Below are 121,896 nucleotides of genomic sequence, written 5' to 3'. Positions count from 1 at the left end.
CCCTCAACAGTGGGACATCAAAAATGACAATCCGATGTAGCAATTGATGAAGAGAAGCAGGAAATAGCGGGGAAATGAAGTAAAGGCAGGTACAACAGAGGCAGTCCAAAGGAATGAAGGCAAGCTTTGACCATAAGACTAAAGACAAGGGGGTGTTTGGGAAGGGGATGATGTCATCAGAACAACAATAGAGGAAGACAGTTTTGGCAGCAGCTTTTGAATAGACTTTGAAGAAAAAAAATTAGAGAGAGGGGAAAAAGGAAACGGGAAAGGGAAGTCTGCTCAGAACTCAGCATGACATTCAGAGTGGGTGGGGAGCTTCCTGTCACAGCTTGATGTTTAGAACATCTGGTCACCTCTTATGAAAACTGGGCCTTAGAAAACTTTAGCTTTCTTAAGCTGACCAGGTTAGAAAGCGTACGAATTCCATGGCCTAAGGGTCATCGCCAGTAGACAGGCGTATCTGAAGATGGGAAATAAATTCTTCTCTTACCCTGAGAACACTCCCACTAGTTTTCCAAGGTAAGTGTTCTTATTTGTAAATGTATATGCTTTACGTGTTTTGGGAATTTATTGGTTTTGTATTAATATTAAAGGATTGCAAATTCACTTTTAATTCAGTGATCTCAAATGGTGAAATGTAGTTAAAAGACTTATAAAGAAAACAATTGTTTCCAAAGCTAATGATTTTCACCGCCCATTTTTCTGTTGCGTTGTTTAATTTTCCTAAGATTCCATACCTTGCTTCCTTTACAATCATGGCCCAAAATTTCCACAACTCAATTGTGCCCTCTAGTGTTTCTTAGTATTTAATGCAGGGTACTTTGGATTTTTTTTTTTTTTTTTGAGAGACAGACTGAGTGAGTGGGAAAGGGGAGAGGTGGGGGGGGGGGTGGGAGAAAGAGAGAACCCCAACCCAAGCAGTCTCCGCACTATCAGCACAGAGCCCCATACGGGGCTTGAACACAACAGAAATGTGAGATCATGACCTGAGCTGAAACCAAGAATCAGCCGCTTAACCAACGGAGCCACCCAGATGCCCCTACTTTGGAGATTTTTAAAGTGGCCACAGGTAAAACTAATCTTGCAATGAGTAGGGAAGCTGAAAATGGTTCCCACTTTATCAGCTGTAGGCTACCCCCTGTATTAGCCAGTATAAGGTAGTTATGTTATGTAACAAACTCCCAAATCTCAGTGACGCAAAAAACAAAAGTTTATTTCTCACAGAAGGTCCAGTGCAAGCTGGCCAGGCCTGTCTGCATGCCTCACCTTGGAGATGCAAAATTCCTTCATCTTGTAATTCTGTTATCTTACCTGCTAAAGTCACCAGAGCAGGAAAATAGAGATATGCAGATGGCACACTGGCTTTTAACTGGTCCAGCCTGGAAGTGACACATGTTACCCGGCTACTTTCTACTGGCCAGAAGTAGCAACCTGCCCCAGCCCACAGGCAAGGGGGCCTGGAGGACACGGATGTTCTGGGACCTCTGTCTCTACTAAAGTTTCTATAAGAGCAGCTGGGGATGAACACGTTAGACATTCTAGCTTCATTATTTTGGGACATATTTTTGATTTGAAGTTTTCCAGTAGGAGAGAATTCAATCAAAAAGAGAAAACAATATTTTAATATTTATAATTCTTCATTTTCAATATGACACTCAAAATTAAATATTTCATTTGTATAATGGCCAAAGTGTAGGGGACTGATTTTTATATTATAATTTCTGTTCTAATTGACTATTGTATAAAATAAAATGTCCCTATTTCCTTATTCTTTGAAAGAACTATCATCTTCCTCCTGCATCTATTCCTTCAACATAAGTTACAATTTTGTTTTTAATTATTTCTTTCCAACTTTAATTGGGTATATTTGAAAGCTGTTCTCTAACCTGTTCTTTTTACTGATATTCCATCTTAAATTACATTTATTAATGGCATTTTGGAAGTTTTGCCTATTATTGGGGAAAATGTATTTAAGGAAACTATAATTATCTATTAAACATTGAGCTTAATGGCTCTTTTAAAATTTTCTTTATTGTGGTAAAATATACATAACATAAAATTTACCATTTTAACTATTTAAAAATGTACAGTTTGGAGGCATAAAGACCAGTCACAATGTTGTGCAGCTATCATCACCATCCATCTCTGGAATGTTTTCATCTTCCTGAACTAAAACTCTGTACCTTTTATTTATTTTTAAAATTTTTTTTAAAGTTTATTTTTTTTGAGAGAGAAAGTGAGGAGGGGAGGGCAGAGAGAGATGGGGAGAGAGAGAATCCCAAGTAGGCTCCACGCTGTTAGAGCAGAGCCCAATGCAGGGCTCAAACTTAGGAAGCCTGAGATCATGAACTGAGCCAAAACCAAAGGTCAGAGGCTTAACTGACTGAGCCACCCAGGTGCCCCAGATTCTGCACCCTTTATTTTTTTTAATTTTTTAAAATTTTTTTTAACGTTTATTTATTTTTGAGACAGAGACAGAGCATGAACGGGGGAGGGGCAGAGAGAGAGGGAGACACAGAATCAGAAGCAGGCTCTAGGCTCTGAGCCATCAGCCCAGAGCCTGACGCAGGGCTCCAACCCACGGACCGTGAGATGGTGACCTGAGCTGAAGTCGGATGCTTAACCCACTGAGCCACCCAGGTGCCCCTGATTCTGTACCCTTTAAACACTAACCCTCATTTCCTGCTCTCTCCTATCTCTGGAAACCACCATTCTACTTCTTGTCTGTATGAATTTCACTAATTTAGTACTTCATGTAAGTGTAATTAGGCAATATGTGTCCTTCTGTGTCTGACTTATTTAGCATAGTGTTTTCAAGCTTCATCCATGTTATAGCATGTGTCAGAATTTCATTTTTTTAAGGTTGAATAATATTCTATTGCATGTTTGTACCACATTTTGTTTATCCATTCATAAGGGCTCATCTATGACAGTGTCACATTAATTTTGTTTAGTTAGTAAATCCTCAATACATATTTTAATAGTCTTTGATAATCTATAGCACATCTTGCTTAGAGAGACATAAAATTGCTCAATCTTTGGTTGCCCTATTACTCTATACATCTTATATATCTTGCCATTTCCACCTTTCATTAGGTCTTCTGGCAAATTTCCACTTTTCGAAGGAGGTTTTCTACACTGTAACTAACGGTGCTCTGGGGATAATCAACCGTAGTACTTGGCCTCCAGTACAAGCATGTTGCATCGTTAAACTTTTCCTTTTCTGCCTTGATATTTCAGAGACTGATTTTTTAAAGTTATCTTATATAGAGAGATTCTATAGAGTGGTAGGCACTTCACCATCAGCTTCACCATGTTTTTAAAGTCTTTGTCATAATTCTATTGCTAATGATGATAGTGTTAACTCTCATTTTTTTAAATTTTCTTTTTTATTTTGAGAGACAGAGACAAGAGACAGAGGGAGAGGGAGAGAGAGGCAGAGAGAAGGGGAGAGAAACCTAAGCAGGTTCCAAGCTGTCAGCACAGAGCCCAATGTAGGGCTCAAACTCACAAACCACGAGATCATGCCCTGAGGCGAAATCAAGAGTCGGACGCTTAACCAACTGAGCCACCCAGGTGCCCCAACCCAATCCTCACATAATAATAACAGCCACTGAGCTCAGTTCCAAGTATTTGATAGCACAGTACATACTGCTGCTAGTTTTCGAAAAAGAAAACACAGGAGAAAAAGCAGGGTAGAAAGGAGGAAAATGATAACTTGAGTTTTGGACAGGTAGGGTTTGAGGTGCCTGAGGGAAGCAGACAAGCTAGTGGGAAATGTGAATGTGCATCAGAACTCAGGAGCACTGCCAGGGCTGGAGGTAGATTTGGGAATGAATAATATGTAGGTAAGAGCTAGAGCTGCAGAACAAAAGACATTTCCAAGGGAGGGAGAGAATGCAGTTTCCACCTAGCCCAGCACCAGCCCTGAGCTGAGCCTGAGGCATGAGTAGGAATTAGCCAGGCAGGAAGCCAGGAAGGGATGTGAGCCTGCATGGTCCCTGGTAACTCCTGTTCTACTTTTCACTTCCATGGATTTGATTATCTGGGTACCTTTTACAAGTGGAATCATTGCATATTTACCTGTTGTGTCTGGCCATTGGGAGCAGTGGTGTTTACCCCAGCTGTTTAGCCAAACTATCTGAAGAGCTTTGAAAAACCACAAATGCCTGCCCCAGAGCCAGGGATTCGTAGTCATGTGGTCTGAGGTAGGAGTCTGACATCTGCATTGAAAAAAAAAAAAAAAAGTGAGAACATCTGCTGTAGAAGTAGAAGACCAAGGGAGGATATTCTCATGTAAACTAAAGGAGGCAAGGCTGCAGGTGAGGGCAAGTGGTGACAGTGAAAAAGTACCTCCTGGAGGTTGAGAAGGGAGAGGACTCTGGAGCAGCCAGGGTGTTTGGCAAACAAGGTTTTATCTGCAGCTTGCATGGAGCAGTTTCAGTAGTGGGATAAGGGGAAAAACAATTGTCATAGCAAGTCTTCTGGGACACTGAGAGAAATTCGAATCAAAATTATGGGTAGAAAGGGAAAGATTCAAGGACAGGTGGAGATGCAGGTAAGTGATGAGACGGGGGTGCATAAATGGAGGGACTCATGCGTGATAGCTTCTGTTTTCTAAGCAGAGGCCACACCATAAGTGGTAAGAACACAGACTCAAATTCTGGCTCTGCCATTTCCCTCGTCTGTGATCTCTGTGCCTCAGATTTCTCATCTGTAAAATGGGGATATCTATATCTATAATCTGTAAAATGGGGAAATATATATTTTTGACAGACAGAATGGGGGGCGCAGAGGGGGGGAGGGAGAGAGACAGAGAGAGAGAGAGAGAGAGAGGGAGAGAACTTAAGCAGACTCCATGCTCAGTCACCCAGACGCCCCCAAAATGGGGAAAATATTATTTCCTGCCCAATAGAACTCCTGGCATACAGTGAGGACACAGGTTCATTAACAGACATGGAGGTGAAGGTTGGGCTCGATGGCCGCTGCCTCTCTGAAGGGACTCGAAAAGGAACCAACTTGAGTTGCAAAGGGGGTTGTGGGATAGTGTTGGTGGTTCAGCCGAAGCCGCAAACTACTGCTTGTAGCGGAATAGATCAGCTTTTTGTTTGATTTCCTTGGTGGAATTCAGCAGCAGGAAGCAGCGAAGGCAGGGCATTAACAGGGGAGGGGGCAGTAGGCAGGGCCAACAGTCGTCGGCGCCACCACGGAGGGTCGGAGTGTCGCGGGGGTTCGCCCCCAGCCCAGGCATGACTGCGGCTTGGGTCACGAGGACTTCGGTGCCAGCACGCGGCGGAGGTCCCAGAGGAAGCTTCTGGCTTGGGAAGTAAGTGGAGATGCAGAAGTGGGGAGAGTTAGGGTTTGAGAGAGAAATGCCCCACGGGAAACATGTTTTAGGACTCCTGATTCAGTTTATCCCACACCATCAGTACTTTTCAAACTCCTCTGGAGATAGGGAAACTGAAGGGATCCTGTAAAGGATTGCTTTTTCTTTTTTCTTTTTTCTTTTTTGATCCTTTTCCTGGTTCTATTCTTGCTAGGACCTGTACCCCTGCTTTACACAGGCCGCATACACAAATAATGTATGTCCTCCTTGTAAGAGAAAAGGATTAAGGATTTCTTTGGAGTCTTCCAGCACGATAGATAACATCTAAGCCCACCAGGTGGGGTTGTTATGTATGTTTTCCAAGACCACTGACTCCAGACACCTTGACGCCAAAACCCCTGGATCCCTGGCATGAGTGAATTATGAAGGACACCTGAGCACTTGTCCTTGTTCCAACCAGTTTCTAGATGCCTGAGAGGACCCGCACACCAGACCACAATCGCCCATAAAAACCCCAGACCCCAGCAAAGATGAGACTCTCTTTTACCTGAGTTTCCTAGATTCTGTTTGTATTTGTGCTCTCACCATCTTCAGTAAATTCTGCTCTCACTTCCTCTCTGCTTGCATTTGATTTCCAGCCTGCAAAACCCTCTTGGCTGGTCCTGAGGGCCCCCTCTGGGTCCTCCCACCTGGCCAGCCTACATCACTCTTAGGTTGGTAGTTCTTCAGATGCCTAAGGGAACAACTCTTTCAGTCCGAGTGACTCCATTTTCTTTTGTCTAGATAAGTAAGGGGGAAGGGTGTGGAGGGCTAGAAGCAATAATATTCTTTATAAAATTTCGTTAGAAAAAAAGGTGTTTTTGTTGTTGTTTGCTTGTTTGTTTTGGTTTGAAAACCATGGTCCTTTGGTGGAATGAATTTGGGATCGACAGTGTAGAGACATAGGCCTTGATTGTGCCCTCGCAAAAGCAGGCGTGTAGTTTGGATTGGGTCAATGACCTTGCTTGGATCTCAGTTTTGTTATTTATACAATGAATGGGCTGCGCTAGGTGACCCTTTCTGCTCTCACATACCCTCATTCTGGCTGATGAAAGCTGGGATTCAGCCCCTCAGCCGCACCGCGCCTGTGGAGGTTGCGGGCGCCACCTGGTGGTAGAAACGGATAGTGCTGTCCACAGGCTGGGACCAGACTCAAGACCCAGGGACCCATGCCACTTTCTCCACGGGAGAAGTATCTCTCCAGGGACAGGATGCCCTATCCAGGGTAAGAGTGATCTTTTGCTAGAATAAATTGAGGATTAGCGGGACATGGCACAGTGGCCAGAAACTCATCACGGCGACCAGAATAAGTCATCAACACATGTGAATAATTTATGGCACGCTCATCACATTGGAAAGAGAAGGCCAATAACGTTAGCCAAAACTTACTTGGAATTTGCTTACTTTGATTAAATGTTTCTTTATTGGAACAGTGACCTTGAAAATAACTCCATCATCATATTCAGGCCTATCTCACGGGTTTCCTGGTTGAATTGTGAAATTGCTGTGTGTATTTGCTGTTTATGTCACTGCATTTGTTGAGCTCAGATGAAGTCAGGGTCACTCTGCCATGAGCCATAACAGCCTCTTTTGTCTCTAAAGGATTTTTAAAATGACTGAGGGGTAATATTGGAGAGCCAGGTATTGATTCAGAAGGATTGTTGGGACAAAAGCTTCTGGGAGTAGACTTGGATTATGAATTTCCTACCCACGGGCAGAAAGGGTGCCTGTCATGAAGGTTGTCAGGAAACAAACACAATAAAAATGATAATAGAGCAGAAGTCGGAAGGAATTTTTCTGTCATTGTGCTCATCCTTGAACCCTCAAGAAATGAGATCCACGCCTCTGGTTTTGGATTGCACATAGTCTGGGTTTAACCTCACTTTTTTTTTTTAAATAGCAAAGCTAAAGTTTTACTCTCCAAAGAACTGGTTTCAAAAATGTGTTGGAAAAGCTCCTGTTCCTTTATATTTAGGGTAATTTTATTTCCTCTATGAAGAATTTTGTGGATTAAAAATCATAGTATCCAAAATTTATTATAGGCCAAGATCAAAGCAATCACCCACTTTTATAATTCTGCAGGTCAATCCTGTAATCCTACCCTTCAACTCCTTCCCCCTCAGTCTCAGATCTAACTTATAGTACACTGTGAAAAATTGAAACTCTTGACTCCCATCCCCAAAAGTCTACGACATTTATACTTCCTTCCCATTTCACAACAAAAGGTGAGCACCCTCCACTCGTGTTCTGGATCCTAGGACCTCTCACCTCCTACCTATACGTCAACTGTCATTGTCTTCTGTATGTCCATCTTCTCCTCCTGAACATATCATTGTGCATAAGTGATTCACATCTTTAGACAAAGAATCAAACTTGATCTTGTTTTCCACTTTGGTTACTATCTTGGGTCTCCTCTTCTGGTCTAAACCAACCCTCTTGACAGAGCAGGGTATGTTCTCTATCTCCAGTCCCTCCCCTAGTTCATAATCCTTCCTCAAATGATAGTAATAAGGCTTCCAACTCAACCATGCTGTTGAAACTACTCTGCCAGAGTTACCACAGCCAGATTCAGTGCGTGCTTTTCTGGCCCCTCTTGATCTCTCGGGGGGCATTTAACACCTCTGACCACCTTCATTTTTTAACAGTCTCCTCAATTGGCTTTGGTGAACCCCTCTCCCTCTCCCAGACTCTCCTTCCTCTTCAGAAATTCCTTCTCAGTTTCCTTTTTTAGGCTTATGCTGTGTGTGTGTGTGTGTGTGTGTGTGTGTGTGTGTGTGTGTGTGTGTGTAGAGAAAGAGAGAGAGAGAGATGCTTGTCATTTACTGAGCCCCTCCTAAGTGCCAGGTCCTGTAATAGCTCGCATACATTATTTCATTGAACTCTCAGAATAACCTTATGAGGTGGTGTTGTCGTTGTTGTTGTTTTTAATTTTATAGGGAGGGAGGTAAAGGGAGAGAGTAGGAGAGAGAGAGAGAGGGAGGGAGGGGGAGAACGAGAGGGACAGCAAGAGCGAGAGTGAGAGAGAGAGAGAGAGAGAGAGAGAGACAGAGAGAATCTCAAGCAGGCTCCATGCTCAACGTGAAGCCTGAGGCAGGGCTTGATCTCACAACGCTGTGATCTTGACCAGAGCCGAAATTAAGAGTTGGTCGCTCAAGCAACTGAGCCACCCAGGTGCCCCTGAGTTAGGTGTTGTTTTTTTTTTTTTTAATTTTTTTTTAATGTTTATTTATTTTTGAGGGAGAGAGAGACAGAGCATGAGTAGGGGAGGGGCAGAGAGAGAGAGGGAGACACAGAATCCGAAGCAGGCTCCAGGCTCCGAGCTGTCAGCACAAAGCCCGATGTGGGGCTCCAACTCACAAGTTGTGAGATCATGACCTGAGCTGAAGTCAGATGCTTAACTGACTGAGCCACCCAGGTGCCCCGAGTTAGGTGTTTTAAATCCCCATTTTATATGGGGACCTCAAGACTCAGAAAAAGTTTAATAATTCCTCGAGTAACAGACTGAAGCCCAGTGTCATCTGCCTTCTGAGGCTAAGCTCTTACCCTCTGATGCCTCTTCTTCATTGGGCCTCTTAAAGTCTGACCTGCCTGAAGGCTATGCCCACAGTTCCCTTGTCTCCCTCAGGGAGTATCATTCCCACCCTGAGGTTTGATGACCATTTCCCTGTTGATACATGAGAAGTCACTGCATGCACTGTCACTCCCTGTAAATAAAACTCCATGTCCCACAAGCCTCTCAGTCTTTTCAAAGTCTTTGTTTTTTAATTGTGGAAAGAACACTTAATATGAGATTTAGCCTCTTAACATTTTCAATGTACAATATGTTATCGTTGACTGTTGTCAAATCTAATCAAAGCTCTGAGTCCTATAGATGGGGACCTTACCACTTGCAACTTCATTTCTTCCTGTTCTGCTCCTCCCTCTCGTGGTGCTTCAGCCACACCCACCTACTTGCTGAAGTCCTACTCAGTTCCGCCTCGAGGCCATTGTCCATGTTGTTCTCTTTTACTGTTGTGTTCTTACTGCAGCTTATTTCATAGTTAGGTCTTTCTTATACTTGATGGCTTGGCTTAATTACTATATTGTCAGAGAAAGTCTCCTGACCATCCTATCTATAGAAATCTTTCTTTAGTTTTTCTTGGTCACATCATCCTCTATGGTTATCTTGTGTTTACTTAGTCACCGTCTGTCTGCTCCTACTATCACAGAAGTCCTTTGACTTGTCGAGGGCCACCATGAACATTTGCACATGTTGTACACTGTATGAAGGTGCCTAGCTGAGGTGGGTGAATGTGCTAATATCTAGTCTGCCTCTACTTATGTGCCAGAAGAGCTGTCTTTAAAAAAAAAAATTGTTCAGAGATATCATCCAGGCTGGTGGTAGACATGGTTTTGTCTGTCTTGTTCAGTTTCTCGAGCCTAGAACAGTGACAGATACATATTGGACTTTCATAAAATACTTATTGAGTGAATGGAAGGGAGTAATGTAGCTGCAGGACAGGTTTATACCAGAAAAGAACCATTCCTTAACATTTAAAATCTTCTGATAGGTTCCATTACACATAGAGTAAGATAAGAATCCTTTACGTGGCCCATGGAGTTGGGCTTGCCCTGCCCCCAGCCTGTGTTTGCAGCCTCATTTCATACGCCCTCCCCATGAGTTGTTTGATAAATGGCTATCATTCTGACCTGCTTCACAAAAGACACCCCCCCCCCGCCATATCTTTTGCTAATCAAACTCTGATTACAAGTCCAGAGCCCACCAAACATAGGAAATGCTGTTTCTTGCTAAGTTTCAACTTGCATGAAGGGATGGTTTGTATTCCAGGGCGTAGCTGACGATGTCTTGAATGCTTGTATTTTCTCCCTATCATAGGAACATTTTTGATGAGAATCTTCACCAAAAAACTGCCTGGTAACTTCAGTTCCCTCAGGTCTTGAGAGCCCACACAAATTTACTCATGAATGTTTCCTTATTAAGTTTTACTTAAAATCCCAAGTAAGTGGGAATTCTGTATCAATTCTGGAAGTTCTTTGACACTGTCTTTAATAGCTATCTCTAATCACTTGGTTCCTTAAAGTAATTCCTCCTTTGATTACTGCTGTTTGACTAGATTCTCATCTTCACCTAATTCCATTACACCCACCATATAACCATCTACTTCAGGCTGGCTTTTTTTTTTTTTTTTAAATTTTTTTTTCAACGTTTATTTATTTTTGGGACAGAGAGAGACAGAGCATGAACGGGGGAGGGGCAGAGAGAGAGGGGGACACAGAATCAGAAACAGGCTCCAGGCTCTGAGCCATCAGCCCAGAGCCTGATGCGGGGCTCGAACTCACGGACCGCGAGATCGTGACCTGGCTGAAGTCAGACGCTTAACCGACTGCACCACCCAGGCGCCCCCAGGCTGGCTTTTTATAGTGTCCTTTCTCCTCTCCCTTTTGCAAGCTTTGCCCAACCAATTAGGGGAGACCTCCTATCCTGGTGGTGATAATAATAGAGCAGTTGTGGAATCATTCCCTTCAAGTTACCCCAGCAAATGATGAGTTGTTGTGGTGTTTTGTTTTGTTTTGTTTTGTTTTGTTGCTAGTCCTGAAGGGACTGGAAATTCATTTCCTAATGACTAACTTCCTTTTTTCGTATGTGACAGGAAAGGAAGAAAGGCAAAGACCCCAACCTCTAAACTCCCTCTTAGGCTTTTGTAAGATGTGTTTACAAAGGAACAATTAAAAATTTTTTTTTTAACATTTATTTATTTTTGAGAGATAGAGATAGACAGAGCATGAGTGGGGACCGACAGAGAAAAAGGGAGTCACAGAATCCAAAGCAGGCTCCGGGCTCTGAGCTGTCAGCACAGCTCGAACTCATGGACTGTGAGATCATGACCTGAGATGAAGTGGGCTGCTCAACCAACTGAGCCACCCGGGTGACCCACAAAGGAACAATTTTAGGACACCAAACCAAGCCAGACAAAGTCCCAGGGCCAAAGTTTTAGATTTTTCCTTATTTACTCATGGGGCAAAGTGGTGGTGGTGGTGGTGGGGATGGCCAGGATAACCTTAATCACATTAGGCACATGTGATTTCTCTTAGTACCTATTTCTGCTGAGTCCTACTTTAACATATACATGCCTCTTATTGCTATGCATTTAGAACTCTCAGATCTTTGGAACAAATGTGACAGCCTCTAAGCTCTTATTTGCTGCTTAATAGATTTAGGAAATTTAGGCACTGGAATGCTCCAAGATCCAACCACAGGAAGCCTGGTGTGGAGAGATTGCTTTCCAGGGGCCATTTCTCTGGGAATACTTGCCTGAACCAAATGGAAACCATCTGGCTGAGTGAATTTATTTTCATGAGCTAATAACACTGTATTTTCATATCTTTTTAAAGGGCTAGGTTTTTGGAAAAAAAATTGGCACTTTAGTAGTCAGCCATTCTTATTTCAGTTTGAGGTAGAATTTTTTAAACTTTTTTTTTTTTTTTTTGAGTTTATGTGTTTATTTGGAAAGACAGAGAGTAGAGGAGGGGCAGAGAGAGACAGAGAGAGAGAATCCCAAGCAGCCTCCACACCACCAGTGCAAAGCCTGATGTGGGGTTCGAACCTAAGAACCATGAGATCATGACCTGAACTGAAGTTGGATGCTGAAATGACTGAGCCACTCAGGCACCCCTAGGGTATATATTTTAAAATTTAAATTAAAATTTAATTAGTGATCAGGGACACCGGGCTGGCTCCGTCGGTGGACCATGAGACTCTTGATCTGGAAGTTGTGAGTTCAAGCTCTACGTCAGGTATAGAGATTACTTAAAAATAAAATCTTACAAAAAATAAATTTAATGATCAAATTGAAAGCGATTATTTTCATTTTAAAATATATTCTCCCCATCCATATTGTTGCTTTTCCAAAGTACAATCCTTAAATGATAAGATAATGATACAAATGTGAAGAAAAAGTAGGCATTTTTCCAATCCCATGAGAAACTTTCCACCAAGAGTGTTTTTGACAGAGGATTCCATTGTATATAATAGCACAGTTTAGATAATCTGGAAGCAGCCTAGATTACTTGATGTGATAATAATAATAGCTATCAGCATAGAATACATGCCCTGCTAAATATATGTGCTAAGTATTTTACATGAACTATATCTCATTTTTTAATGTTTATTTATTTATTTTGAGGGAGAGAGATAGTGAGCAGGGGAGGGAGAGGGAGAGAGGGAGACAGGGAATCCCAAGCAGGCTCCATGCTGTCAGCACAGAGCCCGATGACTCAGGGGCTCGAACTCACGAACTCTGAGATCATGAACTGAGCCAAAATCAATGGACTGAGCCACCAAGTTTCCCCAAGCTATATCTCATTTAATCTCTACATCATAAATACAGTGTACTTACCAATCTGTACGTACAGATAAAGAAAATACAGCTCAGAGGAACTAAGTAACTTTGCCCCAGGCATGACAGGTGGTAGGCAGCCAAGTGGGATATGAACTAGGGTCTGTCTGATGCCAAACACATATTCTGCATGCTATGTATAGACGGTGGAGAGACTGGGCTCATTTTTTCTTGACTTAAAACTGTCACAGTGTTAAATCCTAAACTTGTGAACTCATTCCTCAAATGTAATTTAAGGTTAAAAACGTTTATTAGGGGCACCTGAGTGGCTCAGTCGGTTGAGCATCTGATTTCAGCTCCAGTCGTGATCTCATGTTTCATGGGTTTCAGCCCTGCATTGGGCTCTGTGCCGACAGTTCGGAGCCTGGAGCTTACTTCAGATTCTGTGTCTCCCTCTCTCTCTGTCCCTCCCCTGCTCGCACTCTCTCTCTTTCAAAAATGAATAAACATTAAAAAAAAAAAAAAGAACAAATTTGTTAAGTTCTAGTCCTTTTAAAAACAACTTATAATTCTGGAAAAGTTGGCTCATAGTGAGATGATTAGGGCTTATTTGTCAGGGCTACTACTATTTATATATTTAGATGACTGTTACTCATGCCAGGCCTACCCAGGAGGAATTATAGAAATAGAAGTCTTTCTGTTCACGTTGTAGTCCTTCTATTTCTTTGGCTATCTCTCTGTCTTTGGTGGATGTTAGGATTCCTTTCAGCTAGAATTCAGAACCCATCAACTTAAAAATACCACTAATTAAAATAAAATACAAAATCCACCAACAGAGTTCTCTTACAGCCAGAATTGTTTCAGTTAGTTTATATTCATCTGGCTTATCATGACAGATACCCAACTCAAATCAGCTTAAGGAAAAACAGTAATTTCAAGGCTCATGCAGCTGAGAGGGATTCTGGGCTGGCTCCCAAAGAGAAAGGTAGAGCTATAGGAACCAGGGCTTAGAGTCCTGGCATGACGTCTCTCCTAATGGCTGTCTGTCTTCCATCTCTGCTGTCCCTTCTAGACGTCCCCCTGCAGACACGCTGTCTCCACAGGATGAGAAAGGGGCTAGCCTCAGCCACACTCTCATCTTAGTGACCCCAGGGAAAGAGGCTGACCTGCTTTGTGGGATGCTTCCCCATCACTGTGTGCAGGTAGTAATGATGGGGCTTTGGAGTGAAGGTCTGGAGCTGGGCAAAGCAAGGCCAGGCAAGATTTCTAGAGGCATCTTTGGTGCAAAAAAGGTGATTTTATTAAAGCACAGGGACAGGACCCGTGGGCAGAAAGAGCTGAACTGGGGTTGTGAAAAGTGACTGCTTATATACTGCAGAGTTGGGGGTAGGGATAAAGTCAAGAGGAAATTTCTTTTTTTTTTTTTTGTAAATTTATTTATTTTTGACAGAGAGTGAGAGCATGAGCTGGGGAGGGAGAGAGAGAGAGAGAGAGAGAGAGAGGGAGACACAGAATCCGAAGTAGGCTCCAGGCTCCAAGCTGTCAGCACAGAGCCTGGTGTGGGGCTTGAACTCATGAACTGTGAGATCATGACCTGGGCCAAAGTGGGATGCTTAACCAACTGAGCCACCCAGAGGCTCCAAGAGGAAGTTTCTTAAATGGATTTCCATATGCTAAAGAAGACTCACAGATTACTGGAGGCCTTGCTATTGACAAGCTAAGGTGGTTTTTCCCTCTCAAAAAGCATTATCATTAAGACAACAGGGAGTTTCTGGAGATTAGGTTATTGATAAGATTGTCTTTTTCTTGTAATTTACTAAGATATTTGTAAACTGATGGAGACTCAGGTCCTGTGATCTATCAGTTAACCATGTGTCTTCCCCTTTCCTTTGTTCATGGGCAGCCAGGAGTGCCTGAGGAATATCACACATATCCCACCTGTAGAGCGGGGGTGCTGGTTTGCAGCCTCATTTTGCCTTATGCTCCCTCATCAGTAAGATTGGCCAGGCTTGTGGAACACGCCCACCCCTGGATCTAGGGATGGGGCCACAGTTACCTGACAAGGGGGAATGGGGTGAAATGTGCTGGGCAGTCAACAGCGAGAGCCACCACAGCGCATTGTATGCCCTGTGCAGTATACCACATTCCTCACCAGACTAACCAGTTTAGTTAATGAGACATAATTCCTTCAGAATGGAATCTAAGTACTGTCTACCTTTGTACCAGTCAGATTAGATTATACCGAGTTCCAAAATAAACAACTCCAAGATCTCAGTTGGCTCACCAAATTGGAGGTTTGTTTCTCCCTCATGGTGTATGTTGGTGAAGTTCAGCTGGGTGTCTCCTATTCTGGTTTGCTCCCAACTGGGTGTCCTGCCATACATTTCTGATATGCACCACTTGGAGGTAGGGTCACGCCTCACAAGTTAAGGGCCAGTTCTCCACAAGACTGTCCTTATTTCAGACACTGGACACACTTCAGGGGTTCCCAGGCCACCCATAATTCTGACTGGCTATAAAATCAGGAGTTTCTACAACTCTCTTGGGTTTGATAATTTGCTAGAATGATCCACAGAACTCAAGAAAGTGTGATACTTATGACTGCAGTTGTATTATAAAGGATCCTCATAGGGCAAAGTCTGGGAGGGAATACAGAAATGCTGTGCCCTCTCCTGGGCAGGGGTGGGGGTGGGGGTGGTGTCAGCATGCATCATACTCTCAGCTGTTTACCGTGTTCACCAACCAGGAAGCCCCACTGGGCTTCGGTGTCCAGAGTTTCACATGATTCAACTCAATCTCCAGATCTACTTTGCTTCCCAGAGTCAGGATGACCCAAAATTCCAACCCTGTAGTCAACATGGTTGATCTTTCTGGTATCCTGAAAGCTATCTAGGTGCCCACCATAGTTACATCATTAGATAACAAAGACACTCCTGTCATTCAGGAAATTCCAAGTGTTTTAAGAAGCTCTGTGCCAGGAACCCTGGGGAAAAAACCACACAAATTATTATTGCCACATCTTTAGGATTGAGGCTGAAGGAGCAGCTCCTTTCTTACAGACAAAAAAAAAAAATTTTTTTAATGCTTATTTATTTTTGAGACAGAGCATGAGCAGGGGAAGGGCACAGGAAGAGACACAGAATTTGAAGCAGGCTCCAGGCTCTAACCTGTCCTCACAGAGCCCAGTGTGGAACTCAAACTCACAAACTGTGAAATCATGACCTGAGCTGAAGTCAGACGCTTAACTGACTGAGCCACCCAGGCACCCCAGAGCAGCTCCTTTCTGGGACAGTGACAGTGACAGTGACAGTGGAACCTTGTGTTAGCTCTTCAACTAACTTGAAACTTCAGCTTGCAGATGGAGTAATTTACTTCTATTTCTGTCACCTTAGCTTATAGAAGTCATGTGGCTCTGAGTCTGACATCACTGAAATTAGGGTATACAATCCTCCCCCAGCGAGGGCAGCAAATATTTTGAACAGACCTCACAGTGTACCAAAATCCCCTTTACAGAAAGGTAAAGCTGTATCACTGAAATGAAATTTGTTAGTTAGAAAACCCTTTTCAAAACTCTCTACAAGTTTTCTTCTGGGTAGGAAAGTAGAATTTATACTAAGTGCCTATAATGTGGCAATTGCTTTATGTATGCTATATTATATAAATAGCATGCTGATTATATAAGGTGTATATTATTATTTTATTATATGATTATATTACATTATATTATTATTATACAGTATGTGTATCCATTTTACAGATATGGAAACTGAGTCTCAAAGATAACTTATCACAGAATTATGGGTTGAGTCAGATGCAAATCAGATCTGTCTGGCTCTAAAGCTTCTCCTTGGAAGTTTGTTAGATGCAGAATCTCAGAGTGCCCCTCTTCCTACCCTCACCTGCTAAATCAGAATCTGCATTTTCACAAGATTCCCAGGTGATTAGAATGCACTTTGATGTTTGGAACTGGATAACACAGAGATTTCAGAAGCTGAGGTTTCTTTTACTGCCTCTTGCCTGTTTTCTGCCCCCAACCTGTTAATGTAACATGGGGGGCGGGGAGAAAGCTGCCTAGTTGCTATCATTTACCAATACTTCACACAGTCTCATTTAAGCCTCATAAAAACCTCACAATGTCAATACCATCACCCCCACTTTAGAGGTAAGGAAATTGAGTTTTGGAGAGATCAGAGTGCTAATGTTGATTGGAAAACAAAAATAATTCCTCTCAGGTGAAATTTAAGTTTAAAATGGTATAAAGTATTATTGCTTTTGACTTTCCTTTTAACAAATATTTAATAATCCAATAAAGATGATAATGGTACTAATAAAATTGTAGCTATTTGTTGAGTACTATACTAAGTGCATTATTTTAAATATGTAAAATTTTGGGGGGGCCTGGGTGGCTCAGTCAGTTAAGCGTCTGACTCTTGATTTCGACTCAGGTCATGATCTTATGGTTTGTGGTTTGCAGCCTAGTATTGGCTCTGCGCTGACAGTGCAGAGCCTGCTTGGGATTCTCTGTCTCCCTTTCTCTCTCTGCCCCTCCCCTGGTCGTGTTCTCTCTCTCTCTCTCTCTCTCAAAATAAGCAAATGACCTTTATTTTTTATTTTTTAAATAAACGTTAAATAAATAAATATGTAAAATTATTATGTAAATGGAATTTATTCTCTCTGACCATAATAAGTAGAAAGACAAATATGAAAGCATTTGGCTTGTTTATCAAGAATTAATGGCTTAAAAGAAGGCATGAAAATCGTTTATTAACTATTGTCAGCAAGACCATCTGATATTCAGTCAGTGATTCTCAGTCAGGTGTGGGGCACCTTCCAAGGAACATTTGGAACCACATAGGGACCCTTTTGGTTGTCACAGTGAGTGGGAGGTACAATTGGTATTTAATGTCTTGGGACCAGGGATGCTAAATGTTCTGCAAAGCATGGGATCCCAGCCCAACCAAACATTGTCTCCACGTGCTACTGGCACTCTCCTTGAGGAATGGAGAAATTTGTCACAATGTTTGTATTTACAAAACAAATTTCACCTTTGAGGAGAACCATACTAATTATTCCCACCTCAAAGAGTTAACACATTCAGCTACTAACTCTTTGTGATAAACCCACTAGCATATAGCTGTACTGAAAACCCAGGGGCTTTGAAGCAATGAGAGATCCTTAAAGGTCAAAGGGACAAAGCCCTTCTCCCCATACCTAGAATTCCCCTGCAGCTCACAAATGGGGAAACTTCTGTCTCCTGACCTCCCTGGCCAGTGTTTCTTGGGAAGAGGAGTGGCTAATTAGATTGTGAGGCAGGTTTTACTAGTGTGTGGGGTTACTGTGGTTAAATTCACCCTTCCTTAGTCACTTCCTGCTGAAGGGGTTCCTAGCAAAGCCACAGGCTAAAGGTCAAGGAGTGGGCCTATGCCAGCTGAAAGTCATGGGCTCTTATTCTCTATTTTGCCCTTTGCTGTAGTACTGGGAATGCTCTTTGGTCTGGCCATTCTCCACCTGCCCTTGGATTTGCAGGTGAAACAAGTGGATAAGGAAGGGAAGTAGTCTGAAGCTCCTCTTTACCCTCAGGCCTGACCCTTTCTCCAGTTCCTTAGCAGAATTCCTGTGGAGGGCTTGCTCAGCTATTAACAAAGAGTCACTGTCTTTTCTTCTGTGTTCCTTCCCACTGCGCAGGCTCAGTCAGTAAGCCTGAAGGAAGGAGCTGGAGGGGGCATGAGGGAAGGGGGCCTAGGGAGGTCTGGGGACAGGGGGGCTGGAGGGAGGAGATGGGGGGTGTCTGGAGGGAAGAGAGCTGGAGAGAGGGGAATTGGAGGGAGGGGGTGAGCCGGAGGGGGTCTGGAGGGAGGGGGGCTGGAGTGGGGGAGCTGGAGAGTGGGGTGGCTGGAGTGGGGGAGTTGAACCCTGAACATATTCAGCAGCAGTAGTCGCTGCCATCTAGGAAGCACTTACACAGTGCTGAGCATTTGATTTACAGTATTTTCTTCACTCAAAACAACTCTGAGAAATAGGTATTATCCCTGACATGGAAGCAGAAACTTTGAGACATTAGTAACTTGCCCAAGGCTACTTAATTAGCAGGTAGTAGAGTTGTAATTAAAATATTTTCTGGACTTTAAAGACTAGGAGTATTTGAAAAGACAAAGCAATTTCTCCCATGTTTTATTATACAGATTTATCAACAAAGCACTTTTTTTTTTTTTTTTTTTTTTTTTGAGTTTGTAAGTAGATCTGAAGCTGTTTTTTGAGAAAAAAATATTGTGGTCCTGGTAGCTTCTCTGAGGAAGCAGGTTGCTCTGTCTCTGGCAAGAATATAAATCAGGTTTCTAAATTTCCCCAACACTTTTAGCCATGCCATCTGCATGTCTAGGATCAAAAACATATGTATTTTCCTCCACTTTGCAACACAGAAGACTGGCATTCTAGTCATTTGTCACAATTTTATTGCAGTTTAGCACTTGCCAGCAGTTTGCTTGTGACATCTGATGAGACAGAGAGAATGAGAGACAGAGAAAGGAAGAACGTGAAAAAAGATTTGTTGAAATTGTGTTTATCTGTTTTTCCAGGGTCTTTAAGTTATTTTATTGTGTTATAGGAGACAATCAGAAAATAATGTTCTTGGGGCACCTGGGTGGCTCAGTTGGTTAAGCATCTGACTTTGGCTCCGGTCATGATCTCATGGTTCGTGAGTTTGAGCCCTGCATTGGGCTTTGTGCTGACAGCTCAGAGCCTGGAGCCTGCTTCAGATTCTGTTTCTCTCTGCCACTCTGCCTCCCCACCTTCAAATATAAACAAACATTAAAAAAAAAAAGAAAAGAAAACATTCTTGACTGTGTGTGTGTGTGTGTGTGTGTGTGTGTGTGTGTGTATAATCATAGATCCCTTAGAAATATCTTTGTAAGAATAACTAAATAGTGTTAGGCTAATCTGTGTTTTACTGATTTCTAGGGCTGCTTTAATTGATCTGGCAGGTGTCCCTTTTCTCACCGTTCAGTGTCTATAAAATTGATGTTTGATGGAGGAAAACTTTCTTTTCAGATGCGGAAGGCTGATACTTCAGTCAAAGTATACAAATGTCCAGGCTCTCATACTTATTAAAATAATTATCCACTACATTATTCAATGTGTCTATATAAGCATCACTGTGAGATGCTAGAGTCCAATTCACTTTATGGAAGAATTTATGTGCCTTATTCTATTTGGAAGTGAGACCTCATACTATATGTCTTTGCTTTATTGTTTCGGTTACCAGAAAACTCAAGGCCAAATGCAGACTCAACTATACCACTTAATTCTTTCCAGATGATAAGTATACATATTGTCCTTAAAATATTACGTTTTAAATTTTAATCATCACCTTGTGTTTTAATATTTTGTAAACTCCCTAAAACACCCCCTCCCACTTAATTTTTTTGGCAATGGGCATAAAATTTCTCCACAGATTACTTGGTAACTGTCCAGGGTCAGAAACACCTTAAAGTTGGTGGTATCTGGCTTTTACCACCCCAATATAGTGATCGATTTTACAATTACTAATAGTAGGACAATCAGACATTATGTGCTTCCTGATATATGCAATATGATGTGCTTATCACCACTTATCAAAAACGTTAGCTTGAATGTAATCAAGTCTTTATGTCTTCCGGTTCCTGAAAATAGAAGGAATAGAGAAATAGGTTAAGAAACAAAGTCAGATGTAGGATGTGGGAGATTGTACAATACAATTGGCCAGGTCTCTTAAAAAACTAAGTTTCATGAAAATAGGAGGTAGAGTGTCTTCTAAATTAAAAGAGATGGGAACAGGCACAGAAACTAGATCAACAGTCATTATGGATGGGCTTGTAAAATAGTACAGCCACTTTGGAAAACAGTTTACAAGCTAAATGTACATTTACTATGTGATCCCCCGCAGTTCTTCACCTAGGTATTCACCCAAGAGAAAATATATATTCACACAAGGACTTGTATATGAATGTTTGTTGCAGCATTATTTGTGAATGTCCCAAACTGGAAACAATCCAGATGTTCATCAAATGGCAAAAGGATAAACAAGATGTGATATATGCATACAATGGGATATTCCTCAGCCATAAAAAAGGAAGAAACTATTGCTATATGTTATAACACAGATGAACATCAAAAACATTATGCTAAATAAAAGAAGCCAGATGCAAAAGACTGCGCATTGTACTATTCCATAGATATGAAATGTTTAGAAAAAGCAAATACATAAAGATAGTAAGTAGGTTAGTGGTTGTCAGGAGCCGAGGGTAGAAACAGACATTATAATGGTCATCAGGGATCTTTTTGGCGTAAAAAAAAGTGTTCTAAAACTGGATTGTGGTGATGGGTGCCCAACTCCGTACATTTACTAAAAATCATTGTATTGTACACTTAAAATGAAAATTTAAGTATAGAAATTACACCTCAATAAAACTGATTTTAAAAAGGATATGGCTGAAGTGATGTTGTGTGGTCCTAGGCCCCCAGAGACCTTGCAGATTTCACCTTCCCCTACTGAAACCTTCCCTGAGACTGTCACGGAAGAGAACTGAGGTGCCCAGCCAACAGCCAGCACCAGCCACTGTACCTGGGAATGAGGCCACCTTGAATTTTTCAGCCCAGCCGAGGAGCAAGTGTAAGGGGGACCAGCAGAGGAAAAACCCAGCTGATCCGTGAATCATAAGACATAATAGTTTTATGGTAGTAACATATAGAGATACAATTAAATAAAAATATATGGGTCAAGCAATATGGCAAAGTGTTAACAATTGTATTTACATGGTGGCTATATGATGATTTATTGTGCTATTTCTACTATGTGTTTGAAAAATTTTAAACAAAAAGTTAAAATTGGCACATAGGAGAAAGCACACCCAAATAAGAAGATAGGCATTTTGGGTGGTTATAGGTGTCTCCCTCAGTTGATGTCTGCACTTCCACCCATGCAATTCTTGGAATTTGAGATACGTCCCGAATGAGTAGCCACTGAGTGGGGAGCACAAGGGATTCTAATCAGAGGAAAAAGCAGATGCAGAGAGATAGAAACAGGACAGGGCATGGTTCAGTTGGGGCTTACTCATTTATTCAACAAAAATTACTAGCAGTGTACTTGGCACTGATAAGGGTACTGGGGATTCATTCAGTAGTGAACAAATTGGCTAAAATTCCTGCCTAATCAGAGCTTACATTCTAGCGAAGGAAGACAAATAATAATTAACAAACAATTGGATGGTATATATGGAATATTCAGTTAATCAGGAGTGGATCCAGGTTTTGTGAGGTTATACACACTTGGAACATGCATCACCAAAATAAAAAAAAGAAAGGATCTTTTGTGGGAAATTTTACAAAGATATGACCATGTGACTACACTTCTGGAAGCCTTCCAGTGAGGGGTTATGGTCCTGATGCTTCATCAGCTTGTAATGTAAATCTGCCCCAGAGTTCTTTGGATTTCCCCAGAAGAACCGGGATGAAGATTTGAATGTTAATGGTGGATATGGGAATATCCAGGCAATACCGGTAATGGATGGGAATGTGAGAGAGAGAAGAAAAATAAGTCAATGAATGTGCTCACTCCTACCCAGGGAACTAGGAAAAAGGTCACTTACTTGCTCCCAATCTCCTTGCTCACTTGAAGGGCAAGGAGACTGGAGTGTAGTTGTGTACACTATCTCCTGTCGGGCACTGGTTGACACATGTTCCTGGGGGCATTATTTCTGGGGCACTTCTGGCCTATAGGGAGCAGAATGGGTGCCAGCAGTTAGAAATGGGACTGCGAGCACGACCGGAGTACGAATATTAAGAGGGAGATGTGGGTTTTGCCTTGAGGGCAATACCATTGTTCACACTTAACACCACTCTGATCCATTTATGCCCTGCATTAGGTTCATGGCAACCTGTCACCAATTCTGCGTTGGCCAGTCACATTTTCTAAAAAATACTATTGTAACAAGATTGTTGGAAATTCATGCTTTCTCTGCTCTAGTTGGTCCCCAAACTGCAACTAATATTCACTATCTCCCTCATCTGCCATCAGTCTAGACTTCCCCTATCCTTGGCTCATCTTTCTACTGGTCTAGGTTGCTTGCCCAGTGGGAAACCCAAATCCTTCCTTGGGGAGGTCTGAGCCTTTAATTCTTGTGTCCTTGCCAAGTGCAGTTGCTGTGTATGGAAATGACAAGTGGTGGCCTGGTGGATCCCTAAGTTCCAGACATATTCTTCCCTGCCTCAATTATGCAGCAGCAATCTTAGTTCCTCACAATATCTGGGTCACTAACCTCCGCCAGTGTAGTAGCTCTGCCCTGCTTTCCAATCTACACCATGAGAAACCAAAAATGGCAGTCAGAGCTTTCGCTTCAGTAGAACCGTTGCTTAACCTCTTGGTGAAGTGGACCTTGGTCAAAGAGAGCCTAAAATTGCAGGGACAGGAACTGCTTCCACTGTTTGTTTTCAAGACCTGTGTGCTTTACCTAACAGAGACCTAATACCACATCTTGGCCAGTTCAAAGTGATTTTATCCTTTCAATGTGGATAGAGAGGAAATACTGCAAAGGCCCAGGCAGAGAAAAACAGATGTTTTAAAAGGAACAAAGCATGGGCTTAGACTTTTTTGAATCCCAGAAGAAAATAGATAGATATCAACAATACTTGAGAAAAGTGTACAGTTGGGGAATTTAGGCTGGCCAGATTTTTGGTTTTTTGGGAAAATTAAAGGAAGGTGTTATCATGTGCGCTAAAGCCCTGACAAAATACTTGTATGGAAACGAAAATTGTTTGGACATATAACCAAGGTCATCAACAGTTAACCAATATTTAAAATTTAAGAATTTGAGAGATCATGGGGGGGCCTGGGTGGCTCAGTCAGTTAAGCATCCAACCCTTGATTTTGGCTCATGTCATGATCTCACCGTTTGTGGGATCAAGCCTCATGTCAGGGTCAGTGCTGAGTGTGGAGCCTGCTTAGGATTCTCTCCCTCTCTCTGTCCCTCCCCCACGTGCATGCTCTCTCTCTCTTTCTATCTCTCTCAAAAATAAACTTTAAAAAAAAAAATTGAGAGATCATGCCGTAAAGGACTGGTAATAAACATTAAAACCACTTAAACTTAAACTACAAAACCAAATGCAAACTTTATTGGAAACATTGAGGAAGACCTAAATTAATGGAGAAATAGATAACATTGAGAGAGGAAAGCCTGTGTATTTATCCCACTTACTTATTGACTCTTCTGATGATGGCCACTGAATTCATTTTCCTATCACAAATAAGATCAAAATGAATATTCTTGTATTCTTCTTCCTAGGCACAAAGGCTAGAGTTTCTCTTTAATATGTACTCTAAAGTGGAACTCCTGATTAGAAAGATGGTCTTTATATTAAAAAAAATTTTAAACATTTATTCACTTTTTGAGAGACAGAGAGAGACAGTGCAAGCGGGGGAAAGACAGAGAGAGAGGGAGACACAGAATCCAAAGCAGGCTCTAGGCTCCGAGTTGTCAGCGCAGAGCCTGACGTGGGGCTTGAACTCACAAGTTGTGAGATCATGACCTGAGCAGAAGTCAGACACTTAACCAACTGAGCCACCCAGCCACCCCTTGAAAGATGTTCTTGTTTTCAATTTAATGAGATGTTTCTAAATCATTTTTCAAAGGGGTTGTACAAATTATCCTTCCACCAGCAGGACATGAAAGTCCTTATTGCTTCACATTCTTGCCAATACTTAAGACTTTATTGTTGTTGAAATTTATAAGAGTACTAGTGAGACTGAGCACTCTTTCATATGTTTACTGGCTATTTGACTTTCCCTGTCTGCTAACTGCCTGTTCACATCTTCTGTTCATTTTTCTGTTGGGTTATTTGTCTTTGCTTTTGTTTTTGATAACAGGGTTTCTGAATACATTCTAGATACTAACCATTGGTAATTTATATGGATTGCAGACTTCTGCCTGTCTATGGTGTGTCATTTGATTTTATTTATGCTATCCTTTTGGGCATTTGTTTTGTAGTGTTTGAGCCTTGGGGCATCCACTGGAGGTGTCTGGGTAGTAAAGATCTGGGGATTTTTAGCAGGATGCTGAATGATGTACATGAATGTGGTTCGACTCTTATGCATTTAAATCCTTTGGGTAAGTCATTACTCCTTCTGTCTCATTTTTCTTATTTGTAAAGTGGGCATATTGATAGCACATGTCTCATAGGGTTGTTGTAAAGATTGAATGAGTGTATTTTTTCTATTTCTGCATAAATTATCATAAATTTAGCAGCTCAAAACAACACAAACTTATTATCTTACAGTTTCTGTGGGTGAGGAACTGAGTCTGTTTTACTCTCACACGACCACCACACTCAAAGCACTTCTGACACCAGATATATGGGGCTTTTCCCCCACCAAGCAATTTTCTGTGACACTAGCTCTGTGTCCTACAATTTAACTCAAATCTGACACCATGTACCTAGAGACAACATCAGATCCCACAGGTTAAGGGCTCAGTCCTACGAGACTGCCCCCAACCTCACTTCAGATGCCAATTGCAAAAGTCTATGTTGCCACCTGTGCTTCTGACCCATAAGCTACAAATTTAAGGTTCCCATGACCCCCCCTCTTTGAATCTGATTAATTTAATAGAGTGGTGCACAGAACTCAGGAAAACAGTTTACTTAATGTTGACCAGCTTATTATAAAAGGATATGATAAAGGATACAGATGAAAATCCAGATGGAAAAGATGCATAGAGCAGGGTATGTAGGAAGGGCACAGAATTTCCGTACTTTCTGAGGGCACCACTCTGAGGGCACCACCCCCATTCTTTATATATTCACCAACCTAAAAGCTCGCAGAACCCTGTATTTTGGGATTTTTATGGAGGTTCCATCATGTAGGCATAAATCATTACCTTCGTTTCTAGCCCCACTCCCCTCTCTAGAGTGGGGCTGAAAATTCTAAGCTGCTAATCATGGTTTGTCCTTCTCGTGACCAGCCCTCAGCCAGGATCCCCAAAACAGTCACCTCATTAGAACAGAAGACACTTCTATTACCTAGAAGACACTTCTATTACCTAGACACTTCTATTACAAGGGATTTAGGAACTCTGTTCCTGAGGTCAAAGACCAAATATTAGAACAAAAGATGTTCCTAGTGCTGTCATCACTTACAAAGTCACAAAGGATTTAGGAGCTCTGTGTGAGGAACCAGAGACAGACATCAATATATACGTTTTCTATTATCTCACAGGGTTCCAAGCACGTTTTTGCTGGGTCCTATGCTCTCATAAAGCTGAAATCAGGATTTTTGCCAGCGTTTTGATCTCCCCTGGATTTGGGGTCTTCTAAGCTCATTGGTTGTTGGCAGAATTCAGTTTCTTAAGGTTGTAGGACACTTTCTTGCTGTTGACCACTGGGCAGCCTTCTCATATCCTAGAAGCTGCCTGCCTTCCCTGCCATAGTCCTCTCCCCAGCATGGCAGTTTGCCCCTCTGTGAGGCTCTCATCTTCCAAATTTCTTCCTTCAGGAAGGGCCCAGTGACTTAAAAAAATTTTTTTAAATGTTTTTTCTTGAGGGAGGGAGGGAGGGAGGGAGAGAGAGAGAGAGAGAGAGGGAGCAGGGAAGGGGCAGAGAAAGAATCCAAAGCAGGCTCCTCACTGTCAGCCTGACATGGGGTCGAACCCACAAATCATGAGATCATGACCTGAGCTGAAGTCAGACACTCACTCAACCAACTGAGCCACCAAGGCACCCCAGGAACCAGTGACTTTTAAGACCTCATAGGATTAGGCTAGACCCACCCAGGATGATTTCCCTTTTGATTAACTCAAAGTACACTGATGAGGGGCTTTTATTACATCTGCAAAATCCCTTCTGCCATGTGATGTAATATAATCACCAGTTACAAGTCACACTCATACTCAGTGGGGAAGAGATTGTAGAGTGTGTACAATAGGGGGCAGGAACCTTGGGGTCATCTTAGAATTCCACCTAGCATAACATTCCTACTCACTGTTCAACCTGCAACAGATTTTTGGTCAATTCCATAAATATTTGTATTATAGAACTTGAGGAATTTCATATTGGAGTTTTTTAAAAGTAAGCTCTACATCCAACATGGCACTTGAACTCATGACCCCCAGATCAAGGGTTGCATGCCAGCCAGTCGTCCCTTGTATTAGACTCTCTTATCTGTTACCCCCTGTGCCCTTTGGGAAAAGGCAGTCTTGAACAGAATGGAGGGCAGGAGTAAAAGTATTTGGAAAGGCCCCCTGCCTGAAGTCACAGAGGATAAGGACAAAGCCAAGAAGCTCTGTGTTTTCTTTTCAGGTTAGAACCAATAGCTAGAGCCAAAGACATGTTTGTGTCTGACATTTGATTGCCCTATTCATTGCACAGTTGAATAACTTTTCATTAGGTTTCCTCAAAAATGAATATGCCTTCATTCTCTTTAGGGTCTTTAGCAAATTAGATTTCTGAGTTATTTTATAAAAATTTAACTCTGTTATTTTTAATGATGACTGGAAGAAGGAAGAGAAATCATCATTCATAGAATTTTTAGTGGGGAAAATAATAACTTTAGTATTCTTTAGGGGGAGCATTTTTGGGTGAAAGTTACCCATATGGTCCCCATGATTATTATTACTTCAAATATGAACCTGAGTGAAACGAAAAATTTGCTGATTTTTGTGTTTGAGATTCATGTACCCAAGGCACAGGGAGTGTTCAATTTATTTGTAATACAATAAATTATGCATTAGATTAACATTTTTGGTGATTCATTTTCTCACTTATTAATTTAATGAATATAATTTTTCAAAGTGAGGCTTAATATTGTGAGTAATACAGGCCTATCCTCCTGGGTTAAGTGAGAATACCTTCATTTTCATAACTTACAGCATTATCCCTTGTATAGAGAGGTTGAACCAAATGCCATGCTTGCTGCATTTGCCTGTATGAGGATGGTTTGTTTAAGAGGAAACATTTTGTGTTTGGCTGAAACTAACCATTTGGAAAAAAATCTCAGGAAACTTTGCGGACTGAATTGTTTTCATGGTTCTAAGAATTTATAAATAAACTAACAGTGACAATGAAAAGAAATGGTTATAAAGATTATTACTTAATATAAAAGAATATGAACTTGGGGCGCCTGGGTGGCGCAGTTGGTTAAGCGTCCGACTTCAGCCAGGTCACGATCTCGCGGTCCGTGAGTTCGAGCCCCGCGTCGGGCTCTGGGCTGATGGCTCAGAGCCTGGAGCCTGTTTCCGATTCTGTGTCTCCCTCTCTCTCTGCCCCTCCCCTGTTCATGCTGTGTCTCTCTCTGTCCCAAAAATAAATAAACGTTGAAAAAAAAAAAAAAGAATATGAACTAGTGTCATCAAGAACTTAGAAACCAGTTTTGAGGGGCGCCTGGGTGGCGCAGTCGGTTGGGCGTCCGACTTCAGCCAGGTCACGATCTCGCGGTCCGTGGGTTCGTGCCCCGCGTCGGGCTCTGGGCTGATGGCTCGGAGCCTGGAGCCTGTTTCCGATTCTGTGTCTCCCTCTCTCTCTGCCCCTCCCCCGTTCATGCTCTGTCTCTCTCTGTCCCAAAAAAATGAATAAACGTTAAGAAAAAAAACCTCCCTTGGACTAAAAAAAAAAAAAAGAAACCAGTTTTGATGATACATATGGTGTATATTAGGTAATAAAACTATGTTCTATCTTTCATGTCAGTATCTATGAGGATCAAGCTAACTGAGCAGCAATGAGTATGGAGCACACCTAGCTCACAGTGAATCTGTGATCACTGGCATTTATGCAAAATAAAATTCATCAATAAGCTTTAAAAGAAAGAAAACATAATCAACATTGGATGCTATCGTATAATAAGATACTCTATGTACATGTTGGAAATGCAGTTATTTAGTAGAGTTCCATTGTAAAAATCATACAGAATTCATTTCTGGGGGGTGGGTTAAACATAATTTAAGTAGGTTTCCCTTCAGTGTATCAATCATATGTGGATATTTCCAGGTGGAATGAATTTTTTGGAAATTTTGGAAAACAAAGTTGGTTTGTTCTAGTTCTGGGTAGTCCTACCTCTATCAGGTTGCTCTTCACTGCTACCAGATCTTGGCACCTGGCTGGCTCATTTGGTAGAGCATGCAACTCTTACTCTTGGCGCTGTGAGTTTGAGCCCCATGTTGGGCATAGAGATTAAAAAATAAGGGCAACTGCAGCCAGAGCTTCTCATTTTTAAAGATGTTTTGATATGTGTATATGCTGAGAAATGATAACTTTGGTTAATACCAATCACTTCACATAGTAAAAAATTTTTTTTCCAGTGATGAAACTTTTAACATTTACTCTCTTAACAACTTTCAAATATGCAATACAGGATTGTTAACTATATTCACCATGCTGTATGTTACTTCCCCAGAACTTATTTATCTTATAACTTAAAGGTTGTACCTTTTGACTACCTTCACCCATTTCATTCGTCCCTCACGCCCTGCTTTTGGCAACCATCAATCTGTTCTTTGAATCTTTCTGTTTTGTTTTTTTTTTAATTCCATATATAAGTGAGATCATATGGTATTTGTCTTTTTCTGATCTATTTCACTTAGCGCAGTGCTCTCAATATTGTTGCAAGTAGCAGGAATTCCTTCTTTTTATGCCTAAATAATATTCCATTTTCTTTGTCCATTCATCTGTTGATGGACACTTAGGTTTCTTCCATGTCTTGTCTATTAAAAATAATGCTACAATGAACATGGGGGTGCAGATATCTTTTCAAGCTAGTGATTTTGTTCCTTTGGATATATACCCAGATGTGTAATTGCTGGATCATATGGTAGTTCTATTTTTAATTTTTTGGGGAACCTCCATATTTTTTTTCACAGTGGCTGCACTAACTTACATTCCCACCAATAGTGCACAAGTGTTCCCTTTTCTCCACATCTTTGCCAATATTTGTTTCTTGTGTTTTTGATAATAGCCACTCAACAGATGTGAGGTGTTTTCTCATTGTGGTTTTGATTTGCATTTCTCAGATGATTAGAGAAAATTACATTTTCATGTACCTGTGGGCCACTTGGATGTCTTCTCAGATCTCTCTCTCTCTTAAAAATGAATAGCCTTTTAAAAAGAGAGAAAAAAAGAGAAAGGGAGACACAGAATCCAAAGCAGGTTCCAGGTTCTGAGCTGTCAGCGCAGAGCCTGATGCAGGGCTCAAACTCATGAATTTGAAGATCATGATTTGAGCTGAAGTTGGACACTTAACTGACTGAGCCACTCAGGCACCCTCAGATCTCATTTTTAAAAGAAGCAGGAATTGAGCTCTGTTTTGTATGAGATCTTCTAATTTTTAAATGTTGGCTCAATTTTTGTGAAGGTACCTTTTGGCCCAAAGGAGGAAACCTGTGTGTGGCCCATAGGAGAGAGAGATCTGTGTGGGGCATTGATATTGATGTGAGACAGAAAGAGGACAGGTTCAGGACCATTGTGCTCATCACTTGCCTGGCCTTTTAGGGAAACCTCTCCATCTTCTGGACCTTAGCTTCCATTTATGCAAGAAAGGATTGGCACATTCCTGGTACTGGGACAGGCATGTGGTGGGGGTGGGGTGGTCAAAAGGTACAGACTTCCAGGTGTAAGCTAGATAAGTATTAGAGGGGCACCTGGGTGGCTCAGTTGGTTAAGCATCTGACTCTTGGTTTCCACTCAGGTCATGACCTCCTGGTTCGTGAGTTTGAGCCCCACATCAGGCTTTGTGCTGACAGTGTGGAGCCTGCTTGGGATTCTCTCTCTCCCTCTCTCTCTGCCCCTCCCCTACTCACTCTCTTGCTCTCCCTCAAAATAAATAAATTAATTAAAAAAAATTTTTTTTTTCTTTTTTTTTTTTTTTTAATTTTTTTTTTTTTTCAACGTTTATTTATTTTTGGGACAGAGAGAGAGCATGAACGGGGGAGGGGCAGAGAGAGAGGGAGACACAGAATCGGAAACAGGCTCCAGGCTCTGAGCCATCAGCCCAGAGCCCGACGCGGGGCTCGAACCCACGGACCGCGAGATCGTGACCTGGCTGAAGTCGGACGCTTAACCGACTGCGCCACCCAGGCGCCCCAAAAAAATTTTTTTAAAGATAAATAAGTACTAGGGATGTAATGCACAACATGATGTGTGTAGTTAACACTACTGTATGGTATATTTGAAAGTTGTTGAGAGTAGATCTAAAGACTTCATCCCAAAATCAAAACTATTTTTCTTCTTCTTTTTTTGTATCTATATGACATGGTGAATGTTAACTGAATTTCTTATGGTAATCATTTCACAGTTTATACAAGTCATTATGCTATAAGCCTTAAACTTATATAGTGCTATATGCCAATTATATCTCAATAAAACTGGGGGGAAAGGAGGTGATCAGATGATATGTTCTCTAAAGATCCCTCCTCTGAAACTCTTAACATACTTTTTCTATTTTGTACCAGCAACATACTGTGTTTCTTTGAAGAATCGTCCATTACAACATGAAATTCATACATTACTTGATTTCTCATTTATTTTTCATATACTCATTAGGTTCCCATAGATATTCTCAGAGAAGTAGCATGCTCCAGGTCAGCAGTAACTTGTTACTCTTTTGTTTTGACATTATAGGCTTTTTAGGGATTAACTTCTTAATTTATAGCCCAAGAAATAAAGTCCATCTACTATATACAAAGGGAATTGGCATCATAATTATTTTCTCTCTTCTTTTCATTCTGTGTGGCATTACTTTTGGGGCCATGATAGGAAGCAGAAAATGAAATAAAAGGTAGACGTATTTAGTGAATCTTAGCTTTTCAGGCAGTCAGTCTAGTTTATCCTGTTCCAGTTTCTACTTCACTTTTAACAGTGTAGAAATTCTAAAAATTCTAGCACTAGATGTAGTAATTCCAGTTTTGTAGGCTAGGCTGCAGAATTGGGTTTTTATTAAGATTGGTCTCCTAGATTCCTGGAATTATTTTTTAACAATCTGGGCTTGTTATGCCATCTCAAAGTGTTGTACCATTTTTAAAAACAACACTCATGTATAAGAAAAACAATAAGAAACAGGCAACCTCATTGTAAAATCCTATTCACCATCCCTAACCATTTGTCAAGGTCTCTCTACATATTTGTTGTGAAAAGGTATCCTTAGCAACCAAGATGGTTGGCTTTTCATATAAAAGAGACCCCAGACCATTCTTCTAACATCTAAAGATTCAACTTCCCCACAATAACAAGCACACAGATGGCGAGACGTGACAGCAAAGCACGTGGGCCAGAGCACTTGAATAAAAAGTGGATGTGCTCTAGGCCACACACACGGTGATTTCCCTTCTCAGCACTCTTTTTATCTTTCATCAAGTCTCTCTGAGCAAGGCTGCCCTACAAAAAGAAATCCGGCATTTCATTATGGCACTTGGGAAAACTAAGAGAATATAAAAATCCTCCTGGAGCATTTTTAAAATGAAGAATGAAAGAGAGTCATCTGAAGTTCCACTTGGAAGTGAAATGTATATTCTTACAAATTGTCCTTATTGAAAAAAGAATGATAACAAAAAGAATGATTAGTCCCTAAGATGGTCATATTAGGGCATACAGTAAAACCTTGGTTTGCAAGCATAATATGTTGCTGAAACATGCTTGTGATCCAAAGTACTCATATATCAAAGCCAATTTCAAGAACCATCGGCTCTGGGCACCTGGATGGCTCAGTTGATTGAGCATCCAACTTCGGCTCAGGTCATGATCTCATGGTTCGCAGTTCATGAGTTTGAGTCCTATATTGGGTTCTGTTGCTGACAGCTTAGAGCCTGGAGCCTGCTTGGGATTCTGTATCTCTGTCTCTCACTGCCCATCCCTTGCTCATGCTCTCTCAAATAACAAAAATAAAAACAAACAAACAAAAAAAACACCCCAAAACAAAACAAAAAAACACCCATTGGCTCAGTTATGGTCATGTGACATTTGGTGTCACATACTACTCATATGGTGAGACATTGCTCGTTTATCAACTTAAAATTTATTAGAAATGTTTGCTTGTCTTGGGGAGTACTTGCAGAATAAGTTACTTGCAATCCAACGTTTTACTGTACTTGAGAAATAATAACATGGAGGTTGTTTTCTCATTTTTACCCTGAAATTGGTGAATTGTTCAATTAAAGGGAGTTCCTCTGCTTCTAAAATGGTCCTTCTAGGGGAGCCTGGGTGGCGCAGTCGGTTAAGCGTCCGACTTCAGCCAGGTCACGATCTCGCGGTCCGTGAGTTCGAGCCCCGCGTCGGGCTCTGGGCTGATGGCTCAGAGCCTGGAGCCTGTTTCCGATTCTGTGTCTCCCTCTCTCTCTGCCCCTCCCCCGTTCATGCTCTGTCTCTCTCTGTCCCAAAAATAAATAAAAAACGTTGAATAAAATTAAAAAAAAAAAATGGTCCTTCTTTTCATAAACTAGGTTGGGGAGATTTTCAGAAAGAAGCTTTCATTTTCAAATTTTTTTGGAGATACTAAATGCCCTTTTCCTTTTCTTCTGCAGGAAATTGCAGTGCATGTCTCAATTCAAAACCATGAAAGAAGAATGGGCTTCCTGAGTACAGGTGGTCAGAGCTATCTGCTAACGTGAATAAGAAAAATGGGAGGGGGACATCAACGATAAAAATCAAGCCCTTCCTTTTTTGGCTCTCATGTTTTGGGTAGTCATTTCCTGCTTCTAACTTGATTCTCTTCACTTCTGTTTAACTGCAGAAATGTTTCCTAGAATTGGTTGTTCACACTTAGAAATCTCTGTACTGACAACTTATAGATTTTTTTTTTCACCTTCTTGTGTGTGGCTGACGGACTATTAAGTGACATTTACAATTCAGGCAATCCTTTGTGTTTCTGACCTGCCAGTTTCTACGCGAAATAAGGACGAGCAGCTTGGAGAGTCTCAGTCTGAACAAGGCTATTTGAGCTCAGAGGGAACAATGTTCCCTCATGAGATGTAGGAATAAAGAATTAGCTCAGGGTGTGCAAGGGAACATTTCAGACTTTCTCCTCTTGTAGAATTCAGATCTGGTTTTATAGTTGTCCAGTTTCTAAAAACCCAAGGTCACTTTTGACATGAGTCATCTGGACATAATCAAATAATTGTGGGCAGTTGTGTGAAGGGGTCACACACACAGGGAAAGGGGGAGAGCCTCCTATTGCTGTAGGGTTGCTTGTACCCATGGTTTCTGTTTTTTAAACCCAGACAGGACTTGGTGGGTTTCTTTCTTATTAATGAGTCCCCCTTAAGATACTCACTCAAGAAGTTCTATTATTTTATGGTCTGAAATGATCACATTCACTCTTACATAAATTAAGTAAAAGCTTGTTACAAGCTACCTTATGGTCTTCCTTGGGGGGAAATCACCCCTTAAGAGAATGGCAGACTTCTTTCATGTGGACTAGAATGCACGCACTACCCAGCAGATAAAGCATTAAAGCACAGAAGTTTGGCTGTCAACATGGGATCTACCATTTTGTCTTCCATCAAAAGAACATGAGCCCAAGTAAACACGCAACCCAAGAACACATGCTCTCAAGTTCAAAGTCAGCATGCTATTAATAGTCAAATAAACCTAGAAAAAAAAATCGAATTTTTTTTCTCCTTCCTGACTGTATCCAAAGATAATCACATGCCTCCTTGGCTCAAGATGCCAATTTTGGTAAATACATAAATGTAATATGTTTCTATTTCATTTTTGTGCTCTTTTTTTCTGTCATATTGAGGGTTTCTGTGAAATGGTGCACTTCAAATTGCTTCTGTCAGTTCCAGTTTGCCTCCGTCCAGCTAAGGAGAGGCTGGGGGAAAAACAGTGCAATTTAAATAATAGAGTTATTGGGGCGCCTGGGTGGCGCAGTCGGTTAAGCGTCCGACTTTAGCCAGGTCACGATCTCGCGGTCCGTGAGTTCGAGCCCCGCGTCGGGCTCTGGGCTGATGGCTCAGAGCCTGGAGCCTGTTTCAGATTCTGTGTCTCCCTCTCTCTCTGCCCCTCCCCCGTTCATGCTCTGTCTCTCTCTGTCTCAAAAATAAATAAACGTTAAAAAAAAAAAATTAAAAAAAATAAATAAATAATAGAGTTATTTAAAGTGACAGATAGCAAGGCTGTAGTTCTTGCTCACCAGTATAAATTGTTTCTGGTTTCAACTGGCTTTATAATCCATGGTTCCTATTTTCTGGATAGATTTTACTCTGTGAATCAGAGGATTTCCTGTAATAAGGCAGAAGTAGTTTCATTCAGGACCATATCTTGGTCCAGATGTTCTTTTGAAAAGATTGCCAATCTACAAAGGCAGAGGGCTGCAGTGTTGGCAGGGAGAAAGTCCTTCAAATGGGCCACTAGATGGTGGTGCTGCACTGTCAGTGCTAAATGCTGCCCACCCTCTACATTTCAGGGCTGGGAGTATTCCTGAGGAGAGAACTCTGATCACTGAAGTCTGTGCCCAGGAGCAATAAGGTTGGCCCAAGCAAAGGTGGTCTTTATATGTCATATATCTGGGAACTGGGTATTCTGTTAAGCTTTTATTGAGGCTGTGATTTGTTGACTCAACAAACTGTTGTTTGTCTGTCTAAAGGTCATTATGTTTTTTGTTTTTTGTTTTTTTAATTGGAAAGGACCTGAAAGGGCAAAGTGCAAAATTTGTTGAGATTATATGTAACATTTTTTTACAGTAATTCATGCTTTTCATTGGATGATTAAAATTTCCCAGAGACTGAGGACTTTGATACCTGAATGGAAAAGTAAAGAACTGTTGGCCAGGGTAGCATCAGGTGGCAGGAGCTCTGCCCTACATCCTGAATAAGGAGCTGGAAGGTTGCTGGGCCTTTTCTCAGCTACATTATGTGAGATTTGGACTGGACCCTGATAAGGTTCCTTCTAACAGTCTATGGTTGTCTGATCTTAAGCAGTTGCCAAGTGCAGAAGCCCCTGAAAGCCATTTAATTTTACTCCAATTTACTGTGAAGGCATATGGATGTTTATAGTGTAGTATATATGTGAATAATGCTCTTGTTTAATGTCAGAAATGGTGTTCATTCCTGGAATTCCAAGGTATGGAATGAAACTTTGGAGTTTTAGTTAAAGAGATAATGAAACTGTTTATTACAATATCATCTTAGGCTTCATCTTTGCTGTAAATGTTTTAGAAACCACTGGCCATCTCTTTGCTACATTTAAAATCACGTCAGAAAGTCAGACAGAGAGACAAATACTGTACATACGTTCTCACTTATATGTGGGATCTAAAAACGTTAAACTAAAAGAAATAGAGTAGAATGGTGGTTGTCAGGGTTGGGGGGGTGGAGAAAATGGGGAGATGGTCAAAGGGTACAAATTTCCCTTATAAGATGAGTAAGTTCTGGGGATCTAATGTACAGCATGCTGATTATAATTTAAAATATTGTATTATACGCTGGAAAGGTGTTAAGGGAGTAGATCTTAAAAGTTATCACCACACACACACACACACACACACACACACACACACACAGAGGTAATTATATGAGGGAATGGAGGTGTTAACTAACCTCATTGTGGTAATCATTTTGGAATGTATACACGTCTCAAACCATCACATTGTTCACCTTAAATTTACATGTATTATATATCAATAAAATCTCAATAAAGCTGAAAGAATTAAATTCACATTAGAACTTTTGGATCATAAGTCTGACAATAAAGAATTATGTAATCTTCTTGTAAGGACATGATATATTTTACACAGTTGTGTATATATTCCCTTTGAATTAACTTATTCATTAATTTTCTTTTAAGTGATGTATTCATATATTGAGGGAACCAGTAATGTGCTCTGCCTTCAAGGAGATTACATTTTTCTAGTGAGACAATTAATTGGACAAGCAATTACAAGAATGTGTGGGTATGTGATCTAAGTGGAGAAATACAAGATTTTCTGAGAGAACATAGTAATAGAGATGAAAATTTCTCTCTGAACAACTTCACATGGAAAAACTGCAAGTTAGATTTGATTTTACAGGGATGTTTACACAAAAAACAATCCTTTAACAGAGGAAAAAAAACCCCATAGTGTGTCTGTGTTAAATGCCTCTTTCCTTTATGAAACCTGGAAACATATGCAAAATTCTATCAACCTTTTGATTATAGATGTTATAGAAAAGCTACAGAAATAAATACTAAGGGAATATTTTTTCTTTTAGTTTTCAAGTCACATCAACAGTTGTATCTGGAAAAAAACTTAACATTTTTTATTCAAATTTATTTTTAATGTTTTTATTTATTTTTGAGAGAGAGAGACAGAGCGTGAACATGGGAGGGGCAGAGAGAGAGAGGGAGACACAGAATCTGAAGCAGGCTCGCTTATCAGACTGAGCCACCCAGGTGCCCCTAAAAAAATTTTTTTTAATGTTTATTTTTGAGAGAGAGAGACACACACACACACACACACATACACACACACAGAGTGTAAGCAGGGGAGGGGCAGAGAGAGAGGGGGAGACACGAATCCAAAGCAGGCTCCAGGTTTTGACTGAGCCACTCAGGCACTCCATGGACAAAAACTTTATCAGTAGGCTTTCCATTCATTGTGAAACTTTCTGTGCCCCCTCCCCCACCATTACTTATATCCTTCCTTTAGGAAAATTATGAACTCCTAATTAGGACTTAATAGTTACCCAAAATTTGAAAATAAGAAGCAACAGTTTGCGTTTGCAATAAAGACCATTTCAGGTTAATGGCAACTTTTGCTTGTATGCAAGAAATAAATATACTGAAATCTGTCATTCATACTGTGAACAAAACAAGGGAGAAAATATTCCTAGAACCAGTGATTCATAGTTATTTTTGTTGGGGTGAAAAACCATCTCTTGAAAAGTACAATGGTTCAATGAACAAATGTCACAGTGCATGGGATGACATAAGCCATACTCGTAGCTGAATGGAGGAAGAAAAAGAGTTTTTTTTTTTACAAGGCCAGTTTTGATGCAATTGAAATATTACATTTAAAAAACCTACTCATTGTTGATGAGTAATCTGATTTTGATGATTGTCCTTTGTTTGAGATACATATATTCTGACAACTTTCCACCCCCAAATAGAATGTTTGAAGCTTTCTATTATCCTTTATTAATGTTTTCTGTATTATTCCCACACCTTGGGCAACTTCTAAGTGCCACATCCAATTTTAGCAACCAGAATGTCTTGTGAGCCCTTCTCCCAGGGGCAGTTTTTGGGGTGTGTATATTGAATCAGAGAATGTTAGGGGTGGACATGGCTTTAAAGACCACCTAATCCCTAATTTTACAGATGGAAGATTCAATCTTGAGAAATTTGGTCACATCTGATAGGTCATGGAGCTCCAACTAAAACTCAGAGAAGAGAAGGTATGAGAGAATTTGTTTTTATGAAGAATTTACTGGGATGGCCACGGAACACACCTTATTTGATTTTAGTCCCCAAGTAACCCTTTGTCATGGGCACATCTTTATTTTTAGATGAAGAGATTAAGGGTAGAGAAGTAAAGAATAGCAGTCCAGATCTGAGTTTGCTGGCTTTTCAGTCACTCACTTACTCACTCATATCTGTTGAGAGGCCATCTGTGTCACACACTGTGCTAGGGATACGGAGGTGTGCAAACATAGGTGGATTCCAGGCTCAATTTGTTTATGGTTTAGCTGCAGAGATATATATCATCTAAATAATCATACAAAAAGATGTAAAATTACCCATGAAGTCTCTGAAGGATAGGACAAGTCTTTTGCTCCATATTGTGATACAAAAGCAGGGGCGCCTGGGTGGCTCAGTTGCTTAAGAGTCCAGCTTCAGCTTAGGTCATGATCTCGTGGTTTGTGAGTTTGAGCCCTGCATTGGGCTCTGTGCAGACAGCTCAGAGCCTGGAGCCTGCTTCAGATTCTTTGTATCCCTCCCTCTCTGCCCTTTCCCCACTTGTGGTCTCTCTCTCAAAAATAAATAAACATTGGAAAAAAAATGTGATACAAAAGGCTTTTGTATCAGAGCAGAGCCTTTTCCCATGAATGTGGTCCTGGCAGCGGCTTGGCTAACCAAGTGCCAACCTCTTAGACAGCCAGGTTGGGGAAGAAGCTGGATCAGTTGGTAGGATGACAACACATGGCCTAGGTGCTACCCTTTGATTAACTTCTCTGGGGCCTCATGGTCTTGCTTTCACGTGGCTTCCTCTAGTGATTTTTCTGTCATAGTTTTAGCAATAGCTGTGTCAATTTTTTTCAACTGTAAAAAAGATTTGCTTTGTGAAGTTGTGCTCAGAAAGTACAGCTTGCATTGCTTTCTCCCAACCACACTTTCTGAATCTTGGTAAAACTACATGGAAATTGACTGTGACATTGGTGGTGACTTTCCCTTACTATGAACTGTGATCTTAAAGAAATAAGTCACCTCGCCTATTTATGAGTGAATAATCCATCCGTTCATCCATCCATCCATCCATCCATCCATCCATCCATCCCCTCTTCTATCTATTTCTCTTTAGTGGTTTTTCCTCGTTTCTGATGCAGAATTCTAAGGAAGGTTTTGTCAGTGGTTATGACGACTTTGTAAAATTTTGCTTTCTTATAAGACAGAAACCAAAAGGAAATATGGAAAAGGAAATGATTTTGTTTTGACAGAATAGAACCTTAAATGAATGTTGTCTTTTTGACATCCACTGGTGTCATTATAAAGTTTGTATAACACACTTTTGTTTTTTCTCTTTTGATCTTTCCAGATATATTTTCTTGCAAATATGTGCATACATATACTTACTCATTTTTATGAAAATGAAATCATACTCTGTAAACATTTTTGTGGCCCTTTTTGCTTTTAGAAATATAAAATAAGCATTTTAAGTTAATAAAGCTCTTCATAATAGTTTTAATGGCTGCACAGTATCCCATTGTAAGAACGTGCCATAATTTACTCCATTTAATTAATTCAATTAATCTCCTTTTTTTGGGTATACTTTAGAATTTCTCCATTCTTAGAAACTTTGATGCAGTGAACATTCTTGCATGGTTACTTTGTGCACCTGGTCATTAATTTCCTTACAATAGATTTCTAGAAGTGGAATTTGCTATATGAAAGGCTTTTGATATAGTTGGCCAAACAGTTCTTTTTCAAAAGTTGAACCAATTTATCCTCCCATCAGTAGAGCGTGAGGATATCTATCTCTCCACTGATTTTCTGTCATAAGTCACTAAGCAATGTCAGTGAACATTTTTTACCATTGAAAACTTTTCCATTATTGACTGGATGCTTTTCTTGTTTTGTCAATTGCCTGTCTGTATACTTTGGCTGATATTCAACTGAAGTGTCTGTCTTTTTTTTTTTTTTAATTTTTTAAAATTAAAAAAAATTTTTTTAATGTTTATTTATTATTGAGAGAGAGACAGAGCATGAGTGGGGGAGGAGCAGAGAGAGAAAGGGAGACACAGAATCTGAAGCAGGCTCCAGGCTCTGAGCTGTCAGCACAGAGCCCGATGCGGGGCTCGAACCCATGAACCGTGAGATCATGACCTGAGCTGAAGTCAGACGCTCAACTGACTGAGCCACCCAGGCGCCCCTCTGTCTTATTTTTTTTTTAAAGTCCCTTTGCATAGAAAGGACATTTTCCCAGTTTATCATTTATATTTTAACTATGATAATGATGTCTTTTGGTTACAAAATTATAACACTTTGGTATAATCAACTTTATTTACTTCTTCCTTTGTAGTTGTTGTTATGCCCCAAGTTCATATAATTATTCCACATTTTTGTTCTAGTGCTTTATTTTAAAAGATTTATATCTGCTTGGAAACTATTTTGGAATATGGTGTGTATTAGAAATATGATCTTTGTTCTAAAGTAATTAAAATAAATACTTAGATCTATTTCTTGGGCTTTTAATATTGGTCATTGATCTGTCTGCAGGGGAAGGCACCAATATTACATTGTTTAGATTAGTATGTTTTTACTATTTTTTAATTGTTACACTATACAAAATGTACATAACATAAAATTTATCATTTTAACCATTTTAAATGTGCAACTAAATGGTGTCAGCTATGTTAACAATGTTGTGCAACTATATCATTATCCATTTCCACAACTTCTCCACCATCTCAAATAGAAGGTCTGTACTCATTAAACAATAATTTCTTGTTCCCCTCCCTTTAGCCCCTGGTAACCTCTATTCTACTTTCTGTCTCTATGAATTTGCCTATTCTAGGTGCCTAAAACTGGAATCGTACAATGTTAGTCCTTCTGTGTCTGGCTTATTTCACTTAGCAGAATGTTTTCAAGGTTCATCTGTATGTAGCATGTATCAAAATCTCATTCCTGGGGTGCCTGGGTGGCTCAGTCGGTTAAGTGTCCCACTTGGGATAATGATCCCCCTGTTTAGGGGGTTTGAGCTCTGTGTCAGGCTCTGCTGACAGCTCAGAACCTGGAGCCTGATTTGGATTCTGTCTTCCTCTCTCTCTGCCCCTCTCCTGCTTGTGCTCTCTCTCTCAAGAATAAATAAACATTAAAAAAAAATTCACTCCTGGGGAGCCTGGGTGGCTCAAGTCAGTTAAGTGTCCGACTTTGGCTCAGGTCATGATCTCGTGGTTCATGGGTTCAGCCCCGCATCAGGCTCTGTGCTGACAGCTCAGAGCCTGGAGCCTGCTTTATGGATTCTGTCTCCCTCTCTCTCTCTGCCCTTCCCCTGCTCATACTCTGTCTCTCTCTCAAAAAAAATAAAACATTTTAAAAAATTAAAAAAAAATTTCATTCCTTTTACAATTGAATAATATTCTGTTATATGTATATACTACATGTTTTTAATTCATTCATCTGCTGATATTTGGGTTGTTTCTCCCTTAGGCTATTGTGAATAATTCTGTGATGAACACTGTTATAAAAGTATCTATAATGTAGTTTTATAATTCCCTTTAATATATTATAGTGTGTATTTCCACTCATTATTCTTCTCCTTAAAATTTTTCCTTAGATATCCTGCATGTTTACTTTTGCTGCTAAATGTGAAGATAATCTGATTTGCTTTTAAACCTCTAATCTCAAATGCTTTTGGAATTTTATTTTGGATCATATTGAATTTATACATTAATTTTGACAAAGTTGATATTGTGATATTTAGAGTTCTCAATCAAATATTATGGCTTGCCTCTCTTAAATAATGATGCCCCCGGTAGAGTTTTGAACATACTAGGATAGCTCTTCTGCATTTTTTGTTAAGACTATTCTTAGGTATTTTACAATTTCTGTAGTTATTTTTATGGAATAGTTTGCATTTTATTTTCTACTGCTTATTGCTGGTACACAGAAATTCTTCTACATTAACTTTTGTTACCAGGTGCGTACTTGAATAACATGTATATTATAAACGTTAAACTGTTAGTTAATGTTTTAAATTGATAGTGTGCTTGGCTTCCTCTCTGCGTGGATTGTTTTTATGTTTACCAGATACATATTTAACAGGAAAAAAATTTGTTTTCAAAGATTGAATTGTTGCTGTGTATCCATATTATAGGGAACAGTGGCCTTTATCTTAAAGGCAGACAGCTCTTTTCTTTAGGAAAACTCTTAGTAGATCTTTTGGTTATAGAAATCCTAGATAAGTGAAGGATTAAAAACTTTTCTGCCCAATAAAATAACAGAAACATTCATGAATTCTTCTGCCATTTGAATAGAAGGGAGTGGGGTACTGAAGGATGAAAAGAGAAGAAACCACAGGGAGTAATAATAGCCTCAGTGGGGAGAGGCGTCCCATGACAATATCGCTGCTAAGAAATTCTCCGTAGAGATGGCTGAGGAACAGTGATATCTAGTAATTAATTGTAGGTTGACTCCTGTTCTGTGCCTTATTGTGATTTGTTCAAGAATTTAGTGTAGTAATAAAAAATTTATGGGAAAGCCAAAGGATCACAAAATGATTGCCATTGAAAGATACTTTACTAACAATTCCCAAGAGGAGTGGGCATGCCATACCATGGGGTGTGCCACACGAGGAGGCACAAGGGTTGTCATGAGGCAGAGGGAGGGGGAAGAAATGTGGGCCAAAGTTTATTGTGGTTTCTTCAGAAAGGAACTATCAAGGCAGAATAAGCAGGTTTTGGATTGGCTAGTTGGAGTAATTTCACCAGGCTCCAGGGCATAAGGGCTGTTCATGTTGTCTGGGGTGATTAGGGCAGGTGGATAGTGGCCAGAGTAAGGAGGTGATTGGGGGTGTGGACTCTGGATTGTTTGGTTAGTATTTGAAAAGGAGCCCCCAAGAGAAGGACTCCTCTCAAGGAGACAGGGGTGGTGAAGCAGTGGAGGCTAAGTCAAGGTGACTCAAACATATTAGTAGGTTGTTCAGAACAAGGCAGGTCCAACATATGCATGGAGGGCAGATATTAAAGGCATCAAGTTTATGGGGTGCCTGGGTGGCTCAGTCCATTAAGTGTCCAACTTAGGCTCAGGTCATGATCTCACGGTTTGTGAGTTCAAGCCCTGCATTGGGCTCTGTGCTGACAGCTCAGAGCCTGGAGCCTGCTTGGGATTCTGTCTCTCCCTCTCTCTCTGCCCCTCCCCTGCTCACACTGTCATCTCTCTGTCTCTGAATAACAAATAAATGTTTAAAAAATTAAGCATCAAGTTTATAGAACCTAGAAACATGGTTAATACATGGTCCTCAGTTTTTCAAAGCCTTCAGTAAAGTTCTATCTTATGATAATGGTACTTTGAGGAATCAAGGAAACAAGAGCTGTTTTCTATGTTGAAGATGTTGCTATAGGAGGTGAATAGAGTAGAAAATCAGAATGAGAGGTACCAGGAGAAACATGAGCAATCCCACCAAGAATTCTCAGAAACACTGAGGAGGGCTGTAGACATCATGTTGGATGGAGGCTCAAGTCAACTTTTAGAAGATAAATACTTTAAAGAGGCTGGAGGAGTTGAAAACACTAATGGCAAGCCCTTGGGTTATGTAGTAGACATTTTAAGTTTTAGAGGTTAGGGAATGGCTTGAGGGCCATTGGAGGAACCATTGGAGGAAACAATGGTTTGTTTCCAGAAAAGGGCTCCCTTATATAGGGGAGCAAAATATGCTACCGCAAAATATGTTTCATTGGCATATAGATTATTTTATGCTGGTTATTTTTAAGAAACAAAAGACCCATAAAGAACCTTTGACCTTCCACTTAGCTGCATGAAAGTATCTAGATAGAAGTCCTGGAAGTCCTGCTCCAGGAAAGGAGCTGTCACAATAGATGAGTACCTTATAATTATGAACTAGGTATGGCAGACAGGGAACATTGAGTGAAGTATCTCCCAAAATTAAAGACAGAAGTCATAGTAAAAGAAATGAATACTATGTGTTCTCCTTAAATTGGCCACAGCACATCTGGTCCAATTATGCATCTTTAATACTACCACATGTTCATTGAGAGAACTACTTTTTCTTTAACCAACTCTACTGGTTGCGTTCTTATCTATCATGTAGTGTAAAGTCAGGTCAACTTAGAATGATAGAAGTAGTGCTTTTATAATAAATGTCAGGGCAGTTTTCTAGTATTTATTGTTAAAACATGTTTTTCATATATATATTTCATGTATATTTTATATTTTCATATTTTCACACATATTTATATATCTATTCATGTATTTCATATATCATATTTTTCACATATATATTTTTTAAATCCAGTTAGTTAGCATATAGTGTAATAATGATGTCAGGAATAGAATTTAGTGATTTATCACTTACATACAACATCCAGTGCTCATCCCAACAAGTGCCCTCCTTAATGCCCATCATCCACTTAGCCCATTCCCCCCACCCAACACCCCTCCAGCAGCCCTCACTTTGTTCTCTGTATTCAAGAGGCTCTTATGGTTTGTCTCCCTCTCTGTTTTTATCTTATTTTTGCTTCCTTTACCCTATGTTCATCTGTTTTGTTTCTTAAATTCCACATATGAGTGATATCATATGATATTTGTCTTTCTCTGACTGACTTATTCCACTTAGTATAATACACTCTAGTTCCATAAACTTACAATTTTTCTTTACATCCAAATGAAGTTAAGGACTCATTTAAAAAAATTTTTTTTAACGTTTATTTATTATTGAGAGACAGAGAAACACAGAGTATGAGTAGGGTAGGGGTAGAGAGAGGGGGAGACACAGAATCTGAAGTAGGCTCCAGGCTCTGACCTGTCAGCACAGAGCCCGATGTGGGGCTCGAATTCACAAACTGCGAGATCATAACCTGAGCGGAAGTTGGTCGCCTAAACAACTGAACCACCCAGGTGCCCCACCTTTAAAAAAAATTTTTTTTTTAACGTTAAGGACTCATTTTTTACTCTTGTTTCTATCTAAGAGTGTGGATGACATCAGAAAATCTTATTCTTTTCTGTTCTGAGTGGAAGTGAGGAAATATGATTACCAAAAAAGATTTTTATCTTCAAGTTATTGAGAAGTTTTCTGAAGAGTTTAAAGGAGAAATAAAAATCACATAATGATAAAATGAAAGCTTGCTTGACATTTTTCTTAAAATTTTAACAAGAGGTAATTTGATAACTTATTGCTGGCTAACGTCTGCCCAGGGACCATGAATTACAAATAATTTCACTGGTAAAATGGTATCTACAGGGAATAAAACAAAGCTGTCTATAAGGGTTTCATAAGACACATTTCAGGAGCCTTCATTTATCTGCTTATTTATCTTAAGTTGTAGGAAAAGGTGTTGTATAATAATTTGTCTGGTCTCTGCCCAGCTTCCTGGATGGAGATCTTAAATCCTTGGAATTTTCCCAGGGACAGAAGTGTCTGTTATTCATGGTGACCCCCTCAGACTCTCAGACCATGCCTGAGTTTATACCAATGAGATGACTCATGGTAGGCCCATAGATGGTTTCTGGGTGGGGGCTGGTCATAATGGAAAGACTAACCATGTGACTAGAGGATTAGAGGGTTGCAGTTTTTTTTTTTGTTTTTTTTTTGTTTTTTTTTTTTGTTAAGAGGGTTGGAGCTTTGAATCAGGTGATATTAGCTCAACCACTGGGGAGGGAAGAAGGGCTGGAGATTGAATTCAATTACATGTCCAGTGACTCTATAAATCATGTCTGAATAATGAAACCCCAATAAAAACTCTAGATGCCAAGGTTAAATAAACTTCTCAGTTGGTGAGCACATCAGTGTGAAAATAGAAGGTGATGTGTCCTCATTCTGCAGGGAGAATCATGGAAGTTCTATGTCTGGAATCTTACCAGGCCTCACCCTACAGGTATCTTCCTTCATCTGGTCTTGATTTTCATCCTTTGTAATAAAACAATAATCATAAATACAGTGCTTTCTTGAGTCCTGTGAGTCTTTCTATCAAATTATTAAATGTGAGGGAGTAGTGGGAACCTCTGAATTTTTAGTCAGATGGACAGGAGTTTGAATGGCCTGGGAACTCCAGAGTTTGTAGCTCGTGTCTGAAGTGAAGAGACTCTTTTTTTTTTTTTTTTTTTTTTTAACATGTATCTATTATTGGAGAGTCAGAGCTTGAGCAGGGGAAGAGCAGAGGGAGACACAGAATCTGAAGCAGGCTCCAGGCTCTGAGCTGTTAGCACAGAGCCCGACGCAGGGCTCAAACTCACTAACTGCGAGATCATGACCTGAGCTGAAGTTGGACGCTTAACCCACTGAACCACCCAGGCGCCCCTCTGAGGTGAAGAGACTCTTGAGAAGGACTGTGATCTCTACCTGTGAAGTCTGTGTTAACTCTAGGCTGTTGGGTAGTTAGTATCAAAATTGCATTGCAGAAGCAGTTCAGGTGGATGTAAGATGTAAGAAGAGTGTCCTTGCCTGGTAAGGTAATTAGACACTGGAATTGGCTACCCACTGAATAGACGAGCATCTGTCTTGTTTGAAGTGTTGTCTTGGCTAGATCTAAGAGATATGGGCTAATTATAGTTTATCATGAATTTTTACCCAGCTGTGTGGTTCTGATATCTTACAGCCAGCTTTTTTTTTAGGGGGGGGGCTAGCACAGTTAAAAATTTTACCATTTTTTTGCTGTTAAATAAGGATTTTAATAAAGATTCAGTATCTAAGATTGGTAATACATTTATGAAATTATGTTGAATAAACATTTGAATATCTCTATAACAGAAAGAGGTCTCTCCAATAATTTTGAAAGGATCATAAAGGTTGATAAAGCACTTATTAAAAAACACCATGTGGTAGAGTAGAAATCTGGTTTGTGATCTTAAACATGACAAAGTTGTCTCAGAGCTGCTATTTACATATAAATTTCCCTGATATTTGCCAGTAGTTCTTATAATGGAAAATGTTGTCCTTCAAACATATAGACCTTCTAACAAAAAATTTAAAGAAATCTCATGATTTGAGTATTTGGACATTCAAATAGAAAACAATCACACAGTTATTTTGGACCCAAAATAAAGAACCAAAGAGCATCTGTATTAATTGTATTAATCTGTATTCATTGTTAGGTAATAAGGAAATTACCACAAATATTTTCCAAGTCCTAAAACCCTAATGTTGGGCTACAAATCATCACGGAAATTGCAACATGAAATATTTGTTTAGTATGCTTAAGTAATGGATAAATACAAAGCACTGAAGAACTGCAGGAACCATGGAAAACACAGAATCTCTAGAGATTGCCATGAGTGCTAAACCAGGTCTACACAAATATATGAAGTAAGTGAAGTTGGTCTTCTGTTCCATTTCAGGATCCTGTCTTCTCTGAAAGTATCTTCCCCCCTCTTTGGTTTCCCAATGCTATTATGCCAGGCAGACCAGAACCTCCTAATCAGCCTTTATTCTCAACTCCAGAACAAGTCTCCTCCCTTTCCCCATCAAGAATAGCTCCCAGTTATCACATTATGAAGTTCTGATAAACTTACTCTGCCTCAGCAGTTACTGATAAGTGTAAAACATTGTTCCTCCCTCAGTCTCATATAGTGTGAGTTGAACTGTGGCAGGAAAATTTTCCTTTTTCTCTACCTGATGTATTTCCTCAATCCCACCATTAACCTAGTTCTTAGGGTTTTGAAGTTTTTTGATCTTTGATAGAACTCTCTTAAAATATAGTTTAAAATGCTACCAGCCAAAGTCAGCTAGTAGAAGAGGTGGAGATAGAGTGAGGGGTAAAGGCTGGAGGTTGGGGTTTTTGGGGGCTTATAAGAAAGTTTAACCATAGGGTCTTAGAAGAGCTCTGGAAGAAGATGCAGAAGGCTGCCTTGTAGGGTGGAATTAATTTATAAAACTTTAATTTTACAGTTTAGACATAGCTATTAAAGGAGATCTGGAGAAAAATATACACACAACTTTGTGACTGCTTCATCCACCTTGAGGAAGGGGATCTTGGTCAGAGACCTAGAAATGGAAAAGTGGATCAAGTCAGTGTGTGATTCAGGAGGCAATGAAACACAAGGGGAAAAGTACAGACTGGTTCTAGTCTTACATTTGTAATGGGGCAGCCATTACAAGATGAACTTGGTTCAATCATTAACCTTCCTCAGTAAGTATCTTCCAGGGTGACATATGAGAGTCAGACTGGATGACTGATTTCTGAGGCATAATCTGGCTCACATTCTCATCCAGACACCCACTTTCTGATAATCTTGAATATATTGAATGTGATTCACATCTTCTTTGTAAGAAGAAAGACTAATACAACAATAGGCTGTAATCCCTCATTTCTTAAAAAAATCCCTTATCTCTGCCTTCTGTTGTTAGTCACCATCCTCTCCAAGGGCCACCATACTTAGTGCATATCATCTTCTACTTGGATGATGACTTTTTTCTTAAACCTTTCAAATTCCAGTTGTTATTTTTGGTTTTAAATTCAGGAGTGTAGCTTCCGTGGGACTTTGGTCGTAGGTAGGGAGATTGTAGGCAGCAGGGGATCCTGGCAATAAGGTCGGAAGCAAGACTTAAATAGTAGAGATGAGTTTGGGGTTGATCTTGAGACTAGATCATGTGATAATCTTGCCTTAGAAGTAATCAGCAAGTACCGGCGCTCCTGGGTGGCTCAGTCAGTTCAGCATCAGGCTTCAGCCTAGGTTATGATCTCGTGATTCAAGCCCCTTGTGGGGCTCTGTGCTGATAGTTCAGAGCCTGGAGCCTGCTTTGGATTCTGTGTCTCCCTCTCTCTGTCTGCCCCTCCTCTGCTCACACTTTGTCTCTCTCTCTCTCAAAAAATAAACATTAAAAAAAAAGTAAACGGCAAGTACCAATTTAGGAGCAAGCATTGAGTCAGAAGAGCAGAAGCAAAAACAATATCCATAGATCAAGGTACCTCTAAACCACAGAAAACATAATCCCAGGTGCAACAGGACCCAGAGTTTTGGCTTTTCATGACATGGCCAAGATGATGTTTAAAGGCTGCTGCTGTGTAAAAACTCATCACTCTGGGTAGATTTTGTTCACCGGACTTGAAGTAGAATTATAGACCAGATATAATGGATATGTGTTTGTGTGGGAAGGAGCAGTGAGTGGTCAGTGATTGATATAAGAGGTCAACCACTGCTGAATACTTAGATGTTAAAATATCTTCAAAATAATCTTGGATAGGTGATTATTTTATCATAACTATCTTACATTATTTAATCTGGTAAGATTATGTCAACTGAGACTTTCAAATTTTGCCTAATTTGATTAGGGAATTTACATTATCCCTTGTTATCTCATTAACTCTCACAATAATCCCATGAGATAGGTATGGGGAATGAGACAAACGAGTTTCAAAAAGGTTAAGTAACTTGTGTAAGACCAATTACAGAGAACATAATGGGCCTAGAATTCAAATATAAACCTGTCAGATAACATAAAACCCAAGCAAGCCTTACTACTGTATGTACCATTGTCAACATGGAACAATAAAGCGTTCTCTGTTAGAATATTCTAACTATAGTGGCATGAATGCCAGAACCAAGGTTCCTCTACCTTCACTTTTTTGCCCAAACTCTCAACATTATATTGGTGAAACTTTGTTACTTTTGGCAAAGAGTGATAACGACAAAATAAAAATAATCTGTATATAAAAATATCCTTAGAGTTGCCTTTATAGAGACTGTAGATTAGCAAGAAAAGTCTCTGAATACTGTGCATATATTATTCCCACATTCAAGTGGATGAGCTAGTGGGAAAAATAAATTTTCCAGTGATAGCCAAGCATAGAGTTAATTACTGGTTTAAAAAAAAAAAAAAAAAAAAGGTCCCAGTGTCCTGCCTCCCCTCCCTGGGCTGCATGTGTGTGTGTGTGTGCATGAGCATGTGCATGTAATGACATTATACTCCAGGTAGGCTAGGAGTGAGTGAGTCCATCCCTTCCCAAATAAGGCCTGGAGAGAAATCCAAGCTCCATAGAGAAGTGCCTCCCAAAGTGTGGTGTGGCAGTGACAAATGCCCATGGGGAAGGTCTGGGCAGAGAGTGCCTGAGGCTGCCCCCAGAGTCACCTGTGGACCAGAGGAGTGTAGAAGAGCATTAGAAAGTTTCCCATGCTCTCAAGAGAGGGTTAGGATTGGCTGAGAAAAGGCTGGTGGATCAGAAGTGGTCTCTAGACATGAATGAGGAAAAGTCATGATGAATGGAAGCAGTCAGCAGATGTTGCATAGAGCATTTGAATGAGAAACCACAGCTGGAATAGATGTTCACCACTGAAGACACAGCAAGAGTTATATCTCTGTGGATACCTGAGGAAGATGGATAAGAACCAAATACCTCATGTTCTAAAGAACAAGTACTTCCAGAAGTTCTCTGGCACTTATGCCCTTGGGTAAAAGTGGAACGGGGTCACTGGATTTTACTGGAAAAAAATTCCTGAATTGATTGGCTAAAAACATGGAATGAGTGCATGATCATTCATTTGATTGAGTTTACCTAGAAATCATTCTATTTAACTTTCTGCTATTAGGCAGTATGGAAGCTAGGGCAGAAATTTACTTCAATTATAGGAAAATAAAATACAATTTTGCATATTTGAGTTTATGACTAAAACTCCATTTCTTTCTATGTCATAATGCAAAACAAATCAGAGTATTTCCCACCTACTTCTATGTTTTTCCACAGTTTCTCATTGATTTCTCTGTTATTTCCTCCCACACAGTCTAAGTCGCTAGGCTATCCCTGTCAGCTTTCTCGGATTTAGAGGCCAGGAGCTCCAGGGAACTTGGAAGATGTCAGGTTGTTAGTTATTATTGTAATAACTATTCAGTTAAATAAGAGCTCCATGAATTTGTGTGTTGAAAAATTTCAGATAGTTTCTATTTCTTTTAGCTTTGTTCCTTTTGCAATAAAAGCTTTGTATTTAATTATTAATTTGGCTGTTATTTCTGGCAATTCTTGGTTATAAATAAATGTCTTCAAAACATTATCCACAAACCACTAAGGGTTTTTCCCCTGGTGGTAGAGCTGTTATATATGAAATTGTTGACTCTGTAAGTAGTGTTTAACCATGAATAAATACTATTAATGTAAATTAAATTTAAGTGATAATTTCTTCATGATTTTGGAAGAACTGGAGGCAAAAAATATAGTTTAGACAAAATTTGCTATGTAGTAATTGTGATTGGATGACCAAAGAGATTGTGTAATTTGCTAGTTATAATGGAAACAGAAGTCACTCTTACAGATTGTGATGGTTAGTTTTATGTGTCAACTTGACTAGGCTATGGTAACCAGTTATTCAATCAACACTAAGACTTTACTATAAAGATATTTTGTAAATATGGTTAACGACTACAATTAGTTCACTTTAAGTAAAGGAGCTTATCTTTGGTAATGTGGGTGGGCCTTATTCAATCAGTTAAAGACTTTAAGAACAAAACTAAAGTTTCCCTGAGGAAGAAGAAATTCTGCCTTAAGACTGAAGCATCAGCTCTTGCCAGAGAGTTTTCAGCCTAGCAGACTGCCCTACGGATTTCAGATTTGCCAGTCCCCACAATCCTGCAAAATCCTGTAAGCCCATTCCTTGAAATCTCTGTCTCTCGATCTCTAGATCTCTATTATATGTACATAAAATTATATCTGTTTTCCTTGACTGATACAGATATAGTACCCAGAGTAGTTCTAGAGGAACAGAATCTTAAGGATGAGTTTTCTGAATTGGTTTTGGGTCTTCTGGAATTAGTTCTGTAATATGATTGGATTTAAAGGCATGAATAACTCCATTTCCAGTAGCAAAGAGGCCACTGATAGATATTCCACGGTATGATGCGGCAATAAAGATATGCAAACTATTACCACCGGATACACTTAATCAAATAGTTATGAGGCAAGGTTCTAGGTGACCATAAACTTGAAATCTTAGAACATTGTTGTCAAACTAACAAATATAATGAGATTGGCTAATTTCACTGGAGAAAGTGAGGAAAAAGATGAGTTCAGGGTTTCAAGTTCCCAAATAAATGCCCTGAAAATTTCTGTGTCTTCCCTGAAAGGAATCCTTACCTTCTATAGTTTCAGAGCTGAGATTTCCAAAAACCAAGCTTGGAGTATCGTGCAGGTGGCCTAATTATTCAGGCTGTAGAGAAATTTTTCCTTATTAATTTCTAGGTTCTTTGGCTCATCTAATAATTCAGTTGACATAAGATAGATTAACAGAAAAACAAATTTAATTTCATGCAAATAAGAGCTCATAGAAATATTAGACTCAGAGAAGTGACCAAAGCAAACAGTTTTTACAGCTTTTAGACAAAGAACCAATAAAATTTTGAAGAATTGACAAGATAAAGAAGTTTGGGCTTGGGGTAGTAAATTAGTGAAGAAGTAACAAGGTATGTTTTCACAGCCTTCTCAACCCTAAATTCCCTATCTCTGGTGACAAGGAGGTCTCTCTTTCTCCTGGTATAGGGAGGGTACCTTCCACACGGGAGATTTTCTCACTGTTTTCAGGGGGACAAAGGATGGTCAGTGTGTCCTTTTGGCACCAGCTGTTTTTTTTTTTTTTCCTTAAAGTAAGTTTAATTCAAAATAATCAATATGCCAAAGTGGCTTAACTTGGGGTAGTCTGCCCTGAACCCCATCAGGACCTTGAACAGGACTGAGAAGCTGCAATCAGTTTTCAGCAGCTGCAGCATAACATCTGTGGGTCTCAGGGACCTGAGGTCAGTTACAGGTAACTTTAGAGGTGAAAGAACTCTGGTGTTCAAGGGGTGGCTTTGGTCTACCTGTGTTCATTGTATTTATGTAACTGAAAAAAGTTAGGTTTTAGGAGACTTTTTTTTTTTCACCCTCTTGGTCTTTCAGATTCAACTGCTGCCAACAAATAATTAGCCTTGGTTTTATGGATAATTCATATTCATAGCCATGTTGTGTATATTTAATAATTATATACATGTATCGGGGGATTTCATGACTTTAAAAATGCAATAATTTTATTGGTTTTTATTAATTTATTCATCTATAAATTATTATTTATTACATTATTGCTTTACCTAATTTTGAACAGGATATGACTTTACCTAACAGGTAGAAATAAAACAGGTTATTGTGATGTAACTTGTGAAGTACGCAAGTCTTAAGTTCACAGTTTGATAATTTTCACCTAAGTATAGATCAAGGTAACCATCACCCAGATTAAGGTACAGGACATTTCCAGAAGACTCCTTCCTGCTCCCACCTGGTCAATATCTTCTTCTAAAGGTAACTACTACATCTCTGTCATGATAGGTCATCAGCAGGCAAAATTTTAGTGACTTTAAGGTACACAGATTTCTCTGTATCTAGCTACTTGCATGTTTTTATGTCAGAGTGATGTGGCTTTGATAAAAGCCATTGAAAGCAAAGGAGTAACCGTCATAAAATTTTTCTTTAATATATGTGCTGATGCCCTACAAGACCTTGGGGCAAATCTAAAAGAAATCAAGTTGTAAGTATGATGACATTTATTTCTGCCTCTTCTACGTATTTTATTTATTTATTTATTTTGAGAGAGAGAGAGAATGCAAGTGGGAAGGGACAGATAGACAGAATCCCAAGCAGGCTCCACGCTATCAGTGCAGAACCCAACTTGCGGCTTGATCTCACGGACCGAACCGTGAGATCATGACCTGAGGTGAAACCAAGAGTCGGACACTTGATGGACTGAGCCACCCAGGCACCCCTCTTCTATGTATTCTAATTTAATTGTCCATCTACTGGGAGAATCTGCTATGTGCTCTGAGAGCAAAGTAAATGAGGAGTATGTGTGTATGCACGTATCTGTATGTGTGTTGTATGGTATTTGTAACGGGTATATTTGTTTTGTTGTCTCTGTTGTGGGATAGGAAGAGAGAATAGTCTAGGTAAAGTCTGTCTTAGGGGAGTGTAAATTTTGTAGGTCAAGTAGTCTTTGTAAACATACTGATTTTTTTTTTCAAACACAAATGCCATTTAATTAGAATAGTGGAAGCTTGAAAGTGCAAAAATCATTCTTGAACAGTAACAGATAACTTTAACATTTTATTTATTTATTTAAAAATTTTTTTTTCAACGTTTATTTATTTTTGGGACAGAGAGAGACAGAGCATGAACGGGGGAGGGGCAGAGAGAGAGAGAGAGAGAGAGAGAGAGAGAGACACAGAATCGGAAACAGGCTCCAGGCTCTGGGCCATCAGCCCAGAGCCCGACGCGGGGCTCGAACTCAGGGACCGCGAGATCGTGACCTGGCTGAAGTCGGACGCTTAACCGACTGCGCCACCCAGGCGCCCCTAACTTTAACATTTTAAAAGAACATATGAACACTCTAAAACTGCATTAGTTCAGACCACATGGGGACACTCCCTTTGGCTGGCTGTGGTGAACATGACCTGAATTAGAGTCCCACAGGCTAAGATCTTCAGGCTCAGGGTGTTGTGGACTAAATACCTATACCCACTTCACATCCATTCAGACATGCTCATTTTCTAGAACTTAAAAACCATCAGCTAAAAACAACTCCTCATTCAACTGAGTTTGGAATGGAGGTTACACATATTATGACTTAAAATAAATGGAGTTTAAACTCTCCTTACACATTTCTCTACACTTTATCAGGTCTAACCGAAATGAAACCAAAATACTAGACCACTATATTTATTCTCTTCCCACTTTTTTATTTTTAATTAAAAAATTTTTTTTCAGAACAGGTAAGCACAGTGATTTTTTTTTAAATATGAAATTTATTGTCAAATTGGTTTCCATACAACACCCAGAGCTCATCCCAACAGGTGCCCTCCTCCATACCCATCACCCATCCTCCCCTCCCTCCCACCCCCGTCAACCCTCAGATTGTTCTCAGTTTTTAAGAGTCTCTTATGGTTTGGCTCCCTCCCTCTCTAACTTTTACTTTTCTCTTTCCCCTCCCCCATGGTCTTCTGTTAAGTTTCTCAGGATCCACATAAGAGTGAAAACGTATGGTATCTGTCTTTCTCTGTATGACTTATTTCACTTAGCATAACACTCACATAATGATTTTCAAAAACGATTTGCAAAGTTGCTGTACCTCACATTCATTCCTGCTATCTCAGGTAGCAGTACAGCAGTTATTCTTGTGAGTGGCAGTGTCTTACCTGATGAACCCTCTTCTTTAACTGAGGTATTTGCTGGAAATTTCAAACAAATCGTATTTGTGGCAGTCGTGGCATCTGCAGATATTTTCTGACTGGGAGCAGTAGTTCAGGCTGCTATAACAGAGCACTGTAAACTGTGTGGCTTAAACAATAGATGTTTATTTCTCACAATTCTGAAGACTGGGGAGTTCAAGATCAAGGCACTGGCAGATTCAGTGTCTGGTGAGGGCTTTCTTCTTGGAGTTTTGCAGATGGCTGCCTTCTTGCTGTGTCCTCACATGGCAGAGTGAGAGATTATCTCTCTTGTGCCTCTTCTTATAATGGCATGAATTCCACTCATGAGGGCTCCATTTTCATGACCTAGTGACTTCTTTAAAGGCTTCACCTCCAAATTGGGGATTTGGACTTCAGCATAAGAATTTTGAGGGGACACATTTGGTCCATACCAGGAACTCCATAGACAACTTACAAAAAAGCATTTTGATTGTAAACTTCTCAATGGCAGAGAGTTCACATGTCTTATGGTTCTCTAGCCCCTTCCATACATGACATTAATTGACAAATACTTGTTGATATTTTTATTTTGATTTGGCTTCAGTAGATATTATAGAGGTATCCTGACTGTGGTTGCACATATAGTGCTAAACTATGGACCTGAAAGCTCCTGTTGCTTTACGTGCAGCTCTCTATAGTACTATATGTTTAGAGTTCTATATAATTCTGAGTTCCTTCAGCTCAGGAGTTGGGACATTTGCATCACATTTTGGGAGGGCTTGCTTCTACATATAAAAGCACCACATTAGGCAACAGTAAAAGAGAACAGGCCAAAATCTTTCCCACTCTAAAATATGTGTATATCCCTATAGCAGAGGCATTTGGATAGGAAAGATGAAGGGTCTTGCCCTCAGAGTGAGGCTGACTTTATAGAGGAGTGTCTTTCACTAAAATGAGAACCTATGTATCTCAGAGTTCTCTAGTGGTCCATTTGAAAGGTGCTGGGGCCTCCTTCTTCTTTAAAAAAAAAAAAAATTTTTTTTAACATTTATTTATTTTTGAGAGAGAGAGGCAGAGTATAAACATGGGAGGGGCAGAGAGAGAGGGAGACACAGAATTCGAAGCAGGCTGCAGACTCCGAGCTGTCAGCACAGACCCCGATGCAGGGCCCGAACTCACAAACCACGAGATCGTGACCTGAGCCGAAGTCGGACGCTCAACCGTCTGAGCCACCCAGGCGCCCCCAGGGGCCTCCTTCTTTTGTCCTCTGCCTATTGCTCTGAGTCATGCAGTTTTCCTAAAGAGGTTGCATTTATATAGCAAAACATTTGCCTTCTTGGCACAGTCTAATTTATGAAGTGTCTGTTGTGTGGACTGTTAGGGAATGACCATCACACCCTATTGCCCTAGTGTATGTAAACCACACAGACATCTCTACACAGATTACCCTATCTGCACACCATGCATTAAGCTGGCACAGTAGCTTGCTGTTTTAACAAATTAGGAAGTATCATAAAATTGCAAGATTTAAAAAGCACTAGATGGAGTTAACAATTGTCTTAATCTATTAGGCTCTGTAGCCACTTCTGTTCAGCACATTTATTATGGTTGTCACTTTACCTGTTTCTGTCATATTGATGTACTCCCTTTCTTTTCAAAGTGCTTCCCAATATGCTTTAATATATGAATTCTGTTGCAGTAATCCTGTGAGGGAGACCAGAATTTTATCCCAATTTATTAAAGATGAAAAATGATTGCAAAATGGAAGTTGAAGGTGAGGGTATATGCAGAGAACAGGCAGAGGTTTTTGCCTGCAGATGCAGACAGGACTAGATCCTCAATTCTTGGTGATTAAGTTTATGGCAGTTCATTATCTATACACAGGACATGGCCGCTGTTAATGACTGCATTGCTTGACTCTCTCCTCAGCTATGTTTCTTTTCCTACCTGCCTTTGTTTCACTTGCTTCCTTAATGTGCTGCTTTGGTTCTATTCTTCCTTTTGTCCAGATTTGCCTTTAACTTTCTAGTGCAGGGGTGCCTGGGTGACTCTTTCTCTCCCTGACCCTCCCCCATTCTCATACACGTGCATATTCTCTCAACTTAAATAAATGGACATAAAAAAAAAAACATTTTATGCCACTGAGGCACCCCCTAGATATATTTTTAATGTTCCAACAAAACTTTATTATAGACAGTGAAATTTATTTTCATATAATTTTCACGCCACAAAAGTATTCTTCCATTGATTATTTTTTTCCTCAACCATTTAAAAATGTAAAAATCATTTTAGCATATAGGGCATACAAAAACAGAGTGGGTTTGATTTGGCACAGGGATTCTTTTTTTTTTAAATTTTTTTTTTTCAACGTTTATTTATTTTTGGGACAGAGAGAGACAGAGCATGAACGGGGGAGGGACAGAGAGAGAGGGAGACACAGAATCGGAAACAGGCTCCAGGCTCTGAGCCATCAGCCCAGAGCCCGACGCGGGGCTCGAACTCACGGACCGCGAGATCGTGACCTGGCTGAAGTCGGACGCTTAACCGACTGCGCCACCCAGGCGCCCCTGGCACAGGGATTCTAATTTGCTGATCCATGAATTATTGGAAGGAATAAAGAAGCCAGAGATAATAACTATGTATAGAAATAAATGGCTATACATATTTCCTTTCCTTCTCTTAATTTCTTTAAAAAAAAAGATATATAACTTTAAAGTAAACATTATAGGGGCGCCTGGATGGTTCAGTCAGTTAAACATCTGTCTGACTCTTGATTTCAGTTCAGGTCATGATCTCACAGTCGTGAGATTGAGCCCTGCATCCAGCTCCACGCTGAGCATGGATCCTGTTTGGGATTCTCTCTCTCTACCTCTTTCTCTGTCCCTCCCCTGGTCATGCTGTCCTTTCTCCCTCTCAAGATAAATAAATCACCATTAAAAAAAATAAACAAAACTAAAGTAAAAATTATGACATTGTTTTGGTGTTTTAAAATATGTCTACAAATACTTTGATACTCCTACTTTCAAAAGGCCTGTGCTGTACTTAATGGTTTACTTCTTTTTTTTAAGTTGGGATTTTTTTGTGTGTGTAAATGTAACTTTATTTATTATTTTTTAGCAGTGTAATATTAGTTTCAGGTGTATAAACTCAACACCCAAAAAAACAAATAATGCAATTTAAAAAATGGGCAGAAGACATGAACAGACATTTCTCCAAAGATGTGTCTCCAATAAACATGAAAAGATGTTCATCATCACTTACCGTTAGGGAAATGCAAATCAAAAATCAAAACCACAATAAGATATCACCTCACACCTGTCAGAATGGCACCACAATGAGATATCACCTCACACCTGTCAGAATGGCTAAAATCAACAACACAAGAAACAGGTATTGAGGAGGATGGGTAGAAAAAAGAACCCCCCTGCACTGCATTCCTCATGCAGGAATGCAAACTGGTGCAGTCACTGTGGAAAACAGTATAGAGGTCTCTCAAGAAGTTAAAAATAGAACTACCCTATGATTCAGCAATCATACTACTGGGTATTTACTCAAAGAATACAAAAGCACTAATTCAAAGGGATACATGTACCCCAATGTTTACAGCAGCATTATTTACAATAGCCAAGATAGGGAAACAGCCCAAGTGTCCATCGATAGCTGAATGGATAGAGAAGAAGTGGTATGTATATATACAATGAAATATTATTCAGCCATAAAAAAGTATGAAATCTTGTCATTTGCAATGATGTGGATGGAGCTAGAGAATATAATGCTAAGTGAAATAAATCAGAGAAAGACAAATATCATATGATTTCACTCATGTAGAATTTAAGAAACAAAACAAATGTGCAAAGAGAAAGAGAGAGAGACAAACCAAGAGACAGACTCTTAACTATAGACAACAAACTGATGGTCACCAGAGGAGAGGGGGTTTGCGGGGATGGGTTAAATAGGTGATGGGGATTAAGGAGTGCACTTGTTGGGATGAGCACCTGGTGATGTAAGGTAAGTTCCTTATATTTTGAAAATTTGAATTCCTTCTTTTTCTCTTTTTTTTTTTCAAAAAATTTTCTAAATGTTTATTTTTGAGACAGAGAGAAAGATAGAGTGTGAGTTGGGGAGGGGCAGAGAGGGAGACACAAAATCCGAAACAGGCTCCAGGCTCTGAGCCATCAGCACAGCGCCCTATGTGGGGCTTGAACCCACAAATGGCAAGATCATGACCTGAGCTGAAGCCGGATGCTTAACTGACTGAGCCATGCAGGCGCTCCTGAATTCCTTATTTTTCACAAACAATGGCAACATTTTCTCCAAGTTGTCATGTGCCATTTAACTTTATTTGTATTTCTTTCAACAGAGAAAATTAAACAATATTTAAGTCAATTTATCAATCTCTTCCTTTTTGGATTTCTTTCAAATTGTCAGTCTCTCCTTTCTAATCCTAAAATTATTTATATATTTTCTTAGTATTTTTATGATTTACATTAAAAAAGTTAGTCCATATCAATATGCTTCATATTGTTGTAGGATAGGAAATAGTGATCTAATTTTTCTTTTTTGTCCAAGTGGGTAGTCAGTTGTCGCAGTATTCTATTCTTTCTATTGGGAATTACACAATAGTGTTTATTTCTTTACACGTTTATACTTTGACCTATTTGTTTTTATTTAGTTATTCCTTTGATCTATTATTTCACCTGTACTACACTGTTGTAATTGCTACAACTTTATCACATTTTTAATACTTGGGATGCAACCTTATTCATTACTTATTTCTTTAAAATGTTTTTTTAAATGTTTATCTTTGAGAGAGAGAGAGAGCGAGAGAGGGAGAGCACTAACAGGGGAGGCGCAGAGAGTACAAGATCTGAGGCCGGCTCTGTGCTGACAGCAGAAAGTCCAATGTGGGCTCGGACTCATGAACCCTGAGATCATAACCTGAGCCCAAGTCATATGCTTACCCAACAGAGTTGCTCAGGTGCCCCTAAAGTATTCTTAAAAATGATACTTACACATAACCTCTTCCTTTATTTGAAAATGTCAAGAAAAAGCCAGAAAAATTGTTCAAACTACTGCCTTAAAACTTATGTTTTTTATGAAAGCTGACACTTCTTTCCCCTTTAATAATAATGGTAATTATACAGTAATAACAGGCAGGCCAATGGTAGTAGACAGCACAGTAACTTTGCAAACAGCTAGCCCTGGGCTGGAAACCCAGGACTTTGTCCTTTGTTGGCAAGTTAATTCACTTTTAAGAGTCTCAATTTATCCATTAGTAAAGATAGGAATAATAGTATCTTATCTATTGACAAGAGCAATAAAAGGATTAAATGGAGCATTGCTAACACAAGGCTTGTCCTGCTGTTAAAGAAGGAGGATCTATTGTTTGTAAAACATTTTTATATATATCATCTCATTTGACTCACAAAACACTTGACTCACTGGCAATCATAAGGTTTCTGTGGTATTGAATTACATGATGATTTAATAAGATATGATGATATAATGGCTACTAAATGGTGATCTTACAAAATAATAAGTTCTTTTTTTAACTTAAACACATCACTGAAACTTTTGCTACCTTCTTAGGTATGAAATCATTTTAAATAATGACTTAGGATGGCAAGATTTTTTACCTTTTCTACAATTTGATATATATAAATAAGAATACATGCACTATTAATGCACATATTTTTAGAAGCATATCTATTCTATAAAGCAAAGTTTGTTGTCTAACTTAACCAGTTTTATTGTGTTAATAGCATTTGGTTCCTATTACATGAAACATAATTTTTAATTTGAAAATTAATAAGAAATCCATTTTCTCCTTAGTTGAGTCAAGCCAGAGATTAAAGCTCCTATTAAATGAGTATTGGTATTCATAACAACTCTAGAGAAAATAAATACATAAACCAGTATAATAACTAAGGCCATTAAAACTGTTTGGAATTATTGAGAAGTGAATTTGAATTTCTGATTATAGAGATTCAAGCTGTGTGACTTTGGGTAAGTTACCTAGCCGCTTGACCCTCAGCTTCTCATCTGTAAATTGGAATAATTGTATGTCTAGAAAAAAAGATTGTTTAAAGGTAAACAAAATAACTGTAATCAACATTTTAGCCCAGTACATGTTCACTAAATAGTTATTATTGCTGCTATTAACTGGTGAGTAGCAAAAATCATGCAGCCCCACTGGAAGGAAGAATTGAAAAGAACATAAAGAAATAATAATTGAAGTTTTAAAATAGTAAATGTGCAGTAAATATAGTTGTATTCCAAGCAGATGATAACTTAAAAAAAATCATGCCTGTGTATACTTGGCTGGAGAGAAAGATTAGTTAAAAAGTCTTTTCAGTGTTATAATCATTACCACAAAGTGCTAAGTAATGAGGATAATGAAAAACAAAGGCTCCAAAATTATTACAAACAGATATATTCACAGATAGATAAGGCTGAGTCTAAACCAAAAGGACAGAGGTTTGGGATGCTATGAACTCAGAGAGCAATATCCTTTTTTGATTTACACATAAAAACCTTGTTTTATTTTGCACACAGATCTTCCTTACAACATTTGCAAAAGCGGTCACAAAAACTTGTTTAGGATATTGGGTTTCCTGGATCCTCTCCATGCTTTTCTTCCTGCAATTAAGCCTTATATGATCTGAGGATTTAGACTGAAGTAGAGAGAAGACTTTCTTCCTTTTGGCTTTTAAGAGGACATGTTCTGGAAATCTTGGAGAATCTGGCAGATGCTACACAGTGAAGTCTGGGGTATGTATTTTTGGTACCCAAGAAACAAACATTCAGTGAATAAGGGTCTTAGAAGAACCAAAGATGTCAGATAGTTGAAATCATCCAAACCTGCAGCAAAGGTTAGATCCTAGTTTTTGTTTCTAGAGGGTCTGCTTTGTCTTAAAACAACTGACAAAATTTTTTGGCCCTGTGAACATGCAATTCTGTTCCTGAATTAGAGAGAGATGCTTTTGTTCATACAGTTTGGAAAGGCTTCCTGGTTCCTTTCAGAGTGTGTGAAGCACTAAATTCTGAAGGTCAGAGAAGTTGTGACACATTGTGGGTAAGCTCATCAGCGTCTTACTTCATAGTGAGTTCAGAAGGGCATGATGCAGGCAGTCCAGTAAGTGGTACTCATGATGCCCTGCTACAGAACATTTGGGTTTCCCTACAGGTGTAATCGTTATGAAGTGAGTCATTAGTCATCACATTTTCTGGAAGAGTCAGAAGAGAAAAAGTTTGGAGTGAAATTGAATACAGTTTGTAATTTACTTTTGTCACTAATATGGGGGAAGGATGTTTGCATCAAGCTTGTTCACTGAAAAAGCCTACTGTAGTCTGGTTCTTATGCTAAGTAGTGGCTAGAAATGAATACAATGAGAATATAAGACTTTTTCAATCTGATTTACTATTATTTATAGTAGGAATTTATGAAGATGCTTTATGCAAACATGTCCTTTTATGTGGTTAAAAAAAGTCAGTGAGGGTAGGGGATGGGGATGGTGGAGGTACAGGGCAATGGGGACGTCTACATAACCATGGAAGAAAAAGTGAAAACACGGGATGTGTAGGATGGGTAGCTAGGCCAGAAGGAAAGTAATAGAAATATCCTTACCCTAGGGAACTGAGTCTTGTCTATGCCAGGTATTTGCTAATGTTGTGAAGCCATCTGCAAATTCAAATTCTCAGGAAGTATACAAGACATATTCTTCCTGTTTAAATATAAAAACTCAACTTTTCAAGGGCTAAAACAATCTTTATTTATTTGTTTTTAATATATGAAATTTATTGTCAAATTGGTTTCCATACAACACCCAGTGCTCATCCCAAAAGATGCCCTCTTCAGTACCCATCACCTACCCTCCCCTCCCTTCCACCCCCCATCAACCCTCAGTTTGTAAAACAATCTTTAAATCGACTGTTGACTGAGGTTTCAAGGCTGGAAGCTTCAACAAAGACTGATGTGTCCAGTGAACAGGAAAAACAATTCAGGCAAGTATTAGTTTGACTTGTAGCTAGCATTCACCATTTCAGACCAAAAGTTATGTTTTCATGTCTTAAGGACAAATAGGATAAAAATCAGTTAATACATCAGGGGTTGACATTCAAGGTCTTTGATCATTTTCAACAAATATTTCCAACCAGCCTCTGCTGGGTAGGTTGAGGCATAGCCCCAGAGTGATGCCTTCTGTCCCTCTGGCTCTCAGAGGACATAGGTGAAACCTACCACTGGAAAGATTTCCGTGGTTCCACTAGCTTTTTGAACTAGACATGATTCCAGTCTAGTCCAGTCTATGCCAGTCTAAGCTTCCATAACCTGGGAAGAAACGTTGTTGCCTGGGAATTCTTCTACTTTGTCCGGACGGACGAAGGTTGTGTGGACAGGGTGGAGCTGTCCGAAAGAGTAAAATTCCTTTGTGTTACTGGTTAATTGGAAGTTCTAACTTTTGGGTCCCTTCTTCATCCCCTCCCTCTTCTCCCTTGTCGTTTGCAATTATATATAGGAGATCTGAAGGGTTCTCTCTCGTTCTTAACCTCAGTTGCCTTAGGAGAATGTAAAAATCTCTTTGGGAGAGAAACGGTGAGAGCAGGATAAAATTGGAAGGGTCCCCTCCCTTGACCTGCCTTGCCCCAGTTCCCTCACTCTCCCTGCTCTTCCCCTTCTCCTCCCAGCAATGCTGGGTTAGTTGTGAGTCCATCCGATCTGCGGTGCAGGCCCCACGCCTCCTTTTAAGCCAGACTGACGCCTGCATTTGCTAAGAACTAGTATGTACTAGCTGCAGTTTAATACGGCCTCCTCAGCCAGGGCACCTCAGTACTTGTCCGGTGGCTATGGGCCTGTCTAGCCCAGCAGTGCTACCTGATGCACTCCTCCTCCTTGCCGCTCCGCAGATACAAAGGCTCCGTGGAAGCAGCGTTAACACTCTGAGTTAGGATGCTCCTCGATGGTAACAGCAAATTACTACTCTCAGGGGGCACTTGGGGGCAGTTTTGGTCTTTGAGACATCAGTTGCTCCGTATTTGTCTCCACCCAATAGAAAGCAGAAAGAGCCTGTGCGCAGGAGGATTTGGCAAGGTTGGGGTGCAACTGCAGGGCTGAGCAGTTTGAGAGCCCAATCCTCAGCTTCTAGTTACTCCCCTTCCTCAGTGTTCCTGGAATCCCTTGGTTCAAGGGCCTAGGGCCAAAACTTTCGAGAATAGGAAAGCTTCTTTGCTCAAAGGACGCCAAACTGGCTTAATCAGAGATGGACAGTGGCAGCAGAAAGATCCGTGGAACCATCCTGTCCCGGGCTTGATTTCCCCCAGGCATCTGTGGGTTGGGCTGGGCAGTTCTTTAGATTTTGATGAGCAACAGTTGGATTTTGGAAGCTTGATTTTCCTGAGGTCAGTGACCAAGAATCTTAAAATGAATTCTCTGCTTAATTTTTCACTTTCTTGAATGGGTTCAGGTCTCAAGGCCGTTAATTTTGGAGTGCTGAGCCTGAGTTCCGTGCTGAGTTAGGTCCTGAGTGCCTAAGCTGAGCAGAGTGAAAGCGGCCAAGCCCTTGTAAACCAGGGCACAGTTCAGATTCTTGCGGACCACAGAGCCAGTACTTCCATCACCCTCCCCACAAAGTTAATGGTGTTTGTGGTTTTCCCTTTGATAGGCCATGAAGTCAACAATCTCCCCACATGGTGGCTCCCTTTACTAAAGTTGAGTAGTGAATTTGTACAAGGAGTCTTGGAAATTTTCAAATATTTCTACAGATTGAACTCATTTCAGAATTCGTGTGGGAGGGAAGAGTAAGGATTTTAATCAGATTCACCTTTGACGCGAAGCAAGACGGAAGACAGGGAAGTCACAGTCGGTAATAGCTTTGGGCGCTTTGGTAAAAAAGACGTCTCTGCTTCATTATCTGGTTGTGTTCCCCGCGGACTCTTTGTGTGCGAATTTACTCCAGAGGCAGAGCTGAACATGGAACACATGCATGTAAACACTCCAGCATAAATAGGCGAACATATGCAGTGGAGACAAAGAGATACATCCCCACGTTCATAGCTTTTTTGCAGGCAGGCAATCTGGAACATCCCCAGAAATAAACTAAGAAGAAGCAGTAGCTTCTGGCTATTCATGGCCAAGAATAAGTAAAACTTAGTCTTCTTGAAGGAAATATTAAATCTTAAATAAGTAGGAAAGGCATTCAAAATGAGAAGTATTATAATTTTGTCTTTGAAAAATCATGCAGAGCTAATATAGCTTATTTTAATGTTAGCTCCAAATTATAATAGGAAATATTCCCACTAAATTGCCATTTCCTCTAAATTTTGTTTAAGATCCAAATAATTAAAATGCACACTAATGGTTATTGATGAGTCTATTTCCTTTGAGCCATAAAAAGAAATAGACCTGATTTTCTCTTACTGGAGTAGAAATTTAGGAATCTTCTTAAATTGCTCAAGGGCTTGAAAGCCTCCATGTGGCTCTAGTCTTCCCTTATTGCTTTCCTCTTTCCACGTCATTTTCAGCTAAAAAAAATTTAACGGTTCCCAGTGGAGGGATTCCCGTTAGAAACCCTCAGCTAGTGAACTTGTACTGGGAATCCTCGTACTTTCCCAGTCTGTCTGTATTTCTCCAAACAGAACTTAAGTTGTAAATAAGAAGAGAAAATATTTCTCACTCCCAAATTCTTAAAATTTCAATTTTTGTGGAAAATACAATTTCTCAATTCTAATGTTTAAAATAAGTAAGTCACAGAAAGTGTGAAGGTGTCCAAGTAGGCTGTCTAGAGATCTAAAAGCCAGGACTAACAGGAAACAGAATGCTCTTTACTCAAATGTAGTCAGGGTCTGACTATTCTCAGCATTAAGAGCAATCATGGACACTGATGGAAGGGGGCATATCTGAACAGCGGGGAGACTTGGAAAATGAATTGCCACATTAATAGTATCAGTGCCAAATCTTCAGATTTAGAGGCTCTGGTGAAAAATTAAACCAATGGCAATTTTCAACGTTTCAATGACCAGAGTTCAGCACTCAGAGCTTGGACAGCTCCGCAGGCCGCGCTCCGGACACCGCTTTGACTCTAATCAATTTACTCCAAGCCAGACTGTTAACGACAGCCAGACTCATTAGCGATTTACTGAAAATCCTCCAAGACTTCCCTTTAAAAACAAAACGACTTCCACATTTAATTGTCTATCTAAAAGAACATACGCAAGAAATTAGGAGATCTAAATTAAATTTATTAATAGGAGAGCTTGAGGGTGCTTAATTCTAGACGCCAGATTGCTGATTGCTGAGGTTTGATGAAAAGTAAAGAGAAATCATAGAGACATAATTAAAAACATGACTTTTACCATCCTCGAAATTGTATGAATTCTTTACCCATCCTTGAGAAATGGGCAAAATTGAACAACATCAAAATAATTGCACTTCTTAAAAACTGGATTGTATCAGTGAAAGGTGTTTATGAGAAGTCGATGACTCCGGATCTTATCATCCAAGAGGACAGCACAAAATTGTTAATATGTTCCTTGAGGGACTAGGATGCTGACGTCTTTTTCTGATACCCGATCATTACGTGACTGGAAAAAAAAAAAAAAAAGGAAGTCATTCCATGAATAAAAATCGGAGCGCAACAGTGCAACAAAATATTCTGTACTTAAAGGCCATAGGCAGACAGATGTTGACAAGGAAGCCTCTTCTAAAACCACATTCAGATAGATTTCTGCTAACTGCACATATAAATAGGAGCAGAGGGCTGGTCACCTCAGTAACCACCGGCAGCAGCAGCAGAAGCCGCAGCTTCAGACGCAGCCAGAGGGACCTCAGAGTAGAGAAGGCGCTGCCGACTTGCACAACTGCCTGACCAGGCGGTTCCGACGGACGCCGGCTGAGACGCGGCTCTCCCTCTTCCTTCCTCCCCTTCGATTTTCCCTCTTTTCCTTAATCACTTACTTCTTTCTCCTGGTGGACTTAGGCCACTTTGTCCCCCACCCCCCACCTTAGCTCCTCGCCTCCTCTTTCTCCCTTCTACATCTCTCTCCTCGCCCCCTTCTCTCCCTGTCACGCTTCCTCCTAGTTCCGTGCGTCTGCAAACTTTTGAACAGAATACTGGCCTCAGCAAACAAGTCCTCCAGCTCCTCCTGCTGCTGCTGCTCATTCCTGCGGCTCCTCAGACACTAACGCCAGACGGTGATGCCTCTTGGGTTGTGACTCCAGCGCAGAAACTTGGAGGAGCCCTTTGCCCGCCGTCCTACTTGGCAACAAAGCCTCTCCTAGCAGCGGTAAGAGTTGAATGGTGAGGGGAAAATATCTTCCCTAATCAAATGACTCCTTTGCTGATTCTTTGACCAGCATCAGGGTATGAGTTAGCTTTCCTTCGCACCAGGTCTGGCGAGTTATTGGGCCCCGGGAATATACATACATATTTTTTCTAACTATAGAGAGAGGGAAGTGGCAGGGCGCGCGCGGGCTGTCATTAAGCGGTATTCAACCCTGGGAGCCGACCCCTCCCCCAGCTCGGGGAGTTTCTTGGGGCTGGAGGGCGAAAAGACCAGGGGCTGTTTTGACAGCTGTGTGTCCTCTTTCCCCTCCTGAGCAGAATGACCATGTGTAGCGGAGCGAGGCTGGCCCTCCTGGTCTACGGGATAATAATGCACAGCAGCGTCTACTGCTCACCTGCCACCGCAGGACTCCGGTTCCCTGGAATCAGGTAGGTGCTTGCTGCCCGGGCTGAGCTGAGGCTTGGCTTCCCCCAACACTTCCTCGTGGTCTCCCTCCTGCAGTTCCGCGGTCCCAGCTACAATCATCTTCCCACCGGCTCCCAGTGCGCCGCCGCTGTCAGCCCGGGTCGGACCGCAGGTCCCTGGCCGTGGCCCTGGCTCGGCGCGAGGGCCGGGCAGGCTCCAGTGCGGCTCCGCGCCCCTCCCCCAGACCGCCGCAGCCAAGGGGCCCGGGTTGAGCAAGGGAGCATCAGCCGGCTGGAGAAATCTCCCCTCCCCCAGCCCCGCCTGCGGGAGGGGGCAGGGCCGGGCCCCGAGCTTGACTTCTATTCCCTATTCTTAGCTTGAGTTAGGAGAAGTTCTGCTTTGGTGCCTGCAGCCAGGTTGCAGGGTAGAGCGTGAAGCTCCCGTGGACTTTGCTTTGTTACAGCGTGTTCTGGACTATCGGGGCGGGGTCTCCCTCTCTCTCCTCTGATATCCCTTTCACTTCAATTCGAGTTCTTTCCCCTGGAACAGCTTTCTCTTAAGTGATACGTTTTCCAGCTGCAATATGAGTCTCAGACTATCTTGGGGAGGGAGAGTGTTGGCCGGGTATGGTTGAGGAAAAGCGATTTGAGAGAAGAAAGAACAAGAATGAGTCTGAAAGGAAGGGGGGAGAAACGGATGAAACGGATGCAAGGAAAGAGGAAGAGAAAGCCGGCAGGCAGGCAGGACCTGGACAACTTTGCCCGCCAGAGGCTGGAGTAACCGTGGCTTTCTTCTTAACCCCTGATTTCTAATCGGTTGACACTGATGAGTTCCTTACGCAGCCCCAAAGTCCCGGGGCGGTCAGCGGACCGTAGTAGCTCCCAGCGTCCTCGCCGCGCGGTGTACGCGGCTCCTTGCAGCCAGGAGCGCGCCTTCTGCCTGCAAAGCTGCTTCTCCGAGCCGCGCCCAAGAACGGTCGCCTTAGGGGCCACTGACCACTGATTTGGCCGGAGAAATGGGTTCTGGCTTCAATATAAGGATTCCAGCATTTGGGCACGGGATGGAAGTGGCCAGAAAGACCCGGGGACCCTGGGAAGCTGGGCCATATAGAGGAGGCACGTCGCCGAGGAAGGGCTGGGTGCGGGGCGGACGGAGACTTGTGCTTGCCTTGTCTTCACCAATCCGGGGACGGAGGAAAAGCGAGCAGATTAACGAAGTACGACTCTTACCCCTACTAGAGAGCGCTACTTGCTCTGGCCGCGTTCCGGGTCTTTGCAGCGGCTCAAAGGGAGGGGGTTATATATTTTAGCCCACCTCTCCCCGTCCTACATGAAGGACAGAGGTAGTAGGGAAGGGCGACTTCAAGACCGCGGCACTCCAGTTGGCTCTTGGTCCCCTATTGACCCTTTCCCTTACCGCCGCCTCAACATCGCCAACAGATTCGCGCGAACTATTTATTTAGTAGACTTAAAAGCCCCATTTCACTCCCAGCAATTTTCAAAGTCCCGTGTGCCTGGCACTTTCCCTGGGCGCGAGGCACCAGAACGCGTGGCCATGCCACACAGAATGAGCCGCCGCCAAACCGGCTAAGTTTAGGGGCATCTATTATTCATGTTCCTGCCAAATCCTCTCCCGCCCAAAATAGAAGCCGGAGGTTCTCCGTGACCTACATCTGCGCGGGTAAGGGCTCCCCTGGGCTCAGAGGCTAGGTGGGGGTGGCGGCGGAGTTGGCCGCCGCACACCCCACCCATCCACCCTCCCTCTGTATATCGCTCCGGGCCTCCCCAGTCGGGTCTTCGCGTCGGCCAGCGTCTTGTCTCTGAGGACCTTCCTCGTCCCCGCCCGTGGCTGCTTGTTTGGGGTGGCTCAGGCGCCAGGTCCCCGTAGGGGGGCAGGTCCTTTTTGGTGGCCAGGTGTACGAGGTTGGCATAGACATCTCGACTTCCCAGGCCCTGCAGGGCGACTCTTCACCCACAAAGAGGAGGGGTCGGAGAGCCGCCTGGAGGGGTGAGGAATTTCTGTTGGGTGTACTTTCTAAAGCCTTACCTCAACCGCCCTCCTCTCCCCCTCCCGACCCTCCCCTGTCCCGGAAGAAGAGGCAATTATCCGTGGGGACCTTTAGGAAGAAGGAAAGTCAGTGCGAGCCCCTTTCTGTGGGTCGTTGCGGAGCCGGGGAGGGATCTGTACTGACACTCCTTCTTTCCCCGGCTCTCCCGGCAGGCCGGAGGACGAAGCGTACGACGAGGACGGAAACCCGCAGCAGGACTTCTACGACTCAGACCCGCCGGGCGTGGGGAGCCCCGCCTCCGCGCTGCGCGACGCCTACGCGCTCTACTACCCCTCGGAGAAGAGGTACCACCCGCGCGGCCTCCGCGCGGGGCCCGGGACTGAGGTGGCGGGAGGGGCAGGGTGGTGGCCCACAGAATAGGGTGTTCTTCATAAAAACCCCCAAGCCTCTCTTCTTCCTGGCTGGTACCCGCGAGAGCGACGGAAAGTTAGTAGCGGGCCGGTCTGTATGGACCAGAGAGACGGGTGGGACCAAAAGGTCTGTGGCCTAAGGAGTGGCCGTGAGTGCGCGCCCGGGCCAGACTCCCTGCCTGCCAGCCCCGGAGGGCAGGGCGAACTCCCGTTCTCCGCTGTCAGTCGCGGGAACTTCCCCAAAGAGTCATTTGCAAGTTCTGTGCCAGCGTCTTGTTTGTCATCAAGGGGGTTGTCGTCAGCCTCCCCGAGTGCCGGGGCGCGTGCGTGCCCAGCTGGGGGCCTGGGGCGGCCACTTGGGGGCACACGATCAGTGACCCTGGGCGCGTACTTTGCCTCCCCGTTAGAGATGTCGCCCAAGGGATCCTTAACAAGGCCTACCGCAAAGTACTGGACCAGCTGTCCGCCAGGAAATACCTGCAGACGCTCTTGGCCAAGGGCTTGGGGTAAGAGTTTGCGAAAGAGTTAAGCGGCGCAGAACGGCGCGCGCGCTCCGGGGTGGGTGTCCGTGCGAGCGCGCGCGGGGTGGGCGGTGCCGCTTCTGCGTCCTTGCGTGCACGTGGGCCCGAAGGTGCGTGTGCGCCGCTGAGTCTTCGGGACCAGTCCGCGGTCGCAGGGTAGGTTCGGATGTGGCACCTTAAGTTTGGTGAACAAATTCTGAGCGGCAGAGGCAAGGAGAGGGCGGAGAAACCGGGGAGTTTGATCCGTTTTGAATTTAAAAAACAAAGAAAAACTACCCCCTCCCTCCCGCAAGTCATTGAAAATCTTCAAGCTTCGCGGGATGATTTGCTATAATTTCCTCTAAGCATGACTTAAAAAAAAATCCTTTTAGTGTAAATTCAAATCGAAACCAACAAATCTTCAAATTTGGGCAGTTAGGGAAACAGTTCTTTTGCGCGTGCCAGACAAACCCAGAGCACAGAGCTTGCGTAGAGCATCTCTCAGCAGAAGGCAACATTTTAATAAAGCCCATGGGGAAACAGATTACATTTTTCGCAATGAATAATTCATGCGATGAAAAATATTGCCTACAGCCTGTCGACTTATATTATTATCATCACGTTTTTCGACTTAGCGTGCGGAAGGGGAGGCGTGCTCCAGTCTGACTAGGAATTGAGGGATCGATGTAAAACTCCCAGGCAGCAGCCAACGTGGCACTTGGGGCTCTTTGGTTATTTTCTCTCTACGTGGGGGGTGAGAGGAACAGTTAGGACAATTTAGCGCAAAAGCACGGATGGTCAAATCTCTAAGGGCAGCGTTTGGAGACAGGTTAGGCGTGAATCGCGCGCGTGCCCTTGGCCTGGACCTCGTCCCGGGCCCCTTCTGTAAGGACGTGATGCCGGCAAATCCTCGGTGGGGAGGGCGGAGTGAGGGGTTTCCATCACAGTCTTCCCTCCCCCGTCTGCTTACTGGCAGAGGAAGGCGGCGCCGTGGGCCCTGAGAGCCGTACCTTCCCGGATGGCTCCCGCGTGGGGTGGGGCCCGCCTGCTCCCCACAGCTATTGAATCTTTGTCTCCCGCCCCGCTACCCTCTTCCCGACTCCTTTCCTTGCAGTGGGAACCTAGGCGGCGGCCCGGAGGACGACTCAGAGCCTCTCTCCAAGCGCCACTCAGACGGAATCTTCACCGACAGCTACAGCCGCTACCGGAAACAAATGGCTGTCAAGAAATACTTGGCGGCAGTCCTAGGGAAAAGGTATAAACAAAGGGTTAAAAACAAAGGACGCCGAATAGCTTATTTGTAGCGATGAGTTACCAGCTACCCTGTGTATACAATCCTGACACTATGAAAAGTCACTTTCCCAACTGACTGAACAGTCATCTCTCATGTGTTCTATCCAAACATGTATTTATGTATGAAGTAAAGCCATTAAATGAATATTTTGATAATAATATTGTTTTTCTTTTTACAAAGCACTAGAGAATGCACAGATATACTTTGTGGACCAATTATTGATATATATATATTACAAATATATATATTAAGAATATATATAGGTATAATAGACAGCAGTTCATACAAAGTGTGCACAAGGATTGAAAATTCGCCTGAGCTGTTTATGTTTTTATATAAAATAAATAGAAAAATAGACAATCATTGTTTTGAATATTACTCCTATTTTTATAAAATGGAATTAAAAGGATAGTATTTTTATCCATGACAGGCCTGAAGATATTAATACTGACCATTTGCTACTGTACATAATGATGCCCTGCTCCAGGGAGATTTGGAGGTAATGATTTGGGAGAATTGCTGAAGGGTGTTCTTTCCTAGTGAGTCTCTGGGCCAGGCTGCTTCAGTCCCAGAGGAACTCAACTAGGCACTGTCCCCCTTTGTCCCCCTCACTGGGTGGCAATTCCAATACTTCTGCTTTCTTTGGTTCTACTTTTATGTGTATTTGTCTCTCTTTAGACTCTCAGCCCAGAAGGAAATTCTCCTGATAAAAAACAACAGCTCGATCCAAATTGTGCTTCTCCCCAGAATTCACACCACCCCCTGGGGGAAGTGTTGGGGGGTTGTACAGAGAAGGGAGACTTGGGTCTTGAAGCTCCCGTGAAGCTCCCTTTTCTGTACTTCCAGGAAACCCAATATCCCAAGGTTAGGGCAATTGGAACAAAGAGAAGGAAATGTAGGTATGTTGGAAGAGGCAGAGCATAAGGCAGTCGGAGGAGGAGGACCCTGGAGAGGGACTGGTTTGGAGCTGCCCTGCGTCTGGGACGCGGAGGGTAAGCCCAGCCCCACTGTAGGTCCTCTGCCTGACTGACTTTGGGCGCTGGATATTGGAAATGGATGCAAAGTACAATGTGTTTTTCTCCAGTGCTGTCAATGCTTCTCATCTTGTGAAATGACCAGGATACTCCCCTTTGAATACGGCTCTGTAGGAGCCATCCTTTTCTTTGGCGGTTTTCTGAAGACTCTTCTTTCCCACCCTTCTGCACTGTTGAAGTACCGTTTACCATTTTTCATTCATTTCTCTTAAACTTGTGAATGCTTCTTTTTTTGTTGTTTGATGTGAGTACTTAATTGTAAAGTTTAGGAACCCCTGTGTAGTTACCAGTAAGTAATTATGCACTAAATATGAACGAACCTTTTGTTTCTTGTTTATTGAGTTTGTAGGTAAAATGTATTTTTCTACATTATGGCTTATTGCTTAGTAAAATTTATTTCATAAAACCAACCTTTGTCATATTAGAATGTGTAGTGTTCACATGTTGCTCAGTTTTACTAACTGATAAATCATTTAAACCTCATCTTCATATGTATGAGTACTATCTTATATTTGTGGTCAAGAGTGAAGTAAGCAAGCTCCAACAGACCCTGAGAACCTCCCCCTTTGTATCCTTTCCTGGCTACTGAAAGCATGTCTGTCTGTTTCCTATCATTTCCTTGAACATGTGAGTAATCTCTATAAACAAAAGAACCTTCACCCAGCAGCCAGATCAAGCTACAGCAGGCAAACAAGCCAAACTCCCAAAATTCAGGCACAAATTCTTTTGGAAAATAAAAAAAGAGAACATGAAAAGATTAAACATTAGCTTGTAAAGTTTAAAGGACCTTTCCTTTTCCTTTATGGATTTGATTCAATATGAAGTCATAAATCAAAGAAAACAGAATTGGATTTGCATTCCCAGGTGGGATGGATGCTGCCAGGAGATCACATTGCAAGCAGTGAAAGCACAGAGGCATTCGATCTATGCCCGAGTCCTATGTATGGGATCAATCTTTCTTTAATTCTGCAGTCTCCTCAGGCAATGTGACACGGGATGCAGTTTGCAGCTTTAGTGCCTTTCTTCGCCTTTTAAATCGCCACGAATCACAGATGGCTATTTAGTGGCCCTACAATGCTGCAACACATCGGCTTGCATTTTAGTCTTAATTATTTGTTTCTTGGATAATGGGCAGAGTTTTCTGTATTTGTGTCAGCTGTTAGTGGTGAAATAGGGCTCTAGTTAACCTTTTATTTATGAAGTCTAATTTAGTGTTCCCGTGGCTAGTTGCAAGCATTTACAGTGATCACCCAGTTTAATCTTTTGTATACTTTTTAGAAATGCCAAGAGCCTTACTAACCTGGAGCAGATTTATGATATAGTGATAATTTAGGTAGATGTTAGTCTTGAAGCTCTTATTTTGTGTGCAACTGATTATAAAAACATCTTAACCAAGTATTATTACACACATGATATCTATAACTAGGACTTTGATAACTGTTATATAAAGTGTGTAAAATTTGTATGAATAAATTTTTGTAAACAATGCAACCTCGTCTAATGTTTGGAGAGAAAAAGACATTCAGGAAATAACTAAGATCTCTTAAAGTATTATATTTTCTTTAGCAACCATAAGATCTTTCATGTTTGGAATATATAAGCATCCATGTATTTTCATAAATTGTACTTTAATATCTGCTTCATGTGTTAACTGAATTCAGCTAAAAATTTAGAGTAGCTACTCAGATGGAGATGCCTAAGAAGATATTAAGTTCATAAATAGGCACAGATGTTGGTACCCTTATAGGATGCACAATTTAGGTTAATTTCCATCCCCTATTGTATATATGCATTGCTCAGTATTCAGAAAGTTACTACCCACTGGTGGGAGATAGTACTTGGGTATTAGTTATGCTTCTAAAATAGCAGTCTAACATATTCTTTTATAAGTAACTCTGCAGACTAAATTGGTCTTGATAAAATTCTTTATAAAAATGACTTCATCAGTTTTGGAGGTTTTAAAATATGTTTAGAGATCTACAAACAACTATCTCTGATTAAATTGCTTTGGGTGGAAGCAAAGAGAACATGAGCAAGCAAAGAGTTGATTAAATACCTTTAAAAGACAATGTATTTTATCTTTAAAGAAAAAGCTAGGAGAAAATGTGAACAGTCATTTGGGCATTCTTTTGTTTTATTAATTGATATTAACAAACTTTAAAGCAAAGCCTTTTTGTGAAATTCCCATGAATTTCTCAATTGTGTTTATTTTGGAGCCCAGGATGATTTCTGGGTTAAAAAAAGTATTGCAAGTCACTTATAGTAATTCAAATATAATTTAATTTAAATTCCTAGACTTTCATCCTAAAATTAATGCTTTCAATTAATAAATCAATAAATATGTCACAGTAATACTAAAGAATGAGCAAAGCTCAGCAAGGATTCAAAAACTATCTTTAGAACTTAGCTCAGTATTTAAGGCCCAGCCAGAGTCATTCTAGGGAGGAGCTTATGATCTAGAGATCTCATTTGTAGTAAATTAAAAAAATGAATACAGTACAATTCATAATTACGTTGTTTTATTGAATAAGCTTTTAGTTCTTAATCTTTAACTGCCTACCCCATGAAGCTGCTAGTGTGGTAAATGGAAAAATGAAGAAAATTAATTACTTTGGTTGGAGGCTGATAACTGTCAAGAAAATAGAGATAACCACAGATTGGCTGACTTGGACTGAAATTCATGTATATAGCAATTTGCTATATTCTCTTATGTGGGATAAATCAAATGATGGTTTTTCCTTGGAAGACTTGATATATCTAGATACCCAAGAAGTGTGACTTATTTCTGTTAGGGCTGAGAATACATTGATTCAATACAATAAATATTTATTGAACACCTAAAATGGACCAGGCACAATGGTTGAGAAAGCTTAATTAACACCTGAGAGCTAAGGTAGTATTTTTCCAAAGAATATTCTTCTGCTACAAGATCATGTGGGAGACTTGTTAATAATGTAGATAGATTGCAGGCCTCCACCAGAATAAGTGAATCTGTGTTTTAAATAAAAATCCTAGGTTAATGGGCACTAAAGTTTGCAACCACTAGATTTAGAATTTGGTGACATAGATAGGCATTTATGTGTGCTGGGACTGGGTGTTTTTTTCTTTTTCATGTTAAATAAGCAATAAGTCATGTTTTCTGTACACAGTAATAAATATATCAATAAGCTGTATTCTCCCAGGATGGGCATTAGGTTAATTGAAAAATTGCAGTATTTCCTTTAGGTCACTAAGGCCATAGTTAGCATCATTTTACTTCTATATTCTGGTTGGACATTTCTGTTCAAGGGGCTTCTGGAAGAAGAGTGATCCTATAAGTAGAGTACAAACAATTGAATCACATGACAGAGGGATGAATGAAATCACTGAAAGGAACTGTGCAGCCAGTTGGCAGTAATTCCGTGGATCTAGAAGTCAACTTCCAATTGCATCATATCCAAATTTGGCTTGAATATGTCCCCACAACTGTTTACAAGAGGATTTCAGTTGGATGCCCTGCTATGACCTCAGACTCAACCCTACTGTTCACACTGTCATAAGATGGGAACCAAGATCAAGTCTGAGCTCTTCTCTTTCACTGTAACCCTTCTTGATGAAGGGAGATGCCTGCCCCTCTTGCTGCTTCCCAGTGGTTTGTAACTGGTCAGCCCACTGTGGTCATTCTTACTGTTCCCCAACTACAAGCCATCTGTTTTAGAAGGACAGATTCATATCCATCTTTGAAATGCTATTGCTCCTTTTCATCTCCCAACCATCCCTCTATGCCCCAATGTCTTTTCTCTGTTACCCGATCTAAATATTCTGGAAGGTCCAACTCATGCCCTCTTTTTCTAGAGATCTTCCTCAGCCTGTCAGAGTGACTATAGCTTCATTCCTCCCATTTCACCCTCACACTGTTGTCCCGTGACCCTTACCCTCTGTAGTACTACTTCTGATCTCTAATTTCACACTGCTTTGCCCTGTTTCTTAACTGTTTTATATGTGCATGGCTGTCTTCCCAGCTAGATGACCTCCTGGAGGCCATGGCCAGTGTGTTGCACTTGAGTGCCAGAACACTTCTGGGAACATAGTAAATATCTCTTGAGTGACTGAAATAACCAGAGGACTTACAGAATTCACTCTGACATCTTCCACTTAGTCTAGTAGGACAGCAGCCACAAAGCCTTATGTAGGAAGTGAAATTACCTTACTAATTAGGTGTTCATAATAAATCAAACTAGATCTTCCTCCAGGAAAAGCTACATTTTTAATTAGACGTGTTCCTGCCATAAGATAAAATGAAATTTAAATTCACATATAGGCAAAAGGCTGCAATAGACTCAAGCCACTAGGTCTTTATTTTCTCATTCTGATAAAGAAAAGGATCATATTTTCATGCTAGAGAGAATTTACCTTGTGACTCAAAACAGTAATGATTTTTTCTTAAAGGAAAAAGGGATTTCTTGAGACAGAGACTGGGAGCTGGGTTGCCCTCAAAGTCATAATTTACAGAGTAGTTATCTGCAGCTGCCAAAGAAACTTGTCCCATCAACAGAGATATGATTTGAACATGAGTTTCATAGGAAAAAGGACATAATGAAAAATATTTTTTAAAAACAATGGAATATTAGGTGATATTATCTGGTCTAAATTTATTTTCTTCTGGGCTATATCTTTGCTGTATATTACAGAATCCTAATTCAGGGAGGAAAATTACCTATAAACCTAAAAGAATATAGACAGTATGAAATGTATCTGTGCACATTTCCCCTTCTCTTACTAGCTACTTGATTTTTGCTCCATTGACCACATGTCCCTCTTGGCTTTCATGAGACATTAACTTCACTTCTGGATATAACAAATCAGGATAATTGTACCCTTGACCACAATTCAGAGCTTGGCATGTGATCTATTTTAGGATGGTGAGATCAGAGAAGAATTTTTTTTTTCTGGAATTTTTGCTGGATTTTTTTCTCCCGGGAAAGAATTTACTATTTTCCTTCTGAGTGGTGTGGTATATAATGTAACATACCATATAAGAAGCCAGCCTTCTTATATACAGTGGAGATGATACCATGAAAGACAGAGAAGAGTGACAAGAAACATGTCCTTGACAACATCATTGATCCCTTGAATCAAACCAACCCTGAAGCCTGAACTACTACTGGATTTTCCTGTTAAATAAGCCAACAAATCCCCTTCATTGCTTAAGCCATTTTTTTGTTATTTGTAATACCAGTTAGGACCTGTGTTCCAAGTAATGGAAAACTCAACTCAAGCTGGCTCAGTATCTTTTCTTCAGAATGCAGAAGAGGGTTTTAAAACTGGTATGCAAGGTTCCAGCCAACAGGAAGTTTTACAAATTCCAGTGCCTCAATATTTCAAAGACTTCACATTCTTTGCTAAAATTCTACCTTAGGGGTGCCTAGGTGGCTAAGTTGGTTAAGCCTTTGAGTTTGGCTCAGATCTTGACCTTGTGGTCCTTGGGTTCGAGTTGTGAGTCAGGCTCTGTGCTGACAGCTCAGAGCCTAGAGCCTGCTTTGGATTCTGTGTCTCCCTCTCTCTCTACTCCTACCCTGCTTGCACTCTGTCTCTCTCAAAAATAACCATTAAAATTTTTTTAAAAAATTCTACTTCAATGTTTTAATATTTAAAATGATAAAATGCGGGGCGCCTGGGTGGCGCAGTCGGTTAAGCGTCCGACTTCAGCCAGGTCACGATCTCGCGGTCCGTGAGTTCGAGCCCCGCGTCGGGCTCTGGGCTGATGGCTCAGAGCCTGGAGCCTGTTTCCGATTCTGTGTCTCCCTCTCTCTGCCCCTCCCCCGTTCATGCTCTGTCTCTCTCTGTCCCAAAAATAATAAATAAACGTTAAAAAAATAAAATAAAATGATAAAATGCCTAGAAGTGAACCCTAGTAACTTTTTAAAACTATAGTAAGAACTATTCCTTTGAGGAGCCCTACCCATCTTTTGCTATCAACTATGCTACTTCTTTGAACTACTAGTGTCTTAGAAGTGCTCTACTTCTGAAATTAAAAAAAAAAACTCTGCTCTCTGGGGCACTTGGGTGGTTCAGTTGGTTAAGTACTCAACTCTTGATTTTGGCTCAGGTCATGATCTCGAGGTTTGTGAGATCAAGCCCTGCATCAAGCTCTGCACTGTCATTGAGGAGCCTCTCTCTCTCCTCTCTCTCTGCCCCTCCCCCACCAGCCCCACCCCTCTCAAAAAATAAACATTAAAAAAAAACCCTTTGTTCTCTGAGTACAAACTACTATTTTGTCATTGCTGCCATTGCCTACACCCATGAAACTTGTGATAAAATGCAGTAGAGAGCCACTTTGGAAGACAGTTTGGCTGTTTCTTACAAACTAAGCATACTCTTACTGTAAGATCCAACAATCGGGCTGGATTTAGGTCCACACAGAAACCTGTCCATAGATGTTTTGAGCATCTTTGTTCATAATTGACAAAATTTGGAAGCAACCAAGATGTCTTTTGGTAGGTGAATAGATAAATAAACTATGGTATGTCCAGACAATGGAAAATTCAGTATTAAAAATAAATGAAATATCAAGCCATGACGAGATATGGACAAAACTTAAATGTGTATCACTATGTAAGCTCACTATGTGATCATAAGTTTGGAGACAATCAAATGATCAGTAGTTGCTGGGGATGGCAGGTGGGGCTGGGCATGCGGTGGGGTAGGGAGAGGAGAGTTTAATAGATAGAGCATAGGGGATTTTTAGGGTAGTGAAAAAGCTCTCTATATTATAATAATGAATATACCATTATACTTTTGTTCAAACCCATAGAATGTACAACACCAAGAGTTACCCTAAGGTAAACTATGGGCTTTGAGTGATTATGAAGTGTCAAAGTAGATTCATCCGTGGCAAAAACAAAAAACAAAAAAATGTACCATTCTAGTGAGTGATGTTGATAATAGGAGAGGTTATGCATCTGTAAGGGTAGGATATACACATGAAATCTCTGTACCTTCCTCTCAATTTTGTTGTAAACCTAAAACTGCCCTAAAAAAACAAAGTGTTCTGAAAAAAAGACAAAACTCAACAGAGACTCATTCCAGTCTTCTGACATTCTATCCTTCATTGTCCCAGGGTACCTGTCTCTTTCTCCCTTCACTATTTCCTCACCCACCTTGGATCAGTTTAATGACCCTCCCTGGCCCCTAAATTCTTTCATTCTTTGACCATCTCTTCTATGGTCACTTAACACTTCTCAAACTTGGATTAACCCAATCATGTGTTTTCTCCTGGTTGCTGAAGGCTATTGGAAAAATCTTTGATCTGTTTTTTTTTTTTTTAATGCTTATTTTATTTTGAAAGAGAGACTATGAGCGGGGGAGGGGCAGGGAGAGAAAGAGAGAGAGAGAGAGAGCGGGTGAGAGAGAATCCCAAGCAGGCTCCATGCTCAGTACTGAGCCAGATGCAGGGCTCCAACCATGACCATGACCTGAGATCATGACCTGAGCTGAAATCAAGAGTTGGTCGCTTAATTGACTGAGCCACCCAGGTGCCTCTCTTGGATCTGTTTTGATCCAGCTTTGCTTATACATTTATGATTACCTATGTCTGTTGGATCTATAAAACATTCACTTCTCATCAGTTATTTTTTCCATTTCCTGTGCTTGTTCTTTTTATTCTTCAAGATCCTTAGTTCATCTTGCCCTCGAACTTCATTGTTAACTTTGCCTTCCACTTTGTAAAAACAAAGAAAAACAAAATCCCTCAGTTTCTTTGTCTTTATGACCAAATGTTTTTTCACTTTAAATTCCTATCTCAATTTCTTGCCATCTGTATGGCCTCCAAAATTTTACTGAAATTTCTTTGTATTCAATTGTCCCATATTTTCTGAAACCAATACCTCTGCAGTCCCCATCCTACATTATCTAGCATTCCTTCATTCCTGAAACTTTCTTTTCACTTGGTTCCAAGGACTTGAATCTCCCAGCTTTCCCCCTGCCCCCATACCTTTCTGTTTCTTTTCCCAGTCTTTTACATTGCCTCCTCTTCCTTCTTAAATGTGAATGACCTCAAATTCTGTCCTTCCTCCTTTCTCTTAGGGCTATACTTGTACCTTGGATGAGCTTATCTGTGATGGTCTGATAGTGCCCAATTCCACAGCTCTCGTGAGTGAATTCAAATATCCAATGGAGATGTTCACTGGATGTCCAATGGGTACCTCAAACTCAGCATGTTCCCAATGAAATCATCATCCACATTTATTCCTTCTCTCTGGTATCATTATCCACCATGCTACCCATTCTCAATACCTCAGAGTATTCTTCTTCCCTTTCCTCCTCTTTACTGCATTCATTTAATTGGTCACTAAGTCTTATGAATTTTCCAATTCCATTTTCTGCAGAGTTCCACATTCGCATAATCTTTTGCTGTTTTTGCAATAAGCTTCCTAACACTTTGGCTCCAGTTACTCCTTTCTAGTCATTCTCCTCTGCCTACAGAATGATCTGTCTAAAATGAGATTGGCTTGTTCCCTATGCTGGCTTGAAAAAATTTTATGATTTCCTGTAGCCCATTGGATGGAGTCCAAAATCTTTGGCCTGTTTTTAATAATTCCCCCTCCCCCTCCATCTACCTTTCTTTTCTTGTCTATCACCTTCTATTTATGGCTCCTCCACTTTGGAATGATCTTCTACTCTCTCTCTCTCTCTCTCTCTCTTTTTTCTAATGGTGAAATGCTACAAATCTTTCAAGGGAGGACTATCTCCTTTCTCTGTTTTCCCACTGAATTTCTTCAGACTGTTAGTTTAGTATTTAGTTGCATACATATCTTTTACTGTTAGGTTGAGAACACAAGGACCATAATTTTTCAACTTCCAATCCTTTTGACCTGTAGTTTCTGGCATATAATGGGCACTTAATCACTATTTGTTGAATTGGAATTAATCCCATGGAAGTTGTTGAACAATTATTCTCCACAGAAAACATAATTTAACATGAAGGATTTTGGTTAGATATTAGGAAGGATTTGGGCAGCAACGAATATTTTTTGAACAATGTGTCAAAGCTTACTCCTTTGAATACCTAAAGTGCTATGTGCTGAGGTGGTCTGAGTTCTGCAGGATTGTTTTCCTCTGATCCAAGCAGGTGATAAATCTTGTGCTTTCAGGTTATAGATGGGAACAGTAACATAGAACTTGCACATAGTAGGTGCTCACTAAAAGTTGTAGCCTGGTTAAATGAATATGAACTTGTTTTTTAAGAAAAGATAGCCCACCAATTTAGAGCCCTATTCCTGATAGTTTCTCAAAGGGCCCCAAGTATATTTGACCTCGTGCATTGATATGTGTGTCTCCAAAATTTAAGCTTTGATGAGAAGTGGAAAAAAAAAAAAAAAAAGAAAACATTCAAACAATAGACATGAGACTTTCTTAAGTGGTTGGGAATTTTCCATCTCACTTGCAGATGCAGACGTTCTTGGATGATCCCCTGCTAAGAACTCTTCTGGCTATTTCACTTTGAGAGTAAATAGGGATCATCAGAGTAAGGCAGTCTGACTTCTTTATTGTCATATACTTTCTTGCCTGTGGAAACCAGATGCTCGGTCCTACAGCGAGGTGGGGAAATAAATGATGCTCTTAGCATTAATTAGATGGAAGCTATCTTGGGATTGTGATTTTGCAAGGGGCACATCTTGCTCATATAACTTTCATAATTATGGAGGAAGCTGATGATCCCATTTGCAGATTCTATACTCTGATCATGAGATTATTTATTGTGCTTCAATTAGAGAGAGGGAAGGAGAAGAAACAAAAATGTGAACCAGTTCAATTTGCTGATTGCCAGACATCCTGGTAGAAAGGCTGTTGAAAAGGATATTGAAACTGCCAAAGCAAGGCTTCTAGATTCCCATAAATCTAATCAGTGTGTGTTTGTCTCTATTATCATCAGTATTGGGGAGAGATCCTGTTTTTCTTACTAGGATCTTTAAGATATAGTAAGGGAGAATGCTATTTTTTAAAAACAGTTTAAAAATTTTTGTAATTTATTATTTATTTTTTAAATTTTTATTTGAGAGAGAGAGCATGAGTGGGGGAGAGGGACAGAGGGAGAGCAAGAGAGAAAGAAAGAGAGAAGAGAAGCTTAAGCAGGCTCCATGCTCAGTGCAAAGCCCGATATGGAGCTCGATCCCACAACCCTGTGATCATGACCTAAGCCAAAATCAAGAATCAGGTGCTCAACTGACTGAGCCACCCAGGAACCCCTAAATTTTTTTTAAAGTAGGCTCCACGCCCAATGTGGGGCTCAAACTCACAACCCTGAGATTAAGAGTCACATGGTCTACCAACTGAGCCAGCCAGGCACCCCATTTTAAAAACAGTTTAAAGTTAGCAATTCTATTTTAATGAGTAGCTTATGTCCCTGACATTACTGTGAGGAAGGACATCCTGCCTTGGGAGGGAAAAAAATAAAGAAATTTATGAGGTAAGTGTCTGTACCTTGAGATAACTGATTTTTAATCATCCTTAAGAAGTTATCCCTGTGTAGACTACAGTCATTTAGACTTTAGGCTTAGTTTTGTTTTTCATTCAAGTGATTTAAAAACTGTAGGCAACTTGATCACCCAATTGTTGCAAGACTATTCAATTCAAGTCTCTGAATGTATCCTTTCTGGTTCCTTTAGATGACCCTGAAGAAATCTTTCAAAGAACTGGGCTAGAGACTTGGTGAAAATAAACACTTGGACACCTACATATTCTATCATTATTGTGACAAGCACAAAGGATCCATTTTTAGCAAAGGATATCAGAAGATATCAGGCTGGAGGAGGTTTGATGAACATGGTTTCCCAGGTCTTCTAGTTCCTTAGGGATGTGCTTGGGAGGGTAGCCTTGGTCATTTGCTTGCTCAGGCGTAGGTCCTGTCAGGTGAAGGGAAGCCCAAAGTCATAGATTTCCAAATCTCTTTTACTCTCAACTACAATACCCTATACCATCAGCTTAATTACTTTATATGGTTACAAAAACTACCTTTAGCAAGCTACCTGTGTCTAATATCCTGATGTATTTTTTTATTTTACAACCGTTTGCCCTAGTGTGCATAGATTATATAATAACAATTAGACACCATCAGTTTCCAGTCACGTGGATTGAACTATGTGAGGTTGACCAGTATGAACAGACAAAATCAGTTCTGAGCAGGACCAGCTACATATTATGTGGGGCCTAGACAAAATGAAAACGTGGGGCTCTTTCTAAAAAAATGATTAAGAATTTCTAGGCAACAACAGCAGAGTATTAAACCAAGTGCAGGCCTGTTCTGAGCTCAGGGTCCAATATGACTGTATAGGTTGTAAGGTCACAAAGGTTGCCCTGGTTCTAGATCTAGGCATGCTGAGTATAGTAGGCCTTACTAGAGCCTACCCTAGAACCCTGTCTTCATTTGTTCTTAAATGCTCTATCCTTATTGTGTATATGTGTGTGTGTTATTTTAATATGCATATAATTTTATTGTCAATTCAATTTGCCATTTACAGTGAAGTAGAGAATAGATTTTTTTTAATGTTTATTTTCTTTTGAGAGAAAGAGAGAGACAGACAGAGGCATGAGCAGGGGAGGGGCAGAGAGAGGGAGACGCAGAATCTGAAGCAGGCTCTAGGCTCTGAGCTGTCAGCACAGAGCCTAATGCAGGTTTTGAACTCCCACACTATGAGATCATGACCTGAGCTGAAGTTGGATGCCTAACCACTTGAGCCACCCAGGCGCCCTGAGAATAGACTTTTTTCATTGTGGTAAAAAACACATGAGATCTACCCTCTTAAAATTTTAAGTGTACGGTACAGTATTGCTTACTATAAACACAATGTTGTACAGCAGATCTCTAGAACCTTTACATTTTGCATGACTGAAACTCTCTGTACCCTTTGAACAGTGATCCCCCATTTGCCCCTTCCACCAGCCCTGGGGCAACCACCATTGTACTGTTTGATTTGGTGAGTTTGTCTACTTTATTATTATTATTTTTTAAATGTTTATTTATTTATTTTTGAGAGAGAGAGAGAGAGAGAGAGAGAGAGAGAGAATGAGTGGGGGAGGGGCAGAGAGAGAGGGAGATGGAGAGAGAGAATCCTAAGCAAGCTCCGGGATGGGTGTGGGGCTCACTATCATGATTGTGAGATCACGACCTGAGCAGAAATCAAGAGTCCTATCTTAACTGACTGAGCCACCTAGGCACCCCCTGACTGCTTTAGATACCTCACATAAGTGGAATCATGCACTCTTTGTCCTTCTATAACTGGCTTATTCACTTAGTATAATGTTCTCAAGTTCCATACATGTAGAATATGACAGGATTTCCTTCTTTTTTATGACTAAATAATATGCCAATGTGTATGTATGTACCCTATTTTCTTTATTTGTTTATCCATCATTGGATGTTTAGGTTGTTTCCACCTGTTGCTATTTTGAATAATGTTGCAGTGAACGTAGGAGTGCAAATATCTCTGATCTTCATTGTGTTCTAATTGGTCTAAATATCACTAATAAATAACAGTACATTCTTTTGGAAGTAGAGTTCACCTATTAAATGAAGAAAATAGAATAATTTGACTGGTTTTGTAGGTTACTTTCTATTGAAATGACCACTTCAGATTACCCAACTGGCAATGCAGGCATCAAGCTAACATTCCAGAGAACTGAACTCATTCTGGGAAAATGTAAGATAACCCAGGCCCCACAATGGATGCTCTGTGAGGTAAGGGGCACATGGTGCTACCTCACTGGCCTCCATAGGACTACATTGCATCAGCAGAATAAAGAAAGATACCACTCTGGAAAGGATGCTCTGAGACTGAGTAAATATTTGCCAGCAGGGCCTCAGCTCCTCAAAGCAGAGAGACCTGGGGCATTCAGCTGTGAGGACATCTCTATTAAGGGCTAGAGCTTGAGTTACATGTGCTAGCAACGTCTCTGGCAGCAACAGCAGGCTCTTTGCTGATACTGGAATCTGTTTTCTTATTTGCCTGAATCTTAGTTGTTGATTAGATGCCTAATTAGAATGTTTCTGGGCCTTTTACTTATACAATCTTGTTTTGCTTCAGGGAGAAAAATGGGAAAGTTTAGGTTGCAGCAGTTCCCCTTTGTGAGGAACAAATAGCTTGGTGAAATATGCAGGTGGAAAGGGAAAACAAGAGAGAAAAGCAGCTGAGTGAATGCTAGTCCAGCTGTGATAGATTTTCCAACAAGCTCTGGGTTCTTCTGGCTTTCTCAGTTTCTGTCACTTTGCTGATCAAACCCGTGAGTTGGTGAATGAGGATAATGCTTCCTTTTATATAGACAGACCTAAGTGTATAAATCACCTACAAATGATGTTAGGCTATTTGGACCTATAGAGGCTTCATTGAGCAACCTATGTATACTGTGAATTACTTCTTTTTTATTGTGGTGCTGAACATTCCTTTTGTTCTAAAATTCTGTGACTCTCCAATCATTCATGACAATGAGGAGTGGCTACTGTTATCACATTTTAAACTTGTGAGCCACTGTGGCTCTCTCCTCTCTAGCAGTGTTGCTCAGGAAGGATCAGGATAGAGTTATGTGCAGGACTACTTAACATGGACCACTGGGATACAGCTGAGGAGGGAGGTCATGGCCCCAGGGGAGTGAAAGCAAGTGGAACACACATTCAATGAATCAGCAAGGCAGTTCTGTTATTTAGGAGTGATAGTGGGCATGAACATGACCCTGGCTCTTGTTTTGTGATCTTCTTTCAGGAGCTGGGAAACCAGCTTTTATTGGTCTATTGCTTAGAGTACTGCATCCAGGGTACTGTGTTTTGGTCTTCACATCTTAAGGTATGTGTGATAAAATTGGAAAGGGACCACAGATGAGCAATGGAATTGATTAAAGGCATGAAAAATAGGACTTATGCTTTATCAAGATATATCAAAGGAGTTGTGGCTGTTTTACTGGAGAGGAAATACAGAAGGGATTCTTAGTAGGCTTTGAAGTATTAAATATAGATTGAAATGGCACTGATTATCTCTTCTTGAGCAGACCTAAGAAAGCTAGTGGAAAGCATTTAAATTAGATACAAAAGAACACCTTTTTAAGAGGAAAGAGACATGGAAATGAGTCTCTTAAGGAAATTGAAGAATGCTTCATTTTCCCTGCTAATGGACAGGCTAGGTGACCATGTGGGTTAGATAGTTGAGGCTTCGGGGCACCTGGGTGGCTTGGTCGGTTAAGCGTCCAACTTCAGCTCAGGTCATGATCTCATAGTCCGTGAGTTCGAGCCCCACGTCGGGCTCTCTGCTGACAGCTCAGAGCCTGGAGCCTGTTTCAGATTCTGTGTCTCCCTCTCTCTCTGCCCCTCCCCTGTTCATGCTCTGTCTCTCTCTGTCTCAAAAATAAATAAACGTTAAAAAAAAATTAAAAAAAAAAAGATAGTCGAGGCTTCTCCCCAGATCTGTTTTCCCTGGTCTCAGATCTTCCTTTGACGCCACAAGAAGATGTTAACAACATTCTCTCTTTGATTAGAGGGTTTGGGATACTTTCCTTACCTATCTTAACATTTGCCTCCCTCTTAAGTTTCTCCTTTAGCCATTTGCCTTATGTTTACAGGGATACCAGGTCCCCTGATATATTAGAGCAGCCTATTGACTATTGCTAGGAAACTTGAGTCAGTTCTGGCCACAGTAAGTGGAAATACAGTAATGGAGTATAAACATCTCTCTGTGTCAGAGGGGACAGTATCCCCTAATGCTTGGCCTGACACATGTAGACAGAAAGATGTAACAAGAAGATGCGCTGGATTTTGAAGACCATGGTTTGCAGCCCGGTTCTGCCATTTACTAGTTGAGTGACCTCAGGGGAGTCACTCAGTTACTGAATCTCATATTCTTCCTCTATAAAATGAGAATGAACATAACAATACCTACTTCACTGGGATTTTATGAGATTCAAATGACATGAGAAAGTTCTCTGTAAACTGTAGATTCCCATGCAGCAGTCAGCCTTGATCACTGGCCAGGGTTAGCCTTTTGCTGACACTCACCTGGCCTCTGGTGTCCCTGTTGACTCTTATCTACTACTTGCTCCCTCATGTTGAGACCCTCATGTGGCTGCTTGCCTCTCCAGGTTTCTGACTTCCTCCTCCCAAGCAATATTCAGGGCTTCTCAAGCCTTTCCCTCTGCAGCCTTCCTTTTCCTCATTCTTTCAGAATCCTAATCTCAAAGAGATGACAATAGTGGGTGGTAGTGGGTTGATTGGATAAACTAACCTCTCCAGTCACTTGGATTTTTAAATGCGCAAACTTTACAAGAGAACATGTTATACTAATCCAAGCAAAACACCTTAGTCTTTAAGAAGGCCCTTAAAGAATGAAGGTCATGCTAATGATAACTGGAACATCAGGCTTCTCTGACAAGCCTATAGGTGAGTATCTCTATTAGAGAGACTCCATTAATTCCTAAGTTACACTGTGCCATATCTGCCTGCATAGCTCACTATGAATGGCATTGTCTAAGGAGAAGCCAGGGACAGGGTCCCCCTCCTTGACATACACACTTACACACTCACATAGCCTTTCTGAGAACAGTCAGTTTGGAGGTTAGGCTGGGGGCAAGTCAGAGAGCAAAATTCTGAAAACTTGTCAGTAAAATAATGCTGCCTCTTAAAATAGCTCAAGGATGTTTCTATGCAAGGTGCATTCTGTGGATATTTGCATACATATTATTTTAATATTATATATAAATATAAAAACTATGTCTATATGTAAGGTATATCTTTAGCTACAGCATGTATAAAAACACATATTTAAGCACATGCCCAAATATAAGTCATGAAACAAAAATGATTGAACTCACATAAGTTATAATATTTATGTCCTAAGGATGGCTAAACTTAGCTACAACATCTAATTTGCAGTGACGTCTTTCTTTAACAAGTTTTATAAGAGGGATGATTTAAGTCAAGGAAGAACAGTGACTCATTCACATGGTGGGCCAGTGGCTGAGCTAAGTTTAGAATAGAAGGAATGCTAGGATCTTCTGGGGCTTAGAGTTTTACTGTGAAGTCATTTTGCTCTTCCACACTTTCTTTTATCATTAGTTTAGGTAAAACTAGAACTTGTAATGCAATAGCAAAATTCTCATTTTCCTTATTTAATTAGTTCACTTAATATAGCTCTCTGTTTTAAATTCTATTTTGGGACATCATTTTAAATAGTTTGGGTTTGATTTGGTTGTTTTGCAATTCATGGTAGGAGATACTACCAAGTTGATTTTTATCTTTAAACTGTGACAAAGGTAGGGGTGCCTGGGTGGCTCAGTTTAAGCATCTGACTCTTGATCTCAACTCAGGTCTTGATCTCAGGATCATGAGTTCAAGCTCCAAACTGCAGGTGAAGCCTACATTAAAAAAGAAAAAAAAAATATGACAAAGGTAAAGGCCTCCAGCAATTAGATGTGGAAATGGAGAGACAATTGAGAAGGGTAAAAAAATTCTTTTGCTCCCAAAGGGAGGAGTCAATGATTTGAATAATACACTATCCACATTCATTCAAAAGCTTTCATTTACTACATGAGCTAGGTACTAGGGCCATAAGGGAGAAAAATTGCCCTCAAGGAACTCATATTATTCTGGAAGGAAGAAGGAAATGCAAATAATTGTTAAACAGGGAGAGAAATATAATAGGAGAGGTAGACAAAAACCTTACTGTGGGAACAGGGAAGAAAGATGGAGCTGGTGGGGCACAGGTGGCTATTACAAGTGGTCATCAACAGGTGCAAGGCTTGGGAATGTGGTGTGCATAGAGCGGTGTGTGTGTGCAGCAAGTACTAAGTGGATAAAATCCCTTGGATTTTAGTAGTTGGAGCCGTTTAAATGCCGAAAGGTTGCCTCCAACTGAAATTACTCCATGGGAGGCTGAGTGGATGTGGCAAAGGGAGGGAATCTGGAGTCTATGACCTTTTAATATTCTTAAATTTGTCTCTAACTGATTCTTAAGATTCTCCAAAAAGTAATCAGATACTTTTGCTTCTGATAAGGTAAAGGGTAGGTCAAGACTTGTGACCTGCATACCTTTTCCAAACATGCTTCATGCTGAAGGGGAGCAGAATATGCTACCCGCCAAAATGCCACTTTGGCATATTGATTATTTTAAATTAAACTTACTTAAGAAACAGCTAGTACAAGAAAGGAACTCTAATCTCCTTTGTCCCCCTGAAAGGAGGAAATAAACCTTCCAGGTGAAAGACACCCTTCCTGTACCTGGAGGGTAGAAGGCATCCTTATCACCAGAGATTGGGAATTCAGGGCTGAGGTGGCTGTATAAACAAACCTTGTTACTTCTTTACTAATCTGCTACCCTAAGCCAAAACTCCTTTGTCTTCTCAATTCTTCACAAATTTATTGTTTCTTTGTCTAAAAGGTATAAAAGTTACCTGCTTTGGTCACTTCTTTGAGTGTCATATTTTTATGGGCAAATTAAATTTGTTTTTCTCCTTACTCTGTCTTATGTCAATTTAATTATTAGACCAGTTAAAGAACCTAGAAGCGAAGAAGGGAAAAAGTTTTCTACCCTACAGTACACCATGGTGTAGGGCAGCGGTTCTCAACCTTGACTGCACAATCTTAATGCCCAGACTATGATCTAAACCAATTAATCAGAATATCAGGGTAGGGGAGAACCCAGACATTAGCGTTTTTAAGGTTCTCCAGGTGATTCCAACGTACAGCTAAGATTGGTTATCAATAGTGTATGGTAAAGTATCAGCATTACATGGAACTTGTTAGAAATGCAAATTCCCTGTTCCCACCTGAATCAGAACTTCTGGAGATAGGGCCCACCCGTCGGTGTTTTAAACAAGCTCTCTAGGTGATTCTAAAATTCAATAATCATTGGTCTGAGGAGAGTGTTCCAGGACCTTGACTTTCTTAATTGACTCAGCAACTTCAGTCTTCACAGATTTTCTGCCTGGGACTGACTTTTGCTACCATTACCTCTTCTTTTCTTGGCTTCTTGGTCTGCATAGGAGTCAACAATTCCTCACTTGTTCCAGCCTGGTCAGAATTTTCAAAAGGACCTTTACTGAAGGAAAGCAAAATGGGAACAAATAATATTCAGAAGCATAAGAGTCATTGATTATTTAGTATATGGATAGCAAACAGTTCATTAAAGTATATTAATTTATTTGTTTAATATCTGCATTGAATATCAGAGACACAATGATAAATTAGAAACATCTTCAATGTGAAGGAGTTCAGGGTTCTCAGGAAAGACCAATATGCAAATAAATGTTTGTAATGAAGCATAAGAGATGCCTTCATAGAAATCTGGTCTTGGGGTGCTTGGGTATCTCAATTGGTTGGGCTTCTGACTCTTGATTTTGGCCCAGGTCATGATCTCTGGATCATGAGATTGAACCCTGCATCGTGGCTCTCCCTCTCTCCCTCTCTCTCTTCCTCTCCCCCATTCTCTCTCTCTCTAATTTAAAAAACATTTAAAAAAAATATGGTCTTCTTCATGCGACTCATCAATAGAGGTGAGGCCAGGTTTGGGGGGACTCAAAGAATACAAAATTATGAAAAAGATTAAGTGCAGGCCTTGAAATTCACTAGCTTGCTGGTAAATGTAATTTTCCTCATTGCAGTTTAGGTGATAGCCTCTTCCAGCCAGGACCTGTGTTAATTTTTCTCAGTGACATATCCTCTGGATAGCACAGTGGGTTGCACTTGGTAGGGACTCAGTAACTATTTGTTGTAAGAAAGAATAAATCTATGCAGATTAAGGAGGAGGAACAAATTAGTTTTATCTTTACCCAGCCTGAGAAACCTCCAACTGCAATGACTTTGGTTTGACCTTGGTCCTGTGGAAGGCCTGGAGATATCTCTATCATCCATAGTTTACCTTTTTCTCTCAGGGCTCCTGTGAAACCTGGAGTGTCTATACTGATATTATTACCTGGTTTTCTCATTTCCCCCTAAAGTCTGGACATGTGGGTGAGAAAGGTCCATCCCATCCTAGCTTCAAGAGCCCTGCTGTATTAGGTTTGTTTGTTGGAATGTTATTGATATATCTATCTAGGCTTCTTTGCTCTGGCTTCTGAAATTATTCTACTTGTTCTTGGTCTGTATCTCAGGGTCATGCTTAATTTAGCTATGCTTAGTCATAAACCAGATGGTAATAGCTGGTTACATCAATTGGTTAAGCTTGGCTTTCTCAGTAGTCTTTGGATATAATCTGGTTTGATGTTAATGTTCACTATATGATGCAAGATGGTGAACTCCATCTTTACTCAGCATCGAAGATTTATTTCCATATTTTCCATCCTCAGTCAGACTGTCACCTCTATTTGCTTCTCCCCTCTGTGATTGCCTACTCACTTTCAGCATTTGGTTTAGGTTGTATATCAATTTAGACCTCATTTACATAGTCTTCAGGCAAGACCTGACATGACCCAAGCAGAATTTGTACTCAGAGCCTTTGCTGCTATAATTCTCCTGGGTATTCTTTATAAAGCGACTTGGCACAATTTCCCATTGCCTTGGCCACACCTTCAGTAATACAGTTCTCGCAAGTTTGTGACTGTGTCTACAGGGATCTTCATAGTTACTGCTTTATCTTGTTGCCTTTGGGATTTCTAGATGGCTTTGCTAAAACTGCTTAACATTTGCCTACTTTGTCCCATCTTAAATTTTTCTCTATTTTTGGACATTAATTTGTTTCTACTTTAAAAAGCTATTACATTCTGGGGACACCTGGGTGGCTCAGTCAGTTAAGCATCTGACTCTTGATTTCGGCTCAGGTCACGATCTCATGGTTTGTGAGTTTGAGCCCCGCATTGAGCTTTGCACTAACAGTGCAGATCCTGCTTGGGATTCTGTGTTCCCCTCTCTCTGCCCCTCCGCCAATTGTCTCTCTCTCAAAATAAATAAAAATAAACTTAAAAAAAAGCTATTACATTCTGGAGTGCTGGTAATAGTCTGCTTTTTTTTTAAAAAAAATTTAATGTTTATTTATTTTTGAGAGAGAGAGAAAGAGAGACAGAGAAAGACAGAGCACAAGTGGGGGGGCAGAGAGAGAGAAAGAGGGAGACACAGAATGCAAAGCAGGCTCGAGGCTCCTCGCTGTCAGCACAGAGCCCAATGTTGGGATGTTGGGCTCTAACTCACAAGTTGTGAGGTCATGACCTGAGCCTAAGTCAGACGCCCAACTGACTGAGCCACCCAGGTGCCCCCCACCTTTTTTTTTTTTTTTTAATTTTTAATGTTTATTTATTTAGTCTGCTTCTTTAGTTGGGTGATGGCTACATGAATGGGTTCAGTTACTGAAAATTTATTGAATTGTATCCTTCTCTATAAGTACATTAACTTTAATAAAAGGTAAAAAACCTTTTAAATGTTATTAAAATGTGCATATTTGTACACAAAGCTTTTTATTTATTTCAGTTTTATATGCATATGCATAAAGCTACTCAATTATAAACTTTTAACTTAATTTTACTTTATTTTTTTAAAGTTTATTTATTTGAGAGAGAGAGAATGTGTGTGAGCTGGTGAAGGGCAGAGAGAAAGGGAGGAGACAGAATCCTAAGCAGACTCCATGCTGTCAGTGTGGAGCCTACAGCGGGACTCAATCTCATGACACAAGAGATCATGACCTGAGCCGAAATCAAGAGTCAGATGCTTAAATGACTGAGCCACCCAGGCGCTCCTAGATTATAAACTTTTTAAAGGCTCCTGCTAAATTGCTTTCAAAGGAGTATGAGTTTACACCCCACCTTCAGCAATAAGTCTTATTACTTAAAAAAAAAAAAAAACTTTCATAATATATAAGTAAAACTGTTGCAGTATTCTAATTTAAATTTCTTTAGGTGTTCATATATTTGAACATAGTCTAATTTAGAAACTTCAACTTATAAAATTAATCTTTATGTATGTTTACACATACATACATATATGTTTATATATACACACAAAACACATAAGGATAGGCATTATTTTTTTCTTAAGTGAAAGCCTGTGTACATTTTAAGCTAATAGAAAGTCACCTTAAAATAGTGGACACCATTGTTGAATGTCTACAAGTTATATATTTAAACAACTAAGCTCTAAGAATAAAGAGATTCTCTTAGATAAGATTTCATTAAACATTCAAATGGTGAATATTTTATTTTGACTTAATTGTATTTCACTTAAAAGGTTTCAATATCTTTGTAATTTTGAGCACCTAAGAAAGCCTTACTTGTTCTGGCACATTCTGAATTTGTTTAGGAAACATTTCATTTGGGAACAAGCAACAATGGAAAAATCTGATGACTCTAACTCAGGAGTGATTGCTGCCCAGAAGGTGCATCTTGTTCCAAAATGTATCAATGTGTTTATACTTCTTGACTCTAATAGTCCTCCATTTTTCATACTGAAGGACAAAAATGCTTATCGCTACTCTCTCCAATTCTCAGAGAATACTAAAACTTGTGTGTTAAGTCTTCTAAGACTAAAACATTTTTCATCCCAGTGTTTTACTTCTAACCATGCTTTTAAAGCAAGTGCTTAAGCCAGTTAGCATTAGCCTTTCTTAGGTTGGTTCCTCAGAAGCAGAATGTAAGAAGAGGATTCCTGTGAAAATCATTTACTTAGTAGGAAGTGTCCCCTGGTAGGGGGTTGGGAAGTGTGACTTGAAAGGGGAAGAGAGTGTAGTGTGAGGGAAAGTTCTATAAAGGAGAGCACTCATTCAAGTTGTCTCCATCAGACTGCAGAGAAAAGGGTTTTATCCTCTGCACCTGTCAGTATTGCATGGGTTAAGGTTGTCCCCAAGGGGTATAAACTCGGGTTCAGACAGCTGGAGGGCAGACCACCAGAAAGAGACAGCTTGCGGTTGGGAGTAAAAATGCACTAGGAGTCAGTGGGCATGAAAATGGTGAAGAGATTCGAGGACATGCAAGTGGGTCATTGACAGCATTTGCTGCATCAGGAGAGAAAGGAGCTGGGTCAGCACGGGCAGAGGAAATAGATATTTTCATCTGGTTAAGCTGATACTCCATGGCTTTAGTTCTATAATCGAGGTCACCATTTCCCATTGCTGTTGCAGACATCTGGTTGGACTTTTCGGTTGTGGGTGGAAGATAGTGACAATAATAATATAATGTGAAGACTCATATTTGTGTTATTTGCCAGGTTTAGCTACATGCTTTACACATATTTCTGCATTTGGTGAGGCCCACAGAATTTTAAGTTGCTTGTCCCAGGTCACACAATTAGGTTGTAGCAGAGCTGGGCCTCAAATGGTGGACTGAGAGCAAGTTCATGTTCTCAGTCACTGTGCAGAGCTGTTCCCTAGCACTTCCTCTCAGGCCTGTGGATCAAGCTGTGCATTTGCTTTGCAAGGGAGAGGGCTCCGGAGGGCAGAATTTTTCATAAGGATAAGGTCACAATTCTTTCTTAAGGCATCATTGCTTAACGCTTATCACAACTTATAGTTATATTATATACAATCATGTATGTGTGTGTGTGTGTATATATATGCATATGTATATATATATATATGCATATATATATATAAAATAATCATATACATTGTCTATGGTCTGAATGCCTCAGTGTGCAAGCTACCTGGGAATGAAGACCAAGAAAATGGTTCACTGATGACTAGTGTGTTGTGAATCAATGAGGAGGCTGCTTAGCATTTCCCGCACTTTCTGCATTACATACAGACCATACAATGGGCTCCTCTTTCTACTTAAGTGAATTTAAATGTTAGATTTTCCTTGAAGGCTCTGTGAATCTGGACAAGCTATTTAACTTCTTTGAGCATTGGTTTTTCTGGTGAAAAGTAGGGATAATACCACCTGTTTCAAAAAAATGTTGAGGTAACTAGACCTAATAATTGTATAGAGGGTCTGGTATGCAGTAGGACTCAAAAATACTAAATGGGATCAGGGGCAAAGTACAACTGCTGTGAGGCTGGCTGTGAGGGTGGCTGGGAGGAGAAATCTTCTCTTCGAATTATAGTCAGGGATTCAGACTCTACAAAGAGTTCTTGGCTTTGTCTCCACCAAGCCTTGACTGTGGCCATGACTAATATAGGGTGTGTATGTGTAGAACCTTAGGCCTGTTGTCCTGGCTGCTGTTGAGAGTTGACAGAGGGCTTTCTGTGAGCCCCACGTGCTGGTTTCCAGCAGGAAGAAGAATTGGATCGAATGGGTTGTTCCTTAGCCACATAGCTTAGATGCTAGAGGGAATCAGGTTCCTGAAGCCACTTCTATTAACTACTTAATATGTGAAGGAGAATAGAATATGCCACCCCAAAATATGCCACTTTGGCATATTGATTATTTTGAATTAAACTTACTTAAGAAACAGCTGGTGCTACAAAATTGTCGAATCATTATGTTGTACACCCGGGACTAACATAACATTATATGTCAAATACTTCAATTAAAAAAAAAGAGGGAAAGAAACAGCTGGTGCAAGAAGGACCCTCCTTCTAAAAGCAAGAAATAAGTCTCCCATGTGGAATATACCCTCCCTGTACCTGGAAGGTAGAAGGCGTCCTTATCACCAGAGATAGGCTGAGAAGGCTGTATAAATAAACCCTGTTACTTCTTCACTAATCTGCTACCCTAAGCCCCAACCCCTTTGCCTTGTCAGTTCTTCACAAATATATTGTTTCCTTGTTTAAAAGGTATAAAAGCTGCCTGCTTTGGTCACTTCTTTGAGTCCCATATTTTTATGGGCTCCCATTAGTATGAAATTAAATTTGTTTTTCTCCTTATTCTGTCTTATGTCAATTTAATAATTAGACCAGGCAAAGAATCTAGAAAAGAAGGGAAAAGTTTTCTGTCCCTACCTACGCTTAGGAGCCAGTAACACTGGAAGCATCATGCTAGCAACAAGGAAGTATTTCTCAAGGAGGTTGAAACATATTTGTTTCCCTACCCTTCCTGTCCATTCAGAGCAGATTCCTGTTGTCATGGTAACAGAAACAAGAGCAAGTAAGAGTTTTTGAGTGCCCTAGACGCTTTTGTACAGAAAGAAGGGTGAGGTTGAACTGAAATGTGGACTTTAAATGAAATATCATTTTCATCTTTCTCTCTCGCTCTCTCTAAAGAGGGCAGATGTCATCATTGTGCCTCAATCTACTCCCCAAAAGTAAGCATATTCAGTCACTGCATTTGAAGAAAGAAAAGAGAGAAAGGAAGATGGAAAGAAAAGATGCTGTTCTCTTGTCCCCTTGCTCCTTCTCAAACTATTTCATCTGGTGACATGCCTCTGGGAACTCTTTGCCTCTCTGTTTGGGCTCATGGACTGTATCCCAAACACAGATTAGTTTTGAGGAAATTTATAACTCACCCCTGCCCCCAACTTTATATTTCAAAAAACACATAGGTTAGATTCTTTAATTTTAATTTTATTTTATTTTACATTTTTTAAAATTTATTTTTGAGAGACAGAGCACAAGTGGGGGAGGGGCAGAGAGAGAATGAGACACGGAATCTGAAGCAGGCTCCAGGCTCTGAGCTGTCAGCACAGAGCCCGATGCAGGGCTCGAACTCACAAACTGTGAGATCATGACCTGAGCCGAAGTCAGATGCTTAACCAACTGAGCCATCCAGGCACCCCAGATTCTTTTTTTTTTTAAACGTAGATTTGATTTAACTAAACAAATGCACGCGTGGATTTGATGTGGAGTTTAATGATGAAGAGTGAATTTTACTTACTGTTCTGTCTGATCCAAACTGTACTTTCCACCCTGGAGACTCTCCTTCAGTTTGGATGCTCTTTTTCTCATCTGTAGCACTGAGGCTTATGTCTGTACATCCTCTCAGTTCTGTCCTTCTCCGTCCCTTCCCTTTCAAGGTGCAGCAGACATGGCAGACACCCACACCAGGGTGTGCTGTACGTGCCCCACCCTCTGACTTACCCCACTCCCTTTGGAATCTCTGTGACTCAGTTCCAGCAGTCTCAGCCCATCCGGGGGCATAGTCTGCCTGATTCCAGGGTAACCCCTCACTCCAGAGTGTGTGTTGAAGGGCATTAGTTGCCCAAAGTAATCTCTATGTTCAATGCAATAAGCAATTATAACTGGAAATCTGAGTTGGAGGCCTGAGGACTGCGTGGGACTGGGCAAAGGCAATAGCAAGAGGGCTAAAGGAAGAGAGGAGGCAGAGGCGGGGAGAGGATTGTGATGCTGGAGGCAGTGGAGCAAGGGGCAGAGAGCTGGCACTCGGCAGGCTGCTGAGCCCAGCTGGCATCCACGATGTTGTTCTTTCTTGCTGTGGAAACTCAGTCAAGTTACTGAACTTCTCTATACCTTAGTTTCATCATTTGTAAAATAAAATAATACAGTTATCTACCTACCTTAGAATTTTAAGGATTGAATAAAATAATGTATGCAAATTACTTGGTTCTATACTTGGGATGGGCTCAATGCTCGGTAAACTTTATCATTATTTGTGAATATTACCACTGGAGATGAACTTTGTTGATCTTCATAGGCTGTCTCAAGAGAACTTATTCCTTTGGACCAAGCACCTCTGTTGGTAAATTTGAGAACAGGAGATCTCAAAGGTTTAAATGGGCAGGATCTCACTTGTTATATTTCATTAAGCATATTCAGTACATTTGGATATCTGAATTTGAAGAAAGCACTCTTAACATTTGCAAAGCTGGGGACATCAGTATAAATAGAGGTCTGCAAACCATATATCTGAATTCTGAAAACTTATACATCAAGCTACTAAACTGTATCTGCTTTTACTTTCCTTCTTGACGCATACACTTTTTCTTTCTCCCCTCCTTCTCTCTTTCCATCCTTCCTACCTTCTTCCTTCCTTCCTTCCTCCCTCCCTCCTTCCCTCTTTCTATCTCATCTCATCTCATCTCATCTCATCTCATCTCATCTCATCTCATCTAGCAAGTAAACAGATGCTCCCTACACACACACCTTCATGGCAACCTGGAAGGCTGATTTTTTTAAATCAGATTTTTAAAATAGCATTTATTGCCTGTACTTGTAGTTACAAAATTAGTACTTGTGTAATAAAAGCTGTAGTTAAGCATTTATCCATTGTGCTTCAAGCTTTACATTGGTTATCTCATTTAGTCTTTATAACAATTTTATGACGAATATCCTATTATTATTTTCATTTTACAGACATAAAAACTGAGGCAAAACAAATATAGAACCCATAGAAAAAAAACACCCACAATTCCACCTCCAAAAGTTAACCAACATCATGATGCATGATTTTCCAGTAATTTTCAAAGGCAGCTTTGATTTTAGAATTGTTGGTCTCCGTGGTGGTGTGTGACACAGGGAAAGCAAGCTCTGGTCCTTAGCTTGAGGCCAGCCCCTGTCTTCTCATCCTTGCCTCTGTCCTGCATGCCTTTGTGTGGGCACCGGTCTCTGCTGGGTGCACCCTCTAGAGCTGAGCAGGGAGCACTCTAGGTTTGATTCAGTCTCTGGAGGAGTACTCTGGAAAGTGGTGTTCCATAGGTTCTGGAAGTAGCTTGTGCTGTTTGACCTGGGAACTCAGGGGTCCTAGACACTCAAGATGGTGGTCTAGGAGAGGGGGTGTGGGCTCTGGGTGTGCACATCCTTTTGGCTTTGCAGACTCCTTCATGGTCAGGGGTGGGGGAGGTACCCCTGGACAAATGCCAGAGAAGGGATCCATAATAAGGCCCCTCTTGCTTGGGTCTAAGGTACTTCCTTAGTGCTACTGAGTAAAGAGAAATCTGGTAGCTAAAGCATTTAAACATTTCTGCACACCACTCACTCTTTGCGACTTCTCTCGGCCTGGGAGAAAGTAGAGTGAACACTGGGGAGAACGTGGAGAGTCCAGCCATGGAGGACCAAGTGCCAAGCGCCAGCACTTGGGGTCCAGGGAAGCCAAGAGCCCGTAGCCCACAGCCCGCAACCCGCAGCCCACACGTCTGCTCTGTGGGGTCCCCTCTTTCTGGGCTTCAGTGCCCTGGCGCCTCCTGAGGCAGCAAAGGAAAAACCGCCTCCCGGCTCCAGTCTCCTGGTTGTCCGCGCCCCCTCCCCCCGCACCCCCCTACCACCCCCTCCCCCAGTGGTGACTCTGGGGGGAGGTTAGGGTTAAAAGGACAAAGCACGTTCTAGGGGACATAATAACTGAAATTGGAAAATAATTTATCTTGTTAGGAAAAGAATAGTGCCTACTTACCTCAAAGAAAGATTACTGCACAGCTTGATGAAAGGCTGATTAAAGCATATTAATAGTCCGTATTTAACAAATTAGTAATGCCTTACTATAATTATATTCTGGTAGCAAAATTACCTTTGTAGTATCACTATCTGGGTGCTTGCTTATTGTTTAATAAAACACATTTAGAATCAATACCATATGTTGCTGAATTAATTAAAAACACCATTTGTATTTTGCTGAGTAAAGTATGAGTCACTGATTTCAACAGTTCATTTACTCATTCAATAAATATTGAGTGCCTACTCAGTAGATCTTTGCCAGGTACTGTACTAGGAACTCTAGATAAGGTTAATAATTAAATAATGATTGGATTTGCATTTTGGCAACAATTGACATAAGGACGTAAACTGGAGATTCAGACTCAGAGAAGGAAAAGTCTAGAAGTTTGCCAGAGAGAATGGGGTGAAAATCTGGTTAGAAAATATTTCTTGATTCATAATATGCTCTTGTTGTCCAACACCACTACTTGATTTCCACTTGCTTAAAAAAATGTGAATTTTGGAATTTATAAGTATTCCTTTTAAAAATGGCTCTCTGGACAAAGTACCAGAGACATCACTAAGCATAAAACATACAGACATCACAATGACTCTAAACCCGTATCTTTCTGTAATAACACTGAATGTAAATGGACTAAATGCACCAACCAAAAGACATAGGGTATCAGAATGGATAAAAAAACAAGAGCCATCTATTTGCTGTCTACAAGAGACTCATTTTAGACCTGAGGACACCTTTAGATTGAGAGTGAGGGGATGGAGAACTATTTATCATGCTACTGGAAGCTAAAAGAAAGCTGGAGTAGCCATACTCATATCAGACAAACTAGACTTTAAATTAAAGGCTGCAACAAGAGATGAAGAAGGGCATTATATAATAATTACAGGGTCTATCCATCAGGAAGAGCTAACAGTTTTAAATGTCTATTCACCAAATATGGGAGCCCCCAAATATATAAAACAATTACTCATAAACATAAGCAACCTTATTGATAAGAATGTGGCAATTGCAGGGGACTTTAACACTCCACTTACAGAAATGGATAGGTCATCTAGACACACAGTCAATAAAGAAACAAGGGCCCTGAATGATACATTGGATCAGATGGACTTGACAGATATATTTAGAACTCTGCATCCCAAAGCAACAGAATATACTTTCTTCTCGAGTGCACATGGAACATTCTCCAAGATAGATCATATACTGGGTCACAAAACAGCCCTTCATAAGTTTACAAGAATTGAAATCATACCATGCATACTTTCAGACCACAATGCTATGAAGCTTGAAATCAACCACAGGAAAAAGTCTGGAAAACCTCCAAAAGCATGGAGGTTAAAGAACACCCTAGTAAAGAATGAGTGGGTCAACCAGGCAATTAGAGAAGAAATTAAAAAATATATGGAAACAAACGAAAATGAAAATACAACAATCCAAACGCTTTGGGATGCAGCGAAGGCAGTCCTGAGAGGAAAATACATTGCAGTCCAGGCCTATCTCAAGAAACAAGAAAAATCCCAAATACAAAATCTAACAGCACACCTAAAGGAAATAGAAGCAGAACAGCAAAGGCAGCCTAAACCCAGCAGAAGAAGAGAAATAATAAAGATCAGAGCAGAAATAAACAATATAGAATCTAAAAAAACTGTAGAGCAGATCAATGAAACCAAGAGTTGGTTTTTTGAAAAAATAAACAAAATTGACAAACCTCTAGCCAGGCTTCTCATAAAGAAAAGGGAGATGACCCAAATAGATAAAATCATGAATGAAAATGGAATTATGACAACCAATCCCTCAGAGACACAAACAATTATCAGAGAATACTATGAAAAATTATATGCCAACAAATTGGACAACCTGGAAGAAATGGACAAATTCCTGAACACCCACACTCTTCCAAAACTCAATCAGGAGGAAATAGAAAGCTTGAACAGACCCATAACCAGCGAAGAAATTGAATCGGTTATCAAAAATCTCCCAACAAATAAGAGTCCAGGACCAGATGGCTTCCTAGGGGATTTCTACCAGACGTTTAAAGCAGAGATAATACCTATCCTTCTCAAGCTATTCCAAGATTTAGAAAGGGAAGGAAAACTTCCAGACTCATTCTATGAAGCCAGTATTACTTTGATTCCTAAACCAGACAGAGACCCAGTAAAAAAAGAGAACTACAGGCCGATATCCCTGATGAATATGGATGTAAAAATTCTCAATAAGATACTAGCAAATCGAATTCAACGGCATATAAAAAGAATTATTCACCATGATCAAGTGGGATTCATTCCTGGGATGCAGGGCTGGTTCAACATTCGCAAATCAATCAACGTGATACATCACATTAATAAAAGAAAAGATAGAACCATATGATCCTGTCAATCGATGTAGAAAAGGCCTTTGACAAAATTCAGCATCCTTTCTTAATAAAAACCCTTGAGAGGGGCGCCTGGGTGGCGCAGTCGGTTAAGCGTCCGACTTCAGCCAGGTCACGATCTCGCGGCCCGTGAGTTCGAGCCCTGCGTCAGGCTCTGGGCTGATGGCTCGGAGCCTGGAGCCTGTTTCCGATTCTGTGTCTCCCTCTCTCTCTGCCCCTCCCCCGTTCATGCTCTGTCTCTTTCTGTCCCAAAAATAAATAAAAACGTTGAAAAAAAAATTAAAAAAAAAAAACAAACCCTTGAGAAAGTCGGGATAGAAGGAAGATACTTAAACATCATAAAAGCCATTTATGAAAAGCCCACAGCTAACACCATCCTCAATGGGGAAAAACTGAGAGCTTTTTCCCTGAGATCAGGAACACGACAGGGATGCCCACTCTCACCGCTGTTGTTTAACATAGTGTTGGAAGTTCTAGCATCATCAATCAGACAACAAAAGGAAATCAAAGGCATCAAAATTGGCAAAGATGAAGTCAAGCTTTCACTTTTTGCAGATGACATGATACTATACATGGAAAATCCGACAGACTCCACCAAAAGTCTGCTAGAACTGATACATGAATTCAGCAAAGTTGCAGGATACAAAATCAATGTACAGAAATCAGTTGCATTCTTATACACTAACAATGAAGCAACAGAAAGACAAATAAAGAAACTGATCCCATTCACAATTGCACCAAGAAACATAAAATACCTAGGAATATATCTAACCAAAGATGTAAAAGATCTGTATGCTGAAAACTATAGAAAGCTGATGAAGGTAATTGAAGAAGATTTAAAGAAATGGAAAGACATTCCCTGCTCATGGATTGGAAGAATAAATATTGTCAAAATGTCAATACTACCCGAAGCTATCTATACATTCAATGCAATCCCAATCAAAATTGCACCAGCATTCTTCTCAAAACTAGAACAAGCAATCCTAAAATTCATATGGAACCACAAAAGGCCCCGAATAGCCAAAGTAATTTTGAAGAAGAAGACCAAAGCAGGAGGCATCACAATCCCAGACTTTAGCCTCTACTACCAAGCTGTCATCATCAAGACAGCATGGTGTTGGCACAAAAACAGACACATAGACCAATGGAATAGAATAGAAACCCCAGAACTAGACCCACAAACGTATGGCCAACTCATCTTTGACAAAGCAGGAAAGAACATCCAATGGAAAAAAGACAGTCTCTTTAACAAATGGTGCTGGGAGAACTGGACAGCAACATGCAGAAGGTTGAAACTAGACCACTTTCTCACACCATTCACAAAAATAAATTCAAAATGGATAAAGGACCTGAATGTGAGACAGGAAACCATCCAAACCCTAGAGGAGAAAGCAGGAAAAGACCTCTCTGACCTCAGCCGTAGCAATCTCTTACTCGACACATCCCCAAAGGCAAGGGAATTAAAAGCAAAAATGAATTACTGGGACCTTATGAAGATAAAAGCTTCTGCACAGCAAAGGAAACAACCAACAATACTAAAAGGCAACCAACGGAATGGGAAAAGATATTTGCAAATGACATATCAGACAAAGAGCTAGTATCCAAAATCTATAAAGAGCTCACCAAACTCCACACCCAAAAAACAAATAACCCAGTGAAGAAATGGGCAGAAAACATGAATAGACACTTCTCTAAAGAAGACATCCGGATGGCCAACAGGCACATGAAAAGATGCTCAACGTCGCTCCTTATCAGGGAAATACAAATCAAAACCACACTCAGATATCACCTCACGCCAGTCAGAGTGGCAAAATCAACAAATAAGGAGACTATAGATGCTGGCGAGGATGTGGAGAAAAGGGAACCCTCTTGCACTGTTGGTGGGAATGCAAATTGGTGCAGCCACTCTGGAAAGCAGTGTGGAGGTTCCTCAGAAAATTAAAAATAGACCTACCCTATGACCCAGCAGTAGCACTGCTAGGAATTTACCCAAGGGATACAGGAGTACTGATGCATAGGGGCACTTGTACCCCAATGTTCATAGCAGCACTCTCAACAATAGCCAAATTATGGAAAGAGCCGAAATGTCCATCAACTGATGAATGGATAAAGAAATTGTGGTTTACGGGGCGCCTGGGTGGCGCAGTCAGTTAAGCATCCGACTTCAGCCAGGTCACGATCTCGCGGTCCGTGAGTTCGAGCCCCGCGTCAGGCTCTGGGCTGATGGCTCAGAGCCTGGAGCCTGTTTCCGATTCTGTGTCTCCCTCTCTCTCTGCCCCTCGCCCGTTCATGCTCTGTCTCTCTCTGTCCCAAAAATAAATAAACGTTGAAAAAAAAAATTAAAAAAAAAAAAAAAGAAATTGTGGTTTATATACACAATGGAGTACTACAGGGCAATGAGAAAGAATGAAATATGGCCCTTTGTAGCAACGTGGGTGGAACTGGAGAGTGTGATGCTAAGTGAAATAAGCCATACAGAGAAAGACAGATACCATATGCTTTCACTCTTATGTGGATCCTGAGAAACTTAACAGAAACCCATGGGGGAGGGGAAGGAAAAAAAAAAGAGGTTAGAGTGGGAGAGAGCCAAAGCATAAGAGACTCTTAAAAACTGAGAACAAACTGAGGGTTGATGGGGGGTGGGAGGGAGGGGAGGGTGGGTGATGGGTATTGAGGAGGGCACCTTTTGGGATGTGCACTGGGTGTTGTATGGAAACCAATTTGACAATAAATTTCATATATTGAAAAAAAATAAAAATGGCTCTCTGCTATAATTTCCAAATCCTGCTTATCACTTGTGTCCTTCTGGAGTTGTGTTCCAAACATATTGACCTGGGTAGACTCTCCTATTTGTTCCATGACTATACCTGTGTGATGCTGGGGTCCAAGGGAGGGTATATAATGGCCTGGTTAAAGGCATTTAGTTGAATGCCAGCATTTCTCTCGAGGGGTGCATGAACTGAGATATGGGGGTAATTCTGAGCGTGAATCTCAACACTTGACATTTAGTAGATGCTTAATAAAACTTGGTTGGGTATTGTAATCCCACACTGTGCCAAAGATTTCATCATCAAGGTTTAGACCCCTATTAACAGTGGTACCAGATCACTGAGATTCTAATGAGCATAAATATAGTCCCTGATTTTTTTTACTTTGTGCTTATATAAGTAAATGTAAAACAATGGAAATGGAAAGCAAGAAGTGAAGTGGTCTTACAAAAGAATGGGTATGTGGAGATCATGGCTATATATTCTAGCTAAGTTACAATTCTTTCATCATGTATTTATTTATTTAAAACATTTTTAAATGTTTATTATTATTATTATTATTATTATTATTATTATTATTATTTTTGAGAGAGACACAGAGACAGAGTGCAAGTGGGGAGGGGCAGAGAGACAGGATCTGAAGCAGTCTCCAGGCTCTCTGAGCTGTCAGCACAGAGCCCAACACAGGGCTCGAACACGAACTGTAAGATCATGACCTGAACAGAAGTCGGACACTTAACCGACTGAGCCACCCCTGATGGAGCCATCCCACCTTTTATTTAAACATCAGCTTCCCGACAGCATTTTGGTATGACATTTGAAATATTGCCTGCATATATATATATATATATATATATATATATATATATATGTATGTATATATATATATATATGGCTATAAGTTATTGAAACCTTGTCAATCTAGAAATAGGGAAAAACCATAATGATCAAACCACTTAGGGATCAAGGAGCATGACTCATGGCTATCATCCTGAAATCATCTTCTAAGTGTTGTAAGGAGTCAAACAGTGATGCTCCTTCCATCGTGGTCAGTAGCTACCTTTTTAAAGAAGTGATAATAGCATCCCTCTTCCCACAGTACTGGAATTCTTTAATTTCCTTGGGTACACAGGCTGAAGTCATATTTCATCTAGTAGGAGTTTATGTGGATAAAAAGCTTTACTTTAAAAAGATGACACCTTAGGAAACTGATCTTAGAATGAATGCTGTTAGTCCTATTGCTTTCTTTGTATTACTTCACTGAAGTCGGACACACTGAGAGTTTGGTGGGAGGAAGAGAGGAATGTTGGTCCTTTTGGTGAAAAGAGAACAGGTTCCTGAGTGCAGGCTTCTGGAAGGATTTTTCATTTTGTCTCAAACTGAATTATCTAAAAAAGGTTTCCTTATTTACTTTTATTTATTTATTTATTTATTTTTGGGACAGAGAGAAACAGAGCATGAACGGGGGAGGGGCAGAGAGAGAGGGAGACACAGCATCGGAAACAGGCTCCAGGCTCCGAGCCATCAGCCCAGAGCCTGACGCGGGGCTCGAACTCACGGACCGCGAGATCGTGACCTGGCTGAAGTCGGAGGCTCAACCGACTGCGCCACCCAGGCGCCCCTGCTTATTTACTTTAAAATGTTTATTTTTTGAGAGAGAGAGAGAGAGAGAGAGTGGGAGAGAACACGCACATGAGAGCAGAGGAGGGGTGGAGAGAACATCCCAAGCGGGGTCTGTGCTGACAGTGTGGGCTGATGTAGGGCTATTATGCCCAGAAATCGTGATCCCCAAAGACCACCAGGGAGCCGAGTCCGATGCAAAAGCAAAAGAGCCTTTATTCGAGCTAGCTCAAGCTCAATCCCCTTCCTGCACCGACGCAGCGGTGAGATACCAGGGAGAGAGAGCGAGTTTCAAAAGCACAAAGGTTTTATAGGGGTCTAGGGGCAGCCGATTGGCTGGGGAAGGGTCGTGGTCTCGGCCGATTGGCTGGGGAAGGGTCGGAGTCCTGTTACGCAGGTCGCTGGGCGTGTTTTGATCAGGAAGTTTGAACAGGTGAGCGGGAGGTTACTCAAGGGGAGGAGGCGCGGTCTGAGGTTTCTGCGATTTTCCCGGAAAAGGGGTCATGTCGGGGACATAGTCACTCACGGTGGAGGACACAGAACAAGATGGAGTGGAGTCGGCCGGCGTAGGCCCGCCCTTTCAGGGCTTCATTCCAGGAACCTGTGAGATCATGACCTGAGCTGAAATTGAGTCGGATGCTCAACTGACTGAGCCACCCAGGTGCCTCTATCTAAAAAGATTTAAATCCACTTAATACTCCCCCACCCACTTGGTACAGGAAGCATATGAATTAAATGGAAGAATGTTACATACTGTCTGAAGCAACCAGACAACTGAGTGTGTTTTCTGAGCATAGACTGAAGTGGTATTTATTTATTTGCTTTTTTGTTTATTTACTTACTTATTTATATTTATTTATATATAATATTGTGTACATTTACGGTGTACAACACGATGACTTGATATCCGTGTATATGGTAGTCCCTGTCAGCCGCGGTTTCGGTTTTGCTTTCCTGGTTTCAGTTTTCCACGCTCCTTCTGACGAATCATCAGAAGGTGAATAATAGCCTAACTCTACATCGCAGTGACTACATCATTCACTTGACTCATCGTGTAGGCATTTTGTCATCTCACAGCATCACAAGAAAGGTGAGTACAGTACAATAAAATATTTTGAGGGAGAGAGACCACATTCGCATGACTTTTAAAAAAGTTTTTTTTTAACATTTACTTATTTTTGTGTGAGAGAGAGAGAGACAGAGTGCGAGCAGGGGCAGGGCAGAAAGAGAGGGAGACACAGAAGCTGAAACAGTCTCCAGGCTCCACGCTGTCAACAAAGAGCCCCACAAGGGACTCGAACTCACGAACTGTGAGATCATGACCTGAGCTGAAGTTGGGCACTTAACTGACTGAGCCACACAGGCGCCTGTCACATAACTGTTACTACAGTGTATTGTTATAATTGTTCTATTTTATTATGGTTATTGTTATTTTCTTACTGTTACTTAATTTACAAATCAAACTTTATCAGACGTATGTATGTGCAGGAAGAAGCAGTATATACAGAGTTGGGTACTATCCGTGGTTTCAGGCATCCCCTGGGGGTCTTGGAACATATCCCCGTGGATAACGGGAGACCCCTGTATCGTGAAGTGATTACCACAATATGGCTAGTTGACATTTTCATCATCTCACGTAATCACCATTTGTGTGTGTGTGTGTGTGTGTGTGTGTGTGTGTGTGTGTAGTGAGAACATTTAAGATCTCTCTTAGCAACTCTTAAATACATAATACAGTATTTTGACTATAGTTACCATGTTGTACATTTGATCCCCAGAACTATCTCGTAACTGGAAGTTTGTACCCTCTGACCACCATCTCCCCATTTTCCCTTGTCCCAAGCCCCAGGCAACCACTATTGTACTCTTTGTTTCCATGAGTTTGGCTTTTTTTAGATTCCACATATAAATGAGATTATACAGAATTTGTCTTTCTTTGGTTTATTTAATGGCTGAGCATAATACCCTCAAGGTCCATCCCTGTTGATGCAAATAGCAGGATTTCTTTCTTATGGCTGAATAGTATTCCATTGTATGTATCTTCTTTATTCATCTGCTAATGGATACTCAGATTGTTTCCATGTCTTGGCTAGTGGATGATTCTGCAATGCAAAAGGGGATGCAGATATCTTTTCAGTATCCTGTTTTCATTTCCTTTGGTTATGTACACAGAAGTGAGATTGCTGGATCATATAGTCGTTCTATTTTTAATTTTTGAGGATCTTCCATATTGTTTTCTGTAGTGGCTGTACCAATTTACATTTCCACCAGCAGTGCACAAGGGTTCCCTTTTCTCCACATCTTCCCCAACAATTGTAATCTTGTCTTTTTGATAATAGCCATCCTAATAGGTGTGAGGGATATCTCGCTGTGGTTTTGATTTGCATTTCCCTGATGATTAATGATGTTGGGCATCTTTTCATTTGTCTTTTGGCCATCTGTATGTGTTCTTTAGAAAATTGTCTATTCAGGTCCTCTGCCCATTTTAAATCACTTTTTTTCTTTCCTGTTAGATTGTATGAGTTCCTTATATATTTTGGAAATTAATCCCTTCTCAGAGAGATGGTTTGCATATATTTTATCCCATTCTTCAGGTTGCTTTTTCATTTTGTTGACTATTTTTTTTCTTTGCTATTTAAATGTATTTCCTGGAATGAATAAGGTCAGGGTTTGTGAGTCTTGCATGTGTGTTTAAGGCAGGGGCTAATGTACTCTCATACAGTTGAAGAGGATCTTTCAGACACTGAGTTATTTTAAATCTTTGAGAGGGAGTGGTTCATAAGAAGAGATTTCATTTTCAAGCACATGTCATGTGATGAGCCAAGATGGGCCAAGTGCCTCTATCTCCTTCTAAATGAGTGACTTCCAGGAACTGCTGCAAATATTTCACCTCGGACTGGGTTTTGAATTTTGGGAAAGTAATTTCTAGCTTTCCCAAACTCTTTTGCATGTGAGACCTCAGGACTAAAGATTTTTTATAAACCCAACCTGCAGTGATTGTCAGCAAGATGTAATGGAAAGAGCATTACTGACCTAGGCAGACAGACCTGGCCTCCATTGCTTACTTGCTGCATGACCTTCGACAAGTGTATTACACGTTCTGAGCCTCAGCTTCCTCATCTGTAATTGTGGATGGTAATTGATATCTCACAGTCTTGTTATAAGAATAGAGATGAAGTGTGTGCAGTTGACTGCAGGTTTGTATCCCACACCCTCTCCATGTGCTAAGTTCATGCTAAGTTTATTCTAACCAGTGTGTTGGTATTAGGAGGTGGGGCCTTGGGGAGAGAAGTCATTCATGAGGGTGGAGCCCACTTGCACGGATTATTGTCCTTATAAGAGACCCTAGGGCACTTTCTCGTCCTCTTTCTGCCTTGTGAGGTTACAAGAAGTTGGCAGCCTGTGACCTGGTAGAAGAAGGCTCACAAGAATCTAACTGTGTTAGCTAGTACACTGGTCTTGGACTTCTACAGCAAAATGTCTAGCATAAAGTAAGTGCTTCACAAATGTTCACTTAACTCCTCTCCTTTCTTCCCAGGCAGTTGGAGCACAGAGTAAAAGGGAGAGTTTTCAATTACTTCATGAATTTGAGACCTGCACCATGGGTGGAGCCACTATACATCTTTTACAACAATTTTTTAATGGAGCATAGCATACATACAGAAAAGTGTACAGATCACCAGTGTATAATTCAGTAAAGTTTCACCAAGTACTCACACTCATTTAGCCACTATCAAGGTGGAGAAATTACCAGCACCCTAGAGGACTTCCCGTCACTAACTTCCTGAAAAGGTAGTGCTCTCTGACTTCTAACAGGATATTTTGTCTGTTTTTAAAAATTTAAGTAGAATTATACAAAATGTGCTCATCTATGTCCAGTTTCCTTCAAGCAGCATTGTATTTGTGTTTAATCCATGATGTTACATGTAGCAATGGTTTGTTCTGAATCACTGAATTTTTAAGCTATTGAGATAGCTTATCCAGACTGTGGAAATGACCCCTGAAGAAACAAGCAAGTAAAATATGTATACACATATACTCACTCTCTCTCTCTCTCTCTCTCTCTCTCTCTCTCTCTCTCTCACACACACCCAGACCCACACAGACACCCACACCCACACCCACACCCACACTAAAGAATTATATAATTGCTTAAAGGAAAGAGCACTGGGGATGCTCCAGCCCATCTGGAATTCACTTTATGGCTCTGGATAATTCTAATGGTAGTCCTGGGTTTTAGTTCCCCACCTGTAATTCAGGGATAAGGATAGAGTTCTTGACAGGATAAATTGGTAAAATAAGCCGAGTACTTTACCAACCCAAAAGGGAAAAATGTGGAAAGCTCTGAGTCAGTTTTAAAAAATTACTAGAAAAAGCATTGGAGAATTTGGACTTGTAGGACATATCTTAGGAATTATCAAATAAACAGTAGACTTGATAAGACTAGAAACATGTTGTTACATTAGGCAGTGACTGGCAAATCACACACTGCCTTGCTTTGCTTCCCAAGTGCCAGTGGTTTCAGCAAAATTGTTAACACTGGGCCCAGTTCATGGGCTTTTGCCAGTGCTGTCATGTGGTCCCTGAGAGGGAAAAGGAGAAAGCCCTTTGAGTTAATAAGGCTAATAAGGCAGGGACATCACCAGACAAATAACACGATTTAATTAACTGCTTCCACAAACATGCAGGAGAGTGGTTCTGTGATTTTATTCTCCTTCCACCTGTCCATTTTGGTTCTCTGCCTGTCTTCTCTGGTTCCAACAGGGGTGAAAAAGGATATTTTCAGAGCTGGAACTCTGATGTTTTTTCTGTTTCCTACATTTACACCTTCACATGCTTGTAATCCTGAGCTATAACACACAGCATTCAGGTTTGTTTGCTTCTGAGATGGGCCCTGTATTAGTTTACTCTTGTTGCATAACAGATTGTCCCAAGCTTAGTGGCTTAAAACAGCACACATGTCATCTTAGTTTCTGTGAGTTAGGAGTCTAAGCACAGCCTAGCTGGCTTTTTGCTCAAGTCCTCATAAAGCGGTAATCAAGCTGTTGTCCACATGCTATATTTTCATCTGGAGGCTCTGAGTCCTCTTCTAAGCTCACTGGTTGTTGGCAGAATTTGGTTTCCTGTGGTTGTAGAGCTGAGGACTCCTAGAGACTGCCGTCTTCTCTGCCATATGGCCCTCTCCACAACATGGCAGTTTACTTCTTCAAGGCTGATTGGAGGTGTCTGCTCCTTTTTTGACTACCTCTGATTTTTCAAAAGAGCTCACCTGATTAGGTCAGGCCCAACTGAGATAATTTCTCTAATTTAAAGTCAACTGTTAGGGAATTTAATAACATCTATAAAATCCTTTCCTAGAAACACTTAGAAGGTGTGTATACCAGGGGGCAGAAAACTTGAGGCCACCTTAGAATTCTGCATACCACAGGCCCCTTGTTGAAAACGGCCTCACCCATAATGATCATCTTTCCCTGAGAACTGTTTTGTCTCCAGAAGCCATGTTGGTAACATCCTGGGCCTCCAATGATTAGATCCTAGACAGATCATAGTGAGACCTGCCCCTTGAGTTGGTAGGGGAAGGTTATAGGTCTTCACTTTTCCAGGATCACTGCTGTATATCCTTACTTGTCTACATACTCTTATTTAAAAGTATTTCACTCTCTTTGCATGTGAGTACCTATGTTGTTAATTTCATAGTTTGAAAAGATGGAGGAATTATTTTAGGGTCACTTTGTACTTAAAAGAAGCAGTTTACTACCAAGGGTGCCCCAGTAACACAGAGCATTAAAGTCCTCTGTCCAGTGGGCTGCTGTATTCCTAGAAGTAGGTTATACACAAGGAAAATCTAGTATATTCTTGGAAGCAGCCCATAGTTCTTTAAAGAAAGAGCTGAAGCGTATGTTGTGGCCTCACTCAATTTTTCTTCAAGGTCCAGGTGACTGGGGCAATGTCTAGTCTAGTGGCTAGGAGTACTGGCTCTAGAGTTGGCCAACCTGTTTCAGGCTTGACTTCCCTCTTATTTGCTTATCCTTGGGCAAGTTTCCTTAGTTCTCTGCCTCTGTTTCATGCCTATTGATTGAGAGTAATAGTACTATTCTCACTAGGTTATTTAGTTAAATGAGATAATATCATAGTGAATTTAACACCAGATAGGTAGTAGCCATATTTATTGGTTCATTGAGAAAGAACTTTTAATTTTATGATGGGCTATCAGGAGTCAGAAGTTTTCTATCCTATTGGCAGTGTCATATCAGAGTGACTTTTGGTTTTTGAAGTTAGTCTTGACAGAAATTTTCATCTAAAGTATAATTGGCATGTGGCTGAATCAGTAACATATTTGTCTGATGTTAAAGTCATATCTTTTTAGAGGAACAAAATTGTTAGTTCTTGACAATAAGCCTGAGGTTCTTTTTATCCTTACATCTAGCTTTTGGGATCCTTTCTGAAGAATACTGAGAATTCCCACTCTCCATTGTTAGGCAGAATTCCCAGGCATAAGAGAAGACTATTTTTCATTTATCCAACAGGAAAAGGGTTGGATCCCCTACAGATGCCTGGATAAATCACTGTTGTCCTGCAGGTTGTCTGAACTTGCCTATAGTCTACACCTTAAGTAAATGAGCCCAAATAATTAATCATTCCCCATTAATCATTTTGATGGATTTTCATTCGCTTTTTTTGTGTTAAAACTTCAGATGATTTTTGTGTGCTTGGCCCTGTATTAAGATATTTCTTAAGAATTTATGAAAGGTAGGAATAGGCAAAAAAGTCTGGTCATCACCCGAGTCATGAATCTCAGGGGATGCAGAAGAGACTTGATATAATACCTGTTCTATGCATGTAAGTGATAGGTGTCACCATGTTAGTGAGTGACTGGTCTTCCGCACAGATGGCAGGGTGCACCTGGGTACTTGCCTTGGGTTCTAGGGAGGAATGAATACTCCTCTCTGCCACCCGGAGTTTATTAGGAGAATAGTCTATGAGGGATAATATCTGTGTTGGGGTCACCAAGTAGTACTTATGGCAATGATTTATTGCAGTGAAAAGAATCAAAGCCAAATCAGCAAAGAGAAAAGGCTCATGGGGCAACCAGTTCTCGGGAAACCAGGTTGCAATCTCCAAGTGTTCTCTAAAAGCAGAGTTACATAGGATGGGTCTTAATTCCCCTGGGAAAGGGTTATGACAGCATATGTGAAAAATGCCAACTCTGGAAGCTCATTAGAGATTCAGCACCCAGGGTTTTTATTGGGTCATGTAGGCGGCCTCTGCTTGTCACATACCAAAATTCCAGACTCCAGAGGGAAAGCAGGTGTTCAGCATAAACCATTTTGTTTGTAGAAAGAGTTTAGGCATAATAGGCACTCTTACTTCTGGGGGTGGTGGGAATCTTCCTGAAATCCAAGTTCCTTGACACCAGCCAGGGGCCGACCTTATTAGCAGGTCTTTCAAGGGTTGGCAGTCAGGCCCACTGTGTTATGTTAACCCTTTCCTGCACTATGTTACATAGGCTGCCACCTCTGGGCAATGGTTTTCGGTAATGTGAGGACAGTAGTTCTATGTGTTATTGTCCCTGCAGAATTTATGGACTCTGTCTCATAGTCATGCATATCAGAAAGCTGACTTCACTTTTCTCTTAATGATATCTTCAGTAGATATAATTGTGGCCTGCCTGTTCAGACAGGTGGACTATTCATTTGCACAGAGCCTGAGTTCTGGGTAGAGTTATATATTGACTGGTGGCTTTGTTCTCAGTAATTCAATAGTAAAGAGGAATCTCATGTGAATTGTCATCAAAGGGACTATTCTTGTTCCACAGGAATATAGAGACTATTTAGTAGTGATTAGTTTAAAAGCAGTAATCTTTAATGTCTAAATAGGACAAAATGTTTTTCATTTTAGACTAGTGCCAAAAGAACATTTTAGCAGTGATGAGCATGTTTACATCTTGTGCTGTCCAGAATGGTAGCCACTAATCACACGTGGCCATTGATGATTTGAAATATGGTTAGTGTGACTGAGAAACTAAACTTTTAACTTTTTGAATTAGCTTTAAATAGCCCTATGTGGCTAATTAGTGGCTAATGAATTGGACAGTACAATTCTAGATTGTCAATTTTATGATTAAGTGATAAATGATCCATTGATACAAAAGATAGGAGATAATCAGGAAGATGATGGTCTTTCTCCAAAATATTTCCCATATTTCCCCAAATCCTGTCTCCCCACTGGACTTAACTTCTCCCCATTGTCCAGCCCTCCATTCAGCAGCCTCATCACTCAAAACAAGGATATTGTCCTCAAGTGTTTTCATGGCTTGAATATTAATAATAGAATATCAATAATCAATGAGAGGGACAGAAGGTTTCTTACAGCATATCATGCTTCAATATTTCAGGCCAGGTGGGGGTATTTGGAACTTTTAATTATAGGTAGTTTGGTAAAACAAATTTCTTGTTATAGAGAAACCTTTAGTATAGCATTTGTTCTAATAATAAGTGCTCTGTAAAATCATATGTGAATACAATACATATGTTATACATTATGTATAATATACAATACAACGTATATTCTAGCTTCCCTGGGAATTAGGTTTGCATGCAAGTGGTTTTAAAAAAGGTGAGATTGGGCCAAGGGGGAAGGTGAACTGGGATGTAGTGGCAGCCAAGGTCTTTGCTGATCTCATGGTGCACTCTGAAGTGGGATAGCATTTCAAAGTTGCCCCAGGTTGAGGCAGAAGGACCTGGCATTTATTTGCATCATCAGCCAGTCACTGGGTGCTGGCTGAAGCCCCAGGTGCAACTGGCAATGCCTGTAGAGGGACGAAGCTGTGAGCTTTCAGTAGACCACATTCCCCAGAAATGAGGAGATGAGCACAACAGCTGTATCAGAGCATCCACTGGAATAGATTTAGTTTTCATTTGGAGAGGAAACCTGCTTGGGTTCCTTATGCTTTAGGACTTTTGTAGGAGGCTGAACAACGTCATGGTTTAAGAGCAGGGCTTGGGAATCGGTGCAAGTCCTATACTCTGTGACTTTGGTCAAGTTACTTAGTATCTTTAGGTCTCAATTTCTTCAACTAGAAATTGAGGATGATGCTACCTATTTATAAGGATTGCTGCAAGAATGGGAAAACACACAGTAAATGGTCACTGTTATGATTGTAAAAATTTTATAAGACACAACTTTTGGGAGTAAGCATTTCCCACTGAGAGCACAGTAGAGTTTGAGTGACAACAGAGGATGAAAAAGAGCCATGCTTTAATACTCAATGCTGAGGCGTTTATGAAACTGCCTTTCACTTCTCCTGGCTTTCCCCTTTGCTCTGGCAGAAGGGCCCAGAATTGGGATAAGCTAAGGTGAAAAATCCAAAAATAGGAACAAGACCACTGCTGTTCATGGATCCACAAGGGAGAGAGGCTACTTGCAGAGTTCTTGATCCTTAGCTCAGGAGGAAACACAACCAGGACGTTACAAGAGGCTTGCTTATTTATGTTGGGTTTAACGATGTACCCTTAGAGATTTCTTGAAGTGCTTTTTCTGCAGGTACACATTTCTAATCATGTTTCTGTAATCTTGATGTCATACAGTGTGGACATAACCCTCTACCACTTTCAAGCACTCCACAAATATTAGCTAATTAATTCATTTCATAAAGGAAGAGTTTTTTGGCTCAGTCTTGGTGGCCCAGCTCTCCATTCTCAGTAATGGTTCATCGTAGAGCCAGAGACACACTTTATTAACTGTGTTCACATACTTTTTCAAGCTGGAGTTCCAGATGTAGGAAGAAATAGCTGCCAAACCCAGCCCAGGTCAAGTGACTCCCAGTTGGAGGCTTCCTGCCTTTGCTTTTGTGAGAGAACCACTGCATCCGTGGATCCCCCATGAGAGAGGGTGTTGTGGTGCAAAGCAGAGCATCCAGGCTTGGACTTCACAAAGCAGCAGATTTTTAAAAAAAAAATTTTTTTTTCAACGTTTTTATTTATTTTTGGGACAGAGAGAGACAGAGCATGAACAGGGGAGGGGCAGAGAGAGAGGGAGACACAGAATCGGAAACAGGCTCCAGGCTCTGAGCCATCAGCCCAGAGCCTGACGCGGGGCTCGAACTCACGGACCGCGAGATCGTGACCTGGCTGAAGTCGGACGCTTAACTGACTGCACCACCCAGGCGCCCCTAAAGCAGCAGATTTTAAAAAGAAAATTTTTTTTAATGTTTATTTATTTTTGAGAAAGACGGGGGAGACAGAGAGAGAGAGAGAGAGAGAGAGAGAGAGAGAGCAGAAGCAGGGGAGGGGCAGAGAGAGAGGGAGACAGAGGATCCTAAGTGGGCTCTGTGCTGTCAGTACAGAGCCCAGTGTGGGACTTAAACTCATGAGCCACAAGATCATGAACTGAGCTCGTCAGGTGGCTAACCAACTGAGCCACCCAGGTATCCCATGCTTTTCTAAGTGAGGACATAAAAAAGCCCCTACCATTTTTGTCACCATCATTTCATAAAAGGGAAGAAAATCTTAGCAGAACAAAAAAAGGACAATAGTCTTGGGATAAAGGACTCCTTTTAAAGTTAAGCACATTCAGCTCCATGGAAATCTGCACCCTGTATTTTTTCCTTTCACCTCTAATAGGTGTAAACCTCCTCATGGACTGGGCCTGGCCCCAGGGCTAGGAGTCGACAGTCAGTGGAGGTACACACCCTACTTGTTGTCAAAGCCACTGAGCCCCAGGAGGGCGGTGGCCAGGGCAGCTTCATTTATCACTATACACAGTACACACTGTCTTCTTATGTATAAATACACTGTACACTATACACATTGTCATATAAAAGACAATGCTTAGCACATTTTAGGGACGCTACCTATTTGTTGAATAAACTAATGAATATGATTATCTAGTGGTGATCTTGGCCAAGTCACAGCATTGCTGAGGCTCAGATCTGTACAGTTAAATCTATGCAGTCCCATCAGTATGATTTGTTCAACTGGAAAGTTGTATTGGATGCCTGCCAATCCTCTTCCATTTAACAAACAAAAACTAAAAGCTAGGACTAAAAGGAATAGTAGAGTGCTTTCTATTCCTTTCCTTTTTTAAAAGATAATTCAATTTTTTGGGACACAATGACTTTTTCAGAGGTTTGTTGTCATGTTTATCTCCTGAATGAAGGTGTTACAGGATTTTTTTTTTTTTTTTTTTTTTTTTTTTTTTTTTTTTTACCTCAGTACCAGGGGTTCATTGTCTCAGCGTTTTGAAGAAGGAAGAGATGGACACAAAATAAAATGAGCAGCAGGCAAAAGTTTATTAGAGTATAAGATTAGAAAATAGGATAGTAGGAAAACTCTGTTTAAAAGAGGGGACATTCAAAAGTGAATGCCCATGACTATAGGCAAGGGTCCTTGTTTTATGTGGTTTTGGTCACCCCCCCCCTCCTTTTCCCGCTGTTCCTCCTCAGGTCCCACCCTTATTGGCTTGACAACTCTAGGTGCTGGGTTGTCCTTTCCTGATTGGCTCAATTCCATTGTGTGAGGAGTCAGACTGGTCATAGTGTCCCTCATAGAACATGAGTTTTATGGTTTAGCTTGGTATTTTGATTGTCAAATTCCTGAGGGAACCCCGAGGGGGAGTAGGTGGTGTCTGTTACATTCTTAAGAGGGACCTTACGCCTGAGGAGGTTTGCTGTAGTCAGACATTCCCAGCATTTTTCCAAAGTATGTGTCTTTCCCCACCCAGGGACCTCAGTCCTAATCCTTTCCCTGTCTGCCTATTTTATCCAATTTTCCCTATCATAAAGGTGTTGATTCTTTACAGGTGAATTCTGCTTTATAGGGGCCCTAAGTGAGGAAGGGACCCCTGCAGACTGAGTTATTAATTTAGAGATGAAGTGTTGGAGAATGGGGAACCTTGCTACAATTTTTACTTAAAGTCCTAGATATTAACTGTAAACAACTGTTCTGTTTTTTTCTTTTCCTAGAGAAGATTTTTAAAATAAGAATATCTATTTTATTACACATTTTATTATTGTTATTTTAAAGTGTTCCATGGTCATGGTGTATAACTGAGTTTAGAGGTCTGATAAATCTTTGATGAATAATACAACAGTCACCCTAGCTTATACATATTTCAAAGCCAGTAAAATCCCAAGAGCTGGCAGCAGGCAAAGGGTTGAATACACATTATGTCTCTCTTTCCACATTCCTACTCAATCCACTTTCTTTAGGGAAAAGCTTTTTGTCATGATCAGCCAGAGGTGAGGGATGAAGGAGAGATGGATTTTCATTAAGAATAGGGGCTTTGTATGAAATTTCTTCATCTATCTGAACATCTGATAGGAGCAAGGCTTTGAAATGTTTTCAGATTGGATTGTATATGCATTTTGATTTCGAATAATGCTGAGTTATGCAAACATTTCCCTGAGTTATGGCAAATGTTTAACTGAAAAAAGAATTCTTAAGACAACACGTTAATATGGATTATCTGCTTATTAAAACAATAACCATAGTCTGCATCCTGTGTGTTTCTTTGAGAATATAGAGGATTAATTTTTCAATTAGAAACTTTCATATGAATTTAAAGGATTTTTTTTCCCATTAAAATTTCATTGCATTGTTTCTAGTTCAGACATGGCTGGAACATAATGATGCTATTATTTGGCACTAGAAAAGTTAAACCATATTCTTAGATGTGATATCTTCAGCCTCAAGTGGAGGTGGTGTTTATTGAGACACTGATGAATTAAGAGTTGTTATAAAATGTGATACATCATTTACAGTGCTATTTCTTTAAAATAGAGTGAGGCTTCTGGCCTGCTGAGAATGATCAGGCTGTCTCCTAGATCACCCTCTAGTCTGGCTCTACCCTCTGTTGTCCTCACTTTGTTTGGTGCTAAACTACTCTTGGACACGTTTTTCCAGAGCTGGGATGAGAACCCAAACTATACTGATGTCACCATAAACCCTGTTCTGTGGGGGTGTTTGTGATGGGAGGAAGTTGGGGAATCACACTAGCCTTCCTTTTCTGTCTGCTCAGTTTACCTCCCCCACTCACACCCTCCCCTCTGTTCTTAGAGCGTTGTGAGATGGTTTGTGGAAGCAAATGTGAAGATGGAGTGGTTTACTACTGTTGTAGGAAGTGTGTTGTGGGTAAAAGAGGAGCTCTTCATTCCTTTCCCAAAGTTGACCACACTGTTTGCTAGCTGTGTGGGTGCAAATTATTTAGCTATTCTTAGCCTCAGTTTTATCATCTGTAAAATGGGGATAAACATACATCAGAGAATGAAGATTAGGTGAGATAATGTAGATTATCATACATCAGAGGATACATACATCAGAGGATGAAGATTAGGTGAGACTATGTGCTGGGCACATAGTTTCTTTTTCACATGTCTATTATAGGTATCTGAATTAAAAACAATCAGTTTTCACTGCTCTAAGGATATCCTTTTCTCACACCGTAAAGCTAAACTTCAGCCTAAAGAATGTGACCAGCTGGATCTGAGGACCAGTGGGTCTTCAGGCTGGAATGAAGAGAGTCCAGCAGGAGGATGGGGTTTTAAAAAAAGTCTTTGTCTAGGTCACCCTAATTTCATTTATAGACTGCTTAAGCAGTCTGGGGCTTTTATGAAGGATTTCTGCATTCAACCTGCCCTAAAGCATCAGGAAGGTACCACATTGGTTTTTCCTTGCTGCTGTGAAGTGGAACACAGTGTTGACAGGGAATAGATCTAGAAAATAAGAGCCAGAAAAGGCTATTCTCATCAGTGTATAGGTTTCTGTCAGTGGTTTCCGGCATCCCAGCCCTGCCATCCCCCTGCCTGTTCCTCACCCGTCTTCACCATGTGTTCTTGCTGAGCCACGGAGAAAGTCCTGAAAGGGCTAACACAGGTAAGTAAGATAAATAACTGTAAAAAAACCCCCCAAACAAAACTAGCTCCAAGTTAAAAATTAAGACTGTGAACCCTACGACCCAGCAATTGCACTACTAGGCATTTATCCAAGGAATACAGGTGTGCTGATTTGAAGGGACACATGCACTCCCATGTTTATAGCAGCACTATGAACAATAGCCAAAGTATGGAAAGAGCCCAAATGTCCATCGCTGGATGAATGGATAAAGAAAATGTGGTATATATATACAATGGAGTATTACTTGGCAATCAAGAAGAATGAAATCTTGCCATTTGCAACTATGTGGCTGGAATTGGAGGGTGTTATGCTAAGTGAAATTAGAGAAAGACAAAAATCATATGACTTCACTCATATGAGGACTTTAAGAGACAAAACAGATGAACATAAGGGAAGGAAAACAAAAATAATATAAAAACAGGGAGGGGGACAAAACAGAAGAGACTCATAAATGTGGAGAACAAACTGAGGGTTGCCGGAGGGGTTGTGGGTGGGGGGATGGGCTAAATGGGTAAGGGGCATTAAGGAATATACTCCTGAAATTATTGCTTCACTATATGCTAACTAATTTGGATGTAAATTAAAAAAAATAAAAAATAAAGTTAAAAAATTAAGACTGAAATAATTAATTGAAAGCTCTTTGGAATTCCTTTTGATATTTTATGAAAAAGTGATTAAAAGGCAAATTTTCTTTACACATGACCACTTGGATATAGTATTTGTGTTTTATTTTATTTTACTTTATTATTTTTTCTTTGTGTTTGTTTTTGAACCCACACTAGCTATTACTATGCAGAACAAAATATCATGGTGTTAACCATACACCCCCAAACCTACACCGACTGTTTGGGTAGCTCCAGTTGGAAATGGAATACTAGGCCTCTCTTAACTGTTCAGGCAGATTTGTTTG

The 121,896-nt window shown here is 40.7% G+C and overlaps 1 protein-coding gene and 1 long non-coding RNA gene across 4 annotated transcripts; one reads left to right on the top strand and one right to left on the bottom strand.

The window, feature by feature from the left end:
- Window positions 1-325: 325 nt before the first annotated feature.
- ADCYAP1 (adenylate cyclase activating polypeptide 1) lies at window positions 326-74,631 on the top strand. 3 transcript variants are annotated; one of them, XM_086682569.1, is made up of 9 exons: window positions 326-522; window positions 33,231-33,291; window positions 38,002-38,078; window positions 61,766-61,981; window positions 67,285-67,489; window positions 67,807-67,917; window positions 70,115-70,246; window positions 70,720-70,818; window positions 71,927-74,631. In XM_086682569.1, exons 6-9 carry the CDS (start codon window positions 67,808-67,810, stop codon window positions 72,114-72,116), a joined length of 531 nt encoding a protein of 176 aa, XP_086538695.1. In that variant the 5' UTR covers window positions 326-522; window positions 33,231-33,291; window positions 38,002-38,078; window positions 61,766-61,981; window positions 67,285-67,489; window position 67,807; the 3' UTR covers window positions 72,117-74,631. The 3 variants fall into 3 exon arrangements, with proteins under 3 accessions (XP_086538695.1, XP_086538696.1, XP_025787191.1); XM_086682570.1 differs by lacking the exons at window positions 33,231-33,291; window positions 38,002-38,078; XM_025931406.2 differs by lacking the exons at window positions 38,002-38,078; window positions 61,766-61,981.
- LOC147575528 (uncharacterized) lies at window positions 63,109-68,861 on the bottom strand. Its single transcript, XR_015242481.1, has 3 exons — window positions 67,884-68,861; window positions 66,560-66,787; window positions 63,109-65,171 (listed from the first exon to the last, which is right to left on the bottom strand). It is a non-coding gene; the product is annotated as an uncharacterized LOC147575528 (long non-coding RNA).
- Window positions 74,632-121,896: the final 47,265 nt, after the last annotated feature.

Source organism: Puma concolor, chromosome D3 (genome assembly GCF_028749965.1).
Source record: "Puma concolor isolate L17-30 chromosome D3, mPumCon1.1.hap2, whole genome shotgun sequence".
Classification (NCBI taxonomy): Eukaryota; Metazoa; Chordata; class Mammalia; order Carnivora; family Felidae; genus Puma; species Puma concolor.
This window is presented reverse-complemented; position numbering and strand designations above follow the sequence as displayed.

Excerpts from the sequence above, each read along its gene's own strand:
- ADCYAP1 (XM_086682570.1), top strand. The coding sequence starts at position 67,808 with ATGACCATGTGTAGCGGAGCGAGGCTGGCCCTCCTGGTCTACGGGATA. Across the intron at positions 67,918-70,114 it reads CTCCGGTTCCCTGGAATCAG|GCCGGAGGACGAAGCGTACG; the intron begins GTAGGTGCTTGC and ends CTCTCCCGGCAG. Across the intron at positions 70,819-71,926 it reads CTCTTGGCCAAGGGCTTGGG|TGGGAACCTAGGCGGCGGCC; the intron begins GTAAGAGTTTGC and ends CTTTCCTTGCAG.